Source organism: Pelobates fuscus, chromosome 11 (genome assembly GCF_036172605.1).
Source record: "Pelobates fuscus isolate aPelFus1 chromosome 11, aPelFus1.pri, whole genome shotgun sequence".
NCBI lineage: Eukaryota > Metazoa > Chordata > Amphibia > Anura > Pelobatidae > Pelobates > Pelobates fuscus.
This window is the reverse complement of record NC_086327.1, coordinates 104,189,664-104,333,842: the sequence shown is the minus strand read 5'-3', so window position 1 is coordinate 104,333,842 and position 144,179 is coordinate 104,189,664. Positions and strand designations below refer to the sequence as shown.

Here is a 144,179-nt window from a genome sequence, read left to right as displayed (position 1 = left end):
AATCCCATCACATTCCCCCCCTTTGATGCTTCTGATATAACATTATTCCAGATGCATCACTAATCATAATCTACCAACACCACTCAAGTAACCATGAACCAGTACAGACCTTGTAATCATTCTAACTTAACTTCGTGCTCTCTCAACATTCCTCATCGTGCTCTCTCAACATTCCTCATCCCGATTATTCTCTCTCTGGGCTAGGGGTTCATACTTCCAGACAGCCATTACATGGGCAGCTGTCTTTCTCTCTATAGTACTCTCTATACTACGTATAGACCTGACCACTAATGGAATTAGGCAGGGCAGAAAGAGATATAGAAATATAATAAATACTACTCCTACTACTAGTGCCTTAATCCCTCCAAGCTGCTCATACCAACTTCCAAACCAACTACTTGGGTTATACCCACTCCAGACCTGAGTAGGTACATGCACAAGTTTAACCATGTGGCTTGTAAGTTCAGCCACTGCCTGCCCTTAATCATCTATGTGCAGACAACAGTTACTTAGATTAAACTTCCCACATACACCTCCTTCTACTGCTAATAGGTAGTCCAGAGCTAATCTATTTTGATAGATGGCTGATCTCATTCGAGTATTATGTTTAGCTAGGAGATTGAGGGCTTCTTCTGTCTCATTGGTGATAATCTCAACTACCGCCTGTAGTCTTATAATACGGTTTAGCATATATATTGCGGTTCTATAACCATATGTGCCATCTTCCGCCCAGGTAGCAGGTCCATAATAATTAATAATACGTTGGGGAGGCCACTCAGCATCCCAACTACCTATATTCTAAGATGCTCGCTTCTTTTTATGATTCACATCATAAACCTTAACTCCCAAGGTCTCTCCTGTTTCAATTGGCAACAAGAAGAAGGATGGTTTGAGCATACCTAGTACACATGCCCCTTCCCAGTCTTGTGGTAACTCTGAAAATGCCTTCTTACCACAAATCCAGTATAAATGCGATGGGGCTCTCCAATTAGATGTAGCAGATAAGTCAAACCATACCTCTTTCAAATTGGTGTAATTGGCAAATGAATTAGTAGGGTCCGAGACATTTGAAGCTGACCACCAAGTAGTATCTTTAGTATCGGCATAGTAGGCCTTCTGTCCCAAACATGTTAACTCGCCTACAGACGTGTTATATATTGTCCCTTTCCTAGCTACACAAACGACCTACAATAGAGGTTTTTAACCGTCATTCTGATTTACCTCTAGTACTTGATGATCAGACTGAGAAGGTATCTGTTGTTCATCTGTCTCAGAACCAGGGTACCAAATCTCTTTTGTCTCCCATGGCCATTGGTCTCCCATATTAGTACCTCCACATACAAAGCAATTAGTTATATTAAGACTACCTGCAATACTCTCTGCCAAATCAATAAATAGGTTCTTAACATTATAGGGAATTTTATCCTCAACACTCATCTCCTCATAGAAGGAATGAAAAACCTGATGAGTTTGAGAAGCTGTCGTCTCAGTTTCAAGACCTACATATATTATGGTCCCTGGATCTACTCCTGTACCATGTATTTTGAAACCCAAAGAGATTCCCAAACTTATCAATGAAGTGCTGTGGATTGGAAATGGTCATATGCACAGGGTTACACTCCATAGTTTTACAATACGGTGCAGTGTGCAACATTTGGATAATTATATCTTGATCATCTTTCCCCAGGTCGCCCACCCTACACATGACCAATATGGGCAGCAGTTAAAGTCTCTATTTGGGCAGTCAGGATCAGTAGATCTTTTACTGGGACATAAATATTTATCATTGAACCCATAAGTCCGTTCCCACTTTAGATTACCACATACATTCCAAGGTTTTTCACTACCCGAAATCGCCTTACATGCATCAAATAATAGAATACGCGTGGAATGTATGGTACTTATCACAGTCCTATTTATTAATGTCCCCTGGGAGATACTATTCCGAATTACCAACCAAATTGTACGGGGTTGGAATTGGGGATCAAAACACTTGGGCTCACCTGATATCGGTTGACACACACTGTAATCAGTATCTAAGTACCTACACCTAAACACAGATCTTTTACATTCATATTGTGAGTGCCAAATTAGGGTCTGGGATATCTGGTTACCTGTTTTCGTAGTCTTAATACAACTAACACAGCTTGGAATATCCTCACCTTTACCCTCCTGAAAAAAATCATAAAAATACTAAGACACATAATAAAACACATTATTCTTGCGGTCCTCATCTTTATTCTTCAACCGTGCAACGGCACCTCAGCTTCCCGATTGTGAGGGCTGCAAGGATTGGTGTTCTTCTGATCCTCACTTTCCTTCACAGAGGTCCCTTCGAGACACTCCGGCTATGAAACGTAGGCAGGTGGTCAGGCTTTATTATGGCCATCAAAACATCTACTTGCTGATATCTGATGTTACTTTCAACCACGATTCTTCAAAAATCACCTCATACTTCTCAAGTCACGCTCAATTCGACTGGGTCATGCGCTTCAACCGGATCTTGCAAGGATTCTCACGATCTGGAGTAGCTTGCCAAGAATCTGCCGCTGGTTTAACCCTAGAGTGATGAATCCAAGGAGTCACCTCTGCCACCTTTACAGCTGTTGGGGTAGATAAAAGAACAACATACAAAGGCTAACAGGATACACCCCGAGCTTTAACTCAGTATGTATCGGTGGGATGTTACAAGCAAGTCCTGGAGGATTATTTTCTGCCCATACTTCTGGTATGTCAAATACAGATCCATCACTCTTTGGGTTCGCTTTTGTCATTACAGAATAGTAACGCCATTCTTCTTCTTTTGGCACCAATACCGCTATTATGCCAGGTGATTTATTAAACTTCAGAGACGTTGATCCATTAGGTAGAAAAGTTATCTGAGCTTGAAGCTCTGATAATAGATCTCATCCTAAAAGTTGAACTGGACACTCCTGCATAGAGGGAGTGCAGAATTATTAGGCAAGTTGTATTTTTGAGGATTAATTTTATTATTGAACAACAACCATGTTCTCAATGAACCCAAAAAACTCATTAATATCAAAGCTGAATATTTTTGGAAGTAGTTTTTAGTTTGTTTTTAGTTATAGCTATTTTAGGGGGATATCTGTGTGTGCAGGTGACTATTACTGTGCATAATTATTAGGCAACTTAACAAAAAACAAATATATACCCATTTCAATTATTTATTTTTACCAGTGAAACCAATATAACATCTCAACAATCACAAATATACATTTCTGACATTCAAAAACATAACAAAAACAGATCAGTGACCAATATAGCCACCTTTCTTTGCAAGGACACCCAAAAGCCTGCCATCCATGGATTCTGTCAGTGTTTTGATCTGTTCACCATCAACATTGCGTGCAGCAGCAACCACAGCCTTCCAGACACTGTTCAGAGAGGTGTACTGTTTTCCCTCCTTGTAAATCTCACATTTGATGATGGACCACAGGTTTTCAATGGGGTTCAGATCAGGTGAACAAGGAGGCCATGTCATTAGATTTTCTTCTTTTATACCCTTTCTTGCCAGCCACCCTGTGGAGTACTTGGACATGTGATGGAGCATTGTCCTGCATGAAAATCATGTTTTTCTTGAAGGATGCAGACTTCTTCCTGTACCACTGCTTGAAGAAGGTGTCTTCCAGAAACTGGCAGTAGGACTGGGAGTTGAGCTTGACCCGAAAAGGCCCCACAAGCTCATCTTTGATGATACCAGCCCAAACCAGTACTCCACCTCCACCTTGGTCTGAGTCGGACTGGAGCTCTCTGCCCTTTACCAATCCATCCATCTGGCCCATCAAGACTCACTCTCATTTCATCAGTCCATAAAACCTTAGAAAAATCAGTCTTGAGATATTTCTTGGCCCAGTCTTGACAGTTCAGCTTGTGTGTCTTGTTCAGTGGTGGTCGTCTTTCAGCCTTTCTTACCTTGGCCATGTCTCTGAGTATTGCACACCTTGTGCTTTTGGGCACTCCAGTGATGTTGCAGCTCTGAAATATGGCCAAACTGGTGGCAAGTGGCATCTTGGCAGCTGCACGCTTGACTTTTCTCAGTTCATGGGCAGTTATTTTGCGCCTTGGTTTCTCCACACGCTTCTTGCAACCCTGTTGACTATTTTGAATGAAACGCTTGATTGTTCGATGATCAGGCTTCAGAAGCTTTGCAATTTTAAGAGTGCTGCATCCCTCTGCAAGATATCTCACTATTTTTGACTTTTCTGAGCCTGTCAAGTCCTTCTTTTGACCCATTTTGCCAAAGGAAAGGAGGAAGTTGCCTAATAATTATGCACACCTGATATAGGGTGATGTCATTAGACCACACCCCTTCTCATTACAGAGATGCACATCACCTAATATGCTTAATTGGTAGTAGGCTTTCAAGCCTATACAGCTTGGAGTAAGACAATATGCATAAAGAGGATGATGTGGTCAAAATACTAATTTGCCTAATAATTCTGCACTCCCTGTATATAGGAACTGGTGCTTAACAAAATGGCCTCCTAGAATGCAAGTACGACTCCTGAGAATAGGTCTAGCAGCGCTTTTCCCAGTAACTCCTGTCACAGTTATAGTCTTTTCAGAAGGAAGAGCTACCAACTTGGTCACCACAGAATCGATAGATAAGTGCTCACTCTGCTTACTGTTTTCACTATTTTCAATGTTTATGGAGGCCTGCGAGTCCCACTGGACCAAATGTTCTACTGCCACATACCTATGCTGGTATGAACATAACCACCTCGCCCTCTTCTCTCTTCTTGTCTACCACCTGCAATATATCCCCTCTGTGGACAGTCACTCTTTCAATGCCCTTCCTCTCTACAATATGCACATTGATCTCTACCGAATGATACCCTGCTCATCCTATTCTCAATTCCTCTATTCATCTTCCCTCCTTCTCTAGCTATACCTGAAATAGCTACCACTAACATGTCTATTTTCTTCCTCATCTTACGTTCCTCCTCACGCTTTGTCTCAGTTTCCCTATTCATATACACCTAATTTGCATCCTCCATTAGTTGTGATATGGATATCCCTGCAAATCCCTCTAATTTTTGTAGCTTTCTTTTAATATCGCTCTGGGCCTGGCTGACATTCGGAAGTTTTCAGGGGCTTCAGGATTGAAAGGAGTGTACAATCTATTTGACTCAAGCAGTCTCTCATAAAAAGCACTGGGTGATTCATTAGCTTTTTGTAACACTTCAGCCGCCCTGGACATGTTAATTGCCTTTTTCCCTCTTGCCTTCATGCCAGCAATAATGGCTTCCCTATAAGCTCTTAAATGGGGCATATCAGCGCCATTAATATTCCAGTTCGGATCCGCATTCGGGTAATGGGCTGCAGCCCATGCAGCCGGATTGGCCTGGTTCTGAACACGGGCCGCTTCCTCAAGCACTTTAATAGCCACTTGATTAATCCGAGTCCTTTCCTCATTGTTAAATAAAGTCAATAGTAATTGCTGGCAATCAGCCCAAGTAGGATTGTGGGTTTGTATGATTGAGGCAACCAAATCAATCATGGTTTGAGGCTTATCGGTGTACAAAGAATTATGGGTCTTCCAATTGAACAGGTCGGTCGTGGTGAAAGGGACTTAAACAAATATAGGATCTGCCAATTGCAACTGTCTATTACCGTCAATATGTGGTTGGCCAGGTGTAAACCGGAGAGGCATCTGGAAATGTCGAGGTTGGAGGGTACCAGTCATCTGTCGGGTTAGTATGGGGCTTCGATAAGACTCCGCAGTAATAGGTTCCGGTCTGGGAGTAGTAAGATAGGTGTAAGGGGGTAAGCTAATTTTGCTAGTCAGCATTTGGCGGATGAAAAAAATAAAAAAAGTGTTAAACCAAAAACCTACCAGTAGGTGTCACCAGAGGGTCAATAATTGTATAAAAATAATCTTTATGGGTCTAATAATAAAACTTAACTTTTAATATATTTATACATAAAATAAAACCTTACAGCAATAAATATATTACAATAGGGTAAGCAATCCTACTTCTGTCTATTGTATGCCAGTATAGAGTTAAAGATGATGTAATATCAATGTTACTCCCGAAAATGGCCAGTAGGTGGCCCTAGAGTGCCAGTAGGTGGCCCTAAAGTCTAATGAAGCAGATAGACTTTAATTACGTCCTTATTTCATTTTTACTTATTTTAATCACTGTCCACCCTGATATCAAGGCTTGATTAAAGCTTTAGTTGTAAGGTAAATTAAACATCTCAGTTTGTATTTTAGTAAAGGGGATATTTTGAACAAAGCTGGGAGGGGCCCATCCAGTAACTAAAAAAGGATAAAAGTGTACTCTAGCATCTTATACCATTGATCATTTCTTCCAGTTGTATTTTAGACTGTGCTCAGTAGTTTTAATGCTATTTCAATGATTATGGTACAATGTCATTGCTGAGAATTATCTGATCCAATAGACTCAGTTACTGTTGTTAAGAATTCTCCTCACAATTTAACTGTTAATAAAATTCAATGCTAAAATACACTCCTACCAAAAAGGAAGTCAGTTTAAATTACAAAGAATCAGTGGGGGTTGGTACAGAAATACAAGAGTTTGAAACAAAAGAACAGATAGGTATGTGGGTAGGCGGGGACAATAGAGCAGGGGGAGTGCAAATACTAGCTATACCAGTTTTAGCTTGAGAGGAAGAGTGGGGGAATGGCTACTCTGGCTCTGTAGGATGAATTGGGGGTTGGTAATCAGATGCAAGGGAGGGGGGGGTGTTCAAACTAGGTGGAATTAAGGCCTTAGTTCTGACCACCATGTGGCCATTGTTCCTCATGGCACAGTTTAATTCACCAAGGCAGTTTATCAACAATCGGTTTCCAACAGTCAATATATGGAAACTGATCATAGAATTCAGGCCTACTAGTTACAGCCACATGTACACCCTGCACTAAATTTAAGTCAAGACTGCCACATGGAGGCCATGTGGCCACCAGGACAGGCCTCTCCTTACTACACAGTGTAGTCAATTTTTTTTTTTTTTTTAACATACAAGACAAAGGACCAACAGCCTTGTGAATCAGAAGATGATTTCAACAGAACGTCTGATTCAAAAGCTGTACAAATATACACACAGTTTCAACAGTCACACAAATCTCCTTATCACCAGTACCACATGGCACAGTTACTAGGCCCAAACACACGCGCACGCACACAGGATCCCCACATGCTCAACAATATCACGACATCGCACACACAAGTAAAATCAAGACTCACCACACTATATACTAATCAATGCAACTATTAAGCAAGTCATACAATTGTCCACACAATTAATCAACATTAACTAACCGATCACATAACATTTCAACAATTTCGTCTCTACAGTCAGTGGTTATGGTACGGTTAGTAATAATTATACAGTTTAGACAAATATGATTTTAAAGTTACAATATCAGTTAGTACACATGCAAGGTTAAACAGTAATTTTAGTGTTGTTAATGTAATATCAATGGTTATGGTATTTTGAAGTAGTTATGATATTATGAAGTGGTCATGGTATTATGAAATAGTTATGGTATTATAAAGTGGTTATGGTATTATGAAGTAGTTATGGTATTATAAAGTGGTTATGGTATTATGAAGTGGTTATGGTATTATGAAGTAGTTATGGTATTATGAAGTAGTTTTTGTATTATAAAGTGGTTATGCTACAGTTTTTAAATCACAGGTAAATTAGTAACAGTTATGGTGTTACACGTATAACATAAAACAACAGTTTTTAGTAGTTATATACAATACACAATGTCAGTAATTATAATACATGTTAGTGGTTATGGTACCGTGCACTATTATACAGTTATACACACAATTTACACTCCCACTAGACGGCAGAGCTTAAGCTTTCTAGCAGGACATACAATTTAACCAATTCACCAATTCACCAACTACGGTATATCTAACAATATTTACAACAATCCCAACTATTCTAATTGGCCAGCACCTTGAGAACTATCGAACTATTTACACCAAGGTTCGGTTAGTCTACGCTGCCCAAGCACCACATATAGCGAACTAATGAGCGGAATGTACAACAGGACTCATTTAGTCTATCTACTCTATCAATAGTCTAGTGGTTAAATTTATATGCCTACCACTTAGCCAAGATAGGTTGAGATCTAGCAGACGGAATGTATACCAGAATCTGCTTAGTCTCCCGGTCCCCCCGACCTAGCGACCAAAATTTACACCTAGATACGCTAGTCAAGACAGGACACCGGTGTCCAACATGAACTATTTACACCAAAATTCAGTCTGACCCAAACCACCTGTATTAGACGGGCTGACTACAGAGCGTCTACTGTCAACGTAAGCAGTGCGCCTTTGCTTCTTCCATCCAGAGGGACGGGGCAGAATCCATACAACCAAACCAATTCCAAATACAAACCCCTTGTGGGCCTACCGCTCTAACGGTATCAGTCTTACCTTTTAGTTCCTGGACCTGGGTTCACGAAAGGCGCCGAGACGAAAGGAGGTCCACGTAGTAGAAGTCCAGGGGTGCAGCGTAGAGGATTTGGTAAAAGATTACCGTCTCAAATCTCTGCGCCAGCTTCCATGCAATGAGGTTCCCGGACCTAATGCACCAAAAATGTTACCGGAGGAATAACAGGAACAAACCGCAGAAGCCACACAGAGATATGGACACAAGTCTTCAGGAAGTAACAGGCCTTTATTAACATACCGATCAGGTCTCACAGTGAACTTGTGTTCAAAAGGTATGAGCCCTGAGCTCATGTTTCAGAAGCATTTTATTAAACAATAACTCCTCCCATTAATAGCTCCACCCACACATGCACTTAAACCAATCAGTGTATACAACATCCTGGATCTGATTGATTTCTACCAGATCCAAGGCAGACTGTTTACTATTCCTTTTTTTATTTATCTGCTGATTTTGACACAGAAGACCAGCCTCTTGTCACATGTCTAAGTGACTACTGTTTAATGACTTTCTTCTTCCCTTCCCTGTTCTGTGGCATATCTTCATCTTTTGCTGCCTCATTCTGTAGCATTCCTCAAGGCTCATAAATGGACCCACTTCTGTTCTTATTCTATGAATCATGATCTGATGAATCATTTTGTTTTTTAACACCATGTTTTAATGCCGATTGCACCCAGATTGACCTCTCTTTCCATGAGGTCTTGCTTTTCCTCCTTCATGTCACTGCTGGATCTCTACTCACTTTCTAAAACTCAGTCTCTCAAAAATAAAGGCTCTTGTCTTTAAAGGGACACTATAGTCCCTTGAACAACTTTAGGTTAATGAAGCAGTTTTGGTGTATAGAACATACCCCTGCAGCCTCACTGCTCAATCCTCTACCATTTAGGAGTTAAATCCCTTTGTTTATGAACCCTAGTCACACCTGCCTGCATGTGACTTGCACAGCCTTCTATAAACACTTCCTGTAAAGAGAGCCCTATTTAGGCTTTCTTTATTGCAAGTTCTGTTTAATTAAGATTTTCATATCCCCTGCTATGTTAATAGCTTGCTAGACCCTGCAAGAGCCTCCTGTATGTGATTAAAGTTCAATTTAGAGATTGATAAACAATTATTTAAGGTAAATTACATCTGTTTAAAAGTGAAACCAGTTTTTTTTTTCATGCAGGCTCTGTCAATCATTGCCAGGGGAGGTGTGGCTAGGGCTGCATGAACAGAAACAAAGTGATTTACCTCCTAAATGACAGTGAATTGAGCAGTGAAATTGCAGGGGAATGATCTATACACTAAAACTGCTTTATTTAGCTAAAGTAATTTAAGTGACTATAGTGTTCCTTTAATCTTTCAAGTGTTTATCTTCCTCTAGCTGTATCCCTTTATTTCAAGGGTTCTACTACTACATTTACCCTTCAGCATTGTTGCTGTGGTGTCCTCTATAATTCTAAACTCTGTTTTACACCCAACATCCAGTAAATCTCCAAATCTTGCCGCTTCTAACTTATAAACACAGCTTCTGCATGCCACTTCCTAATACTCGATGCAACTAAATTGTTTGTACATGCTTCTATCATCTCCCACCTTGACTACTTCAGCTTGCTCCTGCCTGGTCTTATTCTAAGGAAAGCGCCTTTATAAACCAATATGAATGTCGCTCACAGACTCCATTTAACCAATCTCTTGCTCCTCCCATACCTCGTGTCTTGGTCAATTCTTACCAGAGGCGGTTCCAGAGCCCAAATTTGGAAGGATCATTCATGGATTTTGTGTTCGGTTATAGCTTTAGAAAATTGAAGCATAGATTTGCACAAACATAGATACATACACTTACAAATACGATACAGTAACAAATACTAACATCTACACTCACACATACACAGGTACCTACACTGAAACGCAAACAGGCACATAGATAAATACATCCACACAGATATAGATACATAAATTCATATATTAAACATGATTGGCATTTGGTGGAGTGTTTGTTTGTTCAGCCCCTACTGTCGGCCAAATATTAACACTCCCTGACTTAAGAGTCTGAAAACTCACGTATTTCGGAAGGCAGAAGAGCTAGCCAATTAGGATTATTATTATTATTGGTATTTATATAGCGCCAGTTTATTGCGCAGCGCTTTACAATAAAAGGGGAATTTACCAAATGAGAGAATAACAAAATGTAACAGGAACAATAGGTAGTTGAGGACCCTGCTCAAACGAGCTTACAGTCTAGAGGAGGTGGGGTATAAAACACACTAGGAGGGGTATTGAGAGAGACAGCGAATAAACCTAGCAGAACTGGAGGTGAGAGTGGAGTGTGGCCCTATAGGGGAGAGCGAGAGGAAGGTTTGAGAGATAGAAGTTACTCTTGGAGGCCATAAAAAATCCTGAAAAGATGGGTTTTGAGGACTTCTTAACGGATTGAAGACTAGGGGAAAGTCTAACAGAGGTAGGCAGGCTGTTGCAAAGGAAAGGAGCCTCCCGTAAGGGTGCGAGCAGCAGACAGGAGGTCACCTGTTGAGAGGAGAGACCGAGAGGGGGCCTTCCTATAAATCTGTGAAGAAATGTAAGATGGGCTAGAGTTGGTTAGAGCTTTATAAGGTAGGGTTAGTATTTTAAATTGAAATCTGTAGGAGACAGGAAGCCAGTGTAAGGATCGACAGAGGGGTGAGGTGTGAGAGGAGCAACAGGACAGAAAGATCAGCCTGGCAGCAGCATTCACCACAGATTGTAGGGGGGCAGTCCGGCTTCTGGGGAGACCAGTTAGAAGAGAATTACAGTAATCGATGCAAGAGATTACTAGAGCATAAACAAGCTCCTTTGCAGAAAGTGGCATATGCAGGCAATGTTTTTAAGTTGGAATTGACAGGTTTTAGCAACAGGCTGGTCATGAGGCACAAAGGTGAGGCCAGGGTCAAAAGAGACACCAATACAGCGAGCTTGAAAGGATGGGGTGAGGCAGGTACCGTCAACCTGCAGGGAGAGTGAAGGAGGAGGATCAGTGTTATGAGGAGGAAAAATATGAAACTCAGTTTTAGAGAGATTGAGTTTCAGAAAGCGTGAGGACATCCAATTAGGGGCTCAGCTGCACTCCTTACCCTGCAAATCAAACCCTTATCCTACATTGATATCTTTAGATAGATCAAGTTTTAGATTCATTCTAATCAGATTAATTTCTTGCATATATATATATATATATTCTTTGTAGGAATGATCTTTGGGGCGGGCAGGGGAAGAGTCTTAGTTATTGTAGTGCATTTGTAGAAATAATTTAGACTTGGTAACTTTTCCAGCTTAGCAATATATTAGGTGCCCTCGAAGGCACAGACTTAGGTAGATATCGATGCTGCTAGACATTGATTGAGTGGACATCCTAAATACCCTTATGTTACAGATTGGTGCTTCTAAGTGATATATTTATCTATTAGTAGAACTTATATTCGAGTTATGTCAACCTTCTAACTTTCAGCTAAGATACCCGTGTGCCGCACAGCTTGCACACCCCTAAGGTCGGCCCTGATGCCCCCCACAAACCTTCTGTGTCACTTTGTCCCCCTTCCCTTCTGTATGTCTCTTTGTTACCCCAACAAACCTTCTGGTGTCTCTTTGTCTCCCCCCAGTCCCTCTGTGTGTCTGTCTTCCCCCAGCCCCTCTGTGTCTCTTTCTCTCCCTCTCCTCCCCGTGTCTCTCTCTCTCCCCTCTCCCTGAGTCTCTCTTTTTCCTCTCTGTCTCTTTCTACCCCCTCACCTGTGTCCCTTTCTTCCCCCTCTGTCTTTTTCTCCTCTCTTCCCCTTTATTTCTTCCCCCCCTCCCCATGTGTCTCCCTTCCCCCACTCTCTTTCTCCCCCTCCTTCTGTGTCTCTCTTTCTCCCCTCTGTCCATTTCTCCCTCTCTTCCAGTGTCTCTCTATCCCCCCCTCTGTCTCTTTCTCCCCCTCCTCTTATGTCTCTCTTTCCCCCATTTCTCTTTCTAACCCCAGCCCCCACTGTCTTTTTCTCCCCTCTCCCCTGTGTCTCTCTTCCACCCCTGTCTCTTTCTACCCCCTCCCCGGTGTCCCTCTCTTCCCCCTCTGTCTTTCTCCCCCCGTCTCTTTCTCCCCCCGTCTCTTTCTTCCCCCTCTTTCTCTTTCTCTCCTCTCCCCTGTGTCCCTTTCTCCCACTGTCTCTTTCTCCCCTCCCCCGTGTCTCTTTTTCCACTCTCTCTTTTTCTCCTTTCCCATGTTTCTACCTCCTTCCTTTGTCTCTTTCTCCCCCCCCTTCCCATGTGTCTCTCTTCCCCCTCTGTCTCTTTCTCCCCCCTCCCCTGTGTCTATTTCTTCACCACCCCCTGACGCTGACATGCTTGTCTGACAGTCTGTCTGAAAGCACAGGAGGACTGAGAGAGGAAGGGAGCAGATCAGACTATCATGCTCTCTCACAGTTCCCACAAGTCCCAGCATGGACACATTATGGATTTATTGCATGATAGTCAGACCTGCTCCCTCCCTCAGTCCTCCTGTGCTTTCTGACTATTAGAGAGTGTGCCGCCGGACCGGCTAGGCGGCCACCCGGCCTGCAACACCACCATGATATGCGGCCTGCCCCCTCTGTTTGCCACCGGATCGGCAGCACCTACAAGGCAGAATTAGAGATATCCCGGTGGGCCAGTCCAGCCATGTTGATAGAGCATCAACACATTTTCATATATCCATCAGTTTACCCATTACATAAGTAGCTGAGGCTGTTGGGAGTTGGGCATTGGCCCTCTGCCAATACGTGTCTCACTCCTCTGTGCCTTCTCCTCCCTCCTGCGTGGCTCGGTGTAAGCTGGGAGGAAGTGATTGACTTTCACTTCCTCCCAGTGCTGCCATTACATTAATACAGGCCCCTGAAGACACATGCCCATCGGTTGGCCCTATGTGTATCTGCCACCAGATGGGCCCCCTCAGCATGCGGGCACCAGTTCAGTCACACTAGCTGCACTGGTGGCAGTTTTGCTGCTAACGGCAAAAATCCTAATGAGTGGCACCCGGGAGAACCGCCCCTCTGTTCCCCCTGTTAGTAAGCCACTGTATCTAAAAACAGATTGCAAGCTGCAGTTCCCTTAACTACTGCTGTTGCACGTTCCCCTTCTTCGACAGCCTAGACTTTCTGTGGCTGTCCAATCACAGACTTCCAGCAGCTGCTCGGGGCAACTCCCTGCCTCTTGAGTTTAGCTCACTGAGCTAAACAACCAGGAAGAAAAAGGACATGTCGTCTGATTCACAGCCTGGAGGGGTGTGGGTTTTATTGTACAGTGTGTAATAGGTACTTTAAATTTTGGAAATCACTGTATTAAAGATGGTAGAGGAGAAATGTTCTTCAAAGTTGAAGAAATAAGAGCAAATAAAGGAAAAAAAATAGAAAATAGAGGACAAGAAATTCAAAATGTACACACTTTACAAAAACCGGAACTGTAAGAAAAATATTTAACAAAAATCTAAAAGATAGAAACAAACAAACAAAAATTATATAGAATCTTCACACACAGATGTATGCAATCAAATATTACAAAACAAATTGACCAAATGGTACAATCAAATACCTCCGGGAAATAGTAAAAAACACAATAATTATCTACATGTCCCACACAGGAAATGGAAGATTACTTTTGGGAAATTAATGCGGTCAAGATTTATTAGAACACGCATTGTGGATTATTATAGAGTGTTGTTGAAAATTAGTACCAAGGGAAGAATGCCCAGAGCAAATAATGAATCACTCGTAGACTATGTATTTGGCCGTAAAACAGCAACAGCCTCTTCAAAAATTGAAATGTGCTGACTGTGTGTCTGGACACTATCACCATCCAAATACGTACACCAATTCAGGTAAGTGGAAAATGAATCCTTAAAACCAAATGAGATATCATAGCAATATTTTTCTATTCCTATGTAAATCAATTGTGTCTTGGGTCATAGAAAGATTCCTGCTCATATGCCTAGGAAATAACAGGTCAAACCAATTGTACAACAGTGCAAATACCAAGCATTCACAAAACTTTCAAGTTTAAATATTAAAAAATATATATATTTATATATATATATATATATATATATATATATATATATATATTTATATATATATATATATATATATATATATATATATATATATATATATATTTAGTGCATATACTGCTACCAAAATGTGGTCCTCCCACAGTACTGAAATGTTGATACTGAAGCAAAAATATTAAATACATTTATAATATATATGCTATATTTAAATTAATTCTAGATATATAAAGGATTAATAAAAAAAACCTTGCCCAAGATGAAAAATATAGATATAGTAAATGGCTTTCCCTACACACACAAAAATCCCTGCTTTCAAACGCCAACACAACACACAAATATACCTCTGCATGCACACACATACTACAAACAAAAATATGTTTATTTACTCAAATTTGCTCACAAATACACACTTGATTCCACACACAAATACTTCATATTAAAACACGACTCTGTTCAAATATGCAGACATTGCACACAAATTAAATTAGAAAATTAAAAAGGTATAATTTGATTCTGCAGTTATTGTGCTAATTATCTGTGCTTCTGTAGTACAGACATATAAATGAGAAGTTATTAACGAATTAGAATACTGATCATGCTCCAAATATTATCCATGGAGAATATTGTACAAATGTGGTCAAGAAGGATGTAAATATCACATGTAAAAGCAAATGATTTTAAATTTTAATAATGTAGCAGGATTGATGGGCTGCATAAAACTTATACGATTATCGGCTCATGCATATTTGGACAACAAAACCGTGTTCTGCTGTCTGAGCTTGTAAAATTACATATTTTTACTCCTTGAAAATTAATAAAACACCAGCATGTTCCTCTATGCTGTATAATAACAAGCAATAAATAATAATGATTTGTTTTATGTCTCTCACAGAGCAATTTTAAAATATATAAACTTGTGTGAGTAACCACAGAGTTGTTGTTGAGAAGACAGTGGGACTCAGTATGTTAGTAAATAACCAGATAATCTGAGATCAGGCATGGACTTTATTATTTGCAACATACAGACTATGGTCTATTCACCAAACTGTTAATGTTGGGGAAATGATAGGCAATACACATTAAAAGTCACATTTGCTGAAATGGAACACTGGCTATTTTTTCCAGTGTGATTAGTTTGAACTAAAAATTTCAATTCATTTATCAATTCCCTACAATTCTTGGTTTTAAAAAATCTTTTTTTGATTTTACTTAAAAGTGGCTGTTCCCAATCCAGTCAAGTGAAAATTAGATCATATAGCTTTATCGGCCTTTCTATACTTATTTTGCTATATTATACATTTATTTCTGTGTTTCATCATTAGGCGAACACAATATAATGGAAAGTTTCGATAAAAATATATATATATATGTGCTGAACCTTTAATCCCTTAAGGACACATGGCATGTGTGACATGTCATAATTCCCTTTTATTCCAAAAGTTTGGTCCTTAAGGGGCAGAACTAAGGACCCAAATTCTGCAATGTTAATTGACTAGATTTATGCAATGATATAGCTATAAAATAAATATGTAGAATTTGTGGCAAGTTTTACCCAGATTTGGCAGAAGGCAGAAAATAGAACTTTGCAAATATACTTTTTGTGCAATGTCACAACAGTACAAACCATGGATCACATTGCTTTTCACATTGTCCCACCTCGACTTAACTTGTGGTGACATCAGGAGATAAAACTTTCTAAATTACATTTTTATGAAGGGAATTCTGCAGCTTTAATTAAATTTAATTTGAACTTGGCAGGATTTAAGTTGCCAAGGTATTCTACTGAACTCAGTAATATATGTCAGTTTGACAGGAGTGTATTTTTGTTTGTGAATACTAAAATATCTAGAACGTCCCAGCTGTGACCGGTAGCTGCCATTTTGTATTTGAAACCCATCCTATTTTCTTCAGCCTTTTTTCTTATATTTTGTGACTGGCGAGCTTACAGGCCAAGGGCAGGTATTAGCTTTGAGGAGAGGAGAGTGAGGGATTTGGCCTCTAGCTTGTGCTTGTCTTTACAGCTGGTAATTACCGTAATTACTAAATTAGAAATATTGGGCATCTTTCTAGGTTTAAACTCTTTTATTGTCATGAAGCAATGAAGGCTAATAGGCAGAATTTTCTTATTAAACAATAAAAAAAATTTACAATGTTTATTAGTTGGAGTATTGTATGACATTTTTTGTATATGTAATGTATAATTAATCAGATACAATTAAATAAAATATGAAAATAATAAAAGATTCAACAAAAAAAATATAAAACATTAGAACGTTGAATGCTCACTTTTAACAATTTATTCTAATTACCGGTAGCACTCTGAGTGAGGTCTAATACCTCGGTATAGCATGTTGGGCATCATTTTACATTTTTCAAGATATTGTTTTGTAACTGTTATTGTGAGGTAAAACGGCTAAATTTCAAATAAGCAGTGCTTAGATGTATTTGATAAACAACATTACCCCCTCTCTATTGCATTAATAAAACTTTTTGCATATTTACTTACATATTTGTGGATACCTCTGAGATTCCCTCAACTCTAAGAATTCTTTGCTGACAGGGTTTAGAAAACTGTACATTTTAGGTGAGTGTTAAAGGGACCAATTTTCCATGTATCTGCATGTAGAGATTATTACAAGGCATAGATGTTCTGAACAATGGGTTGTAAATTAATCATGAAAGATATTTGTTGCAAATTGTCTTCTACAGGGAAAAAAAATGGATAAAACGAAGAACATGAATTCAACAAATGGTGTTGTTGAGGAATTTACCCTTCTTGGGCTAGCTAGCTTTCCTAAGTTGAGTATTGTACTTTTTATTCTTTTGTTTGTGATTTATATTTTGATATTAACTGGAAACCTTCTCATCATGGTAACAGTACATTTGGAGCCTCGTCTTCATTCGGCCATGTATTATTTTCTCAGCAAGTTGTCCTTTGTAGACCTCTGCTACGCAACAGTGACAATTCCAAAAATGCTAAAAGACTTCATTTCAAAAAGTGACACAATTTCCCCTAGTGGTTGCATCACACAATTGTTCTTTTTACATTTCTTTGCTGGAACAGAAAGCATTCTTCTAACAGTTATGGCATACGACCGTTACGTGGCGATATGTAACCCATTACGTTATGTTAATATTATGAGCAAAACTGTTTGCTATTGGCTCGAATCTCTTTGCTGGACTGCAAGTTTTTTGCATTCTATCATTCAGGTGGTTATGGTATGTCAGCTAACTTTCTGTGGCCCTAATAAAATAGACCATTTTTTTTGTGACATACACCCTTTGTCGGTGTTAGCATGTTCTGACATCTTCATTATTGAAATCGTATTTGTTGCAAATAGTGGTATGATTTCTTTAATCTGCTTTGTTGTACTGCTTGCATCATATATTGGAATCATCACCACTATATTAAATACATCCTCTTTGGAAGGGTTGGGAAAAGCCTTTTCCACATGTGCCTCCCATCTTATTGTGGTAACCTTATTTTTTGGACCATGTGTGTTCATTTACTTGAGACCACCTGTATCTTATGCAGCTGACAAAATGGTGTCTATATTTTACACAGTGCTAACACCTCTGTTAAATCCAGTTATTTATACTCTAAGAAATCAAGAGGTAAAAAACGCTATTAAATCCCTTATTGGAAAAAAACTTAATAAATAGACTGAGCACATCACGAATGCCTTATGTTGATTTTTATTACATTTACTTATTTTTATTTACTGAATTTAATATGACACCTGGGTGAAAGGGAGACCTGGATGAGGGGCACAACTGGGTTGAGAGGGAGACCTGTGTTGAGAGGAAAACCTGGGTGAGAGGAAGACCTGGGTGAGAGGGAGACCTGGGTGAGAGGAGGACCTGGGTGAGAAGCACACCTGGATGAGAGGCAAACCTGGGTTGAGAGGAAAACCTGGGTGAGAGGAAGACCTGGGTGAGAGGGAGACCTGGGTGAGAGGGAGACCTGGGTGAGAGGAGGACCTGGGTGAGAGGAGGACCTGGGTGAGAAGCACACCTGGATGAGAGGCACACCTGGGTTGAGAGGGAGACCTGAGTAAGAGTCAGACCTGGGTGAGAGGGAGAACTGGGTGAGAAGGGCACCTGGATGAAAAGGAGACCTAAGTGAGTGTGAGACCTGGGTAAGAGGGAGACCTGGATGAGAGGGAGACCTGGGTGTGAGGGAGATCTGGGTGAGAGGGATACCTGGGTGATGTGGCAAAGATACCTTTGCCACAAGCTCCTGGAGGTACCTGCTGGCTAGCCTCCTGTCCAAGAACTATGGGCCATGTAAAAGACCTTTTAAAATACTTGGTTCGTGGGGGTTTTACTGTATTGTTTGGAAACCGAACAAACCCGTGAACTGTGGACCACCTCTGTGATTGTTGACCTTGTTGTCCACTATTGACACCTCCATAACCGATTCACACCTCTAAGTGTTCTAAGTGTTCGACTGGGTGGCCGTTCGTATGGCCACATCTTAGAACAGCATTGTTCGGTGAAATCGTTCGCATGGATTAGGTGAACAATCTCTACATAACAGCTATGGAATACGTTCAGTATTTTGTTCGGTTTTATAAACTCCCGAAATTGACCGACCACTACCACTTTTCTTATGGAACTATATTGGGCAGAATCCACGTGTGCAGTCGGTCAAAAGTTGACTTCCATGGAAAATCCAAACCGATCTGAGTGATTTTTGGATATGATGGTCACTCAGATCAGGGCTATTTGGAGATGTGACTCTTGAGGGGTTTCCATGGATTTTGGGGGTACTTTTGGGGTGTTGTGAAATTGTGTGTTTTTCTGTACCTGGAGATAATTGAGTTTGTGCAGTTCCATTACAGTTTCTATAGCTATACTCTCTGTGGGAGAGCTTTGACCACTAGGAGCTGATTCCAGGACTCTGGTCCAGGGTGGGAAGGTACGGCGAGAACCCAACCAGGCAAGGGGCTGAAAGTGCTTATGGATTCCCAGGAAACGTAATTAATGGAGGTACCCAGTCAGACTACCAGATGGTCCACCACAGGTGAGACAGCAAACTGGCTTGAGAGGGAAACCTGAGTTGGGATTAAGACCTGTATGAGAGATAGCCTTGGGTTGAGAGGGAGACCTTTGGAGAGTGAGACCTGGGGAGACCAGGGTGAGAGGGTGTCCTTGGTGAGAAGACACTTGAGAGAGTGAGAGGGACACTTGAGTGAGAGGCATACCTGTGTGAGACGAAAACCTGAGACAGAGAACTGGGTGAGAGTCAGACCTGGGTGAGATGGAGACATGGTTGAGAGAACGACCTGGGTGAGAGGATCACCTGGGTGAGAGGGAGACTTATAGATGAGAGGGACACCTGGATAAGACGGAGACCTGGGTTAGATGGCAACATGGGTTGAGAGTGAGACCTCAGTGAGAGATATGTGGGTGGGATGCTATGTCCGTTTGGCCATGCAACTGATTGCCTTTAACATTAACATTGGCTGTAGTGCTGCTCTGCAAACCATCTTGCACACATCTAATTGTAAAATATACCTTTCCATGATATTAGTAGAAATAATTGTGAGGGAGTAACACTGGAATAGTTCCCTCTAAATTTCCAAAATTCCTAAATAATGCAAAATTCCTGTTCATCAATAAGTGGTTAGAAGATTCATGAGTAAGTATTATATGCATAACAGGAGTTGTTTTTGGTTTGCCCTAAAACTTTGTCTAATATTTAGACATGTGTAGAAGTCTCTGTACACGCAGCAGTTGATATCTCCGCTCTGCATTTCTTTGTTTAAACAGATCCTCAGTAGACCAATTCATCCAAATGTTTTTTTAGTTTATAAAATATTGATATTTAGCGTATAAAACTCTGTACTTCAGAAAGGAATTGTACCTTGGATCAGACTGTGCCAAGGTAGGTCAATCTTTAAGCGGGCTATCGCTCTGTCCCTGACCTTCAAATAGAGTGCTATATGGAGGGGTGTTCGGGGAGGCAAGATGGCATCAGAGTAAACTTGGGGCTTGAGAGTGCTCCGCTCCCCAGAGGTCCATGAACTCCTTTTTGGACTAAGGACAAAGCTGCCATTGCATGGCTGGAACGTGAAGAATATTTGCGACCCTGTAAAAATTTCGACACACTGTATCTCTGGCATGGATTCTCCAATCAGTGTACTATTTGGACAGCACAAAAAAGCAAAAATAAATATATAACAAGAATATAAAAATGTCCATACTTTTCGTAAAACAAGGACGGAAATATAAGAGAAATAGTTAACAAAAAAACGGAAATATATAAACAAACAGAAAAAAATATATAGGCTCTTCACACGCAGATGTATGCAATCAAAAATTACAAAACAAATTGCCGAAATGGAACAATCAAATACCTGCAGGAAGCAGTAACAAACTTTGTTCAAAACATACAATAATTATCTACATGCCCCACACAGGAAATTCACACAAGATTTCTTTTGGGAAATGATTGCAGTCACGTTTTATTAGAATACGCATTGAGAGTTATTATAGAGTATTGTTGAAAGCTTGTACCAAGGGAAGAATGCCCAGATCAAATAATTATTCACTCGTAGACTATGCATTTGGATGTAAAAAAGCAACAGCCTCTTAAAAATTTAAATGCACTGAATGTGTGTCTGGACGCCATCACCATCCATATATGTCCACCAGTTCTGCTAGTTTAGGTAAGTGGAAAATGAACCCTTAATATCTAACGAAATATCATAGCAATATTTTTCTATTCCTATCCTATGTAAAGCAATTATGGTTTGGGTAGTAAAAAGAATCCTGCTCATTTGCCAAGGTGATAACAGGTCAAATCAATTGTACAACAGTGAAGATAACAAACATTCACAAAACTTTCAAGTTTATATAAAACATTTTTTTATACATACTATTTACTTTTTTTAATGTATAATTTTTTATTGTTAATATTTTATGCATATATATATATTTATAATATTGGGATACAGAAGAGAGAAGTGGGAAAAAGGGAACAGTACATACTTTAGTCTATAATTACACACTATTAAAAACAATATTATTCACATAACAGTATGCATTAATTCATGTAAGACAATTGATTACAGCAATATTTTTCAAATTATTTTCCTTTCTCTTTTTTTTTTTTTTTTAACAATATTCATTTGCTTAAAGTTAAGAGAAACCACTGAAAGCTATCACTTCCTCTCGGTCCAAATCAAAATAGTAATTTACGTTCTTAAAAAGGATTGTATCAGGGAGGGGTGGGGAATGGGGCATAGAACAACAGCCCATTGAGCTAAATCCCTTATCTGTATGAGTCCAGCTCTCATTATAGTCTTTAAACGTTAGGAAAAGTATAAAGGGGAGATAATATAATATTTACTGTATCCACATTGCAACTAATATTTTGGTCCTCCCACAATACTGAAATGTCGACACTGAAGCAAAATGATAAAATACATTTATATTATATATGCATTGCCAAATAAATTCTACGTATAGAAAGGCTTAATAAAAACACCTTGCCTAATTTGAAAGATATGGGTATAGTAAAAGGCTTTCCCTACACACAAATAAATCCTTGCATTCAAACGCCAACGCTACACACAAATATATCCCTGCATGCACACAAACTTTCTACAAACAAAAATACATTGTATTCAAACATACAGACACTGCACACGAACACACACTTGTATTCACACACAAATACTTCATATAAAAATATGACTTCGTTCAGATATGCTTAAAACTAATAAAATTATCAGCTGATGCATTTTTGGACCACAAAACCATGTTCTGCTGTCTGAGGCTAAATCTTTTTACTCCTTGAAAATTAAAAAAGTGCCTGTATGTTCCTATATATTAAATAATAACAGCAGTAAATAATATAGAGCAATTGTAAAATATAGAAACTTGTATGAATGACTGATAACCACAGAGTTGTTGTTGAGAAGACATTGGGACTCTGTCATTTGCAACATACAGACATAATGTTAATAATGTCGGGCAAATGATAAGCAATGCACATTTAAAGCCACATTTGCTGAAATGGAAGCACAACTTATTTTTCCATCTTGACTAGGTTAGACTAAAATTTTCGATTCATTTGTCATGTCCCTGCAGTTCTAGTTTTTAAAAGATATTTTTGGATTTTCCTTAAAAGTGGCTGTTCCTAACTTCCTAATCCAGACAACTGAAAAAAGGTATCACATATAATATATATCTTTCTATATCTTTCTATACTTATTTTGCTATTTAGACATTTCTGGGTTTCTTCATGATACAATATAATAGAAATGTTCCGTATATATCCATATGACTTATTTATGTGTTTTGATAAAATATATTTATATATGTGTGTTGCCCTTATAAATTCATTTCAGCAGAAATAACAACACAAATTCTGAAATGTTAATTAATTAGATTTAGGCAATGACATAGCTATAAAACAAATACGGTCATGGGAAAAATAAAGTACCGTATTTTTCGCTCCATAAGACACACCTCACCATAAGACGCACCTAGTTTTTAGAGGAAGAAACCCAGAAAAAAAATATTCTGAACAAACTGTCCATAGTGTTTCTTACTATGGGACAGTTTGTTCAGAATATTTTTTTCTCCCCTGTCCCATAGTGTCCCCCCCCCCCATAGTCTTCTCCTCTCTCCCATAGTCTTCATCCCCCCTCCCCATAGTCTTCATCCACCCCCTCCCCATAGTCTTCATCCACCCCCGCCCCATAGTCTTCATCCACCCCCTCCCCATAGTCTTCATCCCCCCCTCCCCTTAGTCTTCACCCCCCTCCCCATAGTCTTCACCCCCCTCCCCATAGTCTTCATCCCCCCCTCCCCATAGTCTTCATCCCCCTCCCCATAGTCTTCATCCACCCCCTCCCCATAGTCTTCATCCACCCCCTCCCCATAGTCTTCATCCCCCCCTCCCCATAGTCTTCATCCCCCCTCCCCATAGTCTTCATCCACTCCCTCCCCATAGTCTTCATCCATCCCCTCCCCATAGTCTTCATCCACCCCCTCCCCATAGTCTTCATCCACCCCCTCCCCATAGTCTTCATCCCCCCCTCCCCATAGTCTTCATCCACCCCCTCCCCATAGTCTTCATCCACCCCCTCCCCATAGTCTTCATCCACCCCCTCCCCATAGTCTTCATCCACCCCCTCCCCATAGTCTTCATCCCCCTCGCTCCCCATAGTCTTCATTCCCCTCGCTCCCCATAGACTTCATCCCCCCCTCCCCGTCTTCTCTTCTATCCCATATTCTCCTCTCCCATATTGTCCCCCTCCCCTTGTCCCATAATTACTTACCTGTCTTGTAGCGTTGGCCGGCAGCACAGGGCGCACCGCGGTACTGGAACTTCAATTTCAGGTTCCGGTTTCCGGCGGGACTGAAAGGAAGTGTGCACACTGAGCTGAGTGCGCACTTCCTTTCAGTCCCGCCGGAAACCGGAACCTGAAATTGAAGTTCCAGTACCGCGGTGCGCCCTGTGCTGCCGGCCAACGCTACTATCTTGAGCTGGTCTCACATTTGGCTCTAGAATACTTTGGTATACAGAGGAGTTCATGGTTGACTCAGTGACAGCAAGGTTCCCAGGTCCTGGCACCACCGTGCTTGATAGTTGTTATGAGGTGTTTGTGCTGATATGCTGTGTTTGGTTTTCACCAAATGTGGCACTGTGCATTATGGCCAAACCTCTCTACTTTGGTCTCGTCTGTTCAAAGGACATTGTTCCAAAAGGCTCGAGGTTTGTTCATATGCAACTCTGAAAACCTGAATCATGATAGCATGCTGCTGCTTTCTACTGGCAAACCTTCCAAACAAATCATAATTGTTAAGTCTTTTTCTAATTGTATGGGTCATGAACTTAACATTTAACATGCAACTGAGGCCTGTAGAGTCTGAGATGTAACTCTTGTTTTTTTTACAATTTCTCTGAGCATTGCACAGTCTGACCAGGGGGGGGGGGGGGGGGGGGGGGGGGATTTGGTGGGATGTCCACTCCTGGGAAGTTTGATGGCCAACAACATTTGCATCATTAAGATCATTGCTGATGTCTTTCCTCCTTGGCACTGTGTTAACACACACCTGAATGCGCAGATTAGCAAACTGCTAAAACTTTGACTTTTATAGAGGTGATCACACTTACTGATGATCAATTAATCAAGGGCATTTGATTAGCAGCACGTGTCTGGTACTTAGCCTCTTAATTCCTGTGGATACAATAAGGGTATACCGTATATACTCGCGTATAAGCCGACCCGAATATAAGCTGAGGCCCCTAATTTTACCCCAAAAAACTGGGAAAACTTATTGACTCGAGTATGAGACTAGGGTGGGAAATGCAGCAGCTACTGGTAAATTTCTAAATAAAATTAGATCCTAAAAAAATTATGTTAATTGAATATTTATTTACAGTGTGTGTATATAATGAATGCAGTGTGTGTGTATGAATGCAGTGTGTGTGTATGAGTGCAGTGTGTGTATATGAGTGCAGTGTGTATATGCGTGCAGTGTGTGTGTATATGAGTGCAGTGTGTGTGTGTGTGTGTGTGTGTGTGTGTGTGTGTGTGTGTGTGTGTGTGTGTGTTAAAGAGCCTTGGCGGGGGGTGGGCATTTTTGTTATTTTTAAAAAAATTATTTGAATATTTTTTATTATTTTTTAAGTATTATTATTTTTTTTTATTTTTTTTTATTTTTTTTTTTTAATTCTTTATTTTTGGTATGCAGGTAGTTACAACAGTGCCTTTGTCGCCACAACAGCGTTGACAGGCTCGAGTTTCATAGACATGATAGCAGTATTGTGGCAAGTTGGGTATGCATACATTTTTGGTAAAGGAGGTTAAGCAATAGTGTTATACAAAGTCATGGTAGAGTAAACAGCACCTGTGAAGTTTTAGGTATAACAGGTTAGATAACAGGTTAGATACATGTTGACAAAACTTTATAGCTGAGCTATACATGCTTATTTGAGTAGGTATGATACGCTTTTTAAGTTTCAGGCTTATGTGAAAGAGTGTCATGTGCAGATTTCTCCACACTGCTTAATATTGACCACCAGGGGGCAGCAAGTCACTGAGCTGGGAAGTTTGAGCTTTCATGTAGGCTTAGGCAATTTTAGCAAGTTAGCAGTACTATTATCAATTGTTTTAAAATCAAGGAGAGTAATACGAGGAGTGTGCTATACTAAACAATATACAGTGCTCTGCTAGAGGTATAGTTACACATATAGTTATATATATATATATCTTAGTTACTCCTGCAGCTGCGCTGGGTCGGCTGGCATCCTGGCCATCAGCAAGTCCCTGGCATTTCCCGCTGGTTGCTTGAGTGCTTCAGTATGTGCCGGCCAGGGGTGTGAATATAGCCTCCAGTTTAGGCAGGGTCAGTGTCCCGCAGAGCCGCTGATAATAGTGGAGGATGGAGCCTCAAATATTGCAGGTATGTGCCAAGCCCTTCTAATACTTCCTCCAGCTTTTAATGGAAGCGGCGGCCATCTTTGATTTTTCCACGCGGTCCCTGATGATTGTTTCACCGCCCGGATTGCTCCAGTAAGTCACTGCTTCCCCGGTGGGGTCCGGGATAACCCCCCCGGCCCACAGGGGGGGGAGATCGGGGCCCTCTGTAGGTGTGTGGGACGACCCGCCGGACCAAGCGCGGGAGATCGGCCGCTTCTCCCGCCAGAGCCTCGCGGCAGGCCGCAATCCTGTCCGCCCATCAGTCAGCATCGCCGGCAGGACGGGGTCGATAGTTCCTCTGAGAGTTGTAGCTCGGCTCCCCTCTGCCTTCCAACAGCCGTTGGGTGATTTTTAGGGGGGAGATAAGGTCGTTTTGGGCTGAATGTTGGTGTTTCATCGTGGAGCCGAGGTGCCCCACGTCCATTCCGCTCCGTCCATTTCGGCCCCCCTCCCTGCTTGATACATGGCAGGGAGGGGGGCTCTCATTCCCTGGTGGTCCAGTGGCATTGGCAGTTCAGTGGAGGGGGGCTGGCAGGAAGCACTTACCTCTCCTGCAGCTCCTGTCAGCTCCCTCCTCCTCCGCGCCGGTCAGCTCCCTCTGCAAGTCCCAGTGTAAGTCTCGCGAGAGCCGAACTATGACCCCGCGGCTCTCGCGAGACTTACACTGGGAGCTGACAGACGTGCTGACCAGGCCGGCGCGGAGGAGAAGGGAGCTGACAGGAGCTGCAGGAGAGGTAAGTGCTTCCTGCCAGCCCCCAGTCTGTATTATGGCAATATAAATTGCCATAATACAGAGATTGACTCGAGTATAAGCCGAGTTGGGGTTTTTAGCACAAAAAATGTGCTGAAAAACTCAACTTATACTCGAGTATATACGGTACTTAATTTTTACACATGGCTTCTCCATTTTGGCTTTATTTTTGTAAAATAAATCATGACATAGCATAATATGTTGTGTATTGTTAATCTTAGGTTGTATTTACCTAATTTTAAGATCTGCTAAGGAACACAACAACGTTACAATACAAACCATGGATCGCATTGCTTTTCACAAAGTCGCACATTGACTCAACTTGCGGTGACATCAGGAAATAAGACTTTCTTCATTTACTTTTTGTGATGGGGAACTCTGCAGCTTTAATTAAATTTAACTTTGAACTTGGCAGGATTTGAGTTGCCAAGGTATTCCGCTGAACTCAGTAATATTTGTCAGTTTGCCAGGAGTGTATTTTTGTTTGTGAACACTAAAATATCTGGAACTTTTCCGCTACAAACTGTAGCTGCCACTTTTTTTTTTTAAATCCATCCTGTTTTTTCAGTCTCTTTTAATATTTTGTGATCGGCGAGCTTACAGGCCAAGAACATGAATGTGTTGGGGTTTGGCCTTAGCTCGTGTTTGTCTTTACAGCTGGTAATTAGTAAATAAGAAATTTTCGGCATCTTTTTAACTTCTTAATAGGATTTTTCAAGAAATTATTTTGTGATTGTTACTGTGACGTAAAAGGGTAAAATTCAAATAAGCAGTGCTTATATTTTACTTAATGAACAACGTTACCCTCTCTCTATTGCATTAAGAAAAAGGTATACCCATTAGCGTATGATTGCAAAATAATTTTCATGTCTGTGATTTTCTCAACTGAGTTTAGAAAACTGTAAATTTTACGTGAGTGTTAAAGGGACCAATTTTCCATGTATCTGTATGTAGAGTTTATTATGAGGCATATATGTCCTGAACAATGGATTGTAAATTAATCATGAAATATATTTGTTGCAAATTGTCTTCTACAGGACAAAACTGGAGAAAACATGATCATGAATTCAACAAATGGTATTGTTAAGGAATTTATCCTTCTTGGGCTAGCTAGCTTTCCTAAGTTGAGTATTGTACTTTTTATTCTTTTGTTTGTGATTTATATTTTGATATTAACTGGAAACATTCTCATCATGGTAACAGTACATTTGGAGTCTCGTCTTCATTCGGCCATGTATTATTTTCTCAGCAAGTTGTCCTTTGTAGACCTCTGCTACGCAACAGTGACTGTTCCCAAAATGCTAACAAACTTCATTTCAAAAAGTGATATAATTTCCCCTATTGGTTGCATCACACAATTGTTCTTTTTACATCTCTTTGCTGGAACAGAATGCATTCTTCTAACGGTTATGGCATGCGATCGTTACGTGGCGATATGTAACCCATTACGTTATGTTAATATTATGAGCAAAACTGTTTGCTATTGGCTTGAATCTCTTTGCTGGACTGCAAGTATTTTGCATTCTATCATTCAGGTAGTTATGGTCCACCAACTAAATTTTTGTGGCCCTAATCAAATAGACCATTTTTTTTGTGACATACACCCTTTGTCGGTGTTAGCATGTTCTGACATATTCATTATTGAAATAGTATTTGTTGCAAATAGTGGTATGATTTCTTTCATCTGCTTTGTTGTACTGCTTGCATCATATATTAGAATCATCACCACTATTTTAAATACATACTCCTTGGAAGGGTTGGGAAAAGCCTTTTCAACATGTGTCTCCCATCTGATTGTAGTAACCTTATTTTTTGGACCAGGAGTGTTCATTTACATGAGACCGTCGGTATCCTATGCAGCTGACAAAATGGTGTCTATATTTTACACAGTGCTAACACCTTTGTTAAATCCAATAATTTATACTCTAAGAAATCAAGAGGTAAAAAACGCTATTAAATCCCTTATTGGAAAAAAGCTTCTTAATAAATAAACTGAGCACATCATGATTGCCTTATGTTGATTTTTATTACAATTAATTTTTTTTTTTTTTACTGAACTTAACATTAAAATGAGACATGTTTGCTTGCTTTATAGTTTACCTACTTAGTTGCAATATTGTCCTCATTTAATATTTAATTCTCATAATTATTGTCTGAACTAACTTAAAGGGACACAGCAACGGCATGCATAAAATGATTTAAAGAGAATTATTGTATATTCTATCTATACTATACTACACAATATATTTACCCCAAAACAGCCAAGCTGCAAACATAGCTGAGTTGGAGATTTTTTTTTAATGAAATCCCCAAATTTGCCTATATGGGATTTTCCTCACCTTGATCAAATTTTGATCTAAATGCCTAATTAAATGAATTGTATCACTTGTCCAACAATTAAAAAAAATGGCTAAAAGATTAGAAAGGTGTGTTTTTTTGTTTCTTTTAATATTGATGTGGGTTTCTTTTATATGCAGAGATCTGCCTGGTGCTCTCTCATATAATCTATTAACAAAACAGCATCATTTTGTTTTACTGTTGTGATCTATACCCACACATAACAAAAATCATGAGCTCCCAGAACAAAGGCCACCAGGGTAGACTGAGAGCCAGCAGGGTAGAGAAGTACGCCTGAGTGAAAGGGAGACCTGGGTGAGAGGCACACCTGGATGAGAGGCATACCTCGGTGAGTAGGACACTTGGGTGAGAGGAACAACTGAGTGAGAAGGACACCTGGGTGAGAGGGAGACCTGAATGAGGAGCACAACTGGGTTGAGAGGGAGACCTGGGTTGAGAGGAAGACCTGGGTGAGAAAGGCATCTGGATGAAAGGGAGACCTGAGTGAGTGTGAGACCTGGGACGAGAGCGAGACCTGGATGAGAGGGAGACCTGGGTGTGAAGGAGATCTGGTTGAGAGAGAGACCTGGTTGATGTGGCAAAGATGCTTCCTGCCAAAGAACCATGGGCCATGTAAAAGACCTTTTAAAATACTTGGTTTGTGGGGGTTTTACTGTATTGTTCGGGAACCGAACTGCAAACTGCGGACCACCTCTGTGATTGTTAACCTCGTTGTCAACTATTGACACCTCCATAACCAATTCACACCTCAGTGTTCTAAGTGTTCGGCTGGGTGGCCGCCGTTCGTATGCACGAACACATGGGAATTGAGTTGGCAGCCATCTTGTTCGCACAAACGCAGGCAGCGGTGTTTGGTCGTCAAGCGCATGGAACTAAATTCGGACACTCTACCTCGCGAACACCGCTGAACTTCCATCATCGCCTGCGTTCGTTTCTTTACATCTTAGAAGAGCACTGTTCGGTGAAATCATTCGCATGGACTAGGTGAACAATCTCTACATAACCGCTATGGAATACGTTATGTATTTTGTTCGATTTTAGACTCCCGAAATTGACCGACCGCAACCACTTTTCTTATGGAACTATATTGGGCAGAAGCCACGTGTGTTGGTTGACTTCATTGGAAAATCTGAACCACTGAACCGATCTAAATGATTTTTGGATATGATGGTCACTCAGATCAGGGCTATCCGGAGATGTGACTGTTGAGGGGTTTCCATGGATTTTGGGGGTACTTATGGGGTGTTGTAAAATTGTGTGTTTTTCAGCACCTGGAGATAATTGAGTTTGTACAGTTCCATTACAGTATGTACAGCTATACTCTCTGTGGGAGAGCTTTGACCACTGGGAGCTGAATCCAGGACTCTGGTCCAGGGTGGGAAGGTACGGCGAGACCCCAGCCAGGCAAGGGGCTGAAAGTGCTTATGGATTCCCAGTGATAGCTAGGAAGCGTGTTTAACTGAGGTACCCAGTCGGAATACCAGGCGGTCCGCCAGGTGAGACAGCAAACTGGTTTGAGAGGGAGACCTGAGTTGGGATTAAGACCTGTATGAGAGATAGCCTTGGGTTGAGAGGGAGACCTTTGGAGAGTGAGACTTAGGGAGAGGGAGACCAGGGTGAGAGGGTGTACTTGGTGAGAAGGAAACTTGAGTGAGAGGGACACTTGAGTGAGAGGCATACCTGTGTGAGACGAAAACCTGAGACAATGAACTGGGTGAGAGTCAGACCTGGGTGAGAGTGAGACATGGTTGAGAGAACAACCTGGGTGAGAGGATCAACTGGATGAGAGGGAGACTTAGATGAGAGGGACACTGGGATAAGAGGGAGACATGGGTTAGAGGGTGACCTGGGTTGAGAGTGAGACCTCAGTGAGAGATATGTGGGTGGGACGCTATGTCCATATGGCCATGCAACTTATTGCCTTTCAAGCTGCTTCTGAGCAAGCCACCATGGATCCCCCAAGTTTCCAATACCCCAGGGGAACCATAGGACAGTGTAAGAAATACAGCAGGCATAAAGCAAAGGGTGTCCACTGGAGGGAAGGCGGCTGGAGTGCAGACAGGGCTCATCCCCTGCATGGTATAATCCACATCCCATGGCTGCAGGGCCAGTGGACCAGAAGTAACTGCGGCATGCCTTATATTAGCAGTGCACCATTGAAGAGTGAGGGAACTAGCCAGTAGCCAAGGAAACCAGGTGCGCCCCCACTCCTGGAATGCCGAGGACCCGGTGAGTGAGTGCGGCACCCCCGGCCCTCCTTGTACGACGTGACACTAGCATGAGATGGAGACCTGGGTGAGAAGGACACCTGGGTAAGAAGGAGAGCTGGGTGAAAGGGACACCTGGGAGAGAGAGAGACCTGGATGAGAGGGAGACTTGGATTGAGAGGGAGACTTGGGTGAGAGGTAAACAGGGGTGAGAAGGAGACCTGGGTTGAGAGTGAGACCGGGGTGAGAGGGAGACCTGAATGAGAGGGAGACTTGGGTTAAGAGGGAGACCTGGGTGAAAGGAAAACAGGAGTGATAGGGAGACCTAGGTGAGAAGAAGCCCTTGGTTGAGAGGGAGACCTGGGTGAGATGGACATCTGGATTGGAAGAAGACCTGTGAGAGAGGGGCACCTGGGTGAGAGGGAGACCCAGTGTTAGGTGTAAACCAGCTCACTATAGATACCTTGAGTACTGGAGGAGTATTTTGGTAGTTGGGAGGGGAAACATTTCCATTTGTATCAGCATTATGATATATTATGTTGTCACACAGTGTCAGGGTATTTATATCGGCAGACATTTTGTGCTATGATAGAAATTAAAATGTACATTGTCAGTCGCTCTGAACAGAGTGGACTCCATTTTGTTATTTTCAAGTTAACAAAATACACAAAATTTCTATCCTTTCTGTAAAACTAACCACTTTGCCAGAGCTAAAGGAATGCATAGTTGTAGCAGTACTTACCCTTCCAGGTGCCGGCCGGGGTCCTCTATTCAAGCCGGCTCATCCGACGGCTGGAACTGGAAGGCGGGCAGTGACCGCGAGAAGCGGTCACGTGTCCTGCCTGACTCTAAGAGCACGCCGTGAGTCTCGGGCGAGCTCTTAACCCCTTAAGGACCAAACTTCTGGAATAAAAGGGAATCATGACGTGTCAGACATGTCATGTGTCCTTAAGGGGTTAAAGGGACAGTGGGAGCCTAAATTAGAAAAGGTCTCCCATTGGTCCCTGTCATGCCACACTCCCCATACTATTACCTTTTGGGGGTGTGGATATGACAGGGACCAATCAAAATAGATGTTTAGCTATTTATACTTACCTCTTTCCCTTAGTTCCTTGCCCTATCGTGGTTTCTGCTACAGTTCCCTTTAGCACTTGTGGTGTTCAGTTGTGTTCCTTCGTATTTGACCTTGGCTTTGTATTCTGACTTCGTTTTCTCTTTATCCTTATCTGTTCTGTTTTCCGGCTTGCTGTTTACTGTGTACCAGACCCCGGCTAGTCCTAGTTTACGCTGTCTCTTTGTGCCCTTGACCTCGGATCGTTCCTGACTCTGTACTTCTCCTATATACGTCGAGTCCGGCCACTCTAAGGACCGGTAGACGTATCTTCCCTCTGTGTTGTCTTCTGTTTAGCTGGATCCTGCGTGTTGGGGTATAATCTCGTTACATTACGATAGGGCCAATAAAGCGGGGAGCCAATTTCATTGAAGGCACCCGGAGGTGAATATTTCGCGTGAAAAGCAAAACCCTGTCCCCCATGACATAAGAAGGAGCCGCCCTGCGATGCCTGTCAGCTTGCAACTTCTGGCGAGCAGCGGAATCCACCAAAGAACGCTGAACCTGCTCCCAAGTATTACGTAAACCAGCTAAATGCTCATCCAGAACTGGCATCCCCTGTGAGGAGAAAGCAGCCGGAAGAACAACGGGATGCTGGCCATAAACAAAGTAAAAAGGACTTTTGCCGGAAGAATCATGAGTAGCGTTATTCCGAGCAAATTCAGGAAGGAGGTCAGACCAATTATTCTGATGGTGGGACACGAAACAACGAAGGTATTGCTCCAGAGATTGATTGGCACGTTCAGCAGCTCCATTCGATTGGGGGTGGTATGCGGAAGAAAATGAGAGTGTAATACCCATTTCTGAACAAAAGGCTTTCCAAAACCTGGAAATAAACTGGCTACCCCTATCAGACACAATAGATATGGGAATGCCATGCAACCGAAACACCTCTCTAGCAAAGATAAGTGCCAGTTCCCTAGACGTGGGCAGCTTGCAAAGAGACACAAAGTGGGCCATCTTGGAAAACCGATCAACTATCATTAGGATAACAGTGTTACCATTCGAAGGAGGTAATTCAACAATAAAATCCATGGACAGGTTAGACCAAGGCCTCTCGGGAACGGGTAACGGATGCAACAGCCCACAAGGAACCCTACGAGAAGATTTCATACAGGCACAAGTGGTACAGGCACCTATATAGTCGGTGACATCCTTACGCAAGGAATCCCACCAAAAATACCTAGAAATAACCGACACCGTTTTGGAAATACCAGGATGTCCAGCAGTCTTAGTCTCATGATATAACGACAGAATATCCCGTCTCTTGGGAACATCAATGAATAGTTTATCAGTAGGCCTCTCGCTAGGAGCCATGCTTTGTTTCGCTTGTATGGCCTGCAAGAGGGACGAGGAAATAGACAAAATAGTAGTAGCTATTATCCTTTCTGGGGGAATGACGGGAGTAACATCAATCTCCTGTTTGTCAGTAGTTTCGAACTGTTTGGACAGAGCGTCCGCTTTAGTGTTGCGATCACCCGGCCTATAGGTGATAATATAATTGAAATGGGACAAAAACAGTGACCACCTAGCCTGCCTAGAAGACAATCTTTTAGCCTCACTAAGGTAGGATAGGTTCTTGTGATCCGTAAATATGAGGATAGGATCCTTGGTTCCTTCTAGCAAATGCCTCCATTCTTTAAGTGCTAAAATAATAGCAAGGAGTTCGCGATTACCCACATCATAATTCTTTTCCGCTTTGGACATTTGTTTGGAAAAGAAACCACAAGGATGCAAAGGCTTTTCAGGCGACTCTCTTTGGGATAAGACAGCACCTACCCCAATATCGGAAGCATCAACCTCAAGAATATAGGGCAGTGAGGGGACAGGATGCTGTAAGATAGGTGCAGAGGCAAACGTAGTTTTAAGAAATTCAAAAGCCTGAAGTGCCTCGGAAGACCAGACACCAGAGTATTGCCTTCCTTTTTTGTCATACGGGTAATAGGTGCTACAATAGACGAAAAACCTTTGATAAAACGTCTATAATAATTAGAGAAACCAAGAAAACGCTGAATGGCTTTCAGACCTTGTGGTAGAGGCCATTCTATGACAGCAGAAAGCTTCTGGGGATCCATACGAAAACCTTTAGCAGAAATCAAATACCCCAAAAACTGGACTTCGGATTGGTCAAATAGACATTTTTCCAGTTTACAATAAAGACCATTAGCAAGAAGGGTCTTCAGAACTGTCGTAACATGTCTGTGATGAGTGTGTAAGTCTGTAGAATATATTAATATGTCATCCAAGTACACAATTACAAATGTGTGAATAAAGTCTCTTAAGACGTCATTAATAAACAGGGCCGTCGCTTCCTATAAGGCGAACTAGGCAGCCGCCATCGCCGGCCTTTAAATGCTGCAGCCACCTGAGCGCTCTATAAAGAGCGCTCAGGCGGCTGCTGCACTGCCTCACCTCCCCTCTCCTGTAGCGTGGCCGAGCTCCTCTCCGGTCCGTGGTCCCTGCCGGACTGACAGGAAGTGCACACTCAGTGTGCATTTCCTGTCAGTCCGGCCGGGTACAGGAAACAGAAACTCCTGTACCGCGGACCGGAGAGGAGCTCGGCCACGCTACAGGAAGGGAAGGTGAGGAGAAAAGGGGGGGGGAGAGAATTAGAGATTACAGGGAGGGGGGGAGGCGGGGAAGAAGAGATTACAGGGAGGGGGGGAGGCGGGGAAAAAGAGATTACAGGGAGGGGGGGAGGGAGGGGGAAAGAAGAGATTACAGGAAGGGAGGGGGAAAGAAGAGATGGGAGGGATGGGGAAAGAAGAGATTACAGGGAGGGGGGAAGAGATTACAGGGAGGGGGGAGAAGAGATTACAGGGAGGGGGGAGAAGAGATTACAGGGAGGGAGGGGGAAGAGATTACAGGGAGGGAGGGGGAAAGAAGAGATTACAGGAAGGGGGAAGAAGAGATTACAGGAAGGGAGGGGGGAAAGAAGAGATTACAGGGAGGGAGGGGGGAAGAAGAGATTACAGGAAGGGGGGGAGAAGAGATTACAGGGAGGGAGGGGGAAGAAGAGATTACAGGGAGGGAGGGGGGAAGAAGAGATTACAGGGAGGGGGAGAAGAGATAACAGGGAGGGAGGGGGGAAATAAGAGATTACAGGAAGGGAGGGGGGAAGGAAGAGATTACAGGGAGGGAGGGGGAGAGGAGATTACAGGGAGGGAGGGGGGAAAGAAGAGATTACAGGGAGGGAGGGGTGGGAAGAAGAGATTACAGGGAGGGGGGAGGAGAGATTACAGGGAGGGGGGAGGAGAGATTACAGGGAGGGAGGGGGAAAGAAGAGATTACAGGGAGGGGGGAGAAGATATTACAGGGAGGGTGGAGAAGAGATTACAGGAAGGGAGGGGGGAGAAGAAATTACAGGAAGGGAGGGGGAAAGAAGAGATTACAGGGAGGGAGGGGGGGGAAAGAAGAGATTACAGGGAGGGAGGAGGGAAGAAGAGATTACAGGGAGGGAGGGGATGAAGAAGAGATTACAGGGAGGGGGAGAAGAGATTACAAGGAGGGGGGAGAAGAAATTACAGGGAGGGAGGGGGGAGGAGAAGAGATTACAAGGAGAAAGGGGGAGAAGAGATTACAGGGAGGGAGGGGGGAAGAAGAGATTACAGGGAGGGAGGGGGGGGAAGAAGAGATTACAGGAAGGGAGGAGGAAGAAGAGATTACAGGGGGGAAGAAGAGATTACAGGGAGGGAGGGGGGAAGAAGAGATTACAGGGAGGGAGGGGTGGGAAGAAGAGATTACAGGGAGGGGGAGAAGAGATTACAAGGAGGGGGAGAAGAGATTACAGGGAGGGAGGGGGAAAGAAGAGATTACAGGAAGGGAGGGTGGAAAGAAGAGATTACAGGGAGGGAGGGGGAAAGAAGAGATTACAGGAAGGGACGGGGGGGAGAAGAGATTACAGGAAGGGGGGAAGAAGAGATTACAGGAAGGGAGGGGGGGAAGAAGAGATTACAGGAAGGGAGGGGGGAAAGAAGAGATTACAGGGAGGGAGGGGGAAAGAAGAGATTACAGGAAGGGAGGGGGGAGAAGAGATTACAGGAAGGGAGGGGGAAGAAGAGATTACAGGGAGGGAGGGGGGAAGAAGAGATTACAGGGAGGGAGGGGGAAAGAAGAGATTACAGGAAGGGAGGGGGAAAGAAGAGATTACAGGGAGGGAGGGGGAAAGAAGAGATTACAGGAAGGGACAGGGGAAGAAGAGATTACAGGAAGGGGGGGAAGAAGAGATTACAGGAAGGGAGGGGGGAAAGAAGAGATTACAGGAAGGGAGGGGGGGGGAGAAGAGATTACAGGGAGGGAGGGGGGGAAGAAGAGATTACAGGGAGGGAGGGGGGAAGAAGAGATTACAGGGAGGGAGGGGGAAGAAGAGATTACAGGAAGGGAGGGGGGAAAGAAGAGATTACAGGGAGGGGGAAAGAAGAGATTACAGGGAGGGAGGGGGAAAGAAGAGATTACAGGAAGGGAGAAGAGATTACAAGAAGGGAGGGGGGGAAGAAGAGATTACAGGGAGGGAGGGGGGAAGAAGGGATTACAGGAAAGGAGGGGGGGAAAGAAGAGATTACAGGAAGGGAGGGGGGGAAAGAAGAGATTACAGGGAGGGAGGGGGAAAGAAGAGATTACAGGGAGGGAGGGGGGAAGAAGATATTACAGGGAGGGAGGGGGAAGAAGAGATTGCAGGGAGGGAGGGGGAAGAAGAGATTACAGGGAGTGGGGGAAGAGATTACAAGGAGGGGGGAGAAGAGATTACAGGGAGGGAGGGGGAAAGAAGAGATTACAGGGAGGGGGAGAAGAGATTACAGGGAGGGGGGAGAAGAGATTACAGGGAGGGAGGGGGGAAGAAGAGATTACAGGAAGGGGGGGAAGAAGAGATTACAGGAAGGGACGGGGGGAAAGAAGAGATTACAGGGAGGGAGGGGGGAAGAAGAGATTACAGGAAGGGGGGAGAAGAGATTACAGGGAGGGAGGGGGGAAGAAGAGATTACAGGGAGGGAGGGGGGAAAGAAGAGATTACAGGGAGGGAGGGGGAAGAAGAGATTACAGGGAGGGGGAGAAGAGATTACAGGGAGGGAGGGGGGAAATAAGAGATTACAGGAAGGGAGGGGGAAGGAAGAGATTACAGGGAGGGAGGGGGATAAGAGATTACAGGGAGGGAGGGGGAAAGAAGAGATTACAGGGAGGGGGAGAAGAGATTACAGGGAGGGGGGAGAAGAGATTACAGGGAGGGAGGGGGAAAGAAGAGATTACAGGAAGGGGGGGGAAGAAGAGATTACAGGAAGGGACGGGGGGAAAGAAGAGATTACAGTGAGGGAGGGGGGAAGAAGAGATTACAGGAAGGGGGAGAAGAGATTACAGGGAGGGAGGGGGGAAGAAGAGATTACAGGGAGGGAGGGGGGAAAGAAGAGATTACAGGGAGGGAGGGGGGAAATAAGAGATTACAGGAAGGGAGGGGGAAGAAAGAGATTACAGGAAGGGAGGGGGGGAGAAGAGATTACAGGGAGGGAGGGGGAAAGAAGCGATTACAGGGAGGGAGGGGTGGGTGGGAAGAAGAGATTACAGGGAGGTGGGAGGAGAGATTACAGGGAGGGAGGGGGAAAGAAGAGATTACAGGGGGGAGAAGAGATTACAGGGAGGAGGGAGAAGAGATTACAGGAAGGGGGGGAGAAGAGATTACAGGAAGGGAGGGGGGAAAGAAGAGATTACAGGGAGGGAGGGGGGAAAGAAGAGATTACAGGGAGGGAGGGGGAAGAAGAAGAAGAGATTACAGGGAGGGAGGGGGGAAGAAGAGATTACAGGGAGGTGGAGAAGAGATTACAGGAAGGGAGGGGGGGGGGAAGAAGAGATTACAGGGGGGGGGAAAGAAGAGATTACAGGGAGGGAGGGGGAAGAAGAAGAAGAGATTGGAGGGAGGGGGAGAAGAGAAGTATCCGGGTGGAGAAGAAGAGATTACAGGGAGGGGGGAGAAGAAGAGAAGATTACAGGGAGGGGGAGAAGAAGAGAAGATTACAGGGGGAGAAGAGCAGAACATGGGGAAGAAGAGGAGAGGGGGAGGAGAGGGGGAGGAGAACACGGGGTGGATGAGAACACAGGTAGGGGGGGTTGAGAAGAACGTGGGGGAGGGAGAGACCACTAAAGGAGGGAGGGGGTGGTGGAGAGACCACTAGGGGTGGGCGGAGAGGAGAGACTGCCAAGGGAGGGTGGGGGGAGAGCAGAGAACACTAAGGGAGGGAGGGTGTGTGAGGAGGATAGACCACTAGGGGAGGGTGGGGGGAGAGTAGAGACCAAAGGGAGGTGGGGGGGAGGAGAGTAGAGACCACTAAGGGACAGGGGAGGGGAGGAGATGAGAGACCACTAAGGGGTAGGGGAGATCTCTAAGGGACGGAAGGGAGAGCTCTATAGGACAGGGGGCAGGACAGGGAGCTCTTTCACAACACACACACACACCATCCCTATATATACTCAGAAACACACAATGCATCCCTACACACACAGAAACACAACATGCTTCCCTTACACACAGAGAAACACACAATACATCCATTACACACACACACACACACACACACAATGCAACCCTTACACATAAAGACAATGCATCCTTTGCACACATACACAGAAACACACAATGCAAACACACATTGCTTCTCTTACACACACACAGAAACACAATGCATCTTACACACACTCAACGCACCTTGAGCTGTGTAAGGGGCCCCAAAAAATGGAGCTGCTTGGTAGCATCTTGCGTAAGAAAGGGGCGGATGCGGGCTATGTTTTTGAGTTGGAACTTACAGGACTTGGCAACAAACTGGATGTGAGACTCAAAGGTGAGACCAGAGTCACTAACGACCAGAGTCAAGTATGACGCCAAGACAGCGCGCTTGTAGGGATGGACTTATGTGGATATCACTGACTTGAAGGGAGAGTGAGAGAGGAGGATCAGTATTAGGAGGAGGAAAGACAAGGAGTTCAGTTTTAGAGAGGTTAAGTTTGAGAAAGCGTGACGACATCCAGTCAGAGATGGAAGAGAGGCAAGCTGTGACACGTTGCAGGACGGCCGGGAAGAGGTCCGGTGAGGAGAGGTTTATCTGAGTGTCATCAGCGTACAGGTGGTAGTTGAATCCAAAAAAGGAAATAAGTTTTCCAAGAGAGGCAGTATAAAGAGAAAATAGAAGGGGACCAAGGACAGAGCCTTGTAGAACTCCAACCGAGACAGGGCGAGGGGAGGAGGTATCCTTGGAAAAGGAGACACTAAATGAGCGTTGGGAGAGATAGGAGGAAAACCAAGAGAGGACAGAGTCACAGGGACCGAGTGATTGAAGAGTTTGAAGGAGGAGAGCATGATCAACTGTGTCAAAGGCAGCAGAGAGGTCAAGGAGAATTAATATGGAGTAGTGACCTTTGGATTTAGCGGAGATTAGGTCATTAGTCACTTTGATAAGAGCGGTCTCAGTAGAGTGGAGAGGGCGGAAGCCAGACTGAAGAGGGTCAAGGAGAGAGTTGGAATTAAGGAAGTGAGACACACGGGTATGTATAGTCTGTTTACTATGGATACTCTGTGTACTATGTATTCCTTGTGTACTATGTATAGTCTGTGTACTATGAATACCCTGGGTACTGGAGGAGTATCTTTCTAGTTGGGAGGGGAAAAATTTCCATTTGTATCAGCATTATGCTCTATTCTGTTGTCAGACAGACAGACTGTCACTAACAGAGAGGTTACAGCTAGAGCTGTGATGGCCCAGTGTGGGCATGCGTGTACCAGGCTCCAACTATGGAACTACAATTCCCGATAGGCATCAGTCCGCCTCTGACTGGCTACACGTCACGCCAGAGCCCGAAGGACAACCTAATCACAAGCCACCCCTGAACAGCCAATAGAAACCCGCTCTAGCACGCATGCGTGCTGCCCTGTGTGTGTGTGATTCCCATTGGTGGAGGAGCTGCCGTTTGAGAGGGCCGCTCTGATTGGACACACTGAGTGGCTGTACCGGTCGCACCATGAGGTAACCCGTGACCCCGGCGCGCAGTGTGCTGCTGTTTAGGTTCGTGTCCAGAGCTCGTGATTTCTAAATCAGCGTGTGACGCTGTGTGTAGATGATGAATGGGCGGGGGAAGTGACGCTGCCTGGGAGCTGTCCGCGCGCTCAGGACGTGTTAGCTTGCGGTGCGCATGCGCCGCCTGACCTGCCTCCCCCAGACTGTTTACTCTCAGCCTCCAGTAATGTGCTGGGTATACTGTCACAAGGAGGAGCTCGGGAAAAGTCTGCCATGGGCACAACTCCCCATATAAATAATCTTTCCTCCATTCTCCCAGCATGCCTTGCTGGATATGCAAATGAGAGCTAGTAGGCATACTTATGGATGGCAATGTTAAATGATACTCTAAGCACCATAACCACATCCACTTATTGAAGTGGTTATTGTGCGTGGAGTCCCCTTGTGCTGTCCTACTGCTCAGTCTAATATAGTTCCTTTAAATTAAACACAGCTATTTAAACTAAAGCATGTATTGGGATGCAGAGGAACCAGTGCAATGTGTGGGTTGACCTGTTTGGAGGGTATTTCTGTAGAAAGTTCAAGAAAATAAGATCTGGTTTGTCCATACAGGTGATTATGACATTACTAGAGTTTAGCATTCTGCAAACATGGCTCTAGCATGTAAGCTCATTGAGCAGGGCCCTCAATATCCACTGTTCCTGTGCGTCCACTTGTCTGGTTACAATTACTTGTCTGTTAGTCTACCCATTGTACAGCGCTACAAATTTTCCTGGCGCTATATAAAATAATAAAAATAATAGTGGCAGAAAATACCTTGGTAATACTGTATATACATCAGGAAGAAAAAGAAACAACAACTTTATGCAAGAATGTGTCCATAATGGTGGTTGACTTGTCATGCGGCTAAGAGATCTGATGCAGGTTATGTCACAACTATGGCACATGCAGCACTCACAGTTACGAGATTTGAATTACAGCAAGAGGACACCCCGCCAGACAATAAGTTTATTTCCAAGGCTCAAAATGTAAAGTCCTTAAAGTTACACTCTGCATCCAGACCACTTTATCTCATTGAAGTGGGCTGGCTGCAGTGTCCCTGTCCCCTTAACCCTTAAATATACAACATTTCAGTTTCTACCAGACAGCATCTAGAGGTGCTTCCTGTTTTTTTCCCCCCACAGAGATTAACTCTGTAAAATGACACTGGACCTTATCACGCTTTTCATGAGGGCATACAGAATCTTGCAAAACCCCTTAGGAAAGCACTGAGTAAATGCTTTCCTGGGGAAAAGGCCCAGTGCGTTTGCGGCACTCACAGCGCATGCACATTAGGCTCATCTCTTGCTGATATCTGAAGAGACTGATCCAGTGCCAATGGACCTCCGCTCTAAAATAAGGTAAGTGTTTAAACGGCTATTCAATCCTTTCATTGCCGCAAGGGCAGAGGGCTCTATAGTGTTCGGAATACAGCCTGATATTCCTAGCACTATAGTCTTCCTGTAAGCTAGGAGTAAATGTTATTCATTAAAACCATGCACACAGCTACTCTGCACAGTGTATGGGAGTGGGTACTTGCACACATACATAACTATCCATTTACATAGACCCTAATGACCAACATTCATAAACACTCAGCTGTAGTTGATGTACTCGCTCCACCCCCTGTGTGGATGTCAATAAAGCATTGTGAACTTTTTTTGCTGTGGGAATGATGCCCTGGAAACATGACTATTGGAACAATGGAGAAGCCATGGTATTTATATACAGAATTATTACGAAGTAAGACATACTAAAGAACAAATACACACACAAATTAACTTGTGAAAAAATCACAGCAACTTGGGGTCATATGAGAGGCAATATATTTAAATGCTTATACAGAATAGCAGAAAGATACATATAAAATTAACACAATTATCTGTAAAAAAAAAAAAAGTGTCAGGCAGCACAGAAATATGCAATGTACCATTCTATACTGTGAATGTAATAATAATTGTAATACTAGCTAAAATGATCTCTCCTAGTATAAACCAATGTTTGGTCACGTGTGAGGAGAAGACAAAAAATTTAAAGGGACAACACTCCAGACACCTAACTTAGTTTAGCTTACTGAAGTTCTCCATGTATGAAAAGTATGTCCTTTTTTATTTTTACAAAAATGATATCGGCACTTTCATAAATGAACCTTGATACACGCCCCGACTGTCAATCAACAAGTCCTATTATCTCTTGGTTTGTTTAGCTCAGTGGAGCTAAACTCAAGAGACAGCAATTGCTCCAGAACACCTGCCTTTTGCAAGCTGTTACATGCCCCCAATTGGCCTAAATTCAAAAATTTGCTTTGAGACTCCAACACTTCACTCTTTAGTGAATAACCTTATCATGAAAAGTTCAGAGCTTGGAATTTATTAAAGGGATACACCATGCCCCTAAAGCACTTAAGCTCATTTAAGTGCTTTATGTGTGAAGGGTGTGTGCTGTCTTTTTTTCAATTTACAAGAAACACAGATTTCAATAGAAATTTACACTTTCATAAATTAACCATGATACACCCCCGACTGTCAATCAGACAGTCAATCTTGTTACTTCCTGGTTGTTTAGCTCAGTGGAGCTAAACTTAAGAGGCAATAATTGCTCCAGAACACCTGCCTTATACAGACTTCTCATCGAGTTGCATGGTGAAGTCTGTGGTTACACTGCCACAGAAAGTCTGGGTGGGGTTAGAAGGGGCTGGCTTGCAAAGACTTCAGATAAGAGGTCTGCAGCTTTTGCAAAATGTTTTTAGATCTGTTCACAATGGGGGGAAAAATGCATAATTCAACGTATGCATGTTTTCATTGGGATATATATATATATTTTATTTTTGTTGTGCATAGCATCAATACAGACAAGCTCGGGATGCCCTAACCGCAATCCTCAAGCATGTGGTCATGCATAACATTAGGAGCAACAGAGAAATCATGCACATTTTTAAACATATTATAGTACTTGTCTAGCTAGGAGGCATATGAGTGGAAATATAAGTAAGCATGATACTATTATGCGATCTTCTTCACTTGATAGACATTTGTATGACAGTGCTGTAAGTAGCAGGGGAATTAAAGGGACACTCCAGGCACCCAGACCACTTCTGCCCATTGGGGTGGTCTGGGTGCCAACTCCCATAACACTTAAAGGACCACTATAGGCAGAGGGACGTCCGGGTTCTTAAGCTACTTTTTGGTTGCTTAAACGACGCTGGACGTCCTCACGCTCTGCATGAGGACCTCCAGCGTTGCCGGAATCCCCATAGGAAAGCATTGAATAATTCTTTCCTATGGGGAGGTCTAATGTGCGTGCGGCCATTGCCGTGCATGCGCATTAGGTCTCCCCCGCTGGCGGATGTCAGCGGGGGAGGAGCATGAGCGGAGCATGACCCAGCGCTCAGGGACGTCGGCGCTGGATTCAGGTAAGTGGCTGAAAGGGTTTCAACCCCTTCAGCAACATGGGATGGGGGGGGGGGGGGGCAGGAGGGAGGGGGACACTGTAGGATTCTCTAGTGCCAGGAAAACTTTTTTTTTTTTTTTTTTTTTTTTTTTTTTAAACCCAGTTTTGTCCCTTTAAACTGAATTTAATCAGTGGACAAAGTGGCTTGTAAAATTCCATACAAATCCCAGTAATCTCTCTTTTGATTGTGGGAACCTCTTAGATACAGTTACCTATCTATGGACACAAGTCTCTTTTCAGCTATGCAACTATGTAACAAGGATAGGCAAAGCTTCAAGGGACACTATAGTCACCCAGACCACTTCAGCTTAATGAAGTGGTCTGAGTGCCAGGTCCCTCAGGTTTTAACCCTTCACATGTAAACATAGCAGTTTCAGAGAAACTGCTATGTTTATATTTGGGGTTAACCCCTTAAGGACACAGCTTCAGAAGCTTGTCTTACGCTTAATGACACAAGCAATTTTTGCATTTTCTTGCTGTTTGCGTTCAACTTAAATTTGCATCTCTCGTTTATTGCACCGACGCATATTATATACTGTTTTTTAGAGGACAGAAAGGGCTTTAATTTGATGTAACATATATATATATATATATATATATATATATATATATATATATATATAAATGCTCATTTATTATTAAAAAAATACAGAAAAATGCAAAAAAAATGAAAAATTTTGTGGTTTTTGTACAGTTTTTGCAATAATAATGTGTGCCTAATTAGTGCAGGTTAAAGAAAGTAATTAAAAATAAATTCATTTAGTTGTTCTGATTTACAGAATATATAATGTGTCTGGGATTTTCAGGTTTTTTTTGGTAGTTACAGGTCACAAAGCACAAGGAGTAAAATAAACTTTTAGTATGGAGCGATTTTAGAATTTGGTATGTTTGTCTTGTAAGCTTAATAGCCATAAAAGAAAACAAAATTGCCACACAAAAGTATATATTTATATAAAGTAGACATCACAGGCTATTGTCCTAAGGTTGTTTTGACACTTTTTCTAAGTAGCCATTTCACCGCCAATCTCTGCTAAATATTGGAGTAAAATTTTGTATTTTGGGTTTTTTGGCACACAAACTTATAACAAATAACTTCTCGTGAGTATTTTGTAAAGTTGGTGTGTGCTATTCCTGTACAAGGTTTTATTATGTGTTCAGTTACTTCTGCTGAGTACAACGGTACCCCCATTGTATGTCTTTGGCACTATTTCGTGAAGCTACAGTGCCATATAGGAGACCTGTCCGTTTCAACATTTACAGTAGAATTTTGAGAGGCGGATTTAATGGGCCTATGCTTCAATTTGGGGTATTATAGCAGTTCAAAAATCCTCACAAAGGCCTACCATTTGTAAAAGTAGACACCTCAGGGTATCTCATATGGTGCATATCGTGCTTTAACATGCCCCCATTTTTTCACCACTATATGCTAAAGTATGTGGTAAAATATAATTTTGGGCATTTTTTACATATGGATTACATTTTTGCTGGGCATTTTGTACATTTCATATGGGCCACTAAGTTCAAACCCCCCAAATTATGCTCAGCCAAGCCTTCTGAGTAAAACAATATGCCCAATGTATGACCTAGGCACTATTTTGTGAAGTTACACTGCTGTAAAAGAGACATAACAAGTTACGTTTTTTAAGTGTGAATTTTCCAGGAGGGTTTTGATGCGTCCGTGTCCCACTTTGGAGCACTTGAGCAGGCTACATATTACAACTACACTATAATATGTAAAGGGCAATTCATGTAAAGGGCAATTCAAAAGGCATATTTTGAACCTTAGCATGGGATCATTTTTCCGCTAGCTTGTACCAAGTGTAGTGGTAATACGCATTTTTTCTGCCTTTTTGACACACAAAGTGAGTTTGCGCAGTATATTTTTCAAACCTTATGTGTACTACGACTGTATAATACTTCATATGTTGCTCAACTATGTCGGCTGAGTACAGCAATACCTCCGTATGTACCTTTGCCAGGTATATGTGGACATTGAAGGGGCACATTTGAGACATAGCCTTCCAGTTTTTTTCAAACTTTGAATTTTTACGCTGTGTCCATGTCCTATTTTAGAGTATTTTACAAGGCTATATAATCCAATTACTCCATAAAGGCATACCATTTCTTAAAGAAGACATCCCAGGGTAATTCAAAAGGCATATTTTGAACCTTAGCGTGGGATCATTTTTCCGCTAGCTTGTACCAAGTGTAGTGGTAATGAGCATTTTTTAATGTATTTTTTTACTTTGTAAATCTTTTTTTACTTTGTAAAACCCGTTTTTAAACTTTTTTTTTTACTTACTAAATGTTTTAAATTTTCTTAACTTTTTTTACACTTTTACATTTTTTCTAAACTTTTCTTTTACCGTTAACCCCTAACTAGCAGTAAGCAGCACTAACAGTAAATTCCCCATTTTCCCATAACTCCCTCCCACCCCAGCTAGCAAAATATATAATTATAAAATATTTAAATGAATTAATTAAATAAATTGAACCCCTGAGGGTTAAAAAAATAAATAAAAGTTAATCCTCAGGGGTTAAAAAAAAAAAAATTAGATCACAGTATAATACTGCGATCTGTATGTTGATCACTGTAGGCAGTGATCAACTGGCAGGGAAGGGGTTAATTTTTATTTAGCCTGGGTAAAGGGGGGTGGTATTTTTTTTACTTAAACGTTACTAAAACAGTAAAAAAAAAATATTTTTTTACCTTTTAAAAGCTTATTTTCAAAAAAGTTAGCCTAACACCAAATTCCCCAATTCCCCACTAACTTCCACCCATCCCAGCCACCTAAATAGTTAATTTTTAAATATTTAAATTAATTAATACAATACATTTAACCCCTGAGGGTTAAAAGAAATAATAATTAACCCTCAGGGGTTAAAAAAAAAATCAGATGACATTAAAATGTATACCCTGCCAATTGATCACTGTAGTCAGTGATCAATTGGCAGGGAAGGGGTTAATTTTATTAAAACAGGGGACTTTAATTATTTTTTTTTTTTACACTAGGGGGCAGGATCATTGAAGATCCGGCTCCCTGCACTTCACACAGAACCCGGAAGTGCAGGGAGGCGGAAGGTAAGTACATTGAGCACATGTGCCCGCTCTGACATGCTGTCAGAGCGGGCACATGAGCTGGGGCAGCCCGATCTGGTGCTCCCGGTCTGCCTCTAATACAGAGGCAGACCGGAGCACCGTTAACCCCGCGATCGCCGCGATTGCGGCGATCTGGGGTTAACTTTAGAAAATGACGGAAATTTTCCGTCAACGGTCCTTAACTGAAGGACAAGGTTGACGGCAAATTTCCGTCACCGGTCAGGAAGGGGTTAACCCAGCCTCTAGTGGCTGTCTTCCGGACAGCCACTAGAGGCGCATCTGCGACGCTGGAGGCGAATTTCGCCCCTTCGCGCAGAGCGTCCATTGGAAAGCTTTAAGAAATGCTTTCCTATGGACACTTTGAATGTGCGCTCGGCTATTGCCGCGCATGCGCATCCAGCTCCAGTGACGTCGGACGGGGAGGAGAGATCACCAGCGCCGAGGGAGCCTGGCGCTGGATTAAAGTAAGTAACTGAAGGGGTTTTAACCCCTTCAGCGCCACGGGAGGGTGGGGGCACTATAGTGTCAGGAAGACCGCTTTGTTTTCCTGACACTATAGTGATCCTTTGTTCAGTGTTCAGCTGGAGTGTTCTCCAGCCAGGAATATTTACTTTTGTATAAGATTAAAAGTTGGCACTTTAGTAACAAACCTCTTAACAGTATACATTGTCTTCCAAATTTCAGTTTACCTGATGGTCAACTTGATGTCTCAGAAGGACTGGTGGGTGCAAGCTGTTTTCCAAGTAGTCCTGCACAACATGTTTCATAACGAGCCATATTTATTCCATAATATATATATATATGTGTGTGTGTGTGTGTGTTTGTAAAACAAAACAAAAAACATGTATGCACAAATAAGGCCAACTAAACATATTTGGAAGACTTTTCCAATTCAGCTATTTTCTTAACCAGGCTGTATTGTATTTCATTTACTGTTAAGTAAATAACCTTCAATAAATTATAGTATAGTGCTATTAATTACAATTGCACTTTCTTTTTCAACCTAGATTTGATACATAATTTTTCCAGTAATAATTTCTAATTTTATTTATTTAGGTAAAAACAAGTATTATTTTGACTTGGAACAGGAAGTCACATGTCATCGACTTACCTTTGTATGCATAATATATCTAAGAAAAAGAAGTACATTAATAAACCTCATCGAAATAAACTGAAAGACTTTCGGTTCCCAACTTGAAATAAAGAAATGTCCGCTCAGGTGAGAGATTTATTTTTTTAAATTGTCTAGAATTGGACATATTTCTTTAAAGGGGGGTTCCACTTACAAAGGTTTTTTTTTTTTTTTTAAACTATGTTTACTTATACCCTATATTTAAAAAAAATAAAATAAAAATGTATTTGAGGTCTGGTAAAATGAAATGCAGAATACACCACTCTGTATTTAGCTATCTTGGAAGTGGGTGCCTCCTATCTTGTCTCCCTGTCATTCACAGTTCTAAGCTTTTCCATTTTCTGTCATTGAACCTTACATGTGGAGGTGCAAAAAAAGGAAAAAGGGAGTCATAAGGAATAGGTTATTGTCCATGACAAGACCAAAGGGTTCCAGACCTTCATTTGAACATCTAAGTAAACTAAATGTGATATATTTTCTGAAATATCAAAACTCCACTTTTATTAAGATTCAGTTAAATTCTATGGAAATTGATCCCGGTCTCTGCATCATTCCAGTTTATACCCACTCCCCCTAAATTATATACACACGTTAAGAAAAAATAAAGGCAGTGCTATAATTAACTAGTGGACTGCCTGCCTACGGGTAGCTGAAAAATAATAACAAGAAAATAGGTAGAGGACAACAGCTTTTTTTCCTAAATGTCCCTAAGTATAAGATGACCCAAAGCTAAGCTCTCACCTATGTATATGCCAGCTGGGTCCAACCACCTGAAAAGAGGAGACAAGAGCGCTGCAATGTATAATGCGCTTCTTGCTCCGGTTATAAGTTCGTCAGGAGTAATATGTGGAGGTGGAGCAACAGAAGCTGTTTTTTTTTTCTGTTTCATCTCTTACAATGTAATGTATGCACTGGCCGTGCCTTGTCTGAACTAGTTTGTGATGTCAATTGCAAAATCTTTAAACCTATAGCCTGAAAAAACACATTGTTTTGGGTCTACAAGTTCCCTTCTATGGCTGTTATCTCTGTCCACCCCCCTTTGGTGTTGTCAGAGTTTAGTTTAATAAAGATTGCTTACCTTATTTCTACATAAAAGCAATGTTGTACATTGAAGGGTTAGACTGACAAAACCACTGCTCCCAGACCACTTCACTGAGGGGTCTGGGTGCCTTTAGTGGTTCTTTAAAGTGTCACTGTAAAAACCATCACAGCTTTGCATTATTAAAGAAAGCATCCCCTGCTAATTCCAGGACTGGCTTACAAATGCAATAATTTGTGAAAATCGTTGCAGGTCTAAGACTATCTCTTGGAATTGTCAGACATCCAGAAACTGCTTTTGCTGCCTATATAATATGTGTCCAATGTTTTGCATGTGGCATCTGCACAGTGCATGCAAAACCTGGGCTGTGCTTGCCAAGCCGCAGATTGTGCATTTGTGAACAGCAGCTCTTCCAAAAGCCCAACAGCTTAACCCATATTACTAAACAGAGAATCAGATTAAGACTAAAATTACAGTAGCTACCTATTGTGGAAGCATGCACAGTCCACTCTACTGGTAGGCACCTTGGCAATAACATTTATGCCTACTATGTTTTTGCATCTTGGTGGCAATGTTTTATTGTTGCACTACTGAAGGCAACAGAAAATTGCATTAGGCTTGTCAGTAAGAGCAGAAAATGTAATAAACCACTGTGGTACTTCACAGAAGTGACCAAAATAGTAAATGGCATTTAGTTATTATAAAAAAACCAGAGTAAGGATGATAGACAGATCTATAAGATTTTGCAGAAACAGGCTAAGCAAGTTTTAAGCGTTTCCAAATTACACACACAGAAGAGAAAATTGCACAGTCAGTAAAAAATAAAATAAAAGGGGATACCTTTTTTTTTATATTTTTAGATACATAAATGAGAAAAGGAAAGTAAAACAAGGATTAGTTAGATTAAAAACAAAAGAAGGTAGGCATGTAGAAGAAGATAAAGGTCTAGCTGACTGCTTCAATTAATATTTTTGTTTAGTATTTACAGATGAAAATGAAGGAAAGGTCCCTCAGTTAGGAAAAAAGGACAAACTAGTCATTTGTTACATGTGAGTTTACAGAGGAAGAGGTTCTATGTCAACTGTCAAAAGTAAAGACAAATAAGTTGATGGGGCCTGATGGAATACACCCAAAGTTATTAAAAGAGCTTAGTGGTGTACTAGCAAAACCATTAACAGATTTATTTAACCAATCATTGTTAACAAGAGTAGTCCCACAAGAATGAAAGTTAGCGAATGTTGTGCCCATTCACAAGAAAGATAGTAGGCAGGGCAATTATAGGCCAGTAAGCCTTACTTCAGTAGTGGGGAAAGTAATGGAAACCATGTTAAATGATAGGATTGTTAAACCTCTAAAATCACATGGATTTCAAGATCAGAGACAACATAGGTTTACTTCAGGGAGATCATGTCAAACTAATCTTATTGATTTTTTTTAAATTGGGTTAGTAAGGCTTTTGACACTGTTGCACATAGAAGGCTTATCAATAAACTGTAATCTTTAAGTTTGGATTCCAATATTGTTGAATGGGTAAGGCAGTGGCTGAGTGACGAGCAACAGAGGGTTGTAGTCAATGGAGTATATTCAAAGCTTGGGCTTGTCACCAGTGGGGTATCTCAGGGTTCTGTACTTGGACTCATTCTCTTTAATGTTTTTATTAGTTATATTGCAGAATGTCTTGATGGTAAGTTATGTCTTTTTTGTTGATGATACAACAATATGTAGCAGGGTTGACGTTACAGGAGGGATAAGCCAAATGACAAATTATTTAGATAAACTAGAAAAATGGTCAGAGTTGTGGCAACTGACATTTAATGTGGATAAGTGCAAGATAATGCATCTTGGACGTAAAAACCCAAGGGCAGAGTATAGGACATTTGAGAGTCTTAACCTCAACATCTGAGGAAAGGGATTTAGGGGTAATAATTTCAGATGACTTTAAGGTAGGCAGACAATGTAATAGAGCAGCAGGAAATGCTAGCAGAGTGCTTAATTTAAATGATCTTAACATGTATAGCTTGGAGGCAGGGCCGCCATCAGGGGGTGCGGCGAAACTGCCGCAGGTGCATTTGCACCAGGGCCTATCAGGTGGCCCAAGCATTTAGGGCCACCCGATGGGCTCTATATATTCAGGGGCCCCGTCAGCGTTGCGGCCGGGTAATTGCGCGACCGGGCCCCTTTAAAAACAATTGCGGCTACACCGCAAGTGCTGCTGGGAGGAAGTGAAGGCCGGTCACTTCCTCCCAGCTTACTCCACGGGGGGAGAGGGAGAGGACAGGAGATTAGAGAAGAAGACAGGACAGGGACATCAGAGGCATCCACTCCCATCATCCCCAGCCACCCTCCTGCAACTTAAAGGTAAGAGGAGGGTGGCTGATAAATGAGGTGTGTGTGTGTGTCTGCAAGTATGTGTGTATGTCTGTGTGTGTGTATGTCTGTGTGTATGTATGTATGTATGTATGTCTGTGTGTCTGTATGTATGTATGTATGTCTGTGTGTATGTATGTCAGTATGTATGTCTGTGTGTGTCTGTATGTCAGTATGCATGTCTGTGTGTGTCTGTATGTCAGTATGCATGTCTGTATGTCAGTATGTATGTATGTTTGTGTATGTCTGCAAGTATGTCTGTCTGTGTGTGTGTGTGTATGTCAGTATGCATGTATGTATGTATGTCTGTGTGTGTATGTCAGTATGCATGCGTGTGTGTGTGTGTATATCAGTATGTTTGTATGTGTCTGTCTGTGTGTGTGTGTGTATGCCAGTATGTATGTCTGTATGTATGTCTGTGTGTGTGTATGTATCTATCTATCAGTATGTATGTCTGTGTGTGTGTATGTCAGTATGTCTGTATGTGTCTGTGTATGTATATATCTATCTGTGTGTGTATGTATGTATGTCAGTATGTATTTATGTGTATATATGTATGTCTGTCAATATGTATGTATGTCTGTGTGTGTGTGTGTGTGTGTGTGTCAGTATGTGAGTATGTATGTACGTCAGTGTGTGTATCTTTCTGTGTGTGTGTGTCTGTGTCCTTTTGTGTCTGTGTGTGTGTGTGTGTATTCCTGTGTGCAGGATTTGGAGGCGGGGCTTGGAGGCGGGCACACGGGGACCCAGACCTTGAGCTGTGTTAGGGGCCCCACAATTTCTGATAGCGGCCCTGCTTGGAGAAAAGACGAGACAGGGGGATATGATAGAAACATTTAAATACATAAAGGGAATCAACACAGTAAAGGAGAAGACTATATTTAAAAGAAGAGCCAAAAGACTTGTAGCAAGTGAGTGCTGAGAATGGACAACAGCTCAATTAGCCTGCCCTTCGGTGGGTTCCCGCTCAGTTCTCAAGCTGGTTTTAGCTCATCTTATGCCACTACAGAGAGAACCAGGCCATGCATCTCAGATTGATACCACCCAGAAGAGCAGAACAGATCCAAAATACAGGCCAGCTCTCTCTGCACGAGAGATACAGCAACCCCAGACAATCGTTTCAACCTTGTTAGGCATCATCAGTAAGGTATAGCCAATAACCCTCTAGGCACCGTGAGCAAGGGGTGCTCCACGTCTGGATTACCTTTTAAACTTAAGGAGAGCAAAAAAACAAGTCGCAAGAGACTTTAAAAGAAGAAAAACTACCACAACAAGAGCACATAGTCTTAAATCAGAGGGGCAAAGGTTTAAAAATATCAGGAATTATTACTTTACAGAGAGAGTAGTGGATGCATGGAATCACCTTCCAGCTAAAGTGGTTGATGTTAACACAGTGACAGCCATGGATAGGCATAAGGCTATCCTAGCTAGAAGATAAGGTCAGGAACCTAATGAGATTATTTAGAAAATTGGGCAGACTAGATGGGCGGAATGGTTCTTATCTGCCGTCACATTCCATGTGTCTAGGACTTGCACGTGTTCTATAGAAAGATTAAATTAATTTTATTACTTGTTTTATCAAAAACATTTGTATTTGCTTAGTTTCAATTTGAATAATTGCATTGCAGACTGTATTTCATTGTCTTCTCTATTGCTGTATTTTAGACTCCTATTACATTCCATGATGTTGCAGCCTCTTTTACAGAGGAACAGTGGATGCGCCTTGAAAGGAGGAAAAGGGACCTTTACCAAAATGTGATGAAGGAAATTCATAATGTTTTATTGACACTAGGTAATCAGTAACACAATTCAAAAGGTTATGCCAAGCATCATAACCACTATAGCTGACTAGCAATAGAGGTTTTTAGTAGCACTACAATGGCCATTGAAGTGTAGGTTCATCTTACACCAGGTGGGATTACACTTTAAAGGTCGATGCAGTGGAACTAGGAAACCCATGTTATTTAGTTTTTCTAACCGTATTGAATCATTTGGAAAGCTTATTAAATCAAGGCCTTTATTTGTAAATCACAGAGCAATGGGCAGTCTATCCAAAGCGCCGGGGTTTAGCATGATCTTTGTGTTGACACCTGATGCAAAACTTGCACAAAACTGAATATTGCCAGCAGAGAGAGAGTATTTAAGCTGGCTGACTGACAACCCAGAAAGTAAGCCCTACTTATAAAAAAATATATATATATATTTTTTTAAATAAAAGGATGCAGGGACAGGATCTTTGCACCATCACCACTTCAGTAACTTAAAGCAGTTATGGTGCTTTGAGTGGTTATGGTGCTTTAAAGAAACTGGGATTTACAAACTGATCATTGCTCATAATACAGTAAACTACCATAGTTTTGTACTTCTATCATATTACAGTGGCTTAACTGTGACTAGAAAAAGCGATGTCTATTCTTTTTTTTTTTTTTTTTTTTTTTTTATTCTTTATTTTATTGTGCAATTGGTGTACAGAGTAAGTTTGCCACGCCACGACAGCGGGACAAAGCAAATTATATCATACATTTTGTGACAATGACATGGCATTCAGATTTCTTGCACATTTTTTGTTATTTACACAATGGAACAGCATCAATCACTAAACATTCAAAGGTATAACTATGCATCGTTTGCAGTACGATTGTTGGAGTGTGAAGATTATAGTAGCTGAAGGTTAGTATGCCTATATGACTAATAAGTGGTTTCAGGAGTAATATGGCACTCAAGCCTGAGTACCTGCGGAACATAGTTAGTGGCGAATATATTAAGTTGTAGACCACAAGCTGAATACATGCGTTCAAGTGGTAGCACAGTTTTTAGTTTTATAAAAGAACAGTGTAAAGAAACATGTTACCGGTAGTTAACAAAAAGGCACGTGATCATGCGGTAGCTCGCTTCTAAAGTAATAATGACATACATGTCATCCTGCACTATACATGCTGTTTTTCAAGTGTCGCCAATAGATTGTTGGCGGCGTCGCACATTGTACTTAGGACGGATCAAGTAACAGTAAGAATATACTTATGAATATGCCCTATTTCATGATCTAGGTCTAATAAGCAGAGCCTGCATGCAGTGTGTGAGGGCTACGTATTGATAGCAAGATGTCAGTTATGTATAGTAAGTGCTTATATAGCTAGTGCATAGACTCTCGATGGAGCCGACTGGTTGGTGTCATCAGACATAGCTAGCTGTCTGGATGTGTGAGCATAGGCCCACGATGGTAACAAAAATTAAAAAGGGAACATAAAATATAAAAAAAAAAATATATATATATATATATATATATATATATATATATATATATATATATATATATATAAAAAATACAAAGAAAAAAGGAACATAAAATATATAAAAAATATAAAAAGTTCACAGAACGTAGATTAGTTCCATATTATGCATAAGTGTGAGGGAACTTAGTTACAGGCATGCCTGGGTCCTCAGGTCATCGGGAGGTATGCACGGTATTGTGCAGTACGTTACGCTATACCTACAGGATATGTCCGGGGCACAAACTCCGGTGCTTCAGCTGAGTATCCTCCTGGTGGGCGCATTTGGCCTGCTGGTCGCGTCGGCTGAGCAAGTGCGTTCAAGGGGAGGCCAAGTAAACCCAGCTTCTCAGTGGCCTCTTGCATGTCGTGGATTATATGCCTGTTGCCCCCTGCCTCTATAGTAAGGGTGTGCCCTGGTCCCCACCGGTACCGGATTTGCTGGAGGCGCAGGAGAGCTGTGAATGGGCTCATATGTCTCTTCCACGCCAGTGTTCCACCCGACAATTCCGCGTAGAATGAGATGGTCATTACCTTAGAGGGGTATGTAGGCTGACCTTTAACAACACCCAGGACCTATTTTTTGTCCCTGAATGACTGGAATTGGAGAATCCGGTCCCCTGTTGCAGTTGGTGGGGCCGTTGCTGGTCGTGGTACGCGGAATATTCCTTCCAGGACGGTTGCTTTTGCTGCCTTGGCAGTTAATAATGCTGTGAGTAATCTCCTGACAAAATGTGGCAGTTCAGCCTCTGGGACGGTTGGGACGGTGTCTGCAACCCCTCGTAGCTTTATATTGTTTCGCCGGTTCTTATCTTCGTGGGCGGCAATTTGTTGCTCGTGTTGCCGGGTTTTTTGTTGCAGGTCTCGTATCGCTGCCTGGAGGTCTGCAATCTGTTTCGCGTGGCCGGTGGAGGTTGCTTCCACTGCATCCAGCCTGTTGGTAATGCCCTTAATGTCCACTCTGAGCAGGGCCACATCGTCCGCTATTTTTTTATGATGGTCAGCCATGAGGGCCCCAATTGCTTCCATGGTCACTGGGGTATGGGGTTTTGTGGGTGGCTGTGTCCATGATGGTGTCGGGGTCGGCATGGACAGCATGAGGTCTCCCCCATCTTCGTCCGACGACCCGTCTGTGAAATCCGAGCAGCCGCCGTGCAGAGACGCTATCTTGGCTCCTGCAGCATCGTGTGCTTGCCGCCATAATTCCCCGATATCCATGCCCTGGCAGGGCTTGTCAGGTTTCGCCTTTTTAGTTTTCCTGCCCATTGTGCCTGTGGGGTCTCAAGGTCTCCCCGTGTGAGGTTTGGCGTGAGTTTAAATGCGGGTATTAAAGTTTGTTTCGCTTGTTGGTCCGGAGCTATACGGCCATGCGACCGTCTGCGTCAGACGCTAGGCTCTGCCCCCCCGCGATGTCTATTCTTATTAGAACAGTTTAGCTTCTTCTTTTTTTTTTTTAAACAAACTAATGCACGTTGCACTGTATAGATAGATAGTATGCACTTTGCACTACAAAACTTTTTGTTAGGATTTTGTACTATTTCAATGTAAGTGCCTCATTCGAAGTGTATTAATTTTGGAATTTTGTGTGTAGTGTGGAAGAGGGACCATTCTAAATGTTTTTGGGCAGCCATTTGAAATTTAATTGTAAATTGTTTATTTATAGGCTAGTTTGGAATATAAGTGCCTGTGGACAACCATAGTTTACATTTTTGTGATTTATGTAACAACCGAATTGTGCAATTTTTCTGCAAAAATATTTTTGGGGGCAAAATTTGTGGCATGACTTTTTACTCTTTCGTGAATAAATCACATGAGTGGGGTAGATTTAATTATTAGTGAATTTAAATAAAATGTTATATATATTTCTACAATTGTTTTTTTAGGTTACGTGATTGCTAATCCAGATATATTGTTTAATATCAAAAAATCCAACCACTCATGTGTTCGAATTGACTACTGCAATGAAGAAAGAAAGAACGTTATAACTGGTGAGGAAACAACTGTTATTGCAACATTAATATTTTTTTGCACAATTTGCTATGCCTTTGTATGCGATTTTTTTTTTTTTTTCTTTTTAAAATGTCTACTATCAAGATATGTAATTGTACATATTTTTATTGCATACCAACACTGTGTTTACATAAAATATATATTTTTTTAAGTAGACGTTATTTTCTATTGTAGACCATCCTGATATTTTAATAACTATAGAAGATGATGATGATGATGACGTATCGCTGCAGGGAAATCCTCAGAATGAAAAGAAAAGTGGCTTGATAATGAAGAAATTTGATACAACTGCCATACGTTAGTAGTAAGAGTACAGTGTTACACTGATAACTTCAGAACAATTATATATTTTGTTACTTGGCGATAATTTGGTAGCTTCACAACAAAATAAGATGTTTGCATGCCAATATGTTTTTCAGTGATAGTGAAATCAGAAAGTCAAAGAATGCACATTAGTAATTGTGAGTTTATTCTAATTTTGGGAACACTTTGCACTTTACAATATATGGAAGTAATACTTTTTTATTTTATAACCTTTTTCTGAAAGCTTGCATGCACACCAGTAATGCTTTATGATATGCTAGCTAGGTCAGAATATGTACTTATCCGTGTATTTGTAAGAAATATAGCAGACACAATTTATTCAGCAACATTTTGTCCTCTTGATTTATTTAATAAAAGATTTTACATTTATGGGTGACCTGTCCATTAAGGTTTTATGCTTTGATCTGTTTTGTCCCTCTGGGTTTTCTGTTTTCCTAGAAATGTTTTATGCCTCAGTTTATTTGTTGGAGGAAATGGGGCAAAATTATATATATATATATATATATATGTATATGTTCTTAAAGTTTCCTTATCTTTCTAAAGCTGCTTTATGATTACTAAAACTGTCCTGCAAAAAGGGTGGTGTTATTAACCCCTTCAGGACGGAGTCAATAGTGCACGTTCTGATCAAAACTAAACGTAAACAAAAACTGGAATTTGCGCTATATGTCTGTTCAACCGTAATTCACCTCTTTCATATTAAATGCACCCACACTTATTATATATCATTTTGTTCAGGAGAAACAGGGCTTTCATTTCATATAAAATATTTATATATGAAACAATTTATTATGAATAAAATAAAAAAAAAACTGTAAGAAATTAGAATTTTTATTTTTAATTTGTAGTTCCGCCTCACATTTTAGCTGTAAATGTCATAATACTGTTAGGTTTTACTGCAACAAAATGCACATATTTGTAATCAGCGATGTCTCACGAGTACAACAGTACCCCCCATTAACAGGTTTTATGGTGTTTTGGAAAGTTACAGGGTCAAATATAGAACGTTCCATTTTCAAATTGAAATTTGCCAGATTAGTAATGTTACCTTTGAGACGGTGTGGTAGCCCAGGAATGAGAATTACCCCCATAATGGCATACCATTTGAAAAAGTAGACAACCCAAGGTATTGAACGTGGGGTATGTTTAGTCTTTTTTAGTAGCCACTTAGTCACAAACACTGGCCAAAGTTAGCGTTCATATTTGTTTTTGTGTGAAAAAAGCAAAATACTAATATTTGGCCAGTGTTTGTGACTAAGTGGCTACTAAAAATGACTGGACATACCCCATTTGCAATACCTTGGGTTGTCTACTTTTGCAAATGGTATGCCATCATGGGGGTAATTCTTATTCCTGGGCTACCATACGGTCTCAAAGGCAACATAACTAATCTGGCAAATTTCAATGTCAAAAAAAATGAAATGCGAGCCTTATATGTGACTCTCTAACTTTCCAAAAAACCATAAAACCTGTACATGGGGGGTACTGTTATTCTCGGGAGATTTCACTAAACACAAATATTAGTGTTTTAAAACAGTAAAACATATTACAACAATAATATAGTCCATAAAAGTGCCGTTTGTTTGTAAAAAATGCAAAAAACGTCACTTTTACTTAAAATATCATCGTTGTAATACAATTTACCAGTTTTAAACACTAATATTTGAGTTCAGCGAAGTCTCCCGAGTAAAACAGTACCCCCTATATACAGGTTTTATGGTGTCTTGGAGAGTTACAGGGTCAAATATAGTGCTTGCGAATTAAATTCTCTGCACTTTCTCCCTGTGTTGTCAGGCATGTCAATCAAATTTTAATTAATTAAATGACATAATTATGTTAAAAAATTACTTAAATATACACGTAGAATTTTAATATATATGCATTTATAGGTATTTAAATTCTACGTGTATACTAATGTAATCTTTCATGTAATTATATGTATTTTTCTATCTATAGGACATAGTCTTAAATTAGAGGGACAAAGGTTTAAAAATAATACCAGGAAGTATTACTTTACTGAGAGGGTAGTGGATGCATGGAATAGCCTTCCAGCTGAAGTGGTAGAGGTTAACACAGTAAAGGAGTTTAAGCATGCGTGGGATAGGCATAAGGCTATCCTAACTATAAGATAAGGCCAGGGACTAATGCAAGTATTTAGAAAATTGGGCAGACTAGATGGGCCGAATGGTTCTTATCTGCCGTCACATTCTATGTTTCTATGTTTCTATATATATTTGCGGTTATTTGTATTTTATATATAGATAGATATATATAGAATGTCATTCTAAGTGTATTCTGTTTCCAATATATATATATTAATAACAAAATACAGTTAGAATGAAATTACATATGAATATATAATTTATTTTAAATTTTGTTTCAATATTTTATTTATTTTATTATTTTATTTATTTATTATTGTAATTATACGTATATATATATAATATATATATGTAGATCTATTATATATATAATATATATACATATTATATATGTAACGTCATTCTAAGTGTATTTTAATACTAATATATATATACTAATATTAATATTAAAATACATTACGTATGACGTTACATATATATAATATGTATATATATTATATATATATAATATATATACATATATTATATATATATATAAATACTTGTATTTTATTTTAACATGTGTATTTAATTTTTTTTTTACACTACCTACCAGCAGGGGGACTCTCTAATATTTTAGACAGTCCCCCTGCTGGCAGATCCATAGCCAGCTATAGGGGGCCATGTGATCGCTCTTTGAGAGCGATCACATGGCCCCCGGGGGCCTCATTTGCCGGAGGGGGGCTGCCTGGGCTCTCAGGCAGACCCCCAGAAGAGGATCGCGGCGGAGGTAAGTATAGCTTACCTCCTGGGGGCTTCAGCCGTTACGGCGTTCTATGCCGCCGCAACGGCTTTAAAGCCCTTTAAAGCCGCGACGGCATAGAACGCCGTAACGGCGTTAAGGGGTTAAACAAAATCACTAGTTGGTGATCAGATTTATGCAGATGAACTTTATTTTTATTGTTAAGGAATATCATAGCATTTAGGAATGTATAGGAGAATAACAAGTTTTAATGGAACACTCATGTTTAACAAAATAACATGGATTGACTGAGATTGTCAATTCTGATTATGTCAGCCAAGGAGGAGGGGAGGAGCCAAATGCCGCTCTGGCCAATCAGTATCTCCTAATAGAGATGCATTGACTCTATGGGGAAAGTTCAGTGCCTCCATGTAGAGTGACTGCCACTGGAGATGTCCCAAGACCACAATGTAAACACTTCCTTTTTCTGAAAAGGCAGTGATTTCCGCAAAATGCCTGCAGGGACATACTATACTCATCAAATCAATTAAGCTGTAGTTGTTCTGGTGACTATAGTGTCCCTTTAATCTAAAAGTACATTCATTAAATAAACACTCCCTGCCCCATAACAACTTGTGTTCAGGTGCTGTCTCACCTTTATGGCTTAAACTGTTGCAAAACCCTGTCCCTTTTATCCTATCACTAGATGTCCCACTAAACCTTAATCATATGCTGGTGGCAAATTGTTGGGTAGCCAGGGGTGAAGGGGCAGTGGAATGCAACTTTGTTTTGTAACTTCTGAAGGAAAGACCGCTCCCGGACACTCCTGTAACCATAAAACAACTCCAATGAGCTGACCACGTTGGGGGTAGGTGTGTTTATTTAATTCCATGGCACAATATTTAGGTTTGGGGAACTGTCACTGTTTTGTTGTTTGTGGTTACATTTTCTCTAATTTCTTCAAATGGCATTTAGCCTTGGATTTGATGCAAATTCCGATAATTTCTTTTAACTTTTAGTTAATTGTTTCAGTGTGCCATTATTTTCAGTGACATTTCATATTTAATGTACGTGTTTTTTTTTTTTTGCTGCAGGTCTACCTGATATTTTAATAAGGATAGAAGAGGAACATGGTGAAGAGAAGCACGATTTGACATTTGTGAAGCATTTTGAAGCACCACACACGTGTAAGTACTAATAGCAATGAATAAAAAAAAATGCCTTGTTGTTTTTATTTTCATTGTAACAGTTATTATTGTTAGAAAAATAATTAATATCATCAAAAGGTGAATAAAAAGTTCATAGTAACAAATAATAGCATAGATCTATACCCATTTGCTTCATGAAAGAATAATGGAAAAAATTCCTGTCTACTAACTTTTGACCCTGGCTCTGGCAGGATTTGTCAAGCCTTGACTTTGGCCTCTATGCAGAGCTATGTTTTAACGGTATTTAATAATGTTTCATAGTGATGTGGGGATATTTATGGGATAATAATAGTAAACAGTTGAGAATTGCCCACTATTTCAATTCTCAGATCCCAAAGATCGTTATCGTGTAAGTGAAATGTATTCCATATAAATAAAATCACAATTTGTTATAAAAATAGATACAATTTATTGTGACAATTTAAATAATACTAATAAGTAACATGCGTGACAATAATCAATGAATATTTAGTATAACATGATATGCAATACAATGGCAATACAAAAACATTTTTTCAATGGTTAACAGCCTTAATTGTCAAGACAAGATTTATGACTGTCTTTCACAGAGAAACGAAAAACTTACACACAGACACAGCTTACAACTTAAGGCCATAAAACTTGAGCTGACAGTTAAAATAACCCTTTCAATGCTGGCTAGACCTCCTAGGTAATTAAGACCTATTCTCATGTAATTTTAAATAAAATAACAATTAAACCAGTTCATTAGTCACTTCCTGGAACCATCCAATAAGAGTAATCTACCATGTTCTATAAGCAGAATTTTAACTTGCCTAAACAGATATTTTATCTTAGCAAATCAATACACCTGGATAAATATCACGATATGCTAACATGTGATATGTCACATTAAATACATAATTAATATTTTCCCATCTGCAGATTGGGATGTCATAATTATATATTCTTTAGTAACTAAGATTTCTAAATATCAAAATCTAATCGTGATTTATCCAGTCATATATCATGCTATTAGAACATTTTAATTAATTTCGATTAATTAAATGAAACCAGTATATTTACCAGTTAAAGAGATGTTCTCATCAGATGTTCTCAGGTAGTTAAGTGTCAAGGAATGTTTCTTTCTCACTCTGACTCTGCTTTTCTTTCTTAGCCTGCTTCCGACTATCTTGCTTCCTCCTTTGCCTTCCTCTGCATACCCTTTGCTTTCTCTGCATACCTCTCTCTTCCCTTTGTCTTAACGTTTTAAAGGGAAAATTCACTAGGTGATAGACCAATAGAAACACTGGAGGTGTGGTTACCTTCCAGATAACAATTTAAGTATTTGGTCTATAGAGGGCAGTCTTGTCCCACTAAACATACCTATCCAGGAAAGAGTTAACTTTTCCTGGTGGCTATTTTGACGTCATTTAGCTTATCTTTATGGTTGTCTATAATTTAAGTTTTCTGTCAGTTCAAACTGTTTCTTTGGGCTTTCTTCAGACTATGTGTCTCCAATTCCTGCTGTAATTTCTAATATGACAGTTATAACTAAGTATGACCTCTAAACTTACAATGGGACCTTATACAATATCGAAAGTAAAATTAAATTATTTAATCTTTTCTGTCACAAATGTCTGGGTTTAGAATTGATTATATTCCATTAGCATTTAGACAGTCGTTCCATTCCCCGTTCTCATCTCTTATCAACAGGTTTGTATATACTAAGCATTCCTTAGCTTCTGGCAAAGTGGTTAGTTTTACAGAAGGGATAGAAATCTTGTGTCTTTTGTTAACTTGAAAATAACAAAATGGAGTCTGCTCTGTTCAGAATGATTCAGGCAATATACACTTTTAAGGACCACTCTAGTGCCAGGAAAACCTACTCGTTTTCCTGGCACTATAGTGCCCTGAGGGTGCCCCCACCCTCAGGGTCCCCCTCCCGCCCGGCTCTGGAAAGGGGAAAAGGGGTAAAACTTACCTTTTTCCAGCGCTGGGCGGGGAGCTCTCCTCCTCCTCTCCGCCTCGTCGGCTGAATGCGCACGCGCAGCAAGAGCTGCGCGCGCATTCAGCCGGTCGCATAGGAAAGCATTTACAATGCTTTCCTATGGACGCTTGCGTGCTCTCACTGTGATTTTCACAGTGAGAATCACGCAAGCGCCTCTAGCGGCTGTCAATGAGACAGCCACTAGAGGATTAGGGGGAAGGCTTAACCAATTTATAAACATAGCAGTTTCTCTGAAACTGCTAGGTTTAGAAAAAAATGGGTTAACCCTAGCTGGACCTGGCACCCAGACCACTTTATTAAGCTGAAGTGGTCTGGGTGCCTAGAGTGGTCCTTTAATTTCTATCATAGCACAAAATGTCTGCCGATATAAATACCCTGACAGTGATATACTGTTGTCTTAGCCTGGTACTCTTGACATGTACAGATATGTTTGAATTTTCTCAGCATATCCTGCCATCAGTTCTGTTCTTTCCTTGAATATAAAAGAAGAAAATGATCTGCGCAATGAAATTAATTTGAGTCCGAAAACCAAACCAGATGCTCACAGTGAGTATTGCACAGTTTTTATTATAGAGTATCATTATGCCCTATGCAGTTATTTTGGTGACTTAAATCCTGTTGATCAGTTTAAAAAGTTAATTTATATGTCCTACATGTTGTGCTGTCGTTAAAGGAGCCCTCTAAGTAGTGTAACCACTACCGTATCCCTTATTTCTGTGTCAAAACCTTTTCATATAGTTTACAGAAACCAAAGATTCTATTGGCAGCTATGCACCAGCATCAGTGATGCAGAGATTACACTTTCACGTTTGCAATATCAACTTTGCCAAAGTTTGAATGGTATTTTTTGGCTGTGTTTCTCCTTCGTCAATTATTCCATTGGAATATGGACAGAATTGTCTGTAGTGGTGATGTTACTTATAGTGTCTCTTCTTAAATTTTAATATTTTGACTTTGTTCTTCTACTCTTTTATTTGTGTACAATTTCTTGTTTATAAAAAAGTAAGTTACAGGGACCATGTTAAAAAGTCTCCCTTATCTGCACAGGTTTTTCAGAAGGTTCCCATTCATTATTTATTAATACAGCGGATGAAATATATTCAGAAGATCCTGTCAACTCTGAAGCCTTGGAAAATTCTGAAGGTGTTTTGTTGGGTAAGCCAATATGTTTTCAACCACACAGGCTTGTCCGGTCTGCTAGGCGATTTTTGGACGCCTAAATTATGCTGGACGTCCTCACGCTATGCATGGTGCCATCCAGCGTCACCTTAATCCCCATAGGAAAGCATTTTATAATGCTTTCCTATGGGTAAACCTAATGCTAGTACGGCCATGGCCGCCGTGCCTGCACATTAGATCTCCCCACCAGCTGATGGCGGCTGGGGAGGAGCGAAGGTGGACCAGATTTCTGGCACTATAGTTTCCCTTTAAGGATTTATCTTGACAATCTGGGCCCCTGAAATGTGTGTAAATCCACCTATGTAGGTATATCACTTAATGGAATGGGATTTTGTGAATATGATTTGTTTTCGTTCACTGCACAGATTTTAGTTTGGTTAGATGTTGGTGATGGGGGAAGAGTGCCTGTAGCCCAGATACAATATGCTTTATTACAAAATGGCAATATGCTTGATTTAAAAAAAAATAAAAATAAAATGTTTTAAAGTGACCGTTGTTTCAGAGGCCCTCAGCTAAAACACAAGTGTGCCTGCATGAAATAGGTTCAATGCTTAATAGTTTTCATGCTAGGCTAAAATATCAAATTGTAATTTCAAGTTCAAATTGTATTTATATCATAACATTCCATATGTATCTTTTTATATATGTAGTAGATTCTACAATTGTGAAGCAAGAAGTTCTAACAGATGAAGATCACTTTGAAGAAAATGAATTAATAATGTATAATACAAGTAAGTCAATAATTTGTATGTGGGTATTTATGTGTGTGTGTATATATATTTAGAGAGAAGGGAGGGCCAGTGCTCCACACCATTTACACACAGCAATCCACTCGGGTAGCTACTCAACTGTAAGCAGTGGGCAGCAGAAGGCTGCTAATAAATTCCCTTGTCAGGGATTCAGTGAGTGAGATACAAGCAGTGAGTGAGGCTACATTATTCTCCATAGAAAGACACTATTCCTAAGGTGTCTTAGCATGAATTACTGATTGATGTTGTAGTAATGTTCACTTTTTCATTTGTTGATAAAACATTGGTATAAATGCAAGTATCAATAACAATTATAGGGAGATTCACTATACTCCAACATATAGCAAATTGAAATTCCAAGGCAAAAGTTAGGGAAAAAAGCTGGTATGGAGAAAAAAAAAGTCAGCCATAGCTTGGTATTTTAGCCTGATATTTTTTCCATATAGTTTTAATTTTGCTACAATTCAGTGTCTAGTGATTAAATGATAGTCACCAACTAGTTCAGCAATACTGCAACATGTTTGGGTGACTTTTTTTTTTTTGCATTAGTTTGTTTATAATAACATCTGTTCACTAAAACATGAGGTTTACAAATGTAATGTAATGATATTTAAATTTGCTTCCTTCTCAGACACTGTCAACAATGTACCGAACCCTTTGCAAGATTTTCCAGGAAAACCATTGAATTCCCTGAACAGTAAAAAATCGTATCTATGCTCCGACTGTGGCAAAAGCTTTCTCTGCAAATCAAGTGTCGGCAGACATAAGAAAATCCATCAACGGGAATCATACAAGTGTTTAGACTGTGATCAAAGCTTTCCTGGAATGTCATATCTGCTGGTACACAAAAGAACTCACATGTATGAAAGACCATACACATGTGATCATTGCCAAAAAAGTTACAGATATCGATCCAGCCTGTATAAACACAAAAAGACTCACACAGGAGAAAGGCCATATGTGTGTAATGAATGTGGAATGAGTTTTAGCCATAACTTTCATCTTCTGAGGCACCAGCAAGCCCACACTGGAGTGAGACCTTTTCAATGTAATCTGTGCAGTAAAAGGTTCTACCGTAAAGCTACTCTTAAGAAGCACCAAGAGGTCCACACTAAACAGAAGACACAAAACAACAATCAAGTCAGAGTATTTAATTTTACATAATGGGAATTTAAAAGTAGACTATTTGTTTCTTAAACGTCATTCGCTGTATCTCAATTATAATGAATTATCCCTATCATAAACCACTGATCAATTCCAGCTTCATTTTTTTGTATGTTCCCATTCTGTGCATGTAGGTAAATAAAATGTGACTGGATGCTGTTGTTAAAGTGTGACAAGCTGTATATTTATGAATAAAAAAAAAAAAAGAAGCTTACTAAAATGCTTAAAGCAACACTATAGCTTGCTGAAAAGAGTGTGTCCTCCTCTTTTTCGTTTTGGAAATAGTGCAGATTTCAATAGAAATTATTTTTTTTTACAAATTATACTGGTTACACTGCTCCTGGCTTTTCAGCAAACAATCAGTCCTGTTACTTCCTGGTTTGGTTAGCTTATTTGCACTGAACTCAAGAGGCAGAAATTATCCAGAGCACCTGCCTTGCAAAGACTTCTCATTGAGCTGCATTGGGAAGTCTGTGATCGGACAGCCACAGAAAGTCTGGGCGGGGTTAGAACAGGAAAGCTGGCAAAGGCTGCAGACATGAGACCTGCAGTTTTTGCAAGCTGTTTTTAGATATAACTCCAATGAAAAAATGCATAATTAAATGCACGCACAGTTTCATTTGGGGTACATCTACTAAACATTTTTTTTTTTTTTTTAAAAACACTTTAATTTATGCAGTGGAGTGTCCCTTTAAGGTATTAAATGACAGTGCCCTTGTATTATTTTAGAAAAGTGCAGATTTCAAGTTAAAGCGGCACTGTCATGCCGAACTTGCCTTTCCCCAATCGATTCCTCTTCTCTCCCTCTGTCAAGATCTGTTCTTTATTTCTTCCTGTCTGCTCTAGTTTTCTTTAAGACATAAGACAAAGTAGGGACTATTTTGTCTTATGTAGGTTTCCTACGCCTAACCAGCGGAGGAACAAAGTGTGCTCCATTTCCTGTGGTCAGAGAAATGTTCCCACAATTCTTACCTTTCCTCGGTGATCTCGCGATGCTTCCTGTCAGTATTCCCGAACGTCCTGTCATTTAGACGCCGACGAAACTACCGAATTTCGTCCTAACAGAATGAGAACCGTTTGTTCATTCGTGTTAGGACGCAATTCAGGACTTTGTTCAGATCGGAATTTTATTTGAATTAATGAAATTTTGATCCGTTTCGTGCAGCGGCTGCATCTTGCAGCCAATTAGTAGATAGCTCCCTTATTCCCATGGTATCAGGGAGCTATCTGCCAAAAGCCAAATTTACTAATAGTAAGTAAAGATTACAATTCTGCCCCTACTCCCTATATCGCGAGTAGGGGCATGTTTAGTAAACAGTCTGCTCACTGTTGTAAAAACAATAATAATAATAATAATAAAAAAATAACCCTAATGCCCCCCTCCCAAACTTATTGTTCTCCTACCCCGGCCCCCACCCATAAGTGGCGGGTGGGGGCTCTAAATGAAAATGGGGGGGGCTATTGTCCTCCCCCTTGGTCCACACCCATGAGCAGCAGGTGGGGGTTCTTAATTACAATAAGGGGGGGGGACCTAGTGTCCTGCCCACACCCATGGGCGACGGGTGAGGGGCTAAGTGTAAAACCCCCCCCCCCCCCACCCAAATAAAATTAAATTAAACCCTACTTACCCCCCTCACCTTAAAAATAGTGATGGGGGAGACAATAAAACTAAATAGCAGAGAAAAAAAAATCATACTTACCATGAGAAGTCCAGAAATCCATCTCTACCTGGTGAGGGCACGGCGCAGAATGAGCTCCGCAGGGCGGGGAAAAGCTTATAAAACCTTCCCACGACCTGCAATTTGACTCAGAGCACTCTGATTGGTTGGCTTGGAATCCAACCAATCAGATTGCTTTAAGACATTTTACACAGCGTGGGAAAAAAGAACTTTCCCACTCTGTGTAAAATGACAAGCACTCTGTTTGGATTCCAGTTTCCCCCGTTTAGTTGAATAGCCCCCTCTCGCGAGCCACAAGTGGGGGCTCACGCGGGGCACTATGTCCCCCCTGCTAGTTAATAGATGCCCCACCATGACCCGACCGTTTTCAATTTTCTTATGGTTAGGACCAGGGCTGTTTCTGCGGTGTTTGTGTTTAGCTGTAATTTTTCTCTTACTCATTTACTGTACCAACACGTATTATATACTGTTTTTTCGCGCCATTAAAAGGTCTTTCTAAAGATACCATTATTTTCATCATATCATTTATTATAAAAATAATTATAAAATGACGACTTTTCTAACTTTGACCCCCAAAATCTGTTATGCATCCACAACCGCCAAAAACCACCTGTGCTAAATGGTTTCAAAATTTTGTCCTGAGTTTAGAAAAACCCACTGTTAACATGTTTTTTTTTTTTTTTTTTTGTGTGCAAGTTATAGGGCTATAAATACAAGTAGGACATTGCTGTTTCAAAATATTTATATTTTTAAAATGTATCAATAATGACGTAACACTGCTATCTGTCATAAATCTCTGAATCACACCTCACATGTACATATTTTTATAAAAGTAGACAACCCAGGGTATTCAATATGGCACAGATGTCAAACTCGCGGCCCACAACTAATATGTTTGTGGCCCGCGGTGAGGGAGCGCTGAGTGTAAGCTCTCTCTGCTCAGCTTCCCCCAGAGATGCTGGGAGCTGGAATGTGACGTCACATTCCGGCTCCCAGCATCACTGCAGTGTGCGCTGATAACTTAGAGCGCCTGCCCGCCTTCCTGCCCAGGTAAGAAATCCACCCAGCTCTCCCAAAGGTAGGGAGGCAGGGTGGATTTAAATTAAAATACTAAAAAAATAAAAAAGTGTTGGGGGGGGGGGGGGAAATGTGTATTCCTGTGTATATGGCTGTGTGCATGTATTGCTGTATGCGTGTATGGCTATCTGTGTGTCTGTGTATGTCAGTGTGGGAGCCTGTGTGTCTGTGAGGGAGCCTGTTTGTCAGTGAATGTGAGTGCATGTGTGTGTCTCAGTGAGTGTGAGTGAGAACAGGGGCAGGGGTTTAGTAGACGAGGGGGGGACTGGGGTTTAGTAGAGGGGGTCGTTGTGTTTTTTATTTTTTATTTTTTTAAATACTGTACTTTTCAAAAACTACGTTTCTATGAAAATTACATTTTTGTTTTTTTGCGGCCCACTTAATCTTAAACCTTGTTTATTTGGCCCTTGCTAGCCTTTTAGTTTGACATGCTTGCAATATGGGGTATGTCCAGTCTTTTTCAGTAGTCCCAAACACTGGCCAAAGTTAGTGTTTATATTTGTTTGTATGTTAAAAATGCAAAAAACAATTATGAACACATGCACAACCCAGCAAGAATAAAACAAAAATTGTATTATATAATATATCAACAACCATAAGGGGATGGATATAATATATTCCCAGCAATAAACCTGTGCACTGCACCAGAACCTATTAAAGGGACACTCCAGGCACCCAGACCACTTCTGCTCATTGCCACTACTTTTAACCCTGCAAGTGTAATTATTGCAGTTTTTTATAAACTGCAATAATTACCTTGCAGGGTTAACTCCACCTCTAGTGGCTGTCTACTAGACAGCCACTAGAGGGCACTTCCTGGTTTACATCCTCACGCTATGTGAGGACCTCCAGCGTCGCTCATTCCCCCATAGGAAAGCATTGAAATGCATTTTCAATGCTTTCCTATGGGGAGCGCGCATGCGCATTAGGTCTCCCCGGCTGGTGGGAGGGATCAGTCTTGCCGGCTGATGCAATGCAGAGGAGGAGCGGCGGGGGAGGAGGAAGCAGTGACGTGGGACATCGTCGGAGCCTCAGGTAAGTGACTGAAGGGTTTTTCACCCCTTCAGCAACCGGGGAGTGGGAGGTGGGAGGTGGGAGGGAGAGGGGACCTGCAGTGCCAGGAAAACATATTGTTTTCCTGGCACTGGTGTTGTAGAATTATTAGGCCCCTTTAAATCTATACTCTTATATTTCCTTCCCCGGCCTCATAAGCTTAAAGTCTTACAAGAACGCTTTGTTCGTAGAAATAGTGTGTCAGCAGGAAATGCTAGGATCCTGCTGAGTGAAATATTGTAGCAGATAGTATTCATAAAATGTGTAAGTTACTAAAAAGGCCTTGAGAACTAACCTTGAGAGACTAACGTGCCAACTACTCAAAATGAATAGCTGCCAAAGCCCCCTCCCATCGAATGAACTCCTCGTGCTAAGCAAGATGGCGCTAAAACCTGGAGGAGAAGCTCATGACGACAGTTGTGACACTAGATATGTGTTGTGTTCCTTACCTCTGATGCTTCATCTAGAGAAACCCCATGGTTATGCAGAGGGCATGAGGGACAATTTCCCTGAATCTCTAATGAACAGTGTCCCTAAGACTTTGTGGTCCTCAGGCCCGGAGGACATAGGCCATCTTAAAGTCCCACCAGTGATGGTCAAGCTCATTCCAGGGGCAAAACTGCCAAGAAAATCCCAATACCCATTGAAACCTGCCCAGGCGGCAGCCATTACTAAGCAAGTCCAGGCACTACTGGAGAAAGGGGCTCTTGTCAAATGTGAATCTCCATGTAACACTCCGTTGTTTCCTGTAAAAAAGAAGACACCCAAGGGTGAACCAGAGAAGTACCGAATGGTCCAGGACCTCAGAGCAGTAAATGAGGCAACAGTTCTAGACACCCCAATTGTGCCAAATCCGCACACACTCCTCTCTGGCGTTCTACCATCTGCTAGATACTTCACAGTAATTGACCTGGCCAATGCATTTTCAGTGTTCCCCTGGAACCAAGCTGCCAATACCTGTTTGCCTTCACAAATGAAAAACAACAATATACATGGACTGTTATGCCCCAGGGTCACAGAATTCCCCAAGCCAGTTTGCAAAAGCAATGAGTACCATCCTTGACCCCTGGCAGTCTGACCATCCGGAGGTTGTCCTACTTCAATATGTGGATGACCTACTCCTTTGTGGAGATGATGTCCCCACAACAGAAAAATGTTCTCTGGATCTCCTCTGTTATCTTGCAGATCAGGGATGTAAGGCGTCTCTTGTCAAACTTCAATTTTGCCAGCCTACTGTAATTTTCTTAGGCCACTGCCTGTCACATGGCACCAGGCATCTCACACGTGATCGTGTCAGAGCAGTGTTGGCCATTCTGCCTCCAAAGACCACAAAATCCCTGCATGCCTTTCTAGGCCTCATCTCATACTGCAGAGCCTGGATCCCTGAGGCCTCTCTGCTCATGCAACCCTTGTATGATGCTCTCAAATCAGACCCCTTCTGTCTGTCATCAGAAGCATATGACAACTTCTATACTCTTCAGCGTGCAATTGCCTCTGCCCCTGCTCTTGGCCTACCAAATTACGACAAGCCTTTCAAATTATTTGTGTCTGAACGAAAAGGCCATGCTACAGGCGTCCTCACTCAACCACATGGTCCTGGCGGACGTCAGAGGCCTATTGGATTCTTCTCCTGTCAACTGGATATCGTAGCCAGAGGCACCCCCTCCTGCCTTCGTGCTGTCTTTGCAGCTCAAGAACTTATTGAATGTACTGGGGACCTGGTTCTTGGCCACCCTCTTACTGTTTTGGCACCTCATGACATTTCTGCCATAATTAACCAGGTCCAAATCAAACACGTTACAGCTGCCAGACACCTTCGACTCCAGTGTCGTCTTCTACTACCTGACAACGTCACCCTCCAAAGATGCCAGGTTTTAAACCCGTCCACTCTTCTGCCACTCCCTGAGGGGGGTACCTATTATGGATTCATCATGGATGAAGGATATGTCCTACTCCTTACACACACCCTTGCAAAACTGCTCCCTAATTTGCCTCCCTGTGACGGGCCTGAATATGCCTTCTGCACCATGTGGTACAAACCAACCATCAACCCTGACCCTCATTATGAAGATGAACTTTTTCAATTGGTTGAGGTAACATTCACCCTACAGGACTTCTACTATGATACTGAAGGTAACAGCATGGCTTTGATCCAACTGCCACATGGACTTGAACATCTGTACCATCATTGGGACACAGCCATTCCACATGTCCCTGTAACCAAGTCAAAGACTAAGTCATGGGGTGATCTTGGGCCTATGGCGAAATTATGGGCCACCATGGATGCTTCACAGCTTCAAGAAATAGGCGTTGACAGGTATCCATCAACTGAACGTGAACATATAAGAGCATGGCCACGTTACTTTCTGGAAGAAGAATTTGAAGACCTAGTCATACAGCATGACTATGATCCAGAAACCCCCCATGACTGCTTCGAACAGATGAAAATGGAAACAACACACCTACCAACCGTGCATGAGGATCCACTAACAGATCCTGACATCACCCTGTTTGTGGACGGCTCCAGGTATGCTGATGAAGAAGGAAAATATCATACAGGATATGCCGTCACCACAACAGATGAAATTATTGAGTCATCATCTCTACCATCAACAAAGTCTGCACAAGAAGCTGAATTACAAGCCCTAACTTCAGCATGCAAGATTTCTGAAGGAAAGCGCGCCAATATCTATACAGACTCAAGATATGCACTGGGCGTGGCTCATGACTTCGGACTGATTTGGAAAACAAGAGGATTTCTTACTACTGCCGGTACACCAGTCAAGCACAGTTTTGCAATCAAGGAGCTGATGGATGCCCTCCTACTTCCAGAAGAAGTGGCTCTTTTGAAGATAAAAGCACATGGGAAGTTGGACTCGGATGAAGCAAAGGGCAACCATCTAGCTGATCAAGCTGCAAAACAAGCTGCAAGAGAACCACAGGAAGTGGAAAGAAGAGTGTCCGGAAATGAAGAAACTCCAATATTCACTTTGCAGACTCTTCCAACCGACCTAAAGATCTTACGAGAACAACAGGCTACAGTAGCCCCCGAGGAAATACAAAAATGGAAACAGAAAGGGGCTGTTCTAAAAGATGGAGTGTATTACAACAACCTCAGATTCTGTCTCCCTAAGAGTTTGTACCCAGCAGTTGTTCAATGGGCACATGGTCCTGCACACTTATCAAAAGATCTGATGAATGCCCTTGTACAGAAGTACTATGAAGCTCCTGGAATTACCACACTAATCATTAATTACTGCAAGGCATGTGCCATCTGTGCTAAATGCAATCCTGGGAAAACAGCCAAAGTCCCTTTAAAACACCTGGCTAAACCCATGTACCCATTCCAAAGAATCCAGATAGACCATATCCAGATGCCAATGAGTGGCAATTATGAATATGCACTAGTAATAGTGGACATGTTCTCAGGCTGGCCAGAAGCCTACCCAGTGGTTAACATTAACGCCAAAACAACAGCATGACGTCTACTCACAGAAATTGTATGTAGATTTGGATTGCCGGAAGTTATTGAAAGCGACCAAGGTCCAGCCTTCACAGCATCAGTTACCAAAGAAATTTGGACTGCTCTAGGAGTGACTCTTGCTTTTCATACCCCTTACCACCCACAGAGTAGTGGTAAGGTGGAGCGTATGAATGGTACCTTGAAAACTAGAATGTTAAAAATGTCACAAGAAACAAAAATGCCTTGGCCAGAAAGCTTTTCAATAGCCCTGTTCAGTGTCAGACATACACCCAGAGGAAAGCCCTCATTGTCCCCTTATGAGATCCTATTTGGGACTGCACCCAGACTAGGTTGTTATTTTCCCCAACAACTGCAGCTTCAAACTGATGTTTTAGTAGATTATGTGACTGAACTTGCAAGTGCCTTAAACAAAATCCATGCCCAAGTTTTCTCTTCAATTCCAGATCCTGATTCTGACACAGGCAACCACAGTCTGCTTCCTGGTGATTGGGTCCTAGTCAAGAAATTTGTGCGGAAACACACTCTGGAACCAAGATTTGAGGGACCATTCCAGGTTCTCCTGATCACCACTACCTCTGTCAAGCTGGCTGGTAGGCCACATTGGATTCACGCCTCCCATTGCAAAAAGACACCTGCTCCAGAGGAAGCTGATTCTGCACAACCATGTACTTCTGGTACCTAATCCCCTTGATTGGCCTCCTTAAAGCCCAGCAAGTGGCCATTACTAAAGATGCTAGTGGGTACACCTTCTGGTATAATTCATCATGTACCCGTGTAGCCACCTTTACTTTTGATTACTGTGATATTGTAGATTGCCCATTCCCTAAATCACAGATCCAAGCCATTTATAAAGATATACCACAAGCAAAAGACCCCTATGTTTGTGTAGTTGACAAACAGTGGGGGCACAACTGTAACCATTGGGGGGCGGCGGGATGGAATGCCGGGCCTGCCTGGGGTTACAAACCAAAAAGTTCCTTATCAAAGGTAGATGACCATGGTAGATCCCTCCTCCAAAGAATGACTTTAAGAAAGCCTGGAGGAGGTACACCTATGAAATTGATGTTAAATATTGAGCATCCTGGCCCAGAGGATGCTGATCAATATGTAATGGGAATGTATTGGAGAAGAGGTTCCTATAACAAATTAGGTCATTTTTATCTCAAAGACATGTGTCACTCTTCAGAGTGGCAAGGGGCTGAACATATGGTCCCAAATCCGCTGAAACCACATATCCAGTCCTTTAGGGACATGATGGCCATTGCTAACCCTACTTTTGAAGATATTATGGCCGCTGAAACAGGCTTCAATGATATAAATTTGTGGTTAGAATGGATGAGATATAATGCCAATAAGCATAATAAAACCGCCTGTTATGTATGTGGAGGTGCCCGACCCCATCTTGGCACCGTCCCTTTAACTATCCCTTTAGAAATAGAAACCTGTTTTCTAAGTCTTTTTGCCTTTAATTATGGTTCTAATCAGTCCCACTGCAAAGCATGGACAGCAGAATACCCTCTCTTAGTTGGAAATGTCAAACCCCCAGACGGAGTTACAATTTACAAAGGTAATTATACTTGTTATACCAACTATGATGGAACTGGTAAATTTGTGGGTAACTTTTCAAAAGGATATTGTGCCACCTACAGAACTGTCCCCAAGCACCTGCTACAGCATCATACCAGGTCACTAGGGGATATGTATTGGTTATGTGGGGATCTACTGATAAGATCCAGACTAGAAATTGAATGGTGGGGTGAGTGTGCCCTAACTAAAGTCATCATGCCCATACACATTATTTCCGATAACCATACTGACACACCCAGCCCGCTGTACGCACCAGCCAGAGCCAAACGGGAAACTCCAGTAAAAGGCAGTTTTGACCCACACGTTTACATAGATGCCATTGGGGTGCCTAGGGGGGTACCTAATGAATTTAAAGCTAGAGATGAAGTTGCAGTGGGTTTTGAATCACTGTTCACTATAGTCACTGCCAATAAAAACCTTAATTGGATAAATTACATCTATTATAACCAACAGCGCTTTGTTAACTATACCAGGGATGCCCTCCAGGGTTTAGCCGAACAACTACAAGCCACATCCCAGATGACCTTCCAGAACAGACTGGCCTTAGACATGATTCTAGCCGAAAAGGGGGGTGTATGTAAACTACTACCTGACACCATGACTTGTTGCACTTACATTCCAGAAAACACAGGCCCTAATGGTAAGGTCCCCCTTGCCATAGAAAAATTGAATAAACTCTCAGAAGAGTTGAAAAGGAATTCTGGGGTGACAGATCCCTGGGAGAAATGGTTTGGTTGGATGACTGGTTGGCAGAAAGCTTTAGTTCATATTGGTATGGCTCTACTAATTTTTATTTTTATTCTCGCTCTTCTCGTTTGTTGTGTCCTCCCATGCCTCAGAAAATTCCTACAGAAGACTGTAGACCAAACGACACCAACCTTTACTCATCTAGAAATTGGTAATCAAGATCTCACATCGCCCTGCATTCCGCTACAAACTCTCCCCTATGACGAAGAAATGTAGAAATTCTAGGAAGGGACAGCTTAGGGACAGCTTCCGTCTGTATGGGTTAGCCTACCGTGTGGAGAAGTGGTGGACAAGCCACCGCGGGATACCCATGGAGTGAAGTGTTCGAGAGCCGTACTGACGGATGAGCTGCAGCCTGTTAGGGTCAGAAAAGGGATAGACTTGCTCTTTGCATTAACACCAAGTTAGCGGTCATGGGGTTTATGTGTCTTTGAGCTAACAAGTCTTCTGATATTAACAAATAAAGTTTATCTTTTTAGTAATTAACATTTTAAGGGGGGACTGTTGTAGAATTATAAGCCCCTTTAAATCTATACTCTTATATTTCCTTCCCCGGCCTCATAAGCTTAAAGTCTTACAAGAACGCTTTGTTCGTAGAAATAGTGTGTCAGCAGGAAATGCTAGGATCCTGCTGAGTGAAATATTGTAGCAGATAGTATTCATAAAATGTGTAAGTTACTAAAAAGGCCTTGAGAACTAACCTTGAGAGACTAACGTGCCAACTACTCAAAATGAATAGCTACCAAAGCCCCCCTCCCATCGAGTGAACTCCTCGTGCTAAGCAAGATGGCGCTAAAACCTGGAGGAGAAGCTCATGACGACAGTTGTGACACTAGATAGAACACCCAGTGGGGAGGGCATTTAACTAACCACTTAACACCTAAACCAATTAATAATGTTTACTTATTGATATCTTGATTTTCTTCAATGATGTAATAATGCCTTTATAAGGGTCTGCGCACCCACTTTTTAACAGATGCCATTAAATTTTCTGAAGTTCTTTCATTTAACCTGAACCTCGTGTCAGTGTGAATTTACTTCTGCGTATACGCAATTTAATTATTTCTAATTTGGTCAGGAACAGATAGTCATTCAAACTTATTGGTTTGCTGAAAAGAATACTATATCACTGGAGTTTCCCTTTAAGGAACAAGTAGGTAGATAATGTGGGCTGACTTTTGCTGAATAAAGTCTCTCAAATATATCTCCCGATAAATATATGTGTATGTAGACGGTCCTTGATGAACACAAACAGATCCACAGGCATCAACATCCACGGCCAGCACTTTTCGTTTCCTACCCATTAATGTCATAAAATTGTCAGGTTTATTCACTAAAATGAGAATTCACGTGAATTCAAATTTAAAGGGCACCTATCATGCCCCAAACAACTTATGCTCTTTAGATTGAGCACAAGATTCTAGCTATATTTTGTGCTTGCAGTTTTGGTAGCAAATGTATAAACTTGAACTTGCAGTTGCTATGGAAAATTCCTAGCCGGTGCTTCTAAACCCCTGCAACCGTAGAACGCCAGCATTACCTTTAGGGCCGGAGTTGTGCTGCTCCCCTCATGCTGGTCTCTATGTGTAAAGTTGCCGAGTGGACTGCAGTCTGACTGGAAGTGCTCACTGAGAGAGCACCTTTTGTCAGACCAGATCTGGTACTGCGGTGAGCAGTACTGTGGATTGAGACACATAGAGGGGCGGGGGGGGGGGACAAAATGAGACACATAGAGGGAAGGAATGAGACACGTTAGAGCTGAGGGAGAATAAGATCCATGGAGGAGTGGGGGGGGGGGGGGGGAGAAGAAAAAGGGACACATGGAGGGGCTGGGGGGGGGGGAGGATCACATATAGAAGGTCTTGGGGGGTGGGAATGAGACATTTGGGGGGGATGGAATGAGACACATGAAGGGGCTGGTGGGGGATGAGACACATGGAGGGGTTGGGGGTATCCGGGGAAGGGTATGAGACACCTGGAGGGCTTGGTGGGGGTAATAAGATACATGGAGGTGCTTGGTGGGGGTAATGAAACACCTGGAAGGTTTGGGGGGGGGGGGGTAATAAGACACATGGAGGACTTGGTGGGGGTAATAAGACACATGGAGGTGCTTGGTGGGGGTAATGAGACACCTGGAGGGCTTGGTGGGGGTAATGAGACACCTGGAGGTGCTTGGTGGGGGTAATAAAACACGTGGGGGTAATGAGACACCTGGAGGGCTTGGTGGGGATAATAAGACACATGGAGGTACTTGGTGGGGGTAATGAGACACCTGGAGGGCTTGGTGGGGATAATAAGACACATGGAGGTACTTGGTGGGGGTAATGAGACACCTGGAGGTGCTTGGTGGGGGTAATAAAACACGGGGGTGCTTGGTGGGGGTAATGAGACACCTGGAGGGCTTGGTGGGGATAATAAGACACATGGAGGTACTTGGTGGGGGTAATGAGACACCTGGGGGGCTTGGTGGGGGTAATTAGACACCTGGAGGGCTTGGTGGGGGTAATAAGACACCTGGAGGTGCTCGGTGGGGGTAATAAGACACATGGAGGGCTTGGTGGGGGTAATAAGACACATGGAGGTGCTGGGGGGGAGAGGGAATGAGACACATGGGGGCTGATAGGGAAAGGAGACACATAGGTATTGGGGGGAGCAGGGAAATCCCCCCGTCCCATTGGTTTCTAGTTACACCTCTGACCACACCCATCACCCTCACAGCCACATATAGCAGCTCCTCCAATACGGAGTTCAGCCCGCACTGTAGGCTGTCACGGCGTTTCCCACCTTGGCAGAGTCCTCTGAGCGGATACCGAGCGCTGTAACAGCCCTGGCAGACAGTAACAATGTATAAACACGTGTTCCTCACCGGCCCTCCGGGGGTCGGGAAAACCACTGCGGTGAAGAGAGTGTTGGGCATGTTACAATCATCCGGGGTTCCCACCCAGGGATTCTACACCGAGGAAGTGAGAGCAGGAGGAGGAGGCGGCAGGAGGATAGGGTTCGACATAGTGACCCTGTCCGGGAAGCGTGGCACCCTGTCCAGGGCCGGCCCTCACACTGACAGGCGGGAGCACAGAGTCGGGCAGTATGTGGTAGACCTGGTGTCCTTCCAGCAGCTGGCCATCCCAGCTCTGACCATGGTGGACGAAGACACAGTCTGTGTGATTGATGAAATCGGTAAAATGGAACTCTGCAGTGACCCCTTCATACAGGCTGTCCGCACAGTGCTGGATGGTGGCAAAGCTGTCATATTTGGGACCATTCCAGTCCCTAAAGGAAAGCCTTTACCACTAATTGAGGAGATCAGAAGAAGGCCTGATGTCAAAGTGTTTAATATCACAAAGGAGAATAGAGATGGGATACTTCAAGAACTCATGGAGACCTTACAGAACTGCAGGAAATAATCACTTGGAATAGAGAAACACTGCAGGAAATAATCTGTTGGGATAGAGAAACACTGCAGGAAATAATCTGTTGGGATAGAGAAACACTGCAGGAAATAATCTGTTGGGATAGAGAAATAATCTATTGGAATACAGAAACACTGCAGGAAATAATCTGTTGGGATAGAGAAATAATCTATTGGAATACAGAAACACTGCAGGAAATAATCTGTTGGGATAGAGAAATAATCTATTGGAATAGAGAAACACTGCAGGAAATAATCTGTTGGGATAGAGAAACACTGCAGGAAATAATCTGTTGGGATAGAGAAACACTGCAGGAAATAATCTGTTGGGATAGAGAAACACTGCAGGAAATAATCTGTTGGGATAGAGAAACTCTGCAGGAAATAATCTGTTGGAATAGAGAAAAAGATTTGAGCAAATCTAATGTAATTTTTTTTTTTCCTCTTTATTTTGTTGTTATTTTGATCATAAATAGTACCAAGTGACGTTGTATGTTGTTAAAGGTACTTGACATATAGTCTGCTATGTACAACTCCTATATTGTTATGTTGTGTTTAAAATAAAACTTCATGTGGAAAAAAAAAAAGTAGCCTCTGTAAACATCCAATGGTAGTAGAGGTAAACATGACGCACGTGACTCCACGCTCCCCCGAGCACGCAGGGAACGTGCGCGGTGCCGCTTCTTCGAGTGACGGGCTGCTGGAGCGCGCGACTCCTCTTCCTGCGTCAGTGCGCAGGCGCGAACATAGTCCTCTCCGCGGCGCATGCGCAGAGTGACACCATTCGGCGACTGCTGCTCAGGGGAGACGGGGTTCTTCGTCAGAATTAATGGGTAGGTGACGCTGGGCCCCAGGAACGATGGGGGTTGGTGGGGGGTGAGTGGGAGCCCTCTATGAAAGGCTATGGGGCTCGTTACTAGGGTTGTTATGAGTCAATGAAGGCCAGCCTTTGGTATCTCAGCTGTTGGCTACATTTCCCATGATGCTCCGGGTCCAATATAAACAATGGTCCCACAGTGGTTGTGGTGTCTGTACTCTAACAAGCTGTACAAGGTGTTTCTACTAACACAGGCTTTAATCGTGTTCTGTAATAGTGTGTATTGTAGAGCAGTACCCACCAAGTAATACATTCATTGTCCTAATGTGTTTTACACCCCACCTCCTATAGAATGTAAGCTCGATTGAGCAGGGTCCTCTTCAACCTATTGTTCCCGTAAGTTTATTTGTAATTGTCCTATTTATAGTTAAATCCCCTCTCATAATATTGTAAAGCGCTACGGAATCTGTTGGCGCTATATAAATAGCAATAATAATAATAATAAAATGTACACTTATCTGCATTACACTGACCTGTCCAGCCATACACCCCAAGAGTACATATCAGTTTAGGTACCTCCATAGAAATAGGGTTATTGTAGGGTTATTCACTAAAAGGTGAAGTGTTGGCAATTCAAAGTGATTTTTTTTTTTTTTTTTTTTATATATACAATAAACCATTTCTTTATGCTTTGGATTATATATTTAACATTTTCTACAATTTTAATATTTTTAATTCCCAAAGTATTCATACTTTACAGAATTATTCACTAAGCAACACATTGTTGCTCTGAATGGCAAGAGTAATTAAAAAAAATAGTTGATCTGGAAATTTTTTACTTAAGTGGTCACTGTGCTTGGAGTATCCCTTTTAAATAATTTAAAGTGGTTTTGGAGTCTGATTTTGTAGCTTTTCACTATGAAAAGCCTGCACGTAGCGTTTAACTCTGGACGTCCTCACACTACGCTATAATCTCTCAAAACCCTTTAGCAGGGACATATCTTACACGAGGCAAACAAGGCATCTGCCTTGGGCGGCAAAAAAAAACGCCCTCAAACGCCCAGGCAGATCCCTTGTTTGCCTCTTGTCCTGGGGGGCTCAAGAGCTGGCCAGCTGGCCACTTTTGAGCCCCCACAAGGCTGGTGGCAGGTAACAAGGGAGCATACTCACCTGAGCTCTTCCTGCTCAGCTCCCTCCGCGCCGCTTAATGAAGCCACGAGCTGAAATATGACATCACTCTGGCTCCCAGCATCGCTAAGTGGCGCACGAGGGAGCTGAGCAGGAAAATCAGAGCTCCCTTGCCGCCTACTCTGCCTGTCCGCCCCCTGCCTGCCCGCCCAGCAGCCCTACTGGATAGGTAAGTAATCCACTCCAGCTCTCCCAGGGAGGCTGGGTGGATTTACAATTAAAAAAAATAATAATAATAAAAATGTGTGAGTGTTGGGGGGAAATGTCTGTATATATGTGTGTGTGTGTGTGTGTGTCGGTCAGTGCGTGCGTCTGTCAGTGAGAGTGTGTGTCCGAGTAATAGTGTGTCTGTCTATCAGTGTGTGTTTGTTTGTCAGTGTATATGAAAGTGTGTGTCTGTCAATGAGTGAATGCATCTATCAGTAAGTGTGTGCGTCTGTCCGTTAAAGCAGTGCTCCCCAACCTTTTTATCGCCGCGGACCGGTAAAAGATTGATAATTTTTCCGTGGCCTGCTTGTTTTGATTTAATAAGACAAAAAAAAAACCAGTCACATATATTAAAAAAACACACAGACACATACATAGTCAGAAAATCACAAACACAGTCACATAAAGACATAGACTCAAAATTGTTGGTTCAGGGTCCCACACATACGCAGACTGAATGTATATAGCATGTTCATGTGAGAGTTAATAAAAATGGGGTACAGATGAGGGTATGTGACAGACAGGATAGGTAGGTAGTGTTACACCAGCAGATTAATGCTGATGTAACACCACCTATACGCAGCAGCTTCTTTCCCAGTCACAGACTGGGGGAGTTTCTGTGGCTGGGAACTCAAGGCTGTATTTCAGTCTCCTACCTACCTTGTCCCAAGCTGCCTCTGCTTCCATGCAGTGCCCCTTCTCTCTGGTGCCCGATCACAAGTCTCCTCTGTCCCTGGTCTCCAGTGCCGGCCTCTGGTGGGCTGAGGGTGAATAGCGGGGAGTGCTGATCATAACTTCTCCCACGAGGTTCTGGCGCTGTGTGGAGTCAGAGCGCAGGCTGGGAATCTCTGAGGCTGCCTCTGACTCACTAAGTGAGCGCTAGAACCGCGAGGGAGAAGTTATGATGATCTAGCTGCAGCTCCTGCTAGGTGCACCACTGGACCATCAGGGATTCAGCTTGCGAGCCGTGTCGGCTGCCAGGGCGCCCCTAGTGTTATGGCACCCTGTGCGACCGCACAGCTCGCACCAGTGGCGGATCCAGAACCTGATCTCGGGAGGGGCACTTGTAGATTATTTAAAGAAATAATCCAGGCACAATAACCACTACAGCTCAGTGTAGTAGTTATGGCGCCAGTAGTGCCAGGATCCCATCTCAGAGTAAGTAGTCAAACCGTTGACAACTTACCTGGGGTCTGCTGGGATATTGGGCATAGGAGCAGTGGTATGTGTTAGGGGTGAAGTGTGTGAGTGGTGAAGTGCGAGTGCGTGAGGGCGGCAGTGTATATGTGGGGCAGTGTGTATTTGTGGGTGGCAGTGTGTGTGTGTATGGGGGGCAGTGTTTGTGGGGCAGTGTGTGTAGTGTGTGCATGGGTGTAGTGTGTGTATGGGGCAGTGTTTGTGGGGCAGTGTGTGTATGGGGACAGTGTTTGTGGGGCAGTGTGTGTAGTGTGTGTATGGGGGCAGTGTTTGTGGGGCAATGTGTGTAGTGTGTGCATGGGGGCAGTGTGTGTAGTGTGTGCATGGGGCAGTGTTTGTGGGGCAATGTGTGTAGTGTGTGTATGGGGGCAGTGTTTGCGGGGCAATGTATGTAGTGTGTGTATGGGGGGTAAGGAGGGTAGGGAGGCTTTTTTTTTTGTAAATTTAATTAAAATTAATATATTCATGTCCCCCCTCCCTTCTTACCTTTACTGGGAGGAGGGGGGACATTTCTTAGTCCCTGGTGGTCCGGTGGGGAATCCCTGGTGGTCCCAGTGGTGGTGAGATGAACTCTAGCCCAGTTACAGGGCTATAGTTCACTCTTGCGCGATTTGGAGCGTTGCCGTGGTTACCGGCAAAATGCAGGTCTCGGGTGTGCCCCCAATCCTTTCTCTGTACACAGGACTTGTACAACTGTCTCCAACCCTAAGGGGTTAAGGAGGTGGGGCTGTGACTTCTGAAATTGAAACATGATCTACAGATTAATAATTGCTAGTGATTATTTTAGGCAACCACTAATTATACTGTGAGCTCCTACTTATTTAGATTTGCTATGGAACATGAGTATTATACGCTTTAAAGTCGAATACATATTATGGTTACAGTGTTCACACTACTTGTATCCAGCTGTAACCACAATGTTTCTTTGTAGACTGCAGTTGAATTATCAATGGAGGAAAAAAATTATCTATGAAAATTAAAATAACGAGGACTGAATATTTGAAGGAAATGTATAAAAATATTTTAAACATCACTTATTCTGATTATTAACTGTTAATTAAGCAGATTGACCTTTAGTGTCAAGAAAGAAACACATTTGTTGAAATCTGATATTCAGTCTGCTTTAGGCAGAGAGCCATTCGAATTCCCATTTTGTTAAAATGTAGACTGATAAAATTATAATCCTCACAAAATGGCCATGGAACAACATATGGAAAGCACAAGGTCAACAATACTCGCCATTATGGCAATAGATAGTGTACCACCTGTGGATGTAATATAGTTGGGAATGTGGGCCACACACACAAGCATGAATAAGAACAGATATTAATGCACAGTATAATAGTTCATTATCAAGGACTAGAACATTTATATATAAAAAATGTAATAATATTCTCACTACTTTTTTTTTTTTTTTTTTTTTTAGTTTCCATCTATTTACTTGCTACCTACAGCTGGACGTTACCATCACAATCCAAGAAATGTCAGCCCAGGTAAAATAACATTGAATCCATCCATTATTTATTACTGCTTAAGAGATTAGTATACAACAGTTTTAAAAAAACAAACAAAAAAAACAACAAAGCTAACAGCTAGAACAACAGTAATATAAAAAGATAATATAACATGAAAGTACCAGAGTTATGTTCAAGTACAGTTCTAACCATCCCAAACAAGAGAGCAAATCACTGCCCAAAGAAGTCAGAAGGCACATAATGCAGTGGAGGTAAAGTGTCTAAAGATATCTAGCAACAGACCTCACTCAGTCTTCATTAGAATTAAAAGATTTAGAAAAAATTAAATATGACAAATCAATACAGGCTATAGTGTAAGAAATGTCAGAAATAGACAATTTATTGAGCTTTAAATTCTCATTACTCTTCCTCCACTGAATAAGACAATATGACTTGACATACCATGAGAATAGAAAGAAGAGAGAACCAACTATAGCGAGGAAAGTAGATAAGGAGGAAAGAGCCTGAAGGAAAAAGGGGGGAAAATATAGAGAGAAGCTAGAAAAGGCAGAAGAAAGAAGGAGAGCGAGAACAACCTCACCCACTGCGGATACGAAGCTAAGCCTAAAGGAACTGCTGTTAAAGTTTCTTAAGTTTGGTCATATTCAACCCACGGATCCCAGGTTTTCTGGAAGGAGGGGAGAGAATTGCGAACCATCGCAGTAAGTCGATCCATTACATAATGTTTTTGACCGTAACTTCAATCTCCTTCCTTGATGGAATCCCATCTCGACATTTAGTTGCTAGTAATATTCTACCTGCCAGCGTTATCCTACTATATAGCTTTTGTGAATGTGAGGAGTCTCTCCACGTGGCGTGAAAGCAACAGTGACCATGAGTCTTGGTCAAATAGTCTATGGAAAAGTGCTTGGAGAAAGTTTCCCACCTCCCTCCAAAATGTAGCAAATTTTTGGCATCCCCACCACATGTGGTGGTAAGAACCTTTATGACTGCAGTTTCTCAACCATACTATGTAACTGAACCGGGGTCATGTGCTGATGAAATAGAATTGTATACATTTATTGGGAGGCAATGCAGACTGAAACCTAGCAGCTGTCTCCCACGTCTTCTCACACAATGCCCTTCAACTCCCCTCCCAGATTCTCCTTCCACTTGCTAACATAACTTAGGCATCCCCATTCTTTGGAATGTAAACAGATATGATTAAACAGAAGTGTGATTAAGCACTTTTGGTATTCCCCTCTCAAGCACAGCTCCTCAAAAATGTGAGTTCTTTTTCCGCTACTTTCTGAATTCCTTCAAAGTGGGCAAAGTTACGGACTTATATTCCTCTAATAAAAAATTAGTCTAAAGGTACATCTCTAAGCATCATAATCACTACATGTCCCTGTAGTAGTTATGGAAGAGGAGTGAATTGGTCCTTTTTTATTGTAGTTTATCAAAATGTTTCAGTCTGTTATTTACATGGGCACCTGCTGCTAAGATAGGAGAAGCCAGATTCCTATATAGGTGTTCGTTCATTGGCTCAGAGTTTCATATCAGCACTTTCGGCCAATTAATGCATTGAATTCACTCCTTTAACAAAACTGACATTCAGTTTCTCTAACTCTTGGAAGACCAGGTCTGGGGGCGAGTGCCCAGTGACACCTAGATGTGTGTTAAACTGTACTAAAACGGTTAACAGATTTTTAAGGGATCACGCCAGGGTAATCCCTACACCCTAACCAATACAGCGGGATGTGGTGGTTGTAGTACTTGGAGTGTTCCTTTAAAAACTAAAAGCCTATTGTAGTGTTTGTTCAAAATATGTCTGTCAGAGGGATGAAATTATGGTTAATTCTTGTGTCCAAAGCTTTTCAGGTGGTATAACGCCACCTCAATGACTTTGCTTAAAAAATGTTGAAGGCTGCAAAGCAATGGAATCATGATACACAGCTGTAAGTGATGGATCTTAATCTTTTTATGCCTTTCTCTTGACAGTTTCTCTTTAAGTCTATGCCAGACAAAAACATATTATTCGTGTTCGTTATTAAACATTTACACAATTGAAACAAGCCTTTCTTTGTGTGTGTGTTGTTTTTTTTTTTTAGATCCCTGTCACATTCTGCGATGTTGCAGCTTCTTTTACAGAGGACCAGTGGCTGCGTCTGGATGGATGGAAGAAGGTGTTCTATCAAAATGTGATTAAAGAAATCCATGAAGTTTTATTGACACTAGGTGAGTCTTCACAGTGATACAATTCATATAAAAACAAGATTTATATTACAGGGGCAAACTAAAGCATTTTCCTGTAAAATAAATAAAAATATAAAAGAAATCCCTTTTAAGTCTAACATAGCCAGTTACTAAATAATTGAAGATGGCAATAAATATTCTTTGGCCAGAAACAGTGCCCCCACCCCCTCCTGGTTGTAGCACTGCATATAACACTGTAATATCCCATGACATTCTATGCTATTCTAATAATCTTATTTAAAAACCTACCCATTTAATGTATGCAGGGCTCTATAGGGCCTTTGATGCCAAAAAAGCAGTACATGCCTGGCTGGTGTGGAACATGAAGGCATTTTCACGACTGCTTGAAATGTAACTTATCTGTAAGGGCCAGCTCAGAATAGATTTTTGACATGAGTCTAAATATAGTAGCAACACAGCTCTGTGCACTTCCATAATATTGTATTTTTATGCTGTAATATTTTTTTTGACAGGTTATACAATTACAAATCCAGATGTTATTTTTAACATTAATAAAGCGAAAAAACCCTGTGTTCGCATTGACTCTTCATCTGCGGAAAGGAAATGCACACCTGTTGGAGGTAATCTTGTTGTTTGTTTTTTCTGTTTATTTTTATTTTTTTAACCTGTTTTGCCTTTTATTTTGACGCCTCATTATGTGTTTAAAGGGAAATGTACAAAATCATTCCTTCATGACAGTGTGTTTGGTGTAGCAGCACCAATCACAACTCTGTTTGAACATCCCATGAAAATGCACAGTTCATTGAGTGTCCGATACCGGCATCCTCTATATCTTGTCTGAGAAAAGCTGCCAATACTGTTGCGGTAGTCTAAAGTGGAAACTGGAAATACTGGGTGAAAAGTGCACTGCTCTAGTTCAATGACCTCATGATCCTATAGTGACCTTATTACTCTAGTGGTGTTAGTAGTTTATCTAACAGAACAAATCAGTTGTTCGGTTAAAGGAACACTGTAACTGATTTATTTTTTTTCTCATTGAAGTAATTATAGTGTCTGGAGCCATCCATCCATTCAGTATTTTAAAAAATACTGAAAAATTGTTTTTTTTAATGCTGTATGAGTTCCCAGCAGCCCATTCTCTCTTGGGCTATTGAAGAGGCAATGGGCGCGGCTGTGATTGCCTGAAAGTGTCAGCTGATCACGTTCAACCTAGCACAGTGCCCATTCGGGTTTGAATCGGTATGGTTAGAAGGAAATGTGTAATCTCTGCCATCGCCACAACTCCAGTGAAGGCGAGGCTGTGGAAAGCCAGTGACCCTTATTTAGTTTTAGACTGCTCGAAAATGGTTTAACACTGAATGGAGGGACAGTGCCAGGGGACTACTTGCACTATAACCAATACAGAGAGATGGAATGGTTATAGCGACTACAGTGTCCCTTAATAGCAAAACACGATATTTAGTACTTCGCCATGTGTTGATGGCTATTCATGTATTTTGATAAGCCATGTGAACCAAGGACACAATCTTATCTAGTTAATAAGTTAGTATGTTTCCTGCAGTGGAAACTTGTTTTGTAGGAAGTTTTATTGATGGGATGAGAAAACAACCCTCGTGGTATCCCATACGAGCTCAACTGTTTTTATGGAAATATAGTAATAGTGAAATGATATGCATGGCTTTGATCTCCCCTATTATGGAGCGTACACATTTTTGCCCATATAAATTTGTAATTGGGATATTTTTTTTTTTATTCTTAGACACTCCTGATCTTTTAGTAAGGATTAAAGAAGAAACTCCAGAACAGACAACTTGCAGTGACGAAAAAATGGGTGTGAAAGGTGGGTTTGAATACCAGTATGTTACTTATTTTTTTCCTTTTCTTGTAGAACATAATGCTTTTACTTCAATATCCTTGTTGCTGTTTAATGTTGTTTAACTGCAAATAAAACCTGCGTTTTGAAAGTCTTTTGGGGTTCTCTGAAATCTGACATGTGCTTTACTTTTCTCTGCTACTCTCCTTACACACCTTATACACGCCAATATTTCTTACTGTGGTGAAAGAAATAGGAACTATCACTATTAAAAGCGTGGCACAATTCCCTCGTTTCTTTCCCCTTTTTTTCCAATTCCTTTTTAGTAGAAAAAAAATACATAAAATTTTTTTTTTTTTGCATTTCAGGGATTCACATAAACTTATGTTTATGTATGTGTTGAAATCACATCAAACATCTCATACAAAAAACACACAAACATAAAACAAACAATTCCCATAGATGTAGAAATAGATTGGGAAATATCAAACTATTGGTAATAACCACAGCCCAGTTTCCAATTAATTTGCGAGCATTCTAAATATTCTATTTAATTATTTGCTTTTAAAATTATGGTTGAAAAGAGCTGTATTATTGAAGTAGCTCAATTATATACATTTTTTTTTTTTTGTGCAGCATATCCTGTCGTTGGCTCTGATGTATCTTTAAACATCAGAGAACAGGCAACAAGTGAGAAATGCTGTCTGAGTACAAAAGCTAAGCCAATAGGTGAGTATTGTACAGTTTTTGTAAGCTGTTGGATAATTGTACAATATGGACAGTAGTTTTCTGTCTGTATGTGGACTTTTTTAATGTAAATGTCAGTCCTGCATACTTGATTGGTGTTCAGTTACATTTCTGTTGTACAAAACTCTATTTTGTTTTGTTTTTCTTTTGTATGAAATAATGTGTATATTTATAAATTAGAGATGGGTCTATGTTTCTCTCCTAAGTCTATAGATGGGTCTATGTGCATCTCCTGATGTTTGCTGCTGCTGTCCAGCACTTCTCTAGCTGTTATTAGGAAGATGGATTGATTCAACAGTGGCTGAATCAATCATTCAAATAGCGGCCCTGGAGTGTAACTTCCATGTCATTTCTATTAATATTGGTCAGGCTGGGACATTAGCTTGTGTGTATTTACATCATCAGTCACATTGTACATAATGTTTTGTATATAGCCGGCAGATCATGTTTCCAAATCTCCTAACATATTTTGGGGTGTGACACTGTGTGCATTCAAACTGTAATGCACTGTGTGATTTGACATTGTCGAATGTGAGAACCCTAATATCAGGAAAGCATACATACTTTCTGCTCAAGGTTCGTGAGCTGTGCTCAAGGTTCGTGAGCTGTGATTAATTCAGCCCTTCTGTTTGTAATTTGGTATGAGAAGGTACCGTTCAATTTTCTGCCTCCGCACTCCAGAATCACGAGAGGAGCTGAATAAATGAGAGCAACCACATAACTCCCAGCAATCACAAGCAGACCAGAATATTTATGCTGCAATAATTTGAAAGTGTAACTTTCATGCTACTCACCCATTTGTTTTAAATTTAGAATAATAACATTTAATCTCTATAGAAGTGCTGGCACATACCCAGATTTTTATATCTGTAAGGTTTCAGCATAGAAAGCTGTGCAGACACAAGCCATATTCCATAAGTTGTAATGGAATTGCCCAGAAAAACAATTGATATAATACGTAAACGTCCAAACAGTGTAGGGTTCATGTAAGATTGATGTTTTAAAGGACCACTATAGGCACCCAGACCACTTCAGCTTAATGAAGGGGTCTGGCTGCCTGGTCCAGATAGGATTAACCCCTTTTCTATAAACATAGCAGTTTCAGAGAAACTGCTATGTTTATAATAGGGTTAATCCAGTCTCTAGTGGCTGTCTCATTGACAGCCGCTAGAGGGCTTCCGCGCTTCTCACTGTGAAAATCACAGTGAGAAGACGCCAGCGTCCATAGGAAAGCATTATGAGTGCTTTCTTCTGAACAGGCTGAATGCGTGCACGGCTCCTGCCGCGCATGCGCATTCAGGAGAGGAGGAGGAGAGTCCCCCGCCCGGCGCTGGAGAAAGAGGTACGTTTTTAACCCCTTTCCACCTCCTAGAGCCCGGTGGGAGGGGGACCCTGAGGTTGGGGGCACCCTCAGGGCACTATAGTGCCAGGAAAAAAAATGTTTTCCTGTCACTATAGTGGTCCTTTAGCCCCTTAAGGACCAAACTTCTGGAATAAAAGGGAATCATGACATGTCACACATGTCATGTGTCCTTAAGGGGTTAAGTGGATCTGTCTTGTTTTGACACAGAAATAAATCTTAATGCTTGGGGTGAGTTTTTGAAAATACACTCAGCAGTCTGACAAGGACTACCTTACCTTTATGTAGCTGCTGCAAAGATTCAGGTAGAAAAGGTCTTCTGTTGTAGAACCTTGCTTTATTTTTTGTGTAAATGACTGTTGGCTGACCTCAGCCATCATTTATATTCCACAGCAAGAGAAGCCCATTAACATTCTGAATACCAGGAACTGAAACCAATGATTTTGTACATTTACAAAATAACTTCAAAGCCAAGTTAATTAAAACAAAAACACAAAAATAATGCAACCATTGTTTCTTAAATAATACTGAAAGGCTAAAACCAAACACTTGACTTATCCACTTTAATTCTACTGAGATTAAACAGTGCCATTGTTTTATACATCACGGTGCTATTTATGAGCCAACAACATTTTCTGGAGTCCAATATGATGGCTGATAAACACAGGTAAGGATTACATAGAGCACAATACATAAAGAGACATGCAAGTAAATGGAGCCCTGTCCATGAGCCTGAAATATTTGCACAAAGTGCATGAGAGGAGCTTACAATCTTAAGCTATAAGAATGATTTGAATATTGATCACAATTTTATTAATAGTTTCTATTGGTGTCACAGCCCCTATTTTGCTGAAAGAAGAGGAAGACAATCGCAAACGTGGTAAACAATCAGCAGTTAATGTCAGCACTGGTAAGTGATTTTAAGTTTAAATACAATTTAGGTACTGTAAATCTTCTATTAAGTTTGAAATATGTGAGCAACAAATATGACTAAAAGATTCAACTACAAAATAAAAGGTATTGCATATGTTACTCTTTAAGAAGACACTTTTTTTTTGTCCTCCACAATTTCATTGCCAGTTTCTGTAGAAGTACAAGTCCCAGCTATGGTGAAACAAGAGGCCAGGCTTCAAGAACAGTTGCAGTCAACTGGACATGGTGACACAGTAAATGACGAGGCAGGAATAGGTATTTACCAAAGCAAATGAGCACCAATTATGACAAAATTGACTTCTACGACCATTTACTAACTTCATCGATGTATTGTTATTATTCAACTGGAGGTGGCAACATTTGTTACATTTATAAATGATCTGTGTTGCATTTAGAACCAATAACAATTTACCAAGAATATAAAAAGTCTTCGGTTGTTTCTGCTACGTGATTAAATGTAAACATTTCTATAGGTAAAACTGTTCCTGTTGTGGTAAAGGAAGAGGATGCTGATGTTGTTCCTACAGAAATACAATCTACAAGTCACAGCAATACTGGTAATTGGTGTTTGTTAACTTTACCGTTTTTTGCTAGTCATAGAAAATAAACTTATAATAAAGAAAACAAACACACCTGAAAACATATTCAAATATAAAAAGAGTAACAACTGACTGGAGAATTGTTCCAGTTAGGCTGTTTTTTTTTTTTTATTTAATTCCAATTTGATTGGTATATCAAATAGTCAAGGTGGGTACAGAAGGAAAAAGAGGGGAGGGATTTTAACCCTTTAAGGACACATGACATGTGTGACGTCATAATTCCCTTTTATTTCAGAAGTTTGGTCCTTAAGGGGTTAAACGTGTTACAAGTTTTCAATTTCACAGTAGTTATACATAACAGATTGATATGGTGTTCGTTATTTCATCAAGCATGGTACAATGTAATACAGGAGAGGATTGCATATATTTCCGTTTTCAATATCAAGAAGGTTTCCCAGGTCTTCTCCTACACAGTTTTTCGGTATTTATGTGTGTCGTACCTGTGGTTTATATAAGGCTTATATAGTCTGTTATGTATGCTCTTTGTATGCATATTCCGAAGTAAATTAAAACTGGGTCTGGGGGTTAAACAATTCGGAGAGGGAGTGAGTTTGAGGGGTTGGTCAGGGGAGGGGATAGGGGGGTGGGGGTGGATAGGAGTGGGGGGAGGGAGGAACAGTGGTAGAAGGTACAATGCTTTTTTTATTTTTGTTGGTTATGACTGGTTCTGTTTCTGTGCCCAGTATTGTATCCAGGGTTGCCATGTGCTCAGGTATCTATTGCGTTTGCGTAGTGTGGACCAGTGGAGATTTTCCATTTCTCTTGTTCCTTCTTCTCTTTCTATCCACTGGGTCACTGTGGGGGTTGTGTTTTTCCCCCCAATATACTGGGATGAGGTTGTTTGCTTCACCCAGCAGTAACCATAACAAATGTTGAGTTAGGCTGTTTTTGACTAGAAGTTGCTCCTTTGTACATCGCCACTTGCCAGACTCATTAGCCAGGCAAATGCTGCAAGCAATAGGTCTAAAAATCATAAACTGTTAAAATGAAAAACCATATAAAATGCTCATATTTTACAACAAGTGCTTACAGGTGATACCTGTTTTATCATCTTTTATCATAATAATATTATGTATATATTTGCTAGCAATTTGGCCTGCTGTGGTGAAACAAGAGGAGAACGTTCTCTTTGAGGAAATATCACTTACAGGCCGCAGTAGCACATGTAAGTAATTTTACTAACCGGAATAGATAGCTACTATTTTATTCATATGCCCCCACTGATGCATGTTTTTTTTTTTTTTTTTTTTAATAAATAATAATAATTTTAAAGATTCACATCTCTTGCATTGTTATTTTGAGGCATTTAGTGCACCTTATTTTTTGTTTACATTTATAAATTGTCACATGATTTTTACTCTAAATCATTGTTTTGAAATTTTTTATATCGAACTGTATAACTGCACATCTAACTGAATAGGCCTGTCTTTTCCTATGTGTTAACACTTAAAACCAGAACACTGTGGCAAAAATCTGTGCATGAAATAAATACTATCTTTAAATTATCTTTACTAGATTTGGTTTAGTGGGTGTTGGTGATCAGCATCTCCTCTGCAGTCACTAATAACAGTGATAAGTATATGATTATAAAGTGTGGGTGGCAAGATTAATTCTACTTGTGAGATAATCTGTTTTACAAGCTTAAAATAATGTAAATGTGGAAGATGCGTTACTGTTTTTTAACTTACATTTTTTGTTTATTGGTATAACAGTTAATATTGTGGTGAAACAGGAGGAGGTCGATTACAATGAAATGCAGTCTACAGGTCACACTAACAGCACAGGTGAGGTCATTTTTATTTATGATCTATATACTGATATATCTCAAATGGCTTTAAACTTACATACACTTAACAAAGCTGGACTATGGGACTAAATATGATAAAGGAGCTTTCTATTTATTTTCTTGTATACCAATACAAGAATACCAAAAAGCATATTTGACATAATACTCTTGCTTTCTACCTTCTGGCTTTACACACCATCATGATGTCAGCTGGTTGGTTGGCTCTCAGTGACTTCTTGCATGGTGATTAACTAATTACATATTACTATTGAACATTGTATAACAAAGGACTCCCATCATGAGATTATCTCCTGGCTTCCCAAGCCTCAACCCCCCTCCAAATCTCACTTTTTATAGGAAGATTATCAACTTCTATCTTTGAAATGGATCAATAAATGCTGGATTCTCACACTACCCTACTCTGTTTTCATCATATCCATTCATTTCATACATGGTTATTATTGCTTATTCATATAATTTGTAATTCTAGATGTATAATATATAAAACCCAGGTATTAATGTTTGTAACCGTGATACAGTAGGATAGAAATTTGTTTCTCTGTAGGACAAAAGCAGCCTGTGGAGCAAAAGGGAATGAGCTTCAAAGAGTAAATTCCATTTTGCATTGCTTTGAAATACAAAACAATCATTAGTCTGTGTGTGTGTGTATATATATATATATCTATATATATATATGCATGCATGCATATGCAACATGATGGGCTGATAGAGTACACTGCTTTTACTAAAACAAAATGTTTTCCCTATTCCAATTCATTTTCCTGTCTTGTTAGTTTCATTAAATTCAGTAGCACAGTGGAATGGGTAATTAAAACATAAAGATATATGGTGATAAAAGACACTTTGATAATTAAAAACAAATGGTGATACGGCCCCTGAAATGAATTTATTGATCTATGATACTCATTTCTAGTGTAAATTCTTGTAAAACCTTATGCATTCCAGCTGCAAATAATATCTTATATATTGTTGCCAAGGTACTAATATTAAAAGGCACATTGTACCAAAAGAGAGATTATCACAATGTCAGCAACACTTATAATTTTTAATGTAAACATTTACTGTAGTTTTCTTTAACAATGTTCTTAAGAAATGTCAATGTAACTATTAAATTTGAAATTTATTTTCTTAGTGTAGTGTTTAAATATCAAACAACAGAAAGGATAAATGTGGTCAGATTCAAGAAATCAATTGAAACTAACCGCATCTCTGGAAATTACTATAGCGGTAGTGTCTAGAATTGCAATGCTGGCTGTAGGTTACAGGTGTTACTGTAAACCACTAAGGGTATCACTATAGACCCATGAACAGAAAAAATGCTGTTAAGTACCAAAATGAAGTATATACATAAAAATGCTGCTAAATGCAAAAATAAAAATAAAGTATATACAGGTGATACTAGAGTTCTATGACTGTCAATAGAAGGGTATGTATAGGTAGGGATACATTATGCCATATGGCAACAGCAACTCACCCCTAATTATCAGCTTTAATATAGTGCGCTATAAGGAGATGAGTATAAATCCCCAAGTCCCAACCATAAATACCTCCTATATAAATGGTAGTAGATACAGAGTAAACAGAGGCTCCAAATGAAGCTAGTACAGGGGTAAAGGGAGATTGAGGAGAGTATGCAGTATTAATAGCAGTCAAATTCGGGCTGCTAATTTTAAATTTAAGAGACCTCTCTCCCTGTTGATCCTATACGGAAATGAACATAGATCCCCAATTCCCAGCCATAAATGCCTCTTACAAAAATGGTAATAGATACAAAGTAAACAGAGGCTCCAAATGGAGCTAGTACAGAGGTAAAGGGAGATTGAGGAAGGTATGCAGTATTAATAGCAATCAAATTCGGACTGCTAGTTTTAACTTTTAAGAAGCCTCTCTCCCTGTAAATCTAGCTAGACAGGCATAGAAAAGAAAAAGTAAATAAAGTATAAGTTAGGTGATTAACATGGTGCTAAAACCACCAGTGCCCAGTGCTCATATACATGATATGAGGTGAAAAAAGTTGCCCAACGTACGTTTCGGTGCTAAAAAGGAGCACCTTCGTCAGGGGATAACATTAGACTGTTAATGAGTCTCTTTTATATGTGGTGTGCCAAAAGGCATGAGTACCTTCAACCAATAGGAACTGGGGGAGTGTGGTATCAGCTGTACTGCATTTCCCTCAATGTGTTCAATCCAAGCTCCAGGAAAAGCGTGAGATGTTCCTGGGGGCGGGGCTTAATGCCGGTCACATGGTCCGGCATATCATGGGACATGTAATGTGACCGGCCCCATGTGGTATGGGCTAAGCCAATGGTAGGGCTTATCTGCAACTTGTTACAGCCCCATCATGTGCATGCGACCTGTTCAGAAAGGGGCTAGGTGGGCGGGCGCACATCCGCGCGGACCCGCCCACCAGCCATGTGAAGGGAGGCGCTTGATGCCGGTCACGTGGCTCGGCGTGTCCTGAATTACCAGATCTGTGGGGAGCAATTAATGCCGGTCACGTGACTCGGCACATCACGAGTAACGTGATGTATCCGGCCTTGCGTCATAGAGGTTGGACCCATGACGTAAAGAGGGCAGTCCTGCCTCTTCAATAGACCCCGTCCAACTGAAGCCAGTGGGCGGGTCATAAGATGTAGTGGGCCGGCAAGATTACAGTAAAGGGTAGCCATATGATACCACCCATTAATCCCCATAAATTAGTGTAACAACTCACAGGTCTCTTCAGCAGCCCTAAAGCCACTCAGGTATCGATGTCAAATACATCAATGCGCTGAGGTATGTATAGGGACAGGTATAGACTTAGATATAAACATGGACCATAAATGTAGATCAATATAGGAATGCAGTGAATGAATGGTCCGATGTATCCGGACCTAATACAGACAATTCCGCGTCCCTATGGTCCTGTATAAGGTATTCATGAAGAAAATAATAATGAAGATAAGAAAAAATGACGGAGTAATAAATAAGGATAAAGAAATTAAAGAAATATGTACATATCTACACTAAACACTACACGCTATATTACAAAATGTACAAGTGTATCAGGCAAAAATAAGCTTGATTAAATATACATTGCAAGTATGTCAGAGATCCATAAAGGTGTGGGGACGTAGTGTCCAGCCTGGTTCTCTTAATCTTCAATGAAGGGTGTATATGAAAAGCCCTCGTTGAGTCCAGATGGTGACAATGTTTTAAGTTTATAAATCCAAAAACTCTCCCTTTGGAGTAATTTTTTGTCTAGATCTCCCCTCCTTGGTCCCAGGGTGACACTTTCAATGCCGCAAAATCTTATCCCCTCAGATGACCCCCCATGATGAAGTTTCAGATGTTTTGAAACTGGGGTGTCAGTTAATCTTTTTGGGTTAATTGAGGTCACGTGCTCCCTTATTCTCAATTTAAACATACGGGAAGTTTTTCCCACGTATAATTTATTGCATGAGCATGAGAGTAGGTATACAAGACCTTTAGATTGGCAATTGAAAAAATGACGAACTTTAAATTCTCGTGTCCCTAGGGAGTCTGGAAAGGTTTTCGAAGGGCGGCGTATGAATTTGCACGCCTTACATTTTCCGCATTGATATGTGCCTAGGACTGGAGACTTTAACCAAGAGGTTTTCTGAGTACTTGATTTCAGGTGACTTGGGACTAGGATATCCCTAATGTTTCGTCCTCTGCGTGCTGTCACAGACGCCTTAGTTGTAATCACCTTCTGTAGGTGTGGGTCTTGGTGCAATAGGGGCCAGAATCTATCCAGGATACTCATAATTTGATGCCAGCCTGCATCATAATTCCCTATGCATCTTATGGTTACTTGGTTAGACTGTACGTTTTTTTCAACTAGGAGGTCTTTGCGGTCTGCCAACAGTGCGCGTTTATATGCAGATTTTAGGCATCTGTTTGGGTATCCTTTTTGTTTAAACTGAAGTTGTAAGGTTTTTGCCTTCAGTTTAAAATCCTCTATAGTGGAGCAGTTGCGTCTTAAACGCAAATATTGTCCTATTGGGATACCTCTTTTAAGGGAGGGTGGATGGTGACTTGTCCACTCCAATAGGCTGTTGGTTGACGTGGGCTTCCGGAAAAGGGTGGATGTAAGTACCCCCTTATCAGACAGACAGATAGTTAGGTCAAGAAAATTAATTTGGTTACCACCTATCTCACTTGTCAGTCTCAGATTGATAGAGTTAGAGTTTAAGATGTTAACAAACTCTAGAAAGAGGTCAGGGGTGTCTGTCCATATGATCAGTACATCGTCGATGTAGCGTTTCCATATTTTTATACACTTAGTGTATTTTGTCATGTGTTCATTAAATACCATTGTACTCTCCCACCACCCCAGGTGGAGGTTGGCATATGAGGGGGCACAAGCCGTCCCCATAGCTGTACCTCTCACCTGGTGGTAGTGTTTACCCTGGAAGATAAAATGGTTATGTGTCAGAATGAACAACATCAATTCTTGGACCAGCTCATTATGTCTTAGTGAGACCGGAGGTTTACTATCAAGTATTGCTCTAAGGTGTCTTAGACCCACCTCGTGTGGTATCGAGCTGTAAAGGCTCTCCACGTCGAGGCTACATAGAATAGCGTGGCCATTGATCTTGATTCCTTCGATGGTATTTAAAGTATGCTTGGTGTCTCTTAGATGTGAGGGGAGTTCAAACACTACTTTTCTTAGTATCTGATCCACATATAAACTTATATTCTGGGTCAGGTTACCTCTGCCAGAGACAATGGGTCGTCCCTTTAATGTTGGTTGTTGCTTATGTACCTTCGGGAGTGCGTAAAAAGTGGCAGTAACCGGCCTTTTAACAAACATAAAATTGTATTCGTCCTTAGATATGAGTGATAGTGACAGTGCCGAATCCAGGATTGTTTTTAATTCAGCTAGATATTTCTGTGTAGGGTCACATGTCAATACCTCATATGTCTCACTGTCATCGATTAATCTATATACCATGGATATATAATCAGATTTATTTAGGATAACCGTGTTGCCTCCCTTATCGGAAGGTTTAAAGATCACCTCATCCATTCCCTTTAGTTTACTTAATGCAATGTTTTCTTGTGGGGAAATATTGCTATTAGGTTGACTTGGGAGTTCTTTCGGATTGATCTTATCGATTTCTTTGCATGTAAGCTCCACGAATAAGTCAATGTATTTGAAATCAGCCATATGTGGAGTGAACCGGCTCTTCTTTTTCAGATGTGTAAAAGGGGGTTGTTTTTGTATAGACTCATCGTTGCATACAAGGAGATCCACTAGAGTATCCAGTGCATCTATATCAGAGATTTGTAGCCCTAAGTCTTTTGCCCTTTTTTCATCTTTAATGCGGTGAATTTTGTGAAGGGCCAGTTTCCTTGCAAAGAGGTGTATGTCCTTTGTCCAGTTAAACTTATCAAAGTTAGACACTGGAACAAAGGACATACCCCGCCTCAAGACTTGTAATTCATTTTTGGTGGGAGTGTAAGAGGATAGGTTGATTATTTGATTATCTGAGGTTTTTGTTAATACCTTCTCCTTCTGAACTGTTGAGGGGGTCTGCCTCTGTTCCTTGTCCGGGGGGCTAGGCTTTCCTCCATACTGGGTTGCCCTAAAAAAGATACCCCACCTTTTTTCAGTATACTTCTGGTATTACGTTCAACCGGAACCGACATTCCCCCTTTAGAGGCATCAATCAAATTATGGCATCAAATTATGAGTATCCTGGATAGATTCTGGCCCCTATTGCACCAAGACCCACACCTACAGAAGGTGATTACAACTAAGGCGTCTGTGACAGCACGCAGAGGACGAAACATTAGGGATATCCTAGTCCCAAGTCACCTGAAATCAAGTACTCAGAAAACCTCTTGGTTAAAGTCTCCAGTCCTAGGCACATATCAATGCGGAAAATGTAAGGCGTGCAAATTCATACGCCGCCCTTCGAAAACCTTTCCAGACTCCCTAGGGACACGAGAATTTAAAGTTCGTCATTTTTTCAATTGCCAATCTAAAGGTCTTGTATACCTACTCTCATGCTCATGCAATAAATTATACGTGGGAAAAACTTCCCGTATGTTTAAATTGAGAATAAGGGAGCACGTGACCTCAATTAACCCAAAAAGATTAACTGACACCCCAGTTTCAAAACATCTGAAACTTCATCATGGGGGGTCATCTGAGGGGATAAGATTTTGCGGCATTGAAAGTGTCACCCTGGGACCAAGGAGGGGAGATCTAGACAAAAAATTACTCCAAAGGGAGAGTTTTTGGATTTATAAACTTAAAACATTGTCACCATCTGGACTCAACGAGGGCTTTTCATATACACCCTTCATTGAAGATTAAGAGAACCAGGCTGGACACTACGTCCCCACACCTTTATGGATCTCTGACATACTTGCAATGTATATTTAATCAAGCTTATTTTTGCCTGATACACTTGTACATTTTGTAATATAGCGTGTAGTGTTTAGTGTAGATATGTACATATTTCTTTAATTTCTTTATCCTTATTTATTACTCCGTCATTTTTTCTTATCTTCATTATTATTTTCTTCATGAATACCTTATACAGGACCATAGGGACGCGGAATTGTCTGTATTAGGTCCGGATACATCGGACCATTCATTCACTGCATTCCTATATTGATCTACATTTATGGTCCATGTTTATATCTAAGTCTATACCTGTCCCTATACATACCTCAGCGCATTGATGTATTTGACATCGATACCTGAGTGGCTTTAGGGCTGCTGAAGAGACCTGTGAGTTGTTACACTAATTTATGGGGATTAATGGGTGGTATCATATGGCTACCCTTTACTGTAATCTTGCCGGCCCACTACATCTTATGACCCGCCCACTGGCTTCAGTTGGACGGGGTCTATTGAAGAGGCAGGACTGCCCTCTTTACGTCATGGGTCCAACCTCTATGACGCAAGGCCGGATACATCACGTTACTCGTGATGTGCCGAGTCACGTGACCGGCATTAATTGCTCCCCACAGATCTGGTAATTCAGGACACGCCGAGCCACGTGACCGGCATCAAGCGCCTCCCTTCACATGGCTGGTGGGCGGGTCCGCGCGGATGTGCGCCCGCCCACCTAGCCCCTTTCTGAACAGGTCGCATGCACATGATGGGGCTGTAACAAGTTGCAGATAAGCCCTACCATTGGCTTAGCCCATACCACATGGGGCCGGTCACATTACATGTCCCATGATATGCCGGACCATGTGACCGGCATTAAGCCCCGCCCCCAGGAACATCTCACGCTTTTCCTGGAGCTTGGATTGAACACATTGAGGGAAATGCAGTACAGCTGATACCACACTCCCCCAGTTCCTATTGGTTGAAGGTACTCATGCCTTTTGGCACATCACATATAAAAGAGACTCATTAACAGTCTAATGTTAGCCCCTGACGAAGGTGCTCCTTTTTAGCACCGAAACGTACGTTGGGCAACTTTTTTCACCTCATATCATGTATATGAGCACTGGGCACTGGTGGTTTTAGCACCATGTTAATCACCTAACTTATACTTTATTTACTTTTTCTTTTCTATGCCTGTCTAGCTAGATTTACAGGGAGAGAGGCTTCTTAAAAGTTAAAACTAGCAGTCCGAATTTGATTGCTATTAATACTGCATACCTTCCTCAATCTCCCTTTACCTCTGTACTAGCTCCATTTGGAGCCTCTGTTTACTTTGTATCTATTACCATTTTTGTAAGAGGCATTTATGGCTGGGAATTGGGGATCTATGTTCATTTCCGTATAGGATCAACAGGGAGAGAGGTCTCTTAAATTTAAAATTAGCAGCCCGAATTTGACTGCTATTAATACTGCATACTCTCCTCAATCTCCCTTTACCCCTGTACTAGCTTCATTTGGAGCCTCTGTTTACTCTGTATCTACTACCATTTATATAGGAGGTATTTATGGTTGGGACTTGGGGATTTATACTCATCTCCTTATAGCGCACTATATTAAAGCTGATAATTAGGGGTGAGTTGCTGTTGCCATATGGCATAATGTATCCCTACCTATACATACCCTTCTATTGACAGTCATAGAACTCTAGTATCACCTGTATATACTTTATTTTTATTTTTGCATTTAGCAGCATTTTTATGTATATACTTCATTTTGGTACTTAACAGCATTTTTTCTGTTCATGGGTCTATAGTGATACCCTTAGTGGTTTACAGTAACACCTGTAACCTACAGCCAGCATTGCAATTCTAGACACTACCGCTATAGTAATTTCCAGAGATGCGGTTAGTTTCAATTGATTTCTTGAATCTGACCACATTTATCCTTTCTGTTGTTTGATTTTGTATATATGGGGTTATGCCCCTTCTTGAGACATCTGGAGTCTCAAATTGGTACATTAGTCTCTGAGTAGACACTTGGCATCACTTCCTCGGGTCTCCCGGGGTTGTCTGCACAGGTGTACATCCAGAGACATTGAACTTTTTGTTCTCTGTTTTTTAGTGTTTAAATATGTCAATTTGAAAAGAAATTCCATGCAAGTCCATAGATATTACAATAAGTCTGCCTACATTTGTATTATGCCCCTTTTGCTGCCAGAGGATTGCAGACACGTGCTGTTGTTGTCTTCGGTAGCAAAGGGATTAAATAATATTTTTTTTCCCCCCCACAATATAATAATTCTACCATAATAAATTAAATCACATTCATTTGGTCCCTGCAGCGAAAATGTTGGCTCGCCTTCAAAACCATTCTGTTGAGGATACGATTTCTGAGGAGCATCATAACATAAACACACTCCGAAAAACAATGTCTGACATCGCAACCATTCGCACATTTTTAACAGAACTGAAAGAAAAACGTGACATACAGAATATCCCTCACCAGGAGTTAGATTCACTTATGTCCCGTTTCATCACTGCAGCACGTCGACAAGATGGACGACAGTATGAGCCTCATACACTACGCTGCATGATAGGAAGCCTAGATCGGTATTTGAAAATGCATAAATACCCTTATAATATTCGCTTTGGTGAATCGAGAGATTTCCCATTAACTAGAGAATCTTTAAATGTGAAACAGAAAATCCTTAAAAAGGAAGGAAAAGGTAAGCCATCCAAAAGACCTTCAGTTCTTACAGATGAAGATATAGAACATTTATATACATCTGGCATCTTATCTATGGACAATCCAACCAGCCTGTTAAATCTGATACTTTTTAATAATGGCATACACTTCGGCTTTCGTATTCGAGAACAATACGACCTCCGCTGGGGAGATATTATGCTTTTAACAGATACTGCGGGTAATAAATATCTTGAATTTAATGAACATCAAACTAAAACATGTTCTGGTGAAAATCCTGCAAACTTCAAGCGAGTGAAACCTCGGATATACTCTACATTGCAAATTCCTAGCAGAGACCCAGTTGCAGCTTATATAAAATATGCAAACAGTAGACCTAAATCTATGATGACTCCAGATTCTCCGTTTTATCTAGCACCAAATGTAAATTATAAACCATTACACTCTCGGTGGTTTCATTCAATGAAAATAGGTATAAACAAAATGCGTCGTCTGATGAAGCATATGAGATATGACTCAGTGTTACCACGAAACAAGAAACTAACTTACCATTCAACTTGGAAAACCACCGTCCAAAAACCAATGGAGAGTCATTTACAGCCTCCAGAAAAAAATCAAGTTTCTGCTCACAGGAGTCTGCAAAGAATCAACCATTACTCTTCTTTAACAGAGAGGAAACAACACCAGAGATCTGGCTTTCTCCAAACACCTTCAACATCTGCTTCATCAGACCGTCTGCCCATCCAAACCATGCCTAATCTGTTCACCTCACCGTTTGCGGTGCCATCTGATTCTTCAGATACAATGATTTCCAAAAGAAACAGGTTAAATGCAGTTATCTGGGAAAACTGTCTGTTGAGGAACTCCGATGTAAACCTAAATGTTTATAATCACACAACTCCTGATTCTTACAAAAAACGTAAGAGAGAGATGTAGGACATTCAGAGTGACTTTTTTTAACTTATTTTTGTGTGTTCTAGTGGTTTAGCTGTTGCAATATTTCTGTTGAATTTAATATGATTAAAATATAAAACATCGCTACTAAATAGCTATTTTTATTTATTAATATTAAAACTTTCTTTAAATTATTCAATACTGTGTATTGTATGGAATGAATTACCCTACTCCCAATTGATAATTACGAACGATAGAAGGTCACTGAATACCGAGATGGCAGTCGATCTTGTCCTCTTGGGGTCCTGAATTTATATCTTTATAATATTCAGTTGGGGGTAGTAAATTCCATAGATAAGTGTTGTACGTAGCTGGATACTGATTGTGTGCCTCTCACATTTTCTTCTATATTAAATACGCAAATGTAGGAATGCCATTCCAGCTTTTGAAAGCTTTCAATTCCTTTAAACTGTGAGCTCATTTGAGCAGAATCGTCTTTGCTTTTTGTTTGTATCTAAGCGTCTAATGTCATCAACTGCTTGTATATGTCTGCCCATTTTACAGTGTTAGAAAACATTAGTGTGTTATAAAATAAACATATTCAGACATGTGAGGCACTGGACATTATTCACTCTGTATGGTAAAATGTGCAGTGCACACCCAGCTCTGAGTAATAAGAATCTTAGTCACTCATGAGCTGCTTAGGTCTCTAAATCAAATAAATCCCATTTACTTTCCTCTCAATTCTGACATTGGTTCTTATAAGACAGACAAAAAAACAACAAACAGACTATACCCCCCACTCTCTTGTTATAAAAAGATACATTATTCCATGTTTATGCCTGGAGTGCATTAAGTAAACCATTTAGTATAACGCAACAGTAATTCATTCTGAAAACATGTAGATAGATGTGTTCATGCTTTGACACCTTTCATTTGTAATGTTTTTATAAACCTTCTGTAAACATGTACAGGGTTATTTACGAAAGTGAGAATTCAAAGGGAATTAAAATGTAAGGTCATAATAGTCACACTGGGAAAAAAGTAATGTATATGCTTGCATTTCATCTACTCTGGCCTTAAATTTGAAATTCACTTTGAATTCTCACTTTAGAAAATAACTGCCAATTTCTATAAATCGTCTGTAAACATATAGTATCCATAACATATACATATTCCAAAGCATGAAGAGTTCGTAGAGGAGTAAACACGCAAATGTAATACAGAAATTAAAGGTATCATCATCTTTTCTCTTTAAGTTTTTTTTAGGTGAAAATATGATTTCCCCCGAAGAAATACTCTGTATCTTTTGTAGTCTATTCCAAAAGAAATATGTGATTATTGGCAATTTACATCTTTCAGCCCCTGGGACCTCACCTCCCTCTATTCTTTTCTAGGGTCAAGTCGGTGCCACTGTGTGCCTTCACTACCAACACCAGCGTATTGGAAGGGCGAACAGATGCTCTCATAAGGTTCTCCAGTGTTGGTAGTGGAGGCGTGGACTGGGGACAGGCAGACCCCAGATAAGAAGGCAAACCAGTCAAAAAATGGTTTGACTCCTTACAATAATGGGACGTCATGGTTCTTCTGGCAGAAAACCACTACAGTGAGCTCTAGTGGTAATGTTGCAGGGTGCTCCTGGCATCATAAACACTATAGCAAGGTGTAGTGGTTACTGTTCTTGCAATGTTCCTTCAATAATTCTTACAGCACTGGATTTATTTTGCTGATGTTTGACTTATAGTTATTCTATCTGTAAGTGGCAAAATTATTTATGTATAGCATTTATCGATCTTGTTTGTAGAACCATTATAAAATACCAAGGCAAATACACCGTCCCCTATATATGTTGTTACAGAATTTCTGTAAGTGTAACGGTTCCTGTCTAGAGTCCAACAACACGTTTTAGTGCATTTTAGTGATAATGAATGAAAAATTATGCAAAAACTATCTATAGTAATATGATGAGAAACTCCTCCCCCCCCCCCCCCCCTCCCCATTATTTCTGTGTAGCTTCAGCTCCTCATTGTTACCATATCTTTCTCCATTTCTTTTAACCACACATTCTATATGGTTTTCAGGGGCTCACTCACTAAACTCTAAATTGTAGTAAATTGTAAGCTGCATGGCAAAATTTGGGCTCAGTCAGCCAAGCTGTGACTAGCCGACTTGCAGGATGCTTTTTGTGTTAACTATCAGGTCTCAATTCCATATTGTTCAGAGGTTAGGGTTGTGATTATCATATTGTATATTTCTACTGAAGCTACAATATACCTGTCCCTATAAAACAGGGATGTCGAACATGCGGCCCCCCAGATGTTGCTGAACTACAACTCCCATGATTCTTTCAATGAAACAGATAGCCAGCCAGGGAATCATGGGAGTTGTAGTTCAGCAACATCTGGGGGCCGCATGTTCGACATCCCTGCTATAAAACAATGTATCTCAAAGTTCAGTCCTCAGGAAACCGCACTATGCAGAGTATATTGGCAACCACAGCAACATTGGAAGATTATGCAAAATTACCCAAATCTCTGAACAGTATTTGCTTACATCAGCAAGAAAAATAATTCAAACATGAACTGTGCTGGAGAAATGCATGTATGATCAATAATTTAAAATGTAACGCATCACCTTGGCAATAGAACCATTACTATTTTAAGAGCTATAAAGTCACATGTGAATTTATATCACCTGGTTATTGCACATCTCAGGGTGACCAAGGTGAACTGCAATTATATCATTTTTTTATTTATTTATCTCAAAGTGTTCTTTGCATATGGCAGCCACATTAAAATGGAATCCACAACTGCTGTATATATTAGGGCTCATTACTCCAAGACAACCACTTGACCATGCTGCAATACATTGGGAAGGAAAATCCATGACAAATAAAAATAAAATTCACATTTGGCTCAAAAAAAACCCCGGATGAGGTTGACTATTGAGGTTGCTTGTCTGGGTCCTAGGCTATCTAAACTGGAATATGTTTGATGTTGGTAAATTAGTTTCTTATCCTTGTGACACAACAAATATCATTAAAAAAAAAATGTGGAGTGCTATTTGAGATCATCATTGTAACAATGTATTTAAATGGTTATGGCAACCAAGACACTGGTTTTGGTTCACGTAACCCTTTCTGAGGTGGTCTGCCTGAAAATGTCACAGCACTTTACCCACTAACGGTACCTAAACCATGTGCAACTTATGACTCTGAAATACTGTTCACATAGATCTATCCACTAAGCTTTATCACTTGTTTATGTTGATTTTATAATTGTACTGTAAATATCCATCACATTAACATATGTATAAACATATGCAAATATATCATGTCCAGCCTTGCAACTGCTAACATTTTTAGTCTACATTTCATGTGATGTCGATCCAGCCTTAAGGACACAGAAGTTATAGTTTATAAACTGCATTATCCCATAACACTCCTGCAGTGTAAGAGCTGGATTAGCAATATCAGAAAGGTAGTTCATAAACCTCTTCAGTGCCAGGTTTGCTACACTTTCAGTGATTTCCCCCTCACCCCCCAGAATAGTTTATAAAGTTTATTTTGTGGATTGAATTATGCTCAAAATATATTACAATTTTCAAAATTACTGGGCACCGGATATTAATTTTGCGAGTTGTTGTTATTATTTTTTTTTTATTTTTATTGATGTAACAGTTACTGTTGTGGTGAAACAAGTGGACGATGATTACATGCAAGAAATACAATGTACAGATCCCAATACAAGTAAGTACATTTGATTTAAATCCTCTTGAAATGTCTTAAACCTTATCAATAGAGATGTCCTGAATAGTTCGCCGGCGAACGCGAATTTCCACAAATGTTCGCGAACCGGACGAACCGCCATAGACTTCAATAAGCAGGCGAATTTTAAAACCCACAGGGACTCTTTCTGGCCACAATAGTGATGGAAAAGTTGTTTCAAGGGGACTAACACCTGGACTGTGGCATGCCGGAGGGGGATCCATGGCAAAACTCCCATGGAAAATTACATAGTTGATGCAGAGTCTGGTTTTAATCCATAAATGGCATAAATCACCTAACATTCCTAAATTGTTTGGAATAACGTGCTTTAAAACATCAGGTATGATGTTGTATCGATCAGGTAGTGTAAGGGTTACGCTCGCTTCACAGTGACAGACCAAACTCCCCGTTTAACAAACGCAAACAGTCCATTTGCACAACCGCAAACTCCCCATTTGCACAAGGTTGGATACCAAGCTAGCCATGTCCCGTTCCTTGTCCTCACTGATGTCACTGAAGGTCTCTTCCTCCACCCAGCCACGTACAACACCAAGGGTCCCCGAAAGGTGACAACAAGCCCCCTGGGACGCCTGCTGTGTTTGGTCTTCCACCTCCTCAAAGCCACCTTCCTCCTCTGACTCCTCTTCTTCAGACTCCTCTCTCTGCGTTGCCTCTCTCTGCGTTATTATAAGGTGTGTTAAGTAGTACTATTCCTATCAGTTTAATCCCTGTTACGTCCCCTGTCAGGGGACGTGTATATGGCATCGATTTTAGGAACCGGGAGATGGAAAAAGATTTTTTTTTTTTTTAATTCTTTATTTTTGAAGCGCTTGAAAGTTACAGGTATTCTCACTTTGCCACAACAGCTAAAGCGAGACAGGTTTTGACAATAGAGAGAACATTAGTGGCATATAGTTGAAACTGCGCACATTTTTGTTTCATTAGGTATCAAGAAAGGTACACGTATAAGACTTAGATGCATTGTAACGTAACATAGGAAAACAATAAATCAATTAAGGGAACATCAAGCTCTGACTTTTGTTGATTAGCTTGGCAGGATTAAGCTGTGTATTTTCGCTGGTACACCGGATGATGTCGTTATATACGCTTAACCTAAAGACATTAACATTAACCTTGCCCTTATGAGTGCTTAGAGTAGAGTAACACATATAGCATCATGCTGGGCGCTGTTAGATATGGTTGTGGAATATCGATGGCTAAGTACAGGTGTTCCACATTGAGTACTTTGCTCGTGGGCTTTTAGTATGCCTCCCTTGTATTGTGTGCATATAAAACATCCTAATGGCAGTATATGCGAGTCATTTAGCCATGTGAGGGGAGTACGCTGTTGTTACCCAAGATTATGACCAACTGTCGTCAATTAACTTAAGGAGTAAGGCTTGATGGCTGGTTAGCATATGAGGGGTTACTTGAGCTGTAGCTACGTGTATGAGTAGACAAAACTATAGAAAATATCACTGAAGCAAAATATTACATAGCACCCCAAGCCTGCCCGTCTCCAGTGCCTGATTAGCGAAAGGTCAGTCAATAGTTACTTGGCATAATCACCCCTTCCGAGGTATTAATAATAATGTAAGTCACAAAACAAGTACTCAGCATGTGTTGGAGTCAGATGTGATCGTCAGGTACCATGCCAGCCACAGAGTCCAGCTCCTCCTTTATCCAACGCCATGCATGTGTAGAGCAAGATTGCCAGGTTGTGCTTTTCGTTAGGCTGGCAGGATATCTGGGATCTCTGGGTGTTGCGGCTGTTGCCCTTCTGAATCTGCCCGGACCAGCCTTTTGCACTTGCTGTAAGCCTGAGCTGCGATATAGCAGCGAGGGGACCGCATGTGGTGTTTGCTGGCTGTATCCGGCTTGTCTCGTCTGGCTTGCTTTGAATGAGCGTTCACGTGGGTGGTGCTTCATGTCGGGTTGCCTGCGCCATTCGCCCGGTATGCTCCCAGGTTTGGGAACCGCTGCCTGGCATGGGTTTTCTAGTGTCAGTTGCTTTATGTGCCAAGGCAGTTGGGGCCCCTAGCCTGCTTAGTACTCTGCAGTTCGGTTCCAACGTCCCTGGTCTCCGCCATCTTAGGTCTGGGCCTCGGGCCTGTGTAGTGGTGCCTCAGAGCCTCCAAGTATGGCTATGATGCCAGGACCGGGATCACCCCCTCCCCCCCACCCGGTCCAGGAGGGGGGGGGGGTCAGGACCGGAACCGTAGATGGTCTGTGTTGGTATCGGGCTCCGTCGGGCAGGATAGTGGTGTGGCGGCCGTTCACCCCACTCACCGCCAGGCGAGTCCCTGCCTGGTACAGCAGGGGCCTCACCTCCGAGGGAATAAAACTTCAGGAGCAAGCCTCTTCTCAGCTCCGGCAGCCCATGTACATCAAGGGTCGCAGTGGCTAGTATTTCCATCAAGATCGTGTGTTGTAAGCTTTATGGGTCGTGTTTTGCAGGAGCTGCATTCTCCTGCGACCGCTCGGTTTGGCGGTCCGGCCCCGCCCTCCGGAAAAAGATTCTTGATTAAAAAAATTGTGACTTTATTTGTCATAAACACAAAAATCGTATGTTTAGTTATTTAGTTTTGTGTAGATTGGGTGCATATCTTGGCCATCATGTACACAAAAGTCCTGGGGTGAAAGGGTTTGTTGTATAATTCTTCTCTCACCGCTAATACTTCCAATTGGTATCCTTTTGAGAGAAATCCACTCTGTGTTGTGTATTAATAGTGAATGTAACATCCCTGTGTCACTTCTTCCAAGAACTAACACATATATTTATCCCCTTGTCCAGATAAATATATGACTAGCACTACTAAGGTATAGAGATGTCGCAAACATAAAACACGTGTATTGTCTTTGTGAAATTGTAAAACACAGACGAATGAAGCAGCAAACCTAACATATTTCACTGGAGTTAATTATCCTGTTTTATCCCAAGAAACTAGGTTTTAGTCTGTAATCTGTGAGGAAATCTGCTGTTCTGGGCCTAAATCCTTCCCTCAGCTGGCCGATTATCAACTACATTTTTGTACAGGAGGGAATTAATGCCACATACAGCCTAAGCTGCTTTGAAGTAGAAAGGCCTAAACATTGTAACAATATGCCCTTTATGGATTAAAACCAGATTCTGCATCAACTATGTAATTTTCCATGGGAGTTTTGCCATGGATCTCCCTCCGGCATGCCACAGTCCAGGTGTTAGTCCCCTTGAAACAACTTTTCCATCACTATTGTGGCCAGAAAGAGTCCCTGTGGGTTTTAAAATTCGCCTGCCTATTGAAAGTCTATGGCGGTTCGCGAACATTTACGGAAATTCGCGTTCGCCAGCGAACTATTCGGGACATCTCTACTTATCAACCTTATAAACTGGCCCGTACAGCAATTCAATACACGGACTTCTATTTATGTATACCAAAAAAAAAAAAAACCTTTAACATACCTAGAGTTAATCATTTAAGTCTGAATTGTTGGGAATCCAAAGTGAATTTCCAATTTTTGGCCACAATACCAAACTAAAAACATAGAAGGCTTAAATATTTTTTTTTCCATTTCAGTTATTGTGACCTAAAATGTGAAAAATTACTTTAATTCCTAAGCATTTACTCGTTGGTTAATAACACTGTGTTTCTACTGCACATGTCACAAAGAACTTCTGTAGGTCTGTGCCTTTATTAGTGAATGCTCTAAACCTTGTTTGTCAGAACCAGGTGAAACATGCAGTATCCTACCCAAAAGGCCTCCTGTCACCTGGTTAAGCCTTACTACACCTTCTTACTCTACCACTGGAAAAAGGGGCAAGATACGTCTCATATTCACACTTCCCAATTGTATCCTGTTTTCAGCTTGATTCGGATTTATGTCCTTTATTATTTGTGTTATTAACATAAAACATAATCTTTAAAGGGATATTAAAGGAAAAATAAAACTCACTTTTTAGTAGATGTACGTCAATGAAAACTTGCATGCATTTAATTATGATTTTTTGATAGTATATCTGTGGCGGCCACTTGGGTAGGAACACCGGTTTTGCCACCAAGGACGTCTTTTCCCCTCTCTCTGGAGCTCTGCTGCAGTAACTCCAGTAGTAGTAGTAGTAAGGAAGAATATATTTTCCCAGGTAGTATAATCCAGAGCAGGTATAGCTTTCACCCACAGACATTAGTCGAGCCTGAATGCTGGGAGTGAACTGCCTTTATTAGGGGACACACAGCCTTTTATTGGTGGGAATGATTCCACCGAACAGTGTCCTTCCAGGGTGTATAGAACCGAACGCAGGCAGGGATGGAAGTTCAGCGGTGTTTGCGAGGTCGAGTGTCCGATTTTAGTTCCATGCACTCAACGACCAAACCCCACTGCCTGCATTCGCGTGAACAAGATGGCCGCCCCTACGTGTTCGTACATATGAACGGTGGCCACCCAGCCACTGTTTAGAATGCGGAGGTGGGAATAATTTATTGAAGTGTTAACAGGGGTGTATGAGGTTAATAACTGTCACGAACGCACCCTTCTTCAAGAGTGTGTATGACGTAGTTGTGGTGGTGAAAGGGTTAAAGTTCACTATTTGTCTGCACTAGACCGGAAATAATGATAAAATCACACTTGACACCACCCACACTTAAGCATAAGAATATAAATATTACTATTTTAAAGCTGCCACCACCAAGACAATTTATAAATGGTGTGCCTTGGTCCCCCAGGTAAATAAATAATAAAAACCCACCAGGGGGCAGGGCTTAACCACAGACCCGATCAGGGCCGGCGCGTCCATAAGGCGGCCCAGGCGGCCGCCTTAGGGCGCCCAAGCAGGGGGGGCGCAAAAATCCGAATCCCCAGCCACCGGCTAGGGATTCGGATTTTTATACAGCCGCCCGCAGCCTACCTTGCCCTGCTCTCCTGGCTGCTGGCTCCCTCCACAAACGGTCCGGTCCCGGAGGAGGTGAAGTCTGTGCTGTGCCGCCCGGGCCCGCCCCCTCCTGATGATGTCAGGAGGGGCGCGACTTTCACCTCCCCCAGAGTCCCCTGCGGTCCGATGCTGGCAGGGACAGGCTCCCCCTGCTGGCTGGCTCCAATATGGCGGCGCCCATACAGTGGAGCCCGCCCGGAACACAAGTGAGAGGGAGTGAGTCAGTGACAACACTGAGGTAAGGGGAGGGAGACAGGGAGGAAAGGCAGGCAGACAGGCCCAGCGGATACCTGCTAAGGAGAAATAATAGAAAATAGGGCCACCAAGCAGTATATATTCTGGGCACAGTGTATGCACCCTGTTTGTTATGTTCCATGGAGGGGGTAGACATGTGGCAGGTTGTGGTGGAGTGTAAGCAGGGTCAGTGACTTTTGGCCAAGGCAACAGCTTGTGTAAGCTCACTGAGCAACTGACTCTGTGAGTGTTGTCTTATCACCCTATGCCTGTAGCGGACAGGCTGGGTTCCACTCTGTACTTGAGAGGATTTGTGCCATCCATGGTGCCATGTCATGTGGCATCATTGCAGCCGCCGGTGGTAGTGGGAACCATTTCTCCAAGTCCATGGGCCCTCCTCACCCGTATATCGGGATCCCAGGTGATGGTGTGTGGACTGCGGGCGGGTATATGGCCCTTCTTGGCTCCCCGCCTTGGAGGAGGGCGCCAAACCAGTGCTTTGTGTATATGCTGTGTCTTGGGAGTGTGTCTGTCTGGTCTCTAGGCTCCTCCAGAAACGCTGACATATTGCTTCATACGCTGCGTGGAAAGTAGTTTCCCAGCTTCGGATAGTTTCTGTGGCGTCCGCCATTTTGGAGAGACCACGTTGCAGGTCCCTTAAAAGTAGTCGCCAAAAAGCAATCATGAGGTAAGTGCTTGCTTGGTGGAGACCGGGATGACCCCCGCCAGCCCAGAGGGGGAGGAAAGGGTAACGGGACCTTGGAGTTTCCACTTGAGGGCACAGTGTCACCGAGGATGAGGGTTTGGCCGCCTGTATGCATGTATGTCTCTGTATGTATGTCTCTGTATGCCTGTATGTATGTCTCTGTATGACTGTATGTATGTGTCTGTATGTATGTATGTGTCTACATGCCTTTATGTCTTTGTATGTATGTTTCTGTATGCCTGTATGTATTTGTCTGTATGACTGTATGCCTCTGCATGTCTCTGTATCCCTGTATGTCTCTGCCTGTATATCTCCGTGTGACTGTGTCTGTATGTCTGTGTGTGACTGTTTGTGTATGTCTCTGCCTGTGTGTCTATATGTCTCTGCCTCCATATCTATGTCTACATGGCTTGGAAGAAAATAAAATACACACAAAGGGATCTGGAGGGGAGGGACACACAAAACGGACTAAGGGGAGAAATGGCCACATAGAGGGTGGAGAAAAAAAAACAAAGAAAGCGGCTGGGGGTAAGAGACACAAAAAGGGTCTGGGTGTAAGTAAGAGACATACAAAGGAGGTTGTAAGACACACTAAAGAGGGAATAAAATACATTAAAGCACAAAAGGGGTAATACATTCAAAAGAGGGGATATGAAACACTAAAGAGGGTAAGAAAGTAAGAAATCCAAAACGGGGGGGTTACAAGACACACAGGTGAAGATGCACTTTTTTTGCGGGGCAATGGGGAGGGGTGGGGGTGGGGGGGGCGGCTAAATGCATCTTCGCCTATGTAGCTAAAAATCCTTGCACCGGCCCTGGACCCGATTAGACACCATTTCTGGAAGCTCCTCTGTCTACAAATCTAATCCTGCCAATATCAGCAATACTAAACGCAATCCAACCACAGCACTCACCGAACCGGACCCAGCAGGGCAAGAGGAACCGACTGATGCCTTTTTTCCAGGCACCAAATAAAGCTGCTTGCAAAATCTACAAATCTCTTGTCTGCAGCCTTTACAAGCCCTCCCTTTCAAACACCGTCCAAACTTTCTGAGGCTGTCCAATCACAGAATTCTTAGTGCAGCTCAATGAGAAGTCTTTGCAAGGCAGGTGCTCTTGGGCAATTGTCTGCCTGTTGAGTTTAGCTCAACTGAGCTAACCAAACCAGAATGTAACCACTGCAACCACTGTAGTGGTTATGGTACCAGGATGGCCGTGGCACCATCCCACAGCTAACCAAACCAGGATGCAACCACTGTAGTTGTTATGGTACCAGGAGTGCCCTGGCACCATCCCACATTAAGATGTCAAGCTGTTTTAGCCCAGCTTGACAACTTACCTGGGTCCCACCAGACGCTCACGCCACATTCCCTGCATCCGGTGTTCTCCAACAGTAGAAGCTAGATTGCTCAATAGAGCAAAGTGAGCCGATGCAGAACTGTGCTCGTTGGCTGAGCAGAATTTATTTTGTTATAACAAATTATACAACATTACATCATTACATTGGAAGATTGTACATCATGTGTGTCCATGTAAAAAATAAAGACAAGAACCACCAAAAATACTGATAAAATTAAAACATGCCACCTCAATCACAGACTTTGAAGAATTAGTTAAATTGCTTTACAAATTTGCTTTCCCATATACAGAATCTGTAAAATGAACATTATAACCATATGTATTTGGGAAAATACTACATTTTACTATGTAGAAATCCTTACAGGATTCCTATGTTGGAGTGCCATATTATTATTAATTTCTTACTTTTTATTCTATATTATAATTCTGTACATTGGGTAAATAGAACTTACACATATAATGGTGATCAAGCAAGCTTTAGACCTACAGGATCATATTGTGACGAAAACTGGTCAAACAAGTTCATTATACAGTGATTCAGGGGCGTACCTAGAGCATTTGCCACCCGGGGCGGGTCCTATTTTTGCCCCCCCCCCGACACACACACACACACACACTCAGCTTTAAATGTAAAAAACGACCAAAAATGTTTTCATGTATTTAGCACTGAGCAGTGTTTGTGAATGTATGCATGTTTTTGTTTGGAGTATGAGTGAGTGAATGTAGGGGTGTGTGTGTTTGTATGTAGTGTTGGTGTCTGAATGCAAGCATGCATTTGTGTGTTGTGTGGTATTTGAATGCAGTGATGTGGTTATATATAATGGTGTGGTTTGTATGTAGTGTTGACGTTGATATGCATGAGTGTTTTGGTGTGTATTGTGGGTGAGATTTTGAGATGTCTGCACATATACACATACACACACGCAGAAACACTGTGCTCTGCATGCTGGCATCTGACAACACATTTGTATATAATTCACATTAGCCACCCAGATTTCTTGTTGTGGGCTGGCTGACACCTCTTAACTTCGATCATTGTTTAGCAGATAACTTCCCTATTTGCTATCCTTATGTGAGCTTGCCATATTTAAGGACACCAAATAAGGGAACTATCTTCTAAACAGCACCCTCATTTGGTATCTTTAAATATGGAAATCTCGCATACGGGCACCAATTCAGGGAATTATCTACTAAACAGCTAAAGGATCAAAATTAAAAACGCCCTTTTCTTATTTTCAGTTGTTTAGTAGATAAATCCCTTATTTGTTATCCTTCTATTAGATTGCAATATTTAAGGACACCAAATAAGGGAGCTATCTACTAAACACATATACAGAGATACACACAATCACAGATATACACAAACACAATCACAGACCCACACACATACAATCACAGACACACAATCACATACCCACACAAACATTATATACATACACACATTTAATAAATAAGAGGTCCACCCAGCCTCCCTACCTTGCTCTAGAAGGGCTGGAGTGGATCCTCAGTCCCTGGTGGTCAGTGGTTGCTGCTGGGATCTCTGCTCTTCCTGCACAGGCCCCTCGCACGCCCTGTAATGACGCCGAGGCCGCGATGACACCATATCCCGGCTGCCGTCTCACTGCAGGGCGAAGACCGTCAGACACAGTCAGATGCACACAGTCCCACACACAGTTACAGGCAGACAGTCAAACACACAGTCACAGGCAGACAGTCACACGCACGCACGCAATCGCAGGTAGATAGTCACACATACACACACAGTCACAGACAGTCACACACACACACAATCCCAGGCAGACAGTCACACATACACACAGTCACATACAGTCACACACCATCACAGGCAGACAGTCACACACACACACACCATCACAGGCAGACAGTCACACACACACACACACACCATCACAGGCAGACAGTCACACACACACCATCACAGGCAGACGGTCACACACACACACACACAGGCAGACAATCACACATACATACACACACAGTCACAGACAGTCACACACACACACACACAATCACAGGCAGACGGTCTCACACACACACACACACACACACACACAGGCAGACAATCACACATACACAGACAGTCACACACACACCATCACAGGCAGACGGTCTCTTACACACACACACAGGCAGACAGTCGCACACACAGTCACAGACAGTCACCAAATAAGGGAGCTATCTACTAAACACATACACAGAGATACACACAATCACACACATAATCACAGATATACACAAACACAATCATAGGCAGACAGTCACAGATACACACACAGTCACAGACAGTCACACACACACACACACGCAGAGTCACTCAGACAATCACAGGCAGACAGTCACTCACACAGTCACACACAGCACACACACAGTCAAAGACAGTCACACACACAGTCACACAGACAATCACACACAGTCACACACACACAGGCAATCACACACACAGTCAAAGACAGTCACAATCACAGTTACACACAGCACACACTCATAGGCGTGCACAGCCTGTTGCATTAGGGTGTGCACCCTAAAGCACAAACACACGCCGCGTGTATATGTATTTTTATATACACATACACACACACATACATATATATACATACATGCATACACACAAATACAAATATACATAGGTGCAGTGTGTGTGATTGTGAGCAGTGCAGAGTATAAGGGGTGCAGTGTGTGATTGTGAGGGGTACAGTGTGTGTGTGTGTAATTGTGAAAGGTACAGTGTGTTGTAATTGTGAAGGGTGCAGTGTGTATGATTGTGAAGGGTACAGTGTGTGTAATTGTAAGGGGTACAGTGTGTGTAATTGTGAGGGGTACAGTGTGTGTGATTGTGAGGGATGCAATGTGTGTGGGGTACAGTGTGTATGATTGTGAGGGGTGCAATGTGTGGGCGACAGGGGTTAGGTGGTTGGTGGGGCAGTGACAGGGTTTAGGGGGTGGAGGGGCAGTGACAGGGGGTAGGGGGGTGGAGGGGCAGTGACAGGGGGTAAGGGGGGTAGAGGGACAGGTGGTAGGGGGGTCAAGGGGCAGTGACAGGAGGTAGCAGGGGTAAATGGTTAGTGACAGGGGTTGGGGTAGAGGGGCAGTGTAAGGGGTTAGGGGTAGTGACAGAGGTTAGGGGGTAGAGGGGCAGTAACAGGGGGTGTGGGTGAGTGGAGGGGCAGTGACAGGGGGTAGTAACAGGGGTTGGGGTAGAGAAGCAGTGACAGGGGTTGGGGGTAGAGGGTCAGTAACAGGGGGTGTGGGGGAGTGGAAGGGCAGTGGCAGGGGGTAGTGACAGGGGTTAAGGGGGTAGAGGGGGTAGTGACAGGGGTTAGGGGGGTAGAGGGGCAGTAACAGGGGGTGTGGGGGAGTGGAGGGGCAGTGACAGGGGGTAGGGGGGTAGTGACATGGGTTAGGGGGGGTTGAGGGGCAGTGGCAGGGGGTAGGGTGGTAGTGACAGGGGTAAGGGGGGTAGAGGGGCAGTGACAGAGGTTAAGGGGGTAGAGGGGCAGTGTAAGGGGTTAGGGGTAGTGACAGAGGTTAGGGGGTAGAGGGGCAGTAACAGGGGGTGTGGGTGAGTGGAGGGGCAGTGACAGGGGGTAAGGGGGTAGTAACAGGGGTTGGGGTAGAGAAGCAGTGACAGGGGTTGGGGGGTACTGACAGGGGTAAGGGGGTAGAGGGTCAGTAACAGGGGGTGTGGGGGAGTGGAAGGGCAGTGGCAGGGGGTAGTGACAGGGGTTAAGGGGGTAGAGGGGGTAGTGACAGGGGTTAGGGGGGTAGAGGGGCAGTGACAGGGGTTAGGGGGGTAGAGGGGCAGTAACAGGGGGTGTGGGGGAGTGGAAGAGCAGTGGCAGGGGGTAGGGGGTAGTGACAGGGGTTAAGGGGGTAGAGGGGGTAGTGACAGGGGGTGTGGGGGAGTGGAAGGGCAGTGGCAGGGGGTAGGGGGTAGTGACAGGGGTTAAGGGGGTAGAGGGGGTAGTGACAGGGGTTAGGGGGGTAGAGGGGCAGTAACAGGGGGTGTGGGGGAGTGGAGGGGCAGTGACGGGGTAGGGGGTAGTGACATGGGTTAGGGGGGGTTGAGGGGCTGTGGCAGGGGGTAGGGTGGTAGTGACAGGGGTAAGGGGGGTAGAGGGGCAGTGACAGGGGTTAAGGGGGTAGAGGGACAGTAACAGGGGGTGTGGGGGAGTGGATGGTTAGTGACAGGGGTTGGGGGGGTAGAGGGGCAGTGGCAGGGGGTAGATGGGAAGGGGGTAGTGGCAGTGACAGGGCGTTGGATGGGGGGCAGTGAGTGACAGGGGGTAGAAGGGGGTGAGTGAATGGGGTGGGGGGGCAGTGAGTAGATGGGGGTGGGGGAGCAGTGAGTGACAGGGGGTAGAAGGGTGGTTTATAAATACCTGCCCTGGTGGTCCAGTGGGCGCCCTCTCTCTTCAGTCTGCAGCTCCGCTGGGAGTGAGCTGAAGACCTCATGGTGAGTCTCGCGATCTCCAGTCAGAGCGTTGCCGCGGCAACGCTCTTACAGGCTGGAGATCGCGAGACACCTCAGTCTGCAGCTCACTCCCAGCGGAGCTGCAGACTGAGGCCGGATCTCTGTCAGGGCAGACTGACAGGAGGGGCCTCGCACCCGGCGGCATTGTGGGCACGCCGCCGGGCCCCCTCCTGTGTCGGTTCGAGGACCCGACATGTCAGTCTGCCCAGAGGCAGTGCAGCACGGAGGTGTGATTAGGGTGTGCCCAGGCACACCCGGCACACCCCATGCGCACGCCTATGCACACACTCTCTCACTTACAGTAAGCTTGGGCTGGAGGAGGAGTGGATTCAGTCCCTCTGGCTCCTTTGCTGTAGTTGGGGAAGCAGGGACTCCTTCCTGCGTCCCCTCTGTGTGCAGCAGTAAGAGGCTGCATTTAGCTCCGCCCCCGCATCCGGCTAGGCTCCGCCCCCACGGCAGTTCTAGCTCCGCCCCCAACTCGCCGTGCAGTTAGATCTCAGCTCCTGCTCCCAGCCCCTGCGTGTGAGCTGTGTCGGCTGCCCGGCGCCCCTGCTGCTATGGCAACCGGTGCAGCCACACTGCTCACTGAGCCCAAGCCTGGTCAGCCCTGGTGGCACCCCCCTGCCTGATGGCACCTGGGGCGGACCGCCCCCCCTTAGTACGCCACTGCAGTGATTCACTATTTTATCACTGTAATGAACGCCTGGTATTTTGTATATCGTTTGTTCGTATGCTCCCAAACTGCTAGGGACTTAGTGATTATAGCCCGTTTGCATGGAGCACTGATTTGTCCGTTCCCGAAATCCAAGTTGTGCATAAGGGTAAATTCAGCGTTTTGTCGGTCACATACCCAAACATCAGTTGAGATTTGATGAAGGGTAAAACAGGATTTTTTTATTATGGCCAGGTGGCCCACTTTTATACACAGACACCCAGCAGGGGCTCTCAAGCAAAAACATAGTAAAACATGCCCAGGACACTCCCACAACATGCCCTGGAGTCTCTGTGTCTGGGAGATAATTTAGTGTACTATGTCTTGATTTAATTATCTCCCAGGCACTAGAATGACTAAGCATAAAACATAAAATATTAAAAATACACATAATACATATAGGAACCTCCACAAATATAATATCCCGGATTGCCTGGATATGAGCGCCCAAGTTGTCCAAATAGCACTCAGATCCCACGAACACAGCCGAATTGCCACCGGGGCAAAATTTTGACCCCCCCCCCCCACCCTTGTGGCCCCCCTTCAGCCACTTACTTTAATCCAGCGCCGGGCTCCCTCACCCTTTTTGGTTTTAGAGTGGCCTTTTATTGTGGCCAGTCTAAGGCACACCTGTGCAATAATCATGCTGTCTAATCAGCATCTTGATATGCCACACCTGTGAGGTGGATGGATTATCTCAACAAAGGAGAGGTCCTCACTAACACAGATTTAGACAGATTTGTGATTAATATTTGAGAGAAATAGGCCTTTTGTGTACACAGAAAAAGCCTTAGATCTTTGAGTTCAGCTCATGAAAAATGGGGGCAAAAACAAAAGTATTGCGTTTATAATTGTGTTCAGTGTATGTTGAAAAAGCAATCACTAAAGTAAGCTACGTTTTGTACATAGAGGGAAACTTACTAAATTGTCACAAATTGCACAAAGACACTTTCATGTTTTGTAAATGATCTGCTAGGTTTCTTTTATTTAATTTCTTCTAAATTTTAAAATCCTGTTAATGTAAAATTAGGAATCATGTAATATTCATAGATTTGTCCCCTAAAATGCCAACTGTCTGTAAAGGGATTATTGAACATGTGGGATTATGTGGATTCCCATCCACAGGGATATAGTTCTTCAAAAACGGTGTCCTGCTTTTCTGCCAAAGTGCACCTAAGCTGTAGTGGTTATGGTGATTGGAGTGTTCTTTTAAAGGAGAATCACCCTGTTTTACGTGGTAGTTTTAGATCCCTTTTTGGCATAGTGGACTAAGTGTACCTCCTAAATTTTGCCTATCGCCCCTGTTGGGATAATTTGTATATCTATTAACTCCTGTACACTGTCTCAAGTATTTTTTTGGAGTACAAGGTGCAGTACAAGCACTATTTCCTGCTAAGAAACAAGGTTTAGGATTTCACTCCAGTCTTTTGCAATTTAAGAAGAAGTGCATTGAGTTTCCAAGATTTTAGATGGGATCAATCACAATAGTCATTGCCTCCAGTAGGGACACATTCTTAAAGGATTCCCAGCTTTATCTTCTCAGTAAACTATTCTCTAAAGTGTCCCTTGCAAGAATTTCACGAGTGATATAGACATTGTTACAAATTCCATTTATGTTTGCTGCCTTTCATCACAATGAGTACACTAGTTTCATCACCAGAGGTACTCTTCTTTGCCCTGTTCTAAACACTATGTCCAAGAAGTTACAGCTTAGTGACACAAAGAACTATACTTAGTCTGGTTTCTAGATGTCATCTTTGGACAGGCAGGCAGTGGTAGTTGGTGTAGGAGTGACTAACCTAATTTTGACATTCCATGATGCAGTTATAGTTACATGATTTCAGCTTAGAAACAGCGATTTTGTAGAACTTTCCCAATCAATTCTTCTAGACCAGTGATGGCGAACCTTTTTGAGCCCGAGTGCCCAAACCGCAATACATGCCAACTTTTTTTTCCTTAAAGTGCCAACACGGCAATTAAACCTGAATACTGAGGTTTAAGTTTAGAAAAAACAACTCGTACTGTTGTCCGAACTAATTAACAACTTTTAAATAATGATATAAATAGATACAATTAAGCTTATATTTATTAGTATCTCCAACAAATGCAATACATACACACACAGACTGCTGAATACATACACACAGTCTGCTGAATACACACACACAAGACTGCTGAATACAGAGACTGATGAATACATACACACACAGACTGCTGAATACACGCGCACACACAGACTGCTGAATACACACACATACTGTATTGAGGGGTGTAGTGTATGTGTTTGTGTGAGGGTTGCTGTGTGTGGGGTGTGTGTGGGGGGGTGTTTTGTGTGTGTGTGTGGGGGGTGCTGTGTAAGTGTGTGAGGGGTGCTGTGTGTGACGGGTGATGTGTGTGTGGGGGGGTGCTGTGTGTGTATGTGAGGGGTGCTGTGTGTGAGGGGTAATGTGTGTGTAATGTGTGAGGGGTGTTGTGTGTGTGTATGAGGGGTGTTGTGTGTGTGTGTATGAGGGGTGCTGTATGTGTGTGTGTTTGTGTGTGTGTGTGAGGGGTGCAGTGTGTGTGTGTGTGGGGGGGATGTGTGTGTGTGAGGGGTGCTGTGTGTGTGAGAGGGGTGCTGTGCTGTGTGGGGAGGTATGGGTGCTGTGCTGTGTGGGGAAGTAGGGGTGCTGTGCTGTGTAGGGAGGTAGGGGTGCTGTGCTGTGTGGGGGTAGGGAGTGCTGGGCAGGGGTAGGGGTGCTGTGCTGTGGGGGATAGGGGTGCTGTGTGTGTTGTGGGGCTGTTGTGTGGGGGGTAGGGGTGAAGGGTCCTGTGTGTGTGTGTGTGTGTGTGTGTGTGAGGGGTCCTGTGTGTGTGTATATGAGGTGGTGCTGTGCTGTGTGGGAGTAGGGGTGCTGGGTGGGTCCTCTGTCCTCCCGCGCGATGCTGTGTGGAGCGTTGCCATGGTAACGCGCGGCAACGCTCCACACAGCATCGCGCGGGAGGACATGGGAGCTGCTTCACAGATCCCTCCCCCTGCCTCCCAACACGGAAGCAGAGTAGGCGCCTGCCGTTTCAGGCAGGCAGGTGCCTACTCTGCATTAATGGCGAACCTATGGCCGTGTGCCCACAGAGAGGGCCCAGCGTGCCACCTGTGGCACGCGTGCCATAGGTTCGCCATCACTGTTCTAGACCATTTGGTATGTCCTTAAATCCAGTGTTGGGTCTGTTTTTTTGACTCTATCTCAGGCTTGCCCTCTTCACGTAAATTTATTTAAAACACATCTGCTTACCTTTAACCCCTTAAGGACACATGACATGTGTGACATGTCATGATTCCCTTTTTTTCCAGAAGTTTGGTCCTTAAAGGGTTAAGATGATCCCCTTTGAACATTGTAATAGGTTACGAATACTAATAGCCTCTACTAAGAGATCTTGATACATTTAATATCAATGTTTACGGTCTGCATATAAAATGTTTTATGTACTAAAGTTGGTCCTTTAATATTGTTAGATTTTTAACTAGCAATAAGTGGTCCAGATGCTCATGTATTATTTTGTGTCCACTAGAGTTATAAATACAACTGACGCTTTGTAGACTTCTCATTATTAAGAATATGACTGATATCTCTGAGATGTAAAAACCACCATCAGGCCCCCCTGAGCCCCTCTTACCTCCCCAAATATAGTAAAATCTTACTTGTATTCAAGTCTGCAGATGCTGGCTCTGCCTCTGCACTGACATCATCAGAAGTGGTGGTCTGAGCAAATTACAATGTTTCCCCATAAGATTGGCTGAGACTGTCAACTAGGCAGATTAGGGGCAGAGCAAGCACAAGTCAAACATAGCCCTTGCCAATCAGCATCTCAATGCATCTCTATGAGGAAAGTTCAGTGTCTGCATGCAGAGGGTGGAGACACTGAATGGCAGTGCTGCACACTAGGCAGTACTGCCCCAGGAAGCACCTCTAGCAGCCATCTAAGGAGTGGCTAGTTTTATTTCTCTGAAAAGACAGTGTAGAATGCAAAAAGCCTGAAGGGAATGATTCTACTTACTAGAACAAATACAATAAGCTGTAGTTGTTCTGGTGACTATAGTGTCCCTTTAAGTTTGGAAGCTTAAGAGGGATGTATGGCAAGAAAACTTGTGTGGACTGGCTGACAATAAAATTAGTTTAGGTAATGCAGACTTTGGTTTCTCTAACACTGTGGCATGTCCCCTTTCTTCTACACTCACTACATACAACTTTACTCTGTCCCAAACTATATACCAGGAACATCTGCCTGCTAGTAAGAAGGTAAGGAGACAAGTGGACATGTGAGTGCTAGGGGACAGTCCTTAAAAAGCGTGGAGTAGGCGCATCATTTGATGCATTTATGTCAAGCTCAGGTTTTCTGCATTCATGCCAGGCTGGCCTTCCAATGCTTTGGACAAACATGCCCCCTTTTTGGGCATGTTCACCCCTTTTGGCAGGTCTAGTCACGTGATTCACGTCAGTGGCACACCCTTTTACCCTGCCCATTGACTTTGTGCTTCACTGGACACTACTATTAGGGGGTATGGATTTACTTGAAAGATGAAAGCATAAATTAGAGAGAGATTAGCATAGAGTATGTGTTTTCGTATAGCTGCTTCCTTTCACTCCAACACCATCTCCATCAGATACACGACGCTTGGGAGGTATGGTTGTTTTAGTGTTTTTGGTCGATAAGATTCTGTAATTAGGCCCATCATAATTGTCAGCTCCAGGCCCACTGGGCTCTTAATCTGGCCCTGTATCTGTCTAGATGTCCTCTCCACCTAATGCAGATCACTCAGTGCTGTTAGAGGTGGGCAGTGTACATACATTGATAAGGAAGTCTTCTAATGGCATTAGAGGGTGTGGCTAAAATACAACATATTAATGAGGTCAAACCCTAAGACAGGCACTTAAAGTTATAGTGGTAATCTGAGTTTTCCCTAAAGAAAAAATAAAGCCTTAATAGATATTACGAACATAATGCTAATGTAGTAAATTAAATCAAGTTCATTTGGTCCCTGCAGTGAAGGCATGCTTTCAAAATTCGTCTGAAGAGAAGAACAGTTTTGCAGTGGAGCTACACAATATAAAAACATTCCGAAAAACAATGTCTGACATCGCAACTATACGCAGTTTTCTAAAAGAATTGAAAGAAACCCGTGACATACAGCATATCCCTCACCGAGAGTTAGATTCACTTATATCCCGTTTCATCACTGCAGCACGCCGACAAGATGGAAGACAGTATGAATCCGAAACACTACGCAGCATGATACGTAGTCTAGATCGTTACTTGAAAATGCACAATTACCCCCTAAATATTCGCTTTGGTGATTTGAGAGATTTTCCACTAACAAAAGAAGCTTTGAATATGAAACAGAAAATCCTAAAAGAAGAAAACAGTAAACTCCCTAAAAGACGTGTAGTTCTTACAGATGAGGATCTAGAACATTTATATACATCTGGCACATTATCCATGGACAATCCATCCAGTTTGCTGAATCTGATACTTTTTAATATTGGAATACACTTTGAACTTCGTGTAAAAGAACAGAACGACCTCCGATGGGGGGATATTATTCTTTTAACAAACAGTGACGGTAAACAATATTTGGAATACAATGGGCCTCAGCCAAAAACGTGCTCAGCTGAAAATTACGCCAACATCAAGCAAGTCAAACCTCGCCTATACTCAACGCCACACATTCCTGATAGAGATCCGGTTGCAGCCTATGTAAAATATACTACATGTAGACCAGAATCTATGATGACTGCAGATTCTCCATTTTACCTGGCCCCAAATGTAAACTATAGACCGCTATATTTTCAGTGGTTTCATACAATGAAAATAGGCATAAACAGATTACGACGTCTGTTGAAAGACCTCAAGTATGATTCTGTGCTACGTGACAAATTTAATCGGAAGCGTTTCAAATCATACATGTAACGTATTGTGTAGTAGCTGCAAGAGAGCTCAAGGAATACAGTGTTTTGAACAACATAAACCATAATTTGTGGTGAAACTTTAAAAAAAAAAAAATGATTTGATTCAGAGCAACACAGACAATACAATCTGCTCTTTTTACTGAAAATATAAAAAAGTATACTTATTCATTTCTATGTTGCATCAAGCAAAAAGATACAAATACAAAAAAAAAAGGTAAAAACAAAACAGAGGTGGTGCACTGTAATCATCTGTATTATAATTTATTTTGTTTAGAAAAGGATGATTGAGATTGTAAACTAATTTCAACAGGGTTCCCTTCACCTCTTTTACATGTTAGAACAATTTTACCTGCCAATTTTAGCTATAATATATCCCTACTGTAAAATTGTAACACTATGCGGAATATCCTGGTGCTATGATAAATAGAATACTAAAAGTACAGTTGGTCAACAGATGTGTAAACACATTATAATTTTAAAGATTATCTGCTTCTTGGTATGACAGGTATTTCTCATTCTCATTCCCATAATTCCAGCTTAATTCCCTCATCCATTACTGGCATAATTCTTCTTATTACCTTCTTTCTAAGCCGTTTGTTACAGTTCTCCCCATCTCATATTTCTAGTCTTCGTTGCCTCACTTAATCCATTACCTACTTTACCCTCTATTCCAATCTCCTCTCATACTCCATTCTATCCCCCCTACATTGTACCTCTCCTCCTAAGTTTGAGGTTGATGTATTATTTTTCAAACTTAATCATATCACATTCTGGATATATTGGACAATAGGACAGTTATATGTATTATCAGGGAGCTTTCTGGGATTTGTAGTTCAGCTAACAGTCTTTATAACAAGTATCTCATAACTGAACAACAATTTATAGAAACCCATACTCTGAGCAGAGTTGAGGCGGTGCACCGAATGTTACTCAGCCCCTAACTGCGCTTGGTTAAAAATGTGCAAAAATTCAGACTTCACAGACCAGGCTCCTGATTGGCCAAACTACTTCCTGGCGTGGACAAAGCTCATCGCTGATGATGTAATGTCTGGGAGTATGCAGAAAAAGAAAGATAAAAGTTATTTTATTATTTTGGATTGCATGTTTTTTTTGCATATTTTATTGCATTATCTGTGCAATATATTGAGAAAATGGATAAATCCCAGCCTGGAGTGTTCCTTTAATTATACACTTTTCTATTTTCTTAAAGTGGGCAGAAGTTTTTTGTGTAGTTCAATAAAATTTGTATAATTTAATGTGCTTCTCAATTTTGTTTTTGGTTGATTCCATACTACCATAAAACAGAAAGTAACAATTCCACGATGTATACATCCACCGAATGAGTAATACAGAGTCTTTTGTTTCCTGCAGAAGTATGTAACTTGTAGTAAATTAGGCAATATAAGAGCTCTATCATTCTATGAATATTTGTGACATCATTACACGCTCACACTGTGCAAAGTATATTCCCAAGTGAAAATGTTTCAAAAGCCCATCTGCACATGTGCAGCCCTAAGTAGGGCTGGTCAGTGTGGCAACCAGTCAGCCAAGCATGCATGTACACAATGCTGAAATTATTCCATTTTGGGCAGCCAATGAACTTTATGGACAAGTCCACCCCTATTCTAGGCAGGACTTCCATCCCAACCCCCTTTTCCACAATATTGGGAAGTGTGAATTCCCAATGTTGCCCCATCACCATTTCAGTAAATTTTTCTGCCAATTGGTTGCTCAGATTCAACGATATGAAAGATGAACTTGTTTCAGAAAAATTCCCATTCAGGAATTCAGATATTGACTTATATGTTTGCAATAAAACAACTAAAGAAAAAAGAGATGTAGAACACTGATTCGGATTTTCTTTATTTTTAGTTACTTTTGTCTGTTTTAATATGTTAGCTGTGTTAATATTTTATTTAATTGTAATGCTACTAAATTAACAAAAAACACACTACTAAAAACATGGGTTTTATTTAGTGATCTGCCCTATTGTTTTGTTTCCAGGTCATTCAGTACTGTGTATTGTAAGGAATTAAAATACCCTCAATCTTGGTAAGACTGTTGCAAGTTATCTTTAAATGGCATGTGACCTTCTTGGTGACTTGTTAATATGTACAATTGAGGGCAATTTATTCTATAAGTAATCATTATATATATATAGATACTGATTTTTTTTTTTTGTCTCTCACATTTCTCCTGTATGAAATGCCCATAGCACATTGTGTAGGCAATGGGCCATAACTGCAAGCCCTTTGAATACTGGAGGGCTATAAGGACTGGCTGGATTATCTAAACATTCTGAAACAAATAACGGGTTTTATAAAAGAGCCACCACAGCTCAGCTTGTCTCTTTACTGGGAGCTGGAGTGCTTGATATACGTGTTGAGTAAAATCGAGAGGGGACAAGAGGGCTTCTGCAGTCATAAATAAACATATGCAGCAGTAGCGTTTAGAATGTTTGTAAGACTGAAAGTAGATTGTGAGCTCTTATGGGCAGGATTTCTCCCACCTTTTGTTAGAATATTTCTAAGCTTGTAATGTCACCAACTTCTTATGTTCTTTTTCCTATTTTACAATGCTGTGAAATATATTGAGGTTTCAAAAATAAATTGATAGTAAATGCATAATAATTTGTAGCACTTCACCAATCTGTACTATTCTATATATATATATTTTGTAAGTAGTTTGAGGGCTATAGAGATTACAGAAATTTGATGTGGCTTGTAATAGCTTTAGTAGCGTAGAATGAAGGTATTTTATTCATTGTTATACATGGTTTAATGAACTTGGCTACTGTCTTCCAAGGGCCATGCATATTTTCTCTACCTGATGTCTGCTTTGTAATTTATGAAATAATTCAAAAAGAGCCAAACACACAGGTACGAGAGTTAGTAAGCTCCTATACTTAGCCATGTGGGTTTTCTTGAGAGCTGTACTTAACAGGCGCCTATCTGTCCAGCACTAGCCCCTTACAGCATGCATGTGACAGATGGAGAGGCCATAGCACTTAATGTGACATGAAGATTATTCACGATGCACGTGATAGTTTTATAAGTATTGTGTTTTATTCTATTATTTTTAATTTTACATTTTATCCAAAGCGTGCACAATGTGTTCTTGGAAAGAAAGACAGAAACAGGCTGAGGAGATTGCAGCTAAGAAAGCACGGGTGAGAATGTTTGTTTTCCTGTCATACATGTTGTTTTCGAAAATATATTTTATAACATCATGAGGCCCAAATTATTAATAGAAATAGTCTATTTAAAAATCAAAACAAAAACACAACAACATATTCTGGGGTCACACTACTGTAAATAATTATATTTTGGTTTTCATACTTCAAAATCTTTGACTGGATTAAAAAAAAAAGAGGCCGACTACAATCAATGATTAATTTATCCTTTCCTGCATGGATCTATAACATATATAGCTATATTAAAAAAAGGTCATACACTTGATATACTTGTCCAACTTGGCTTTTAATGCAACGTACAGTTCATATGCTACACCGTAGAATGTTAAAGTCTGTTTTATTTTATTATACCCAGGCAGATGATATTGTTAAGCTAAAGTTAAAATTATGCCAGCCACACGGGACTAGGTCCTTATCAAACAGTGGTATCTTTCCTATGTTCTACGTTGGCTACCAGTGATATCCTTAACATGTCTAATACTGGTAACCAGTGATTTCTTGCATATGTTTTATACAGACAACTAGGGATCTCTTCCAAATGTTTTATAATGGCAACCAGTGATATCTTTTATATGTGTCATATCGGCAACCAGTGATATCCTTTATATATGTTATATCGGCAACCAGCGATATCTTACAATGTTTTAAATTTGAGCCAGTGATAACCTTCACACGCTTTATATTGGCAACCAGCGATATCCCTATATCTGCAACCAGCGACAAGACAAGTCATGTTGCATTGTTTTCAATTAATGCAGCCTTACCTTCAGCCACAACCTAGCCTACGTTTAACCATAGCGGCACGTTTAAGCCTGTAACCATACCAATCTGTAATTATTCTTGCCAAGAATTACCCTGAGTGTAGACCTAACCTGTGGAAGAGTATACTACACGTTAAGTAGGTCGCTAACATACAAGCGTGGTTTACTCCCCTTGATATACCTTTAACCCTTTCCAAGCTATCTTTAATCTTTACTAACGGAACACTGATCAGTCTGATCACCTTCACTGTTTAAAACTCAACTCGTTTCATATTCTGACTCTTAAAACAAAAAAAATGTGCAAAGTTTCTAAATGCCAGGAAAATGTTCAGCTATGTCTATATATTTGCTTGCACCAGCTATTGTGGCAGTGCAAACATGTTTGTTCTCTCTATGCACAAATAAAATAAAGATTTACAAAAAACAAAAAAAAGGTCATACATGCACCTTTAATGAGCTGCTACATTATATCCTTTTTTATGTAGCATATCAATGTTTTGGCAAAGATTGTGCAAAGATTTATGTTTTGGGTATTTTGTATGATGTGATATTCTCAGGGCCTTATGTGTATTTTTTTTTTTTTTTTTACCTTTTTTCTTCCAGAGCTATTTTCTAAATTCAGCAGGATTGTTTATGTATATTATAATACATGCTATTTGATATACATTTTTTTTATATCCCATTGACACAGAATTTGATGCTACAATATAAATTGCTGTTCTTGGAATATTTGTTATCCTATAGAAATATGTTTACGTGTTATATAACAAACAAAAAAGTTTCTCAAATTGAGGTGCTATCTAGAATATTATTTTTCTGATTTTCTCCTTTAGGTTGAAAAGCTTTTTGAAGAAATGCAAGCAGTGTCTGCTGCTGTAGTTTATGGTCCTTGCATTTCTTCTAACCCGCAGCGTTCTGTGAGTAGTGAAGAAAATTCCATGGATCCTGGGGGTGATGAAACCATTGAGAGACCTTATAGTCCATGCTTCTTCTATAACCAGGACCAAGCTGTGACCAGTGAAGAAGAGAACTCTATGGATTCTAGGGACAGTGACGCAAACAAGCGATCTTACAGTCCATGCTTCCCATACAACCTACGGCAATCTGTGACTAGTCAAAATGACAATACTACAGAGTCATTCTCAGAAGAAGGCTCAAATCATAGAGCAGGGAAGAAAAACTATTGGTGTACGTGCAATAACTGCATAACAATGGAAACCGATAGAGTCAGTTTGCTGTTGGGATATTAGTTACAGAACACTCTGATTTTTATGAATTTTGTTTAAATGGAGATTATGTGATTAGAATCTATCACATGTTTGGACTCGCTAAAGAAAATCACACTCTTGATGTTCACTACCAAAGGTAAATGCATCACTTCTATTTAATAAAATATATAAAAAAAAATTAGGACTTATAATCTTTTCTTTTTTTTTTTATCACTTTCAGAAATTTGCGGAAGTTGACATACAGGTCGTTTATAGTGTGGCTTTATACATATCTACGCACAAAAAATCTGAAAGCAATTCCCTCGTGTGCTGTGGCTAAAATAAGAGCTCGATACTTTGATCCATAAGGCAACCATGTTGGCATAAAAATTGCTGAAGAAATGGCATTATATTTGTAAATTGTTGTTGCTTCTTTTTTTTTTTTTTTGTCAATCTTTGTTTTATTATGGCATATGCGTTATGGGGTACAGAACAGAAAGGGGAGGTACATAGGGATAACACATGTGAATGGTAACAAGATGGTTCACATTACACTCCCAAGAAAGCCTGCCATATTTTTCTTTTTTTTTAAACATGAATAATCACAGCGTTTCAAGTTAAGTTAAGCGTCACAAAATAAAACATCATTAGTTAAGGTAAAAGAGTGAAGTTTAGCAGGTATCGTTTTAACATACGTTAATGCTGGCAAGCTGGTTTGTGTTTCACATTTAGGAAAAACTGCGATCGTTACTCATTAAAACATTTCGATTAATTATAAGCGATTTATAGGCGTTTCAAGCATCACAGTGTTCCTAAGCTATGCATGTAATTACAGGCTACAAACAAGCATTCCCAGTACATATACAAGGTTACGGATAGTTACAAGCTGGAGACCAAGTGTATGGGGGATAATCCCCTTTAAATGCTAGGGTCAGACTAGTGGGCAAGATATGTCTATATTAGGTTACAGCATGCTCTCAATTCTAGCAAGCAATTAGGCCCAGGTTTATCCTGCTTAACATGAGATTATTTAACACGGTTCCCAGTAGGCAAGGCAGTCAGTCAGCGACCTATTGTCATTAACTGGACATGAATTCAAAGCAAATCAGACTGTAAATATAAAATTAAAATATAACGTGAAGAGCAGCTGCTCAGATCGTTAGGTGGGAAAGTCCAGCACAGTGCCAGTCCATCAAGGCAGCTGAACCGATTCCGTCAGGAGGCAAGGTAGCTGTGTCGTTGGGAATGGTAGCGCTGGCCTATTCTGTCTGAGTCCTTGGAAGCATTCAGCCGATGCCGGTCAGGATCAAGGCTGGTGTCGGACGGATGGATGGTCGGTTGTTCGGCAGTGTAGTGAGATAGACGTCGGTCCGTGAGGTAAACGTGCAGAGGGGTTGAGTGCGGTGAGAAGCTTCTCCCCAGCTCCAGGCTTTACATTGGGCCCCCACCACGTGTCCACAGACTCGGGTACCTCTCTGGGCCGGGTCTTTCCCTTTATGGGCGCTGTGGAGGGATCTGGTGGTTCTCCGCCGCCGGCGGCGGGCGACCCTCCTGCGGTGTGGTCGGTGGTTTGGAGAGAATCTCCTGTTGGGCCTCTGCCTGGAAGGGCACTCCGCCATTGAAGAAGTGGCGGCCATGTCCGGGATCTGCCCTCTCCGGCTCGCAGTCTCCCGCTTCCCCACTACTGCAGGTTGGTTGGGGGTTTGTTGTAAACGCCGCTGCTCCAGTTTTTCCCAAAAACTATTCAGCAGGGCATCCAGGCGTTCATGGAGGGGCCGAGTTTCTGCAGGCTCTGTGTTAAGGATTGCGGTCGCCATTGTGCGGTTTACAGCCTGCTGGTGCGGAGCCTGTTGTTGAGTGCCGTCGGTTTTTGCATCGCTTGTGGGCTGATGGTACATGTCGATGGGGACCGGGATAACCCCCGCCGGTCTTGGGGGGGGGAGGGAGGTCCGATACTGCGGGTGCTGCGAGGATCGGTGAGCTGGGAGAGCGGCCGCCTCTCTCCAGCTCTGCGAGTTGTAGGCCTCGGCCCTCCGGTTCAGCATCACAGCGGGCATGTAGGCGATCAAGGTGTCTCCCGGTACCCCTGCTCCTGTGTGACAAGGCAGGGTGAACTGGGGTGCAGAAATTGTAAATTACCCCCTGATTTTTGCTTAAAACCGGGATCAGGCTCAGGAGCTCTCAGTAAACGTGTCTGCTCAGCTCCCCGGTCAGGCTCCGCCCCTGCTTCTTTTTTTTAATATGTATTCCAAAATATATTTTTCTAATGAAATATTATGATTGATGTATGCTGTATTTTAATAAATATGTATTTTTCTTTTCTTAACAGGAAAACATAAAAAGTGATAAAGTGCTAATTTATGAATTCAAACTGACTTAAAAAATAAAATCCAATTCAGATTTTTATTAAATGCAGTTCATATGCAAATTCAGGGGAAAACTTGATCTTCAGACAAATTATCCACAAATAAAGGGACAAACTGTGAACTTTCCATTTGATACTACTTCGTGTTGTAAATTGAAATCCTGAACGTTGGTGTATAAATGTTGAAATTAAATTAATAGAATTGCAACACAGGGCATAACTAATTGTTTAGGAGTCCCCAGGATCCCCATTTAAAGTGTATGAGGGGAAGATTTTATTTAGGCATAACTAACAAGGAGGTATCAGTGTATTTGTTGGGAATGTGATGGAATGTCAAAGGTTGGCCAGTCACTGCCTATGCATGCATGTATAAGGGACAGCTTAACTGAGGGGTACTTAGCGAAGAGTGTAATGTGTGTGTCATTTGTATGGGTCACATTTGTGAGTTAGTGTGTGCCAGTGTGTATATCAGTCAGAAGCTGGTGTGTGGGTGAGTTTTGAGTGCTAGATAGACATAAGGTTTCCTTTGGTGAGGCTCTCCTTTATAGACTTACCCCTGGGCTCCACATGACCTTGCTATGCCTTTCAACCAGCTGTTAAGAAGGCTAGTATAGTACCATAGAGTAGCACATCATAGCTTATGGGGGAGGGGGGCATCTAGGGAAGTAAAGGTAAAATTAAGCCAAGCATCCCTCAAATTAAAAAAAGGGGGGTAAGGTTAGCGCTAATAATATATTAAACAGGCAGCGACCTTTAGAGGGTAACCCTCTAACCCTCTATATAAGAGATATACAGTAAAGGAAAAAAAAGGTTGCGCCACAGATAAAATGGATCAAATAAAAGTAAAAACAACAATACAATAAAAATATAAATAGGTATAGTCCAAAATGGTTTGTCAGTTCCAATAGGTGTCTTGAGGTAAAGTAGGTATAGTCACTAATTCCGCTGTGGGGGTAGATTCTCTTGTTGTAGTATTTTCTACCGTCTCGTAATATGGAAGACACAAGGTGAAAAAGACTGATCGTGCGGAGTGTATACACTTAATGTGATAGTATAAAAATGATATATGTTACACTCACATTTAGTTGAGCTATAGCCAGCTCGGGGTTTGTAGGCATACAGCGGTATAATCCCCGCTGATGGGATATATTGTTGCTTGTCCTCCAAGGGGTACGTCCAACTCTCAGGAGAAGAGGGAAATAAAAACAGCAGATAGTGCTCTCCGATTTATTGATTAAAAGGTGGTGAATAAAATAAAATAAAATATACTCACAAATAAAGTGCAGATCACACTGCACTCAGGTAATAGCGTTAGTGGTATAATCCCCACTTCAGGATATGTAGAATAAAAATGCCAGGTAAAAAATAAATAAAATAAAATAATAATAATAATTGTGTATATAAAATGATAGTGGTACACTAATTAGACCAAAAAATCATTTATTATAAAATAACACAATATAAATAACCATTTAACGCGTTTCACCGCTGGGGCTTTTATTTTGATAAAGCCCCAGCGGTGAAACGCGTTAAATGGTTATTTATATTGTGTTATTTTATAACTACACACCAAGCTCACTGTATAAGATAACAGCATGGGTTTTAAAATGTTCACCTAGTAGCCATGCTTAAATGTTACTCTCAATGGACAGCTCATAGAATTTATCGACCGGCAAGGCTACTTTGTCTCAAGTATATCTTTTAATTGTGTTTAAAAATTCAAACACTGTAAAAGAAAAAAAAGGTGTTTTTTTTTTTTAAAAGCTTGAAAAAGTAACACTTAAAGTTATAGTGTGTTATACTAATGGCCTCAAAATTAGAACATATTTGAAAGACCTCCTAGTTGTTTTTTTTGTTTTTTTTTGTCAATCTTTCTTTTATTTAAGGCATATATGATGGGGTACAAAAGAAAAAATATGGGAAACGTACCAGAAAGTTACATCAAAGGGTAGTTACATCGGTATTGGCAAAACAGTACAGTTTCAGAATATTGATGCCTCATTTTTTACATTTTTACGTTAAACATAAGCTAAACCATTGCTTATAAGTATCTTGTATGCTGTATTATGCTTTTCTGGGCTTTAATCGTGTTCGTCAGGGATGGCTACAAGTGTAGATGTTAGTGATTTACAGGAAACAAGCTTGGCCTAGTTATGGGGTACATACATCAGAAGTACAGTGTAGTACATGCTTAAATTGTTAACATCTTAGGTGATTGAAGGGTAGTAGACCATAGGTAGTGTGTAGAAACAAGAAAAAATATAACATGGTGTGCATCATTATTTATCGGCATATGTAGCTTAATTTGTGGTGTCTAGAGTGAGACAGTCCTCTCGGCCTGTCAGGCCACTGTGGAAAGTCCAGGGTTAACCAATGCCCTGGGCTGGTGGAGCGTAGAAGTTGGCATGAAGTGCAGCTAGTCGGTGGCAGGGCAATATAGCTCTGTGAACGGATTCCGCATCTTTGCAGGGCAGTGAGCTTCCCCAGCCCCAGGTTTGTGAGGGGGCCTGCATCTCAGTTCCTTGTAGAGCCCTGTCTGTTCCCCGTTCAGGATAAACCGAGGGTCTGGGTGGTGCACGCCATTTCCTGAGGGTGATCCTCCGCTCTCGTGAGCTATTCTTAGAGGCACAGTGTTGAATGCCTGTTCCAGCGGTCTCCCGACAGTGTGGTTTCGGAGCTCGGGGACCATTTCGTCGTGCTGGTTGGGTGGCGAGCTCCCGTGGGGGAGAGACGCCCGAGGGTGTTGGTCCCGAGATGGGCTGCTGCTTGGGGAGAGGTCGGCTCTTTGCTCTTCCGGAATCGTGGTACTGTGGCTTTCGTCGGGCCGACCATCTCCTCTTTCCCGCCCTTCGTGCTGCAATAGGGCCTCGTTTGGGAGCTGCGGGTGGCTGCTCGGTATCTCGTGTGGCTGTTGCCGGAGGAGCCCCCTCACAGGAGTCCCCGTGGTGGGCGAGCTTTTCCCAGAAGGCCGCAAACAAGCGATCCAGTCACTCAGTCAGCGAGGGCCGTGAAGAGCCGAGTGTGGAGTAACGCGTGGCATCCGCCATATTGCGTATTCTGGTCCTATGGTGCGGTGAGTCAGTACCTGTGTTCTGGTTTGCCCCGCAGTCTGTGGTTGCCGGGATGTCCCTCACCGGCGGGGGGGAGGGGGAAGGGAATATGCCTTGTAGGCTACCGGGTGTGCACGCTGCAGTCAGCAAAGGGATCGGCCGCCTCCCCTGCGCCGTCTGTGCACTCCTCCTGTAGGCCTTAGGTCTTTCTCTCGTTTAAGCCGCCGGTTGCCGTCTTATATTCTGCAGCTGGGTGATGCCATGCCAGTCTCCCGTCTTTGGGGCTTGTGGGCAGTCGATTTTGGGGGACTATTTCCCTCGATTAGTACTTTAACAGAGGTTTTGGCACGGAGCACACTTGATGTGCGACCGGTCGGCTTGGCTGCTAGGCTCCGCCCCCCTAGTTTGTTTTTTTAAAACGCTATCACACTTACAACTGTATATAGAGGGCATGATATAGACCAGCGTCTCACAATTGGTGTTCCGCCAAAGGTTTAAAAAATAAAATGGCCGCGGGCGGCGAGGGAGCATTGAGCAGTGATCTCCCTGCTCAGCTCCCTCGCGCGCACAGCATATGACGTCACTCCAGCTCCGGAATCACTAAGAGGCACGCGAGGGAGCTGAGCAGTGAGATCACTGCTCCCTTGCTGTCCGCACGCCAGCTGCTCAGCAGCCCCACTGGACCCCAGGGACTACACGCCAGCTGCTCAGCAGCCCCACTGGACCCCAGGGACTGCACGCCAGCTGCTCAGCAGCCCCACTGGACCCCAGGGACTGCACGCCAGCCGCTCAGCAGCCCCACTGGACCCCAGGGACTGCACGCCAGCCGCTCAGCAGCCCCACTGGACCCCAGGGACTGCACGCCAGCCGCTCAGCAGCCCCACTGGACCCCAGGGACTGCACGCCAGCCGCTCAGCAGCCCCACTGGACCCCAGAAACTCCTAAAGTTAGGGGGGCTGGGTGAATGAAAAATTAAAAAAATAAAATAAAATGGTATTTTTGTCTGTTAGGGAGTTTGTATGTGTTTGCGTGTCTGCCAAAGAGTATATGTGTGTTAGTGAGAATGAATGTGTTCTTGTTATGGTACTTTTTGAAAGTAAACCAAAATGTTCAAATGTCTATCTGTTCCTGTCCAAATCAATAAAGTTAAATTGCGTATATACGCTGAAGTAATTAAGTCTGACACACGAGGTTCAGGTTAAAATAACTTCGAGAAAGTTTATTGGCAAGTGGAGAAAAAGCGGGCGCGCAGGCCCTTTTAAGAGGCATTTTGCGTCATCATTGATTATTAGAATATCAGCAAATAAACATCATCAATTGGATTAATTGTTAAGTGACGGGGTTAGTGTCTTACCTATTGGTTCGTAAAATTAAGAGGTTAGTCCCGTGCCCACCCATCAGAGGTGGGATTATTCTGGACACGGGTGGGGGACAAGGGGGTCCTAAGCGTCATTTTACACGGTCAATGATATCAGGCTTTATGTCCAGGTGCAAGGTCTCTTATGAATAGAACATTTCATTACTACTGTGTTCTGTGGCCTTCAAACTGTACTATCTTACAAGCTCTAAGGAGTAGCCAGCAAGTCTTAAGGAGTAGCCAGCACCTCCTGGTACTTGTCCTTGAAGGAAACACAGTCTTTGTCTACTGTACTAATTGGGTTGAGAAGTTCAGTCACGTAATGTAGTTTTAAAATGAACAAGTTAAGTCATGAGGACAAAATGGAGGATTGAAGAAGTCAGGTTAGGAGGACAAAATGGAGGACGAAGTCACAGTATAAAGTTAAAATGGAGTTAGTACAATAATTCAATACAAGTACAATAAAGATTTTTAATAATTCCACATCAGTCCCCCCTATGAAATGTTAGATTCTAAGAGATAAAACTTTATTATGTTAGTATCAGAAGACGTGTTAACCCAAAGGCACAGAAACCCCGTGGCCGCTAGCTAGATGTTAATGCAAAGTGCAAGGCTGTCCCTAGATCTGACCCTAATAGGCTAACCATCCGTCAGTATGGCTCTCGAACGCTTCACACCCAAGGGTATCCCATGGCAGCTAACCCACCACTTCTCCACATGGGGCCTTTACCATTCACTGACAGATGCTGTCCCTAATCTAGTCCCTTCCTAGAATTCCTGCACTTTATCAACAAAGGGGATAATTTGCAGCGGCAGACAGGGTGAGTTGATGTCTTGGAATTCTTGGTCATCAACTTCGAGATGGGTCAAAGTGGGTGTTGCTTGGTCAACAGTCTTCATGAGGGATTTTCTCAGACATGGGAGGACACAACAAAAGAGAAGAGCAAAGATAAAAAGAAAAATTAGTATAGCCATACCAATCTGCATTAAAGCCTTTTGCCATCCTGTCATCCAACCAAACCATCTTTCCCAGGGATCTTTTATCCCAGAATTCCTTTTTAACTCTTCAGACAGGTCATTTAATTTTTCTATAGCTAGTGTGACTTTACCATTAGGGCCTGTGTTTTCTGGGATGTAGGTACAACATGTCATAGTGTCGGGCAAAATCTTACAAACCCCTCCTTTTTCGGCTAAGATCATATCTAGGGCCATTCTATTCTGAAAAGTCATTTGGGATGTGGCCTGCAACTGTTCGGCCAACCCCTGGAGGGCGTCTCTGGTGTAATTGACAAAACGCTGTTGATTATAATAAATGTAATTTATCCAATTTAGATTCTTGTTTGCGGTAACTATGGTAAAAATTGATTCAAATCCTGCAGCAACTTCATCCCTAGCTTTAAACTCATTGGGCACCCCCCTGGGCACTCCAATGGCATCAATATATACATGAGGATCAAAACTTCCTTTCACTGGGACGTCACGTTTAACCTTAGTGTGGCTGAACTCATGGGTGTTGAGGTGTGTGTCAGAAATAATATGTATAGGCATAATGGCCTTAGTCAAAGTACACTCTCCCCACCATTCTGTGTCCATTCTGGATCTTAGTTGTAAATCCCCACACAACCAATAAATGTCTCCTAGTGACCTAGTGTGATGTTGCAGCAAGCGTACAGGGACAGTTCTGTATGTAGCACAATAGCCTTTGGAAAAGTTACCTACAAATTTACCAATACCATCGTACATGGCATAGCAAGTGTAATTACCTTTATATACGGTAATACCATCAGGGGGTTTGACATCTTTGGCTAGAAGAGGATACTCCTTTGTCCATGCAATACATATGGACCTGTTAAAATTATAGTGATAGGCAAAAAGGCTTAAAACACATTCTTCTATATCTACGGGTAGGATTAAAGGTACGGTACCCAGGTGAGGCCGGGCACCGCCACACACATAACATGCGGTTCTATTATGCTTATTAGCATTATATTTCATCCATTCTAACCATAAATTTACATCATTAAAACCTGTTTCAGCGGCCATGGTATCTTCAAAAGTGGGGTTAGCAATGGCCATCATGTCCTGAAAGGTCTGGATATGAGGTTTTAATGGGTTAGGGACCATATGGGTGGCCCCTTGCCACTCAGAAGAGTTGCACATATCTTTTAGGTAGAAATGCCCTAACTTTTTATAGGAACCCTTTTTCCAATACATTCCCATCACATACTGGTCTGCATCTGTTGGGCTTGGATGCTCAATATTAAGAATTAATTTCATTGGTGTACTCCCTCCAGGCTTTCTTAAAGTCATTCTCTGGAGAAGCGATCTACCATGGTCATCTACTTTAGCTACGGCACTTTTTGGTTTGTAACCCCAGGCAGGCCCGGCATTCCACCCCGCCGCCCCCCAATGGTCACAATTGTGCCCCCATTGCTTGTCAACTACACAAACATATGGGTCTTTCGAATGAGGGATATCTCTATAGATGCTCTGGATTTGTGGTGTGGGAAATGGGCATTCTACAATATCACAGTAGTCAAAGGTATAAGTAGCCACCTGGGTGCATGATGAATTATACCAGAAGGTGTACCCACTAATGTCTTTGGTAATGGCTACTTGCTGGGCCTTCATAAGGCTAATTAAGGAGAAGATGTACCAGAGATACATGTTTGTGCGATATTCGCTTCCTCTGGGGCAGGAGATTTCTTGCAGTGGGAAGCGTGGATCCAATTTGGCCTACCGGCCAATTTGACGGAGGTTGCGGTAATCAGGAGAACTTGGAATGGACCGTCAAATCTCGGTTCTAGGGTATTTTTCCGCACAAACTTCTTAACCAGGACCCAATCTCCGGGGAGTAGGTTATGGGAACCTGTATCCAATTCGGGATCTGGAATTGAAGAGAAAACTTGGGCATGTATTTTGTTTAGGACATTTGCAAGTTCAGTTACATAGTCTACTAAAACATCTGATTGGAGTTGCAACTGCTGCGGATAATAACAACCTAGTCTGGGTGCTGTCCCAAATAGAACCTCATATGGGGACAGTGAATGCTTCCCTCTAGGTGTGTGTCTAACACTAAATAGAGCTATTGGTAGGCTTTCTGGCCAGGGCATCTTTGTTTCTTGTGACATTTTTAACATTCTGGTTTTTAGAGTGCCATTCATGCGCTCCACTTTACCACTACTTTGTGGGTGGTAAGGGGTATGGAAGGCTAGAGTCACCCCTAGAGCAGTCCAAATTTCTTTAGTCACAGTTGCTGTAAAGGCTGGGCCTTGATCACTCTCAATAACTTCTGGGAGTCCGAATCTACATACAATATCTGTAAGTAGGCGCTTTGCGGTTGTTTTTGCAGTGATATTGGCCACTGGGTATGCCTCTGGCCATCCTGAGAACATGTCCACTATGACTAGTGCATATTCATGGGGCCCACTCTTGGGCATTTGGATGTGGTCAATTTGAATTCGTTGGAAGGGGTACATGGGCTTTGCCAGGTGTTTCGCAGGCACCTTAATTGGTCTTCCTGGATTGCATTTTGCACAAATGACACAGGCTTTGCAGAAGTTGCTTATCAATGTTGTGATTCCGGGTGCTTCATAATACTTCTGTATGAGGGCGGCCATCAGTTCTTTTGACAGGTGTGCAGGCCCATGTGCCCATTGGACCACTGCTGGGTATAAATTTCTGGGAAGACAAAATTTGAAGTTGTTGTAATATATTCCGTCCTTTTGGACAGCTCCTTTCTTTTTCCATTTCTGGATTTCCTCAGGAGTGACTGCAGCTTGCTGTTCTTGTAAAATTCGCAAATCAGTAGGAAGAGTTTGCAAAGCAAAAATAGGGACTTCTTCTTCTTCTTCTTCTTCTTCTTGTCCGGACACTTCTTCATCCACTTCCTGCAGATCCCTGGCCGCTAACTTAGCAGCTTGATCAGCCAAATGGTTGCCCCTTGCTTCATCTGTATCCAATTTCCCGTGGGCCTTAATTTTCAAAACGGCCACTTCTTTGGGGAGTAGGAGGGCATCCATTAGCTCCTTGATTGCAGTGCTGTGTTTGACTGGTGTACCGGCGGTGGTAAGAAATCCTCTAGTCTTCCAAATTAGGCCGAAGTCATGTGCCACACCCAGAGCATATCTTGAATCTGTATAGATGTTGGCACGTTTTCCTTCGGAAATTTTGCATGCTGAAGTCAGAGCCTGTAATTCAGCTTCTTGTGCAGACATTGTTGACGGTAAGGATGATGATTTAACAACTTCATCTGTTGTGGTTACGGCATATCCTGTGTGATATGTTCCTCCTTCATCGGCATATCTCGATCCGTCCACAAACAGGGTAAAATCCGGATCTGGTAATGGGTTCTCATGCACAGTTGGTAAGTGCACTGTTTCCATTTTCATCTGTTCAAAACAGTCATGAGGTGTTTCTGGGTCATAATCATTCTTTATGACCAGATCTTGAAATTCCTTTTCCAGGAAATGGCGTGGCCATGCTTCTAGAAGGTCAGTTGTTGGGTATTTGACAATACCATTTTCCTGTAGCTGTTCTTCATTCATGGTGGCCCATAGTTTTGCCATGGGCCCAAGATCATTCCATGACCTTGTCTTCAACTTGGTAACAGGAATATGTGGGATAGCAGTATCCCAATGACGGTAAAGGTAGTTAAGTTGTTGAGGTAGCTGGATCAAGACCATGCTATTGCCTTCAGAGTCTTAATAGAAGTCTTGTGCAGTGAGCTTTACATCGGTCCGGTGGTAAAGCTCATCTTCATAGCAAGGTTCAGGAGTAATGTTCGGTTTGTACCACATGGTGCAGAAGGCGTGATCTGGGCCTTCACAGAGAGGTTTTTCGCCTTCATAAAATGTCAAATGTGGATGCATGACTTTCTTGATACATCCACAGAGCAGGTGAATGTAGGTTTCATCCGTGATAAATCCATAATAGATACCCCCCTCAGGGAGTGGAAGAAGAGTGGACGGATTAAGCACTTGACATCTTTGGATGGAAATGTTGTCAGGCAAAAGAAGATGACACTGTAAGCGCAGATGTCTGGCTGGAGACACGTGCTTGAGCTGGACTTGGTTGATGATGGCAGAAATGTCATGAGGGGCCAAAACAACCAGAGGGTGGCCAAGGACCAGGTCTGAGGTTCTTTCTATGAGTTCTCTCGCAGCAAAAACAGCCCTGAGACAGGAAGGAGTCCCTCTGGCCACAATGTCCAGTTGACATGAGAAATATCCAATAGGCCTCTGGCGGCCTCTTGAGTCATTAGTTTGGGTGAGGACTCCTGTTGCATGGCCTTGTCTTTCAGAGACGAATAATTTGAAAGGTTTGGAGTAGTCAGGTAGGCCCAAGGCAGGAGCTGAAGCAATGGCACGTTTTAAAGCATCGAAATTGTCCAGGGCGTCATTGGTCAGACAAAACGGGTCAGACTTAAGAGCGTCATAGAGAGGTTGCATAAGCAGAGAGGCTTCTGGGATCCATGCTCTGCAGTAGGAAATGAGGCCTAGGAAGGCATGAAGAGACTTTGAAGTCCTTGGAGGTGGAATGTCCAGAACAGCTCTTACCCGGTCCCGGGTAAGATGTCTGGTACCTTGAGATAGGCAATGTCCAAGGAAGATCACTGAAGATTGACAGAATTGTAGCTTGATGAGTGAAGCTTTGCATCCCTGTTCTGCCAAATAGGAAAGAAGACTGATTGAACACCTTTCAGTAGTGGGAATATCATCTCCACACAGCAGTAAATCATCCACATACTGAAGCAGGACAACTTCTGGGTGCTCAGCTTGCCATGGGTCAAGGATGGTGCCCATGGCCTTTGCAAATTGACTTGGAGAATTTTGTGCCCCTTGGGGCATGACAGTCCAGGTATACTGCTGCATCTCATGAGTGAAAGCAAACAGGTATTGACAGGATGGGTCCAGTGGGACACTGAAAAAGGCATTGGCCAGGTCAATAACTGTGAAGAATTTTGCAGATGGTGGGACTCCAGAGAGCAGAGTGTGAGGATTTGGTACAAGAGGGGTGTCCAGGACGGTAGCTTCATTAACAGCACGGAGATCCTGGACCATCCTGTACTTTTCCGGCTCACCCTTTGGAGTTTTCTTTTTCACAGGAAATAACGGGGTGTTGCATTCAGATTTACATTTGACAAGGGCACCCTTCTCCAAGAGTGCCTTGATGTGGACAGAAATTGCAGCAGACTGTGCTGGTTTTAATGGATATTGTGGTTTTCTTGGTAACTTAGCTCCTGAAATAAGCTTTACCACCACAGGGGGAACATTTAGGTGACCTATGTCCTCTGGGCCTGAGGACCATAACTTAGCGGGCACCTGTGTTTTTAATTCCTCTGGGAAATTGGACCTTAATTCTGCTGCCTCCTCACGGGGCTTTTCTAAATGCAGCATCAGAGGCAAAGAGCATAGGGCTGAAGTGTCTGATACAGACAGAGGTGTAAACATTTCTACCTGCCCATCCGGGGTAAAGGTGATGGATGCTTGCAGGCGTGAGAGAACATCAGCACCTAACAGGTTAATGGGGCATGTGGAGGATACTACAAAGCGAGCAAGCAGGCTAGAGCCAACTCGTAGTGGAGTTGTTAAGGGGCTACGTCTTGGCTGGCCATCCACTCCAAC

General features: G+C 42.0%; 5 protein-coding genes across 10 annotated transcripts; all 5 read left to right on the top strand.

The window, feature by feature from the left end:
* The first annotated feature begins 17,203 nt into the window (after window positions 1–17,203).
* On the top strand, window positions 17,204–18,148 carry LOC134577209 (olfactory receptor 4Q3-like). The gene has a single exon (XM_063435881.1). It carries the CDS (start codon window positions 17,204–17,206, stop codon window positions 18,146–18,148), a length of 945 nt encoding a protein of 314 aa, XP_063291951.1.
* Window positions 18,149–27,735: 9,587 nt separating this feature from the next.
* Window positions 27,736–28,671, top strand: LOC134577210 (olfactory receptor 4Q3-like). Its single transcript, XM_063435882.1, has one exon. It carries the CDS (start codon window positions 27,736–27,738, stop codon window positions 28,669–28,671), a length of 936 nt encoding a protein of 311 aa, XP_063291952.1.
* Window positions 28,672–40,278: 11,607 nt separating this feature from the next.
* On the top strand, window positions 40,279–66,333 carry LOC134577206 (zinc finger protein 624-like). Of its 2 annotated transcripts, none has more exons than XM_063435878.1 (10): window positions 40,279–40,359; window positions 47,996–48,158; window positions 53,143–53,269; window positions 56,630–56,734; window positions 56,931–57,053; window positions 60,998–61,090; window positions 63,525–63,626; window positions 64,128–64,235; window positions 64,910–64,990; window positions 65,640–66,333. In XM_063435878.1, the coding sequence occupies exons 2-10, from the start codon at window positions 48,147–48,149 to the stop codon at window positions 66,170–66,172; spliced, it is 1,284 nt and encodes a 427-aa protein (XP_063291948.1). In that variant the 5' UTR covers window positions 40,279–40,359; window positions 47,996–48,146; the 3' UTR covers window positions 66,173–66,333. The 2 variants fall into 2 exon arrangements, with proteins under 2 accessions (XP_063291948.1, XP_063291947.1); XM_063435877.1 differs by having other exon boundaries at window positions 40,298–40,398.
* A 12,215-nt stretch (window positions 66,334–78,548) lies between these two features.
* On the top strand, window positions 78,549–79,767 carry NTPCR (nucleoside-triphosphatase, cancer-related). Its single transcript, XM_063435691.1, has one exon. The coding sequence runs from the start codon at window positions 78,643–78,645 to the stop codon at window positions 79,201–79,203; it is 561 nt and encodes a 186-aa protein (XP_063291761.1). The 5' UTR covers window positions 78,549–78,642; the 3' UTR covers window positions 79,204–79,767.
* Window positions 79,768–79,926: 159 nt separating this feature from the next.
* On the top strand, window positions 79,927–131,122 carry LOC134577520 (zinc finger protein 90 homolog). Of its 5 annotated transcripts, XM_063436291.1 has the most exons (13): window positions 79,927–80,041; window positions 84,044–84,110; window positions 86,183–86,309; window positions 86,801–86,908; window positions 88,048–88,128; window positions 88,738–88,830; window positions 91,047–91,118; window positions 91,289–91,396; window positions 91,615–91,698; window positions 92,828–92,905; window positions 93,453–93,524; window positions 107,179–107,247; window positions 130,407–130,818. In XM_063436291.1, the coding sequence occupies exons 1-13, from the start codon at window positions 79,974–79,976 to the stop codon at window positions 130,409–130,411; spliced, it is 1,032 nt and encodes a 343-aa protein (XP_063292361.1). In that variant the 5' UTR covers window positions 79,927–79,973; the 3' UTR covers window positions 130,412–130,818. The 5 variants fall into 5 exon arrangements, with proteins under 5 accessions (XP_063292361.1, XP_063292362.1, XP_063292363.1 ...); XM_063436292.1 differs by lacking the exons at window positions 107,179–107,247; window positions 130,407–130,818 and adding an exon at window positions 131,047–131,122 and having other exon boundaries at window positions 79,928–80,041; XM_063436293.1 differs by lacking the exon at window positions 107,179–107,247 and having other exon boundaries at window positions 79,928–80,041.
* Window positions 131,123–144,179: the final 13,057 nt, after the last annotated feature.

Coding starts and splice junctions, on each gene's coding strand:
- LOC134577209 (XM_063435881.1), top strand. CDS start 17,204: ATGGATAAAACGAAGAACATGAATTCAACAAATGGTGTTGTTGAGGAA.
- LOC134577210 (XM_063435882.1), top strand. CDS start 27,736: ATGATCATGAATTCAACAAATGGTATTGTTAAGGAATTTATCCTTCTT.
- LOC134577206 (XM_063435878.1), top strand. Junction 63,627..64,127: donor AACCAAACCAGATGCTCACA/GTGAGTATTGCA, acceptor TTATCTGCACAG/GTTTTTCAGAAGGTTCCCAT. Junction 64,236..64,909: donor TTCTGAAGGTGTTTTGTTGG/GTAAGCCAATAT, acceptor TTATATATGTAG/TAGATTCTACAATTGTGAAG.
- NTPCR (XM_063435691.1), top strand. CDS start 78,643: ATGTATAAACACGTGTTCCTCACCGGCCCTCCGGGGGTCGGGAAAACC.
- LOC134577520 (XM_063436289.1), top strand. CDS start 79,974: ATGCGCAGAGTGACACCATTCGGCGACTGCTGCTCAGGGGAGACGGGG. Junction 84,111..86,182: donor TCCAAGAAATGTCAGCCCAG/GTAAAATAACAT, acceptor TTTTTTTTTTAG/ATCCCTGTCACATTCTGCGA. Junction 91,397..91,614: donor AAATGACGAGGCAGGAATAG/GTATTTACCAAA, acceptor ACATTTCTATAG/GTAAAACTGTTCCTGTTGTG.